Below are 144,179 nucleotides of genomic sequence, written 5' to 3'. Positions count from 1 at the left end.
GATCGTAGATAGAAGGTAGGAGGGGCGAAGAAGAGAGAGAGAGTGTAAGAATTTCTGAGTTTTGTGTGTTTAGACGAAGTTTTAGGCTATTTATATTAGGGGATTTGTTGATAAGCCACGTCACCTCGTCGACGAGTCCTGTAGATAGTTTGTCGACGAACTTGAACCCTCATCGACGAATTTCAAACTTCCAAAAATCCTTTTTCGGTATCTTCTCATCTACGAAACAGAACTTCATCGACGAGATCCTGAAGAACCCTTATCGACGAAACCCCTGTGTTCGTCTACGAGGCCTGGAAAATTTCTTGGGATTATCCGATCCAAAATGCAATGTCATCGACGAATGAGTCATGAACTAGGAATGTGTACTCCTTGTAGACACCCTATTTTTGCCCTAACCAAATAGAACACGGGGTCCCCTCTTATTATTATTATTATTATTATTATTATTATTATTATTATTATTATTATTATTATTATTATTTTCCTATATTATTAGTACTTTACTATTATTTTGCTAGTATTTTTATTATCATTATTATTATTATTTTTCATTTTTGTTACTATTACTAGTACTTTTATTATCTTTATTTTGTTTTTACTTTACTATAATTATTTTTCATTTATTTTATTGTTTTTGATATATTATTATTATTATTATTATTATTATTATTATTATTATTATTTTATTATTATTATTATTAGCTTTAGTATCTTATTTTGGCTATTATTATTTTTATTATTTTTTGGTAATGTTATCATTATTATTATTATTATTATTATTATTATTTATTACTTTTAATATTAGTATTATTACTTTATTTTTTATTAATATTAATATTATTATTATTATTATTATTTTATCGATAGTATCTTCATTTTTATTTTTTACTATAATTATTTATTATTTACTATTAGTAGTAGTAGTAGTATTATTATTATTATTACCTTATTATCCTTATATTATTACTATAATAATTATTATTATTACTATTTCCATTTTCATTATAACCATAAGAATAAAAGTAAAAAAAAAAGAAAAAGGAAAAAGAAAATCAAAAAAGGAAGTTTGTTTTAGGGTTTTGAAATTTTTTTTATATAATGGCAAAGAGGCAGCGCAAAACAGTGGAGCGTAGCGCACAGCCAAAAGAGATAAAAAAAAAAAAAAATCTTCTTCTTCTTCTTCTTCTTACCCGCGGTACCCTAACCATCTTCTCCTAGAAGCCGAACCCCACCGCACACCATCACCCTAACCTCATCTCATCTCTCCAATCTCTCCCTCTGCAACTCTGCCACGACCACGACCTCGAACCATTCTTCCGGCAACGAGTCTCGCAGTAACTCCGGCCTATCTCCACTCCCAGCAACCCGAGGTCACCGTGAGCACGCAGACCACACCGGCCATCCCTGCTCCACGGCATCCAAGATTCACGGCCAGCCTCCAGGACCTCCAGCGCCGCCAACCACCAATACCACCGAGAGCCATCGCAGCGACATCACCACTCTGGCAGCCAACACAACTCTGCAACTCCGAACACCAGCAGCCGGAAACACACCCACCTGAAGATCTTCTCTGCTCCAGCCACCACTTGCTGCTCCTCTCGGCTCTCCGCAGAAGATCCGTGTAACTTCCAGCTCCACGAACAGAGCACTGCCCCTTACGAGCCCAACCAGATCCCCGTCAGCCCACTCCACCAGCAGCTGCCCCCATCGATCTCCCTTGCTTCCGCCACGCAGCAGCAGCTCCGCAACTCTTCCTCAGCGGCTCCAGTTTCACCACGAACCTGCCCTGGTCAAGCCACCTTTCCGGCAGTACACCCAGACACATACCAGCGCCTGCAGATCCAGCCTTAGCCACCTCACGGCTATCCTCCAACCCCTCCGTAAGCTTCTCCCAGGTAATCCTCTGCATGCCAGCCACAACGCACAGTGCACAAGTCCTGTTTATTTTGGTTTCACTTTATTGATATTTTTTATTTTGCTATCACCCACTTGTTTTGTTTTATTTTTTTTATTTATTATTATTTAAGTTAATACTAATTTGTTTATTCTCTGTTTTGTAGGATTCTTGTTAGGGGCTTATTTCAATGTTCAAAGATTAAATCTTGTGGTCGTGATTTTATTGTATATATATATTAAATAAGTTAATTTTATGATACTTGTTAATGTCTATTTATTCATTCATTTATTCTTAAATATTAGACATAATTGTAGAATCTTTATTGTGAAAATTCATTTTAATAGTTGAAGTTTGAAATCTTGTCGCATGAATCATATTGACATAAGAGTTTTAAAGTTATAATATGAATTTTGGTATTTAAATGTCGTATTTATTTGAGTATATAATATTCAAGTTACATACCTAATATTAGGGCTGTGGTTGTATTCGTTAAAATATTAATGTTCATGTTATAAGGTGTATGTTGATATAATATTTGTTGTAGTATTTAGTTAATATTATTATTATTTTTATTTTTGCTAGTTTTGGTTTGTCCTAATATCTAATGTCTTGATTTTTGTTTTTTTCTTTGCATATGCAGTTATATAGGTTTTTATGATTTTCATAGTCATTTTAATTTTTGGTACTCAGGGTAAGTTTTGAATGTATTATTCATATAAGTTAATTTTCTTCAGTGCAGAATTTTTATAGTTGGAATTTGTCTAGATATTTAACGTTTAATTTCATTTTATTTGTTGAATTGTTAATATTATTGTTGCATGTTTAATACATAGTTAGAATAGTTATTGTAATTATTTACTTAATCCATATGTTTAGGGCTATTTAGGGTTTTCATCGTTGATGTATGTTCAATTTTAATTACTTAGGGTTTTCTTTATTGTATGTGTTATCTATACTCATATTAATATTTTCCGATATTTAGTATTCGTATTCTAATATTTTATCATGTTTACATATAAAGGTATCAATCATTATGGTAAGTTTAGTGTTTTGGTATATATTTTTCTATTATATTTAGTATGATATTGTATATAATATTATGGTATAATTATTATTTAGCTTCACTTATTAAGGCATAATGTAAATGGGAAATGTTTGAGGTTGGAAGTGATTGTAGCTATTGTAGTTCTGATTCACACAAGTCTATTTAGTAAGAGTTGAGCAATTGCATGAGCATGCTAGTATATGGGATATCACCAAGCTCTTAGAACAAAACTTAATGAGTTTTCAAATGCATTTCATAAAGAATATCATATAATCAAATGTATTTTCATAAAGGACAAGTTTTAAACGATCTTAGTATTATAATCTTTTAGATACTTGGTCTCGATTAAGTTTAAACAAAGACTAAGCACCTAAGTAAAGAAATAGGGCAAATTGTCGATGGTTTGGCAAGGTGCTTTGATGGTTTTAGCCAGTAAGTTAAATGGAATTTTGGTTGAATGAAACCGTCCACGGTTTGTGGGAATTTGTCGACGGTTTGCATTAGGATTCTGAACCCAACGACCATAAAAAAGTTAGTTTTCAAAGTATTTAATTATTTTAAATGCCCAACGGCTATATAACGGTTAGTTCGTCCTTTTCCCTATAAATACAAGCTACTAGCAATAAATATATTGTAATACCCCAACCCCGAAAGGTTTGGGATATTTACTTTTTACCATTGATTTATAGCGGAAGTAAATAAACTCAATTATTATTAAACTAGAGCGCTAATTATCCATATTACAATCATTTATTTCAAAAGAAGAATGGCAAAGTAGATTTGTGTCCAAGGAAGCCTTCAACTGATTCAAAACCAATACTTCCAAGAGAAATGTATTGAGTAGCAAAATTGTGCCTTTAAAATTTCTTGAGAATAATTTTCCATTATTCATAGGTAAATTTATGGCTATAGGTTGGGAGTTCTCAATGACCGTTAATGAATCTGTATATCCTGAGTTGGTTAAGGAATTATATGCCAACTTCGAATTTGCTACTCCTAAAGAACCTGCACACTCCATGGTTAGGGGCAAGGTTATATATTTGGATGCTGACACCTTGAGTGAAATTATGATGTGCGGAAGATATGACATCACAAGTCTCACTAGCAAGGGTTGGCCTATGTACAGGTCTTGGTTTAATCCTCTTAAGGTGACCAAACTGGAAACTAGAAACCCACACATTCAAGAATTAGCTAAACCAAAGGCCAAGGATTTAACTGTTGAATTCTATATGCTACATCATATGATCAGTTATAATGTCTTGCCAAGACACGATGAGTGTGACACGGTGACACAAGGAGATATATTCACCATGTATTGCATATGGCATAGCCATGGGATTGATCTACCATCCATTATTGTGCAAATTATGCAAGAAAATCTAAACGAGAAGAATGGGTGCCTACCATTTGGATGACTCCTTACATCCATATTATCCCACCATGATGTACATTTTGTAGGAACTGAGGCCATAAGCCCCAGATTGGATGATGAATATTCCGAGTTCACCCTGTGTCGGATGCACTTTGTCCGAGATAAGCAATCATTAATCTAGCTGAAGCAGAACCAACCAATAAGAGCTCCAATTGACTAGGTAGAAGAAACAATGGAAGAGGAATACATTAGAGCAAGACCATTGGGTATCCCTGAAGAATATATGGACGAACTTGATGGTAGTAGACTGCCTAATGATTCCATTAGGTAGCACCTTGATGGGTTTGATGCATGCCTAGGTTCATTGGAATAGGGGATTGATTCTCGTTTCATTTATCTAGAACAAGGAGTTGATGCATGCCTCAGTTCACTAGAGAAGGGTATGACCACTTGCTTTGACAACATAAAATCTAGTTTATCTAGGATATTCGATCTTGTTAGGCGAGATGAGTAGGTCCTCTCTTTTTTATGATGATCAAAGGAGGAAAAGTAAATTGGTGGTTTGTTGATTTTTGCGGTGAGTTGTTAATTTTTGTTTGGTGTATTTGTATTTCTAGTATATTATGAACAAATATGTTATGTTGCTCAAAATGTTCTTAATGAAATGATCATATTTGTTATTTAATCTATTTTGATGAAAGTTCAGTTCATTTGTTGTTTTGTCTTAACATAACATGAACTTTCTAATTTAAATAAATTGCATAGCTCCAATGAAATATCGAGTTGAATGATTTATTTATCCCTCATATGCATATAGCAAGGGGGAGTAAAATTTACATCTTATTCAACAATATGCATAAATTAAGGGGGAGTTTGAAATTAAATTCTGTAAGAACACTAATGGTTTGTTATCATTAAAAGGGGGAGATTGTTAGTCTTAGTGACTACATAATCATAATTGTCATATTTTGATTATAACAGCCCATTAGTGATTCTAGGTTAAACTAATCTTTGCTCATCATGTTAGTATAGTTACAACATGATGGTACAAGATCAAATGTAAAGATCGAGGGAACATTTAAGAAGGATCAAAGCAGACACTCACTCGGAAGAACTCAAGTACAACCAACTAAAGTTAATGTAAAGTCATAATGTAAATGGGAAATGTTTGAGGTTGGCAGTGATTGTAGCTCTTGTAGTTCTGATTCACACAAGTCTATTTAGTAAAAGTTGAGCAATTGCATGAGCATGCTAGTATATGGGATATCACCAAGCTCTTAGAACAAAACTTAATGAGTTTTCAAATGCATTTCATAAAGAATATCATATAATCAAATGTATTTTCATAAAGGACAAGTTTTAAACGATCTTAGTATTATAATCTTTTAGATACTTGGTCTCGATTAAGTTTAAACAAAGACTAAGCACCTAAGTAAAGAAATAGGGCAAATTGTCGATGGTTTGGCAAGGTGCTTTGATGGTTTTAGCCAGTAAGTTAAATGGAATTTTGGTTGAATGAAACCGTCCACGGTTTGTGGGAATTTGTCGACGGTTTGCATTAGGATTCTGAACCCAACGACCATAAAAAAGTTAGTTTTCAAAGTATTTAATTATTTTAAATGCCCAACGGCTATATAACGGTTAGTTCGTCCTTTTCCCTGTAAATACAAGCTACTAGCAATAAATATATTGTAATACCCCAATCCCGAAAGGTTTGGGATATTTACTTTTTACCATTGATTTACAGCGGAAGTAAATAAACTCAATTATTATTAAACTAGAGCGCTAATTATCCATATTACAATCATTTATTTCAAAAGAAGAAAAATTACATAAGCATAAATATTTGGCATCATACTAATATTTCTAATCAAACTTTATTTTTCTATTCTATTCCCACCTGCATGCTTGCTATGCTTGATTTCCGATATGTCCTTTAGAGTTATCTGAAATGTAAAAATATGATTGGGGTGAGACAACACTCAGTAAGTAAATAAGATTATTATAAGTGCGTGGCCAAAATGAGCTTTTAAAATTTCCTAAAACAATGTTTAATACTATAACATCAAAACTGCTTCTAAAATAAATGTAAATTTAAAAATTTCTACATAAAACATTTGTCATCAACTACAACAGTAAAATTTTATAATCATATACTATAATTGTTAAATTAAACTTTTAACTTTAAAATTGTAAAAATATTTAATTATTTACATATATATATACTTTTCCTTATGCATTTCCTTTAAATCGTTATTTAGGCACAAGAATGACCTTTTTTACATGGTCATATACTTTTCCTTCAAATCATCAATAACTCTATACACGTAATTAATTATGTATAAACATATATTGTAAAAACCACCATTAGGTCTGTTTGCCGTAAGTCATGTTTATCTCCATGACTGGGTTGTACGGTTCGAAGACTGGACTTAGCTAGCTGGCCGACCAAACTAAATCAACGTACGTAAACATTAAGTGAGATTTTCTCTATTAAACCCTAGTCTGACCCAGGTGTGTACTCAGGAGAAATCCACTACCATATAAAATCACTCTGTAAACAGTGTTGGTGTACTTTGATCCATTTAAACTTTAAGCAGCGGTACCGAACATCTGTAATTTTAAACTTTCTTTACCATAAAGGGGTTTTAAAAATATCTTTATTATATAATTTGTACAATTAAAATGATAACATAAAAATCTCATTTTTACTCATATTTTTTGAGAAATACGCAACATAAAAAAAATCAACTTATGTAATCTTTACTCATATTTTCGTGAAATATGTAACGTATAAATAAACTCATGCCACACAATTTTTGTATTAAAAATATTTTCTTAAATATAAATTAATGATGTAAAATACCTGAGGGGTTTAGAACATTTCTTAGCTAAAAAATAAATGCAAGTATATTAAAGATAAAACTAATATAATTAAATATGCGTAAAATAAACTCAAGAGAAATTTATGAAACTAACAAATATAAACGAAATTTACTTACAAATAAATTCGGATATGAATTTTAAATAAAAATCTAACATAATCAAATTTACTTACCTGTTTTTTTACCTTGTGCTACGAATACAATGAATATCTCTAAGACATGAGATTGGAAAGAGTGGGTAAATGAGAACTTACTCAAAAATTCTCTCTCCACCACTAATTCTTTCACTTACTAATCATTCTCTTCCTTTGAAAATTTTTGTGAAAAATGAAGGTTGAGAGCTTCCTATTTACAGGAAAATTTTGGGAAAAAAATGGAATTTGTAAAAGTGTAGGAAGATGGGTGAAATTATAATTTTTAAAAAAATTAAAGAATGGGTAAGGGATGGGTTAGGTATGGATTGAATATGGGATAGGGATGGAGATCATGTGGGAGTATTTGCCACCACTTCCATTTAATCAAATTTTAATTAATTACTTAATTAATTAATTATTTTATTATTTTATTTTTTAAATCATTATTATTATTATTATTATTATTATTATTATTATTATCATTGTTGTTATTTTTAAGCCATGTTTTAGTTTTTTTTTTTTAGAATTAAATTCAAATTTTGAGAACTTATGTGGGCCTTACATGGTCTTGTGAGTCCCACACAACTACGAGACCCAAGTAGGTCCTACGTAACTCCCATAGTTTTTATACGATTTTATGAGCCTTACACAATTTTGAGACTCATGTGGACCCCCACACGGTTTCAGTACTCATGTGGGCCCCACACGGTCTTGTGGGGCATAGAATACCTATATTATTATTATTTATCATATATTTCTACAAATTATGTCAGTCAAAACATTATTTTATGTATTTTTTTACGTATACAAACAGTGTCTACCCTATTTTATCCTATAAAATTTCATTTTGACCAGGCCGACCCCCGGGGAGCGACTGAGCCGTAATGGTTTATGAGCACTCGCTTAGACAAGGTCTTTCTTAGGTATCAAACATGCAATCAGGGATCCTAACAGAGAAACACTTTCGTTTTGATACTAACTAAATGACCATTATTATTATTCTACTTTTTTTTCGGTTATTACATATATACCTTTGACATTTAGTGAATATCAATCTTGCATTTAGTGCATCATTTATTGCTCAAAAAATATCTCTTACTCTTTATACTTGTGAAGATTCATTACTAGAAGGATTAGTGTGAAGATTTGCTTTGTGTTGTAATCAGCTCATAAAGGGAGCATCACTTGTATCAACCGCATATTCTCTACTTCCATTTGTTATAAAAGGGTTCTTGGTGAACCAATTTTGAGGGGTTCTTGGTGAACCTTGTTGTATGGGTCTTGGTGAGCAAAAGGGGATTTGTTCCCTGATTTTGTAAAGGTTTCTCCATCCTTGAGGGAGATTGGTTAGTGGATTTTAGAATCCTTGAGTGTGTCTCAAGATGTGGACGTAGGCAAGAAGCCGAATCACGTTAACTTCGGCGTTAAACTTCTCTCCCTTATCTTTCTTACGTTTATTGTGTTATTCATTTTTGTGCTTATATTGTGATTTAATTGCTTGTATCTTGACAAGTCTTATTATTTTGTGGAAAACAATGATAATCCGCAAAAGAGTCTATTTACCCCCCCCCCCCTAGACACGACTCTAGGTCCAGCATGTATTATCATATTTCATCGGGTTAATTTTCAAACATGCATACTCCATTAAAAGGCGGTTAGTATCCCCCATGCAAAAAAGTTGTACTCCAAATAACATTTTTAAATAAAAAACGTTATTTGGACTAGCGTCTTTTATAAAAGGATATTGGATGATCCAACATCTTTTCTTTAAAAAACATTGGACCATCCATCATTTTTCTAAACACATCAATCTTGGAAATAAAGTTCCAATCCAACTTTTATTAAATATTTTTAATTAAAATAAAATTAAATTCATAAAAAAAAAAAAAAAAAACTCCAAGAAGCCACACTACACACTAGACTTTTAAGTTTTCCATGCATAAATTTATACCCAATCAATAAAAAATATTAAATAATATTTAAGACAAAAACATTTCATCGCTTGAGATTTATTAAAAACTAAATAAAAACCATTCTTGAAAAATTTAAAATTCCATAAACATTCCCTGAAGTTTGAATTTATTGACACTCATACACTTCTATGTCAATTTTCTTTTGAAATATAAGTTGATTTATTTTAATTATTTCCTTAATCAGGAGCTACTAGCTGATGTGGCTGATTTTTTTTATTTTTTTTGTCCTCATTTACATAATGTCTTTATAAATAATTTTTAACAATACTTTTTTTTTTTTTCAATTATGTTCTCAATTAGGAGCTATTAGCTTCCTGTGCATGATGTGACTATTTTTTTTTTCCTTTTTTCCCCTTACTTACATAGTGCCTTTAAAAATATTATTTTCTCTATTTTGCCATTTTGCCAACATGGTACAATTTATTTTTTAAAATATTTTTTCCCTTTTACCCTTATTTACACTATAGTATGGTTCATTTGCCTTGAAAAATTTTCCCCCTTCTTTACCCTTACTGAGCTAATTTCACATTGTTTACCTTCAAAATAAAGAGACATTTTTATCAAATGGAAATTAGTCTTCAATTTTATATTCATATCTAATTGAAATAAAAATAATAAATTTTTTACTCTCATTGCTTCAATATTAATGTAATTTCGAATTACATACAAACTCATTTGTTTGACAATATTCTATGATCGGTAATGAATATTACTCTTTACTCCGTTTTAGTTACTATGTGTTTTTTATATTCTTCAGATTTTTAGACTTTGCCATAAGTCAATTTTTGGTTACTCTTTCTACTAGCAGAGTGAGTTCTGGACTGGTACTAAGTGTGTAATAAGGAGAGCATATAATAAAAAGTATAGTTTTAGATATGAATCTAATGGTTAATATTTTGTTTCAATTGGATATGATGTAAAATTGGAGGTTGATTTCCATTTGATAGATATGTTTCTTTTGTTTTTAAGGTAAACAACGTGAAATAGACTTACAAGGATAAAGAAGGGAAAAAATTTCAAAAGCAAATGAACCATGCATGTAATTAAGGTCAAAAGGGGAAAAAATATTTTTCAAAAACAAATTGTACCATGTTGGTAGGGCATATAATTCAGGGCAAATATAAGAAAAAAATTATTTTGAAAGGCATTATGTAAATAAGGGAAAAAGAAAAAAGAAACTTTCAGCACATCACATGTAGGAAGCAAGTAGCTCCTAATTGAAGGCATAATTGAACAAGAAAATTATTTTTCAAAATTATTTTTAAAGACATTATGTAAATAAGGATAAAAGGGGAAAAAATATTTCAGCCACATTACGTGTAAGAAGCTAGTAGCTCCGGATTGAGGGTGTAGTCGGGAAAAATTATTTTCGAAGGCATTATGTAAATAAGGGCAAAAAAATAATTACAATTTTCAACTACATTAGGTGCAGTAAGCTAGCAACTCCTGATCGAGGGCATAATTTAAAAATATATATATTTTTTAAACTTTAATTTGAATACTAATAGAAAGTTAATCTAAGGGGATATGAGTGTCCGTAGATTCAAACTTGAGTAGAGGTCTATGGAATTTTAAAAACGTGAAGGGAGGTCCTTTATGTCATATTTTTATACAAAAGTATAATTTTTTACATGAATATTCTTTATTAGTGTTTATATAATTGTTAAAATACATTTAATGAAATACTAAATGATATTGATATTTGAGTGTCTTTGAAATTGAAGAAAAAAGACTTTGATTCCTACAATAAAATTTGAGTAATTGAGAAGTCAAAAACCATTTTTCGTAAGTTTAAATATTTAACATTTTTTGTTTTAAGTTTTATATTTTTTTATTTATTTTTATTTATTAGGGTTGAGAGAGTTATTTACAAATATTTTCATTGATCATGGCAACTGGATTTATTTAATTAGTAGTAAGGGCAAAGTTGGGCTTTGGTGGTCCCAATGTTTGAGGTTTGATTTCCCACTAGTCATTGCCTAATGAATTATTAGGAATGTGTCAATAGGTAAACGACGATTAACGTTTTCATCCCTCTAGTTTGGTACCGTCTACATAGGTTTGAAGGGCTTGCTCAATTAAGTTTGAATTCTAGGTCATAAAAAGAAAAAAAAAAATCAATACTCATATCTTTTTTTCTCCAAATTATAGTATTGATTATGTAAATTGTGTAATTTTTTAATTTCAAATGGCATGTTTGCTCAATATCATAACTATACACCGAACTAATCACGTATAAGAATAATTACATAGTTATATACATTTTTAAGTCAAACTATCCTTGATTACAACATTATGTGCAAAGACATCCAAAAATTATAGTATTAATTATACAATTATTCAATTATATGGTTTAGTTTCAAACAATAGGTTCGTCAATACTATAATTACTTAATTAAATACGTAATCCTGTGTGTGTGTGTGTGTATCTTTATATATAACTTCAATCAAGCTACTTATGCGCATAGATTATTTGAACCAAATTGTCAATAATTATAAGGTTATAACATGCACACCTTAATTATAAAACTAATTATATAATGTATTGTTGATGATCAAACAACTCATTCCATCGAGCTTTCCCAAATATAACTGCATTGACCTCCATGATTATAGATAATTTCATTCATTCTAGGATATTAGTTTTCATTATATATCTGATATCATTTAATTGTAATTATTCTTTGTAATTATAAATACAGTATTCACACCCATGTTAATGTGTGGTGATCTTACAAACACTCTCATGGTATCAGCCTAACCTCGATCCATCTTTTTCCAGCACATAAATTTTTTTTTTCCTTCCCATTTGGGTCTCCCACAAACCAGAGACCAAACCCATCACGACGATCGTCACCTAACTCCAACATCATCATCTACATCATATCCGACAACCCTTTCCAATTGCATTGCCGCTGACCCATCATCGACGGTCGTCACCCAACTTCGACATCATCATCGACATCATCTCCGACAACCCTTTCCAATTGCATTGCCGCTTGCCCATCCCCTGCCTCATGTGACTCCAATCATCACCACTCTCATTCTCTGTCACCATCCTTCGTTACCGAGACCTATTTTTAGATCTATGCCTCCTTCACCATTGTCTGCCTCATCGCAACAGACCCTCTCTGAAACCTATCTGTTTCTCAACAATTTATCCCTAACGGCCGCCATCACCCTCGAATCTTCAACGCCCTCTGTCAATGTCACCATTCTCCAATGTTGTCATTTCCCCACTCACTATTGCACTCTCAAATGGCATCGGTCGGCATAGTGGCCTTCAAGATGGCAAATTAGACAACGAGGAGGATAACGCCCATGTATGGAGGAGGAACGACTACATGAGGAGTGGTTGCGGCCATTGATGGAGGTGCGGCCGGAGTTTGGGCAGAAAGGATTCCACTGGTGTTGGTGGGCGGATCTGTGGGAAGAATTTGTAAACGCAGCAGCAACAGGTGTAGTTGGCTCAAGGGACCTCTGAAAGATCTCAAAGCTTTTAGCTTTGGAGACAAGATTAGACAAGGTGGGCAAGAGCGTGAGAGCCATTTGAGTAGAAGAGAAGCTCGAGAAATCAGTGTCGAGTCCACAAAGGAACCAGTGCACCATGTCAGTGCCATCAATAGGACGACTAATGACATGGAGCTAATCATAGAGGGTTTTGAAGGCTCGAGCGAACTCAGCCATAGGTCTGGAACCTTTTTTCATTAACTAAAGTTCATCTTTGAGTTGAATCTCCTAAGCCTTGGATTGATTATTGAAGGTATTATCCAAGGTAAGCTAGACCTCTCGTGCAGTAGAAAGGCAACAATTTCAGCTAGGGCTTCTTCGGTGAGAGAGGCGCGAAGAAGACAAAGAAGGCATTGGTCAGATGCCCTTCATGTGGGGTAGGTTTCATTTAGTTTCCGACAAGTGGCAGGGTCAATTTTTAAAGGTGGGTCAATAGAACCATCTAGATGACCAAGTAGATATTGGCTCTCAATGAGGGGAAGTATTTGACTACGCTAGAGAAGGTAATTGGAAGATGATAGCTTGATCGTGATCATATAAGTGTATGGAAAGGTAATGGAGCGGAAGAGCTACAATTGTCATGGTTTGGATAGGATCTCTGAGAATTGCAAGAACAAAGAATCGGATCACAAATAAGTAAGGATGGGGAATGAGAATTCAGCGATGTCAGTTAGCACTGACGGCGCTGGTTCGCTAGAGAGGGAGTGGCGGAGTTAACATAAATAGAGATGACGATGACAAAACACGGTGATGGGCAGAATGAGGAAGAAGTAATCGCTAATCGGTGAAGGAGCCACAGATCAGTCTGGTTTGGAGCATGGAGGAAAAACTTAGGACAATGGAGAGAACAATAGCACGATTGGGAGATGATGGCCAAATAATTAGGTGTTGTATTTGCAGAAAGTGGAACAGGGGTCTGAGAATGGTGTCGGTTGTAGAGAGTGCAGTGGTGAGTGGGGAAATGACAACATCGGAGAATGGTGACGTTGACAGAGAGCGTCAAAGATTCAAGGGTGGTGGCGGCCGTTAGGGATAAATCGCTAAGAAGCAAACATGTTTCAAAGAGGACCTGCTACTATGAGATGGACAACAGTCAAGGAGGCACGGATTCAAAAAAAGGTTTCAGTGACGAAAGATAGTGATAGAGAACGAGAGTGGTGATGGCTGGAGTCGCGTGAGGTAGGGGTAGGATCGAAAGAGGAAGATGAGAGGGGGGATGAGTCAGCGGCAGTGTAATCAGCAAGGGTTATCGAAGATGACATAGATGCAACTATATTTGGGAAGCCTCAGTGGGTTGGTGTATGAGCACATGAGAGCTGATGATGTATGTCGAATGAACAAAGATGATCAGTAAAGCAGGTGCTAGTGAATTCACCCCCACCATCACTCTAGAAAATCTTAATATAGGTAGAGTATTGAGTTTCCACAAAATTTTGAAATTGTATGAAAATATTGAAGAAATCATATTTGAACTTTAAGGGATATAGCCAAGTAAAGCGGGAATAATCATCAAGAAAAAGTATATAATACATAAAACCCAAATTTGATTTAACAGGAGAGGGACCCCAAAGATCGTATTGTATGAGGTCCAAAACTGAGGAGGACTGATGTTCATTATGAGGGTAGTGCATGCAATGATTTTTCGTAAGTTGACAAGTGCTACACAATTGAGGAGATGGCAAGATAGATGTAAGAGAAAGATGACCTTTTTTATTTAATAAAGAGATTACATAATGGTTTACATGTTCAAGGTGAGCATGTCATAAATCATAGGAAGCATGTAATGTTTTATTTTTAAGCATAGAAATAAAGGCTGGGTTGCCATGTTGTAACACATATAAGCTGCCATCTCTTTTACCAGTTGCTAACACCCTTCATGTTTGGTGGTTTTGAATAGAAAAAAGATCATTAGTAAATGTAAAAGTCAAAGGGAAATCAGATGTTAATTTACTAATTGAAAGTAAATTTTTAGTGATTTTTGGAACAACTAAGACATCCATTAGGACCAGGCGTTAGGCAACTTGTATGAGTAATGGGTAAGGGTGCACCGTTTCCCACAGTTATAGAGTCCTTACCAACATAGGGTGTGGGATGATCTAGAATAGAGGGGTTCTTAGACATATGGGCTAAAGCCCCAGTGTTTAAAAACCAGTCAAAGCCTGTCATATCATTGATTGAACAAGACCCAACGAATGCTTCGGCAAGGTGAGCAATAGAGTCACTGTGAGTATAGCACTGATGACATCGGTCGACATAGTGGCCTTCAAGACGACATATTTGACAGCGGGGAGGACATCGCCCATGTCTAGAAGAGGAATGACCATGTGAGGAGTGGTTGCTTCCAGAGTTCATGTGGGATGGATTCCGTTGGTGTTGGTTGGAAGATCTACAGGAAGAAGCTGTAAACGCAGTAGCAGGAGGTGCAATTGCTGGAGACGATGTCGATGATGATGCTAGAGTTGGGTGACAGCTGTCAGCGACGGGTTTGGTCTCTGGTTTACAGGAAACCCGACTGGGAAGGAAAAAAAAAAATTTATGTGCTGGAAAAAGACAAATCGAGGTTAGGCTAATACCATGAGAGTGTTTGTAAAATCACCACATATATAATGGAAACTAATATCCTAGAATGAATGAAATTATCTACAATCATGGAGGTCAATGCAGCATATTTGGGAAGCCTCGGTGGAATGAACTGTGTGATACTCAACATGTATTACATAATTTAAGTTCAGATGACAGGTATAGTCAATATTATAATTACATGCATATTTAAATTGAACAAATTATATAATTACGTATACACATTTTAATTAATTTGGATAACCAGACCAAATAAATGATATACATATATAAGTACATACATACTCAAACTATTTTTCTATATATAATAAAAAAATATGTACATAGATATCTAAATTATAATATTAATTACACAATCACTTAATTACATAATTCAGTTTTAAAATATAGGTTTAGTCAATATCATAACTATGTATGTATATTTTTAAATACTTATTCAAATCAAACTAATAATGTAAATTGTGTAATTATATACATACATATATATTAGTCATTTGGTTAACAAAATCAATAACTTTTAATTAGCAAACATATAATTATGTATTTATTTGGACTAAACTATTCATACTTATGTAATTAAATACACATTAATTGCATAATAAATTACATAATTTCATTGTTTAGTTTTTCAATGACAAGTGCAATAATTACCACAATTTCATACATGCATAACTAATAAATCAAAAAAAGTCTATGGTTAATATTAAGTAGTTTAAATAATTAAACCAAATCAATTATGTTCCTGCTTTGTTATCTATATTGCAATATAAAAGGGCACCCTCCCCTTTCTCATTTGGAACACACACATTGTGTGCTTGTATATACAAATTGCATGCTTATATATACATTTGCATGCTTGAAGTAAGTAATCATATACAAAGAAGAGGAGAGATAAAGAAAGGTGAGAAATCTAGTACAAGACCAGAGATATTTTGTACAAGGTCAGTTCCAAATCATCTTTGTAATTCCTTTCGAGATAGTGAAGTTTTTTATCCCATCCGCCCGTGGAGTAGGCATAGCTGAACCATGTAAATTTATGTCTCATCTCTATTCATTTTTCTGCATATTTTATAACACGTTATCAACACGAGACTCTAACCATCTGATATATTTCTTTAAATCCTATTTAATTTATTTCTTGTAATTTTTACTCCACAACACTATAATATTCTCCAGAAGAGAATTTGTCTTTTAAAGTTTAAAGAGTATTGTTAATCGTCCCACCCAGGAGTACGTAGTCCAAAGGGAGGGTGAACAAACTCTTTTCGCGAATTCAAGATTTTCTCTATAAAACAAAAGTCTTGGCAAGATGTAAACAATTATATCACAATATATGAAATTTAAATCATGCACAAAACAAATAATAAAGAATATAGGGAGAGAAAATCAACACTGATATTTTTACATGATTTGGCATAAAGCCTACATCCACTCCTTGAGACCAACCCAAGGATTCCACTATACGATCTCCTTCACAGGTGGAGAAGTGTTACACTCGGGAACAAATCCCTACACTCAAAAACAAATCCCAACCCACTCATAAAAAGCCTTCGGTTCACAAAGAACCTTCACCAACAAAGATTCACAAAGAACCTTACAAGAGATCAAAATTACAAATCAATGCTTCTTAAATGAGCAAATATTAAATACAATCAAACCCTCACTCTATTCTCTCAAGGAATGAATCAAACACGATGAATAAGCAAGAGAGGATTGAGAACTTGTGATGAATGACTAAAATGTAAAGTGTAAAGTGCTTAGGTTTTGGATAGAATGATATTTTTCACAAATATTATCAACCATAGTCAAAACCATGTTTAAACAAGCCTAATAGCTTGTATTTATAGCCAAAATACCAAGCTAGTCGTTATTCAACCGTTGGGAGTGAATCCTAACAAAAACTAGTCGTTTCTAACTGTTATTGTGTTTTCACGATACCACTGGTCAACTAGTCCCCTATATTGGTCGACTAGTCACCCCACTGGTCGACCAGTCCCCTACACTAGTCGACTAGTCACACTCTACTAGTAATCGTTAACATTCTATATGTAACTAGTCGACTAGTGCCCTGAATTAGAAAAAGTCATCAACATCAAAGTTGTGGAATTTTTTCTTAGCTTTTCACAAATACTAAGATCTTCCTTTTTGAACTTTTCTAGAAAAAGTTATGCTCTAAATACCGAAAGGTGTTCAAGAATTAAGGTGCACTATGTTAGTCAACGATTGCTTTGTTTTTCTTTGTCAAAAAGTCTTTTAATGACTTAAAACATTCTTGGACAAAAGTATATGAAATATATTAAGTCTAATGAAGATTAATACTTCTCCAAGTGAGTTTCCATTTGAATATAAGATATCTTGATTAATAAAACACATTTGAAAAACCATTTTGATATCTTATATACTTGTATGTCCTTTATTGAAAATATGCTTGACTTTCTTGAAGTTCTTGGACATAAGACTCATTTTAATAAAACTGAGATTAACTATGAAGATGTTCAAAATACTAAAATGTTGAAAACTTGTTCCTTTGGAAAACATATTTGAGTTTATGATTCTTTTGACGAACTCTTTGATTTAACTTTGAAAATCATGAATGTTGAGTTTGTTGATTTAGGTGAAATCCTATAAACTCAAGTGTCCTAGTATGCATGTGCATTTGCTTAACTCTTACTCAGAAATCATGCATGAAACAAAACAGCAGGAGTTACAACATGTCCTTACCTCAAACAACCCCAATTACATATAATACAACATAAAGCTTCCTTTGGTTGTGCTTGAGTCCTTTCTGAGTGAGTGTCCATTTTATCTTTCCTTCTCAACGTCAACTTGGTCCAATCTTTGCCTTTGATCTAGTACTTCATGTACATCTATCTGTACAAACATGATCTACAAAGATGGAAAACACTAGGAACCACAAATAGGTTAATATCATTAAAACACGTAAACCATATATTGTAGCAAACTAGGATAACATTCTCCCCCTTTTTGATGATGTTTAACCTATTATGATTTTACTTAATTTTTTCATTAGTGTTTATACTTAACATAACTTAACATACAAAGATAAGATTACCTAGAACCACTAATGGGTTGTAATCATCAAAACAAGACAATTAAGCTCACGTAACCTCTAAGGCTAACAAGTACTAATCTCTAGAAGAGATGGTAAGATAATCCTCTTGAAGAGGCTATATATTTAAATCTCTCGTCTATAATTTTAATCTGTTGAAGAGATAGATCACCTGAAGAGACTATGTATCGAATCTCCAGAAAAGATGGTAAATATTTACTTCCTGAAGTTGTATATTTTTAAACTCCAGTAGAGATGTTAAATTCGACCTATTGAAGAGGTGAAACGTCTATCCTCCATATGAGGTAGTATATTTAACCTCCGAAAGAGGTGGTAAATTATTACCTAATTTAATATTATAAATTGGAATCATACTCCTGAAGAGTACAAATTGAGAAAAATAATATAATGTTCCTAAATAAACATATTTAAGTACCCCAGAAGGGTGGAAATAATAGTATATTATTATCTCAATTTTATTTTAGTTTTTACATTTTGTTTTCTAAATTGCCTTTTTATTATTAATTTATTCAGATGTCGAACCTAAGAAAAGTTGAATTTGTTCCCCTTGATATTAAAGACAACAATTATTTATCATGAACTCTTGATGTTAATATCCATCTAGATGCAATGAACTTCAGAAACACCATTTTAGATGGAAATACCACATCCATGCAGGATCACGCAAATGTTATGATCTTCCTCTATCGTCATTTAGATGAATAATTAAAGACTTAATACCTCACTTTTAAAGACTGACTTATCCTATGGAAAAATTTTAAGGATAGATTTGACCATCAAAAGACCGTTTTACTAAAAGCTCGATATGAATGGTTGCACCTAAGATTGCAAGACTTTAAAACAGTCTAAAAATATAACTCGACTCTGCATAAGATTAGCTTGAAGCTAAAATTATTTGGTGAAATTATTACTGATAATGACATGTTAGAAAAAACTTTTACTACTTTCTATCCCACTAATGTGCTCCTATAGCAGCAATATAGGGAAAGAAAATTTACTAAATTTTATTAACCTATACAATGTCTTCTTGTCGCTGAGCAAAATAACAAGCTTTTGATGAAAAATCACGAAACTCATCCAACTAGTTTGACCCCATTCCCTGAAGTGAATATGAATACATCTCGTGATCAAGGATAAGGCCGCAGGTATGGTCGTGGTCGAAATAATCACTGGCATTGATGTGAGGTTATAATCCCCCAGAAGAGGGATGATCCCAAAAAGAGGGATAATGGTTAAAATCAGTGACCCAGGCATCATGAAAATGAATGCTACAGATGCGGAGGAAAATGTCATTGGTTGCGTACTTGTTGTACGCCCCATACACTTGCTAGATCTATACCAAGCCTCTATAAAAGAAAAGGAAAAGAGTAAAGTTGAAACAAAATTTGTTGATAATGTTGTTCCAATAAACCTTGATGCTGGACCGTCCAACTCTATTTATCTTGATGTTGCTAATTTCCTTGTAAATCAAAACAAAAATAATGATGTAATATTTTAAGATATAAAGTAAGTAATATTGTATTTGAATTTCAATAGATAAATTATTGTACTTATTGTTGCTATGATCTAAGACGTCTATGGAAAAAGTTTGTTTAGCTGTCAGTGCTACAACACACACAATTCTTTGAATTAGGAAATATTTCCATTACTTGAATATATCTTCAAAAAATGTTAATACAACATTTGGTTCTACAAATTTGATTGAAGGCTCCAAAGAACTAATATAAAGTTACCTAATGGTACTTTATTACAAATTGATGAAACTTTATATTCCAGCAGATGCAGAAGAAATTTGTTAAGCTTTAAAGATTTAAGAGTCAATAGATGTCACATTGAAACTACAAATGAAGGCAGTCTATAATTCCTTTATATTACTTCTATTGTTTTTAGAAAGAAACAAATTTTAGAAAAACTATCAACTTTATCTTCTAGATTGTATTATACAAAGATTAAAGTAGTTGAATCATATAATGTCTTGCACCAGAAGTGCAGTGACCTAAAGTTATTTACATTTTGGCATGATCATCTTGGACATCCTGGAGATGTAATGATGCGAATAATCATTGAGAATTCATATGGTCATTACTAAAGAACCAGAAGATTATTTTATCAGATGATTTCATGTGTACTGCTTGTTTTCAAGGGAAATTAATTGTTAAATCATCTATTTCAAAAGTAAGTCTTGAATTTCTCAGTTTCTTATAGAGAATTCATGGTGATATATGTGGACCAATACATCCACTATCTAAATCATTTAGATACTTCATGATTTTAATTGATGCATCTACTAGATGGTCACATGTTTCCTGCTTTCTACTTGTAATATTGCATTTGCGATACTTCTTTCTCAACTAATTACATTACGAGCTCATTTTTTTGATTATCCAACTAAATCAATTCGTTTGGATAATGTTGGTGAATTTACATCTCAAACTTTTGATAACTGTTGTATACTGCTGGGAATAGATGTTGAACATCCCATTACTCATACCCATACACAAAATGGTTTAGTTAAATCTTTTATTAAGATACTTTAACTCGTTGCTAGACCTATGATTATAAGAACCAAATTGCTTTTATCTGTTGGGGACATGTTATTCTTCATGCTGCATGTTTAGATTGTATAAGGCCAACTGCTTACAATAAAATTTCACCCATGTAATTATTTTTCGGGCAACAACCTAATATTTCTTATTTATGAACTTTTGGTTGTGTAGGATATGTTCCTATTGCCCCTCCTTAAAGAACTAAAATGAGTCCTTAATGTAAGCTTGGTATCTATGTTAGTTTTGATTCACCTTCTATTATTAGATATCTTAAACCTTTAATAGGTGATTTGTTTAAAGCACGATTTCAAGAATGTCATTTCAATGAAACAGTTTCCTTACATTATAGGGAGAAAATTTAGTGCTTGAAGCACAACATGAAATCACATGGAATTCCATGAGTTTATCTCATTTAGATTCTCACACAAATCAAAGTGAACTTGAAGTTCAAAAGATTATACATTTGTAAAGGATTGCTTACTAGTTACCAGATTCTTTTGCAGATACCAAGGTCATATTAAAATCTCATACCTAAAATAAATATTCTAACACGTATTGATGTCCTTGAATGACAATAAACAACTAATAAACCTAAACCGCAAGGTAAGCGTGGAAGGCCTGTTGGTGCAAAAGATAAAACTCTGAAATCTGTAAACACTCTAGAATAGGTTACAGAGGTGAATAATCCATTCGACATTTACAAAACCGTTTCTCCTAAAAATGAAATCCCTATTATGGAACCTCCTAAAGAGGAATCTCCTAAAGAGAAAACTCCCGAAGAGACATCCCTTGAAAAGGGACAGGTACCTATAAATAATAATGAGATCTCAATTCATTACTTTGGAGAAATGTGGGATAGAAATAAAGTTGTTGTCAGCAACACATTTGCATATGTAGTAGCTACTGTCATTACGAGAAGTAATAAGGATCTTGTACCTAAATCGATTAATGAATATCGATATAGAAGTGATTGGTCAAAATGGAAAGAGACTATCACATCAGAATTAAACTCTCTATCAAAAAGAGAAGTTTTTGGACATGTAGTCTAGACACCAGAAGATGTCCAATCCATTGGATACAAATGAGTATTTGTGCACTAGGGAAATGAAAATAGTGAAATTACTCGATATAAAGCAAGGCTTTTGGCACAAGGTTTCTTATAGAAACCCAAAATTGATTGTGAGGAGACATATTCTCCCGTAATGGATGGAATCACGTTTAGATTCTTAATTGGGTTAGAAGTCACTGAATGACTAAGCATGTGTCTTATGGACGTAGTAACAACATACCTATATGGATCATTGAATAATGAAATTTATATGAAAATCCTTGAAAGATTTAAATTGCTCGAAGAAAAACCCAAAAATTTATATTAAATTAAACTTCAACGTTCTTTATATGTATTAAAGCATTATGGACACATGTGGTACAATCGATTAAGTGAGTACCTTGTGAAAGAAGGATTCATAAATGATCCAATTTGTCCATGCATTTTTATTAAAAGATCAGAATACGGATTTGCTATAACTTCTGTCTATGTTGATGATTTGAATTTAGTTTGAACTCCTGAAAAGCTCACTAAATTTGCTAATTATTTAATGGCGGAATTTGAGACAAAAGATTTAGGAAAGACAAAATATTGTCTTGACGTATAGATTGAATATGTAAATGGAAGAATTCTTCTTCGTCAATTTAAATATACTGAAAAGGTGTTAAGGCAATTCTATATGGACAAAATTCATTCTTTGGGATCTCCAATGATGGTGCGGTCACTTGATGTTACAAAGGATCCATTTTGACCTCATTATGAGGGAGAGGAATTACTTGGTCTTGAAGAGCAATATTTAAGTGCGATCGGCTCTCTAATGTATCTGGCCAATTATACAAGACCCAACATTGCATTTACTATAAATCTACTCGCAAGATATAACTCTGCTCCTACTCGGCAACACTGGAATGAAATTAAGCACATTTTATGCTATTTGAGAGGTGCATTTGATTTGGGTCTATTTTACTCATTTGATTCGAAAACTCAACTAGTAGGATATGTATATGTTGGATATCTATCTTATCTTCATAATGCTAAATCTCAAACTAGATATGTATTTCTTTATGAAAAAATTGCTATATCTTGGAAATCAATATAGTAGACAATTACAACAACATCCTCCAATCATTTTGAAATATTAGCTATCCATGAAACTAGTAGAGAATATTGTGCATGACTCAAATAAATGATTTCTCATATCCAAGAAAATTATGGTATTCAATTAATTAAGGATATTTTAATAGTTTTATATGAAGACAACACTGCATGTATAGCTCAACTAAGAGTAGGATACATAAAGGGTGATAGAACAAAGCATATCTCTCCAAAATTCTTCTAAGCACATGAACTCTAATAGAATGGTAATATAGATGTTCAATAGATTCGATCAACTGATAATCTAGTACATTTTTTCACCAAAGTTTTGCACACTACAACATTCAAGAAATTGGTTCGTCTTATCAGAATGAGACAACTTAAAGATCTTAGCAGAAGGCGTTAATACATGGGTGACATCTAAGGGAGAGTGTTATAAAGACCATAAGGGTTTAATGACTATCACCCCTTTGTTTTTCCACCCCAATAAATGCTTTGTTATCCCTTCTCATTTGGAACACACACATTGTATGCTTATATATACACTGGAAAAGGAAGGTGTACTCCTAAGAAGAGGGGTGAATTGAGATTTTAAAATTTTCTTTAAATCCTTTTTAACAAACTCTTTCTCAATTCTCTTTAGTTTTAACAATTACACATGTAAGATTGATTATCAATAATAAGTACAGTGGAAGATTAAATTAAATATCAACCTTAATGAATGAGTATAATTACTTTGAATGCTTTATGAATTAGTGAAGAAATCTTTCAGAAATTATCCAATAAACCAATCCAACCAAGGTAACAAAGATAAGATTCACAATATGAAATAATAACACAATCTCAACAATGCTTCCAAGATTCAGCTTTTATGTATGTAGCTGACAAAAGCCCTGTTATTAATACACAAGATACACTTGATTTTTCAATACAAAACACAATATAAATTTCCAACGACTCTTCCAAAACTCCTATTTCAAACCAATCACTCTCAAGATTAAATATTGTTGTTGATTTTCATTTAATGATTTTTGAGTCTTGGGTGTTAATCAATCAATGTACTCCTTTTATGGTTTCCGCAATAATATTTGATCAATCAACGTACTCCATTTTGGTTTCCACAATCCCAATATCAAATTAATTTTCATCTTTGTTTATTTCCAAACCACGCAGTGTATATGAACTGAAAAATTAACAATCAACCATGCAGTTAATATGAAGGGAAAATTAAATAGAGTAGGGAAGAGAGTGAAACCGAGTTTTTACAAGGTTCGGCTATACCTGCTTACGTCTTTGCCTTAGCCAACACCCCTAAGGATTCCACTATACCACTCCTTTATGAGCGTAGAAAACCTTTTACAACCACTCCTTTAAATAGGATAGAGCCCTCCTCTCCAAACGAAACCCCATGCTTGGTTACATAAGAATTCCTCTTCTTGAAAATCCAATGATCCAACAATCCTGAACAGTCACAAATGTAATAACCTAGAGAATTATACAGGGTCTCGTTGACGAACACAAGGAATTCGTCGATGAGAACATATGAGGGCCTCGTCGACGAGGACACGTCTCGTCGATGAGAAGATACCAAGAGGGGGGTTTTAGCCATCTAAAATTTGTCGACGAGCGTCAACAAGCTTTCTTCAGGGACTCGTCGACGAACTTGGGGCTATAAATAGAGAAAACCTGGATTTTTAGCAAAAAATTGGCGCAGGATTTTCCCCTTCTCTCTCTAAAACACCCCTCTCCCCTCGCTCTTCAATCTTGGCTCTGTTACTCGTCGGATCGATGATCTGAGGCCACCACGATGCTCTTTGGAAAGTTCTTTACAAATCTACCGGAGTGGATCGTTGGTGAAAGTGGTTTGAATTCCATCCCAATTTTAGGGTAAAACATTTTATTCAGTATTTGTCTTTCCCGCAGTTATAAGAAATTTAGTTGACGAAGAAATAACGATATTTTGTTCTGGGAGATGTGGTTTTCAGGGTGTTAAGTGGAGAACCTTGCGAGTGTAAGGCCAGAGTACAGTAGGGGCTTTTCAGAAACTAGGTAAGGGAAAGATGCTATGTTAGGAGCTTTAACAATGTTATCAGAGATTTTTCTATATATATATACCAGTTCAATATCCAATTTTTACAAAATAAAAGTTTTAATGTTTGTGTGGTCTGAGAAGATATTTATTTGATAAAGAACTTATATAGTTTTCTCTAGCATATCATGTTATATAGTATATACAGATGTAGATTGATATACACAGACATTTACCAAATCAGTATATTACATCTTTTATTCAGAACAGTATATACAATTTTTATTTAGATCAGTATATTCTATTTACAGAGTACCATGTTTCCTAATACCATAACACTCAGTTTATACTGACAGATTATATAGGCAGATTATACAGACATATTATACAGTCAGATATACAGTTATAGCATCAAGATGCAATAGTTATGATATTCAGATATTACAGTATTTATAGTTCATAATTATAGTGTTATAATTATTTTGGAAACATGATAAAAACAACAAAGATAATTATAGCATTATATATATATATATATATATATATATATGGTATCAGATCCCTATGAAATATTACAGATAGACATATAATACAGAGCACGGTACCGTTGCTAATACAGATAGAGTGCAACCACATATCTCAGATAGTGTGTGGGTACTGTCATACCGTACTCGGAGTGGATGCAGCTCACCAGTTTATGGGGCTGAGGGGGCTGATATGATAAGGTAGCAGTCCAATTCTGTGCCTAGGAGTGGATACAGTTTGGCCGGACTGAGGTAGTGTAGAGTATAGTGACTTACTTTAAGGGCTGACCAGCGTTAAGTCCCACCTATGGGCTGCACAACCTTGTTATGAGGGGTCAAATCATGACATACTGAGTTCCAAGGAAAAAGCACAAATATGTATATGTATACAATTTTACAGCATTTGATAATTATAGTATATTATTACCAGTATGAAAAGTAGAAAATCAGATGACACAGTTATATTTTAAGCTATGCTTAAATACATGATATAAGGTTTACTATTTATACAGTTTTCAAATGTTATTAAAATAGTATACCACTTGGTCGCCACATACTAGTAATAGCATATTTCTACTTATTGAGCGTCGTCTCACCCTATTACTTTAACATTTTTAAGGTGAGCCAGTTAGGCGAGCAGGTTAGGCTTGCAGATAAAGTGATTACGTGTTTGCCCTGTATATAGGGTAAGTTTGTACAGAGTATTGTATTTTGGGGTAGATGGTACTAGAAAGATATGTAAAATATAACTATAGTCTAGAAATACTGAATTCACGTATTGTGTGTATGTATATGGCTGTATGATTTATGTTTTCTGCTACATATATGTGTTTATAGTATTCAAGAATACCCCAGTGCCCTCTAAGACCTGAGATTACATAGCAAGGTATCAGAGTAGTTAATATATATATATATATATATATATATATATATATATATATTTAAAAAAGAGATCTAATTTTTGGGTTGTTTCAACAAAAACAAAAAAACAAATGGTGTATGATGAACCTCTCTACAAGAGTTGATTAGTATTTATTAGCACAATATACTTCAATATAAATCAATATAGAAAAAGTGAAGCTTCAGATAACATCACCGAGGTTCTTTAGATTTGGAAAAATTCAGTAGAAACTCAAAGAACTGTGGCTTTAAATAAGCAAATTTGTAGCAATAGCTTTCAACAAAGTATGCTCAGCAAGAACTATTTGAATGTGAAAGAATTTGAACAATAGTTGATTTATTAATTGTTGGTGTATAAAATCCATGAGTTTATTATGTATTTATAGAGTTAAAAAACATATTATGTATTTATAGAGTTAAAAAACATACTTTCATGTTGCCCAAGTTTCTTGGAGTATTCCCCAAGTTTTGATAAAGTTTGGCGGCCAAGAAATTACTTTTGGAAATTTCCCGTTACTTTTAAAAATCTGAATTTTGAAGAGTTAGTCGACTGGAAACAGAGAGTCAGTTGCCTGGATAGTTAAAAATACATAGAATTCAAAGTTAGCAAGGAGTTAGTCAACTGGAAATACTGAGTCAGTCCCCTGGGTCCTCTCGGGTTGCTATTCAGTCGCCTGGACAGATATTTTTAGTCGCCCGACAGCTTCGACCATCTTTTAGTATTTTGTTCATACATTTTTTATACAACTCTGATTTGAATGTTCTTTGTATCAATAGAAAGATAAGAGAAAGCCTCACAACTTTTATGTTGAACACTTTTTAAGATAAGGAGGGTTTGATAGAGACAAATGCTCATCAATGAGGATATAGAAAAAAGAACAGAATTTGGAAAATCCTATTTTGGTGCTTTTCATTTCAAAAATGATTTTAACCTTTTTGAAATAACTTTTGACCTTATAAAAATATTTTCAAAGTATTTTAAAAGGTATATAGGTCCAAGTAATTAACCCAAGAGTTTCATGTATCCATATGAAAATCGAATGAAGTACTTGCATGCGACTTCTTAAACTTAAGCACTCTAAGCGGTAGGTCTTCATGTGTAGCTTCCATTCTTCATTTTGAATTTGGCTTTTTAGTTTCATCTATAACTTCATGCTTTAATTTACTTCAAGTTTTATTAGATCATCTTTGAATCCATGCTTTAATACTCTTTAAGCTTCATTTGATCATCTTTCTTTGGAGTATAAGGTTTCAATAATCTTTGTAAGCACTTGACCTTGTATTCGCATACTTAAGTCTTGAAATATCATCACTTAACCAAATATGTTAAGTTCCTTTGATTTGTTATTATCAAAAAAAGATTTTAAGTCTTGTAAAGCCAACAATCTTCCCCTTTTTGATGATGACAAACAATGAGTAAAAAATGAGTAAACCTTAAAAAGGCTCCCCCTTACAATAAGCATTAACTTAACAATATTGGCAATGTCAATATCAATTTTAATATTAATTTTAATATCATTCTCATATATCAAGATTAGCTTAATATTGCATCATGTCATAATTCAAGATCAATTATCATGCTCATATATTTCATTTCATAGTTGAGCCAATATTTGCCCAAAACTTGTCCCTCTTTTGACATCAATCAAAAAGAGTAAGATATTAAGAAAAACTTATAAATACTAAGGCAAAGAGCAATCATAAGAAAAAGTATATATCTAGTGAAGACACAAAGCAGAAACTTTGCATTCATCATGCATAAAAAGATAGACAATAAGTCCCAAAATAGCATGAAAAAAAAAAAAAAACAAGCAATTATGTATCAGAATTTCAATAATCTCCATAAATCATGATTTCATAGCATAACAAATCTAACTCCCCCTAAATGAAATGTATTTCATGTTCAATAAATTTATAATTTCATTCTTGAAGGACAAACTATGTGTTTATGGAGGTGTCAATATTACCAATCATGCATTTAAATTTATCATGACATGCTCAAATATTAATTAATTTCATGTAAGTGCTCATGGGTATCAATATAAAAAATAATACCAATATCATATCAATATCATTAATATCATAACATGCTCATGTTTAGCAAGTTATTTCAATTTTGCAACACAATCTCTCTTTTTTGATTTATCATTTTGTCAAGCTTCAAATGACTTCCTAAATTTACTTTTTGAAGCAAATGACTTCCTTGATTTTGAAGATAAGTCTTGTACAATCCAAGCTTTCTTGATTTGTGGCCAACAATACCATTTTTGTATTCATTTATTTCAATGTTATAGTCGTCAATAAAAGCTCATAAACTCTTCTTTAAGATTTTCCATTTCAACTAGTTCAATATGCTTGTATTAAATTGGGTTAAGCAGCTTTCCATATATTGAACAAGGAGAAATTTTCTTTTTATATTTGAATTGGCTATCTTGAATCTTGTAGGCTATGGAGGCATCCCCTTTCATTTTAGTATGGATTTAGATTTTTTAATTTCTAAAAATGGAAGACTAATCCTAATATCTTTGGAGTCCTTAGTTTGTGAACTAGGTTTTTTATCTAGGTACCCATACTTTCTTGGATCCGGAAGGTTTAACAAGACTTGATTCTTTATTCTCCAAACTTGTCTGATTTTTACACCCTTTCTTTTTAATGGACATTCAAATTTAATGTGTCTTTCTCCTCACATAGAAAACTAGTGGTATGTGTGTAAGCATTTGAAGAGGTGTTAGCATAATCTTTGGAGGCTTTTGCAAAGTACCCCATGTAGAGGGCTTTTTCCTTATATTCTTAACCCCTATGTTTTCTTTATTCAAGAACATTCTTTGTGCGCCAATCATTTTATCAAGATTTTCTTTTCCTCTAGTGAAGTTGCAAATTATTTTATTTTGATCCTCAATTTTCTTTTTACGATCACAGATTTTCAGGTCTTGTGTATTTTTACCCTTTTCTTGATTTTGAGACATTTTGCTGATTTTTTTTTTCTAGTTCAGATATATATAAATCTTTCTCATTTTCCATTGAGGATTGGGAACTTTGTTCATCATAATCATCGTACCATGCCATAAGACAACTATTTTCAAACTCTTGTTCACTTGATTCACTCTCTGAACTATTAGAACTTAGATTTTCCCATGTAGTGGTCTTCATTGCCTTTTTCTTTTTCTTTTTAGAATCCTTCATAAGCTATGGACAATCCGGTTTTATGTGTCCAACTTTATTTCAATTATAACATGTAAGGATTTTATTCCTTGATTCCTTTTTATTTGTTTCTTCTTTATCTGATTCCGAGTCCCGAAATTTTCTAGTAAATTTATTCTTCTTTCTAAGAATTTTTACAAGTCTTTTGGTTATGAGGGCTACATCATTTACATCAATTTGCTCTTCATCTTCATCGCTAGAGTTTTCATGTGAGGTTTTAAATGCAATAGATTTCTGGGCTTTAGATTTTCCACTTCTTTCGTTTATTGTCATTCATATAAGATGAGAGAACCTACTAATTCATCTAAGGAGGTGTTTTCCAAATTTCTTCCTTTAGTTATTGCAGTTGCCTTAGGTTCCCAAATTGGTGGAAGTCCTTTAAGAATTTTCTAAATCATTTCATATGTTGAGTAATTTTTCCCTAAAGCATTTAAGGAGTTTATTATGTGTGTAAACCTAGTATACAAGCTAGTGATAGTTTCATCCAGGTTCATCCTAAAGGCCTCGTACTCACTTATGAACATGTCGATTCTACTATCTCTAACATCAACCATACCTTCAAAGGTTACTTCTAGTTTAAACCATATTTCTATGGCTGATTTACATGCCATGGCCATATTGAATTCATTTACATCAAGGGCACAATATAGTGCATTCATAGCACTTGAATTTACTTACAACATCTTGAAATCATTGTCGATCATCTCTTTTTCATCTTTAGGTATTTCTTTACCATCCATGGTTTTAGTGGGGATGTGGTCACCATGTGTGACAACTTTCCAAGCTTTCCAATCCATGGTTTGTAGGTATATCTTCATTCGTTGTTTCCAAAAAGTATAGTTGACACCACAAAAGAGAGGTGGTCTATGTGAGGATTGACCTTCAGCAAAGGGAGATACACCTAGGTGTGCCATATAGATCTTTATGTAGCTTCTAGTTAGGATTTTATACAACCCCACTCTGATACCAATTGAAAAAGGAAGGTGTACTCCCAAGAGGGGGGGGGTGAATTAGGATTTTAAAATTTTCTTTAAATCCTTTTTAATAAACTCTTTCTAAATCCTCTTTAGTTTTAACAATTACCCATGTAAGATTGATTATCAATAATAAGTACAACGAAAGATTAAATTAGTTATGAACCTTAATGAATGAGTACGCTTACTTTGAATGCTTTATGGATTAGTCAAGAAATCTTTCAACAATTATCCAACAAACCAATCCAACCAAGGTAACCAAGATAAGATTCACAATATGAAATGATAACACAATCTCAGCAAATGCTTCCAAGATTCAACTTTATGTATGTAGCGGACAAAAGCCCTATTATTAATACACAAGATACACTTTATTTTTCAATATGAAACACAATAGAGATTTCTAATTACTCTTCCAAAACTCATATTTCAAACCAATCACTTTCATGATTAAAGATCATCGTTGATTTTCTTTTAATGATTTTTGAATCTTGGGTGTTAATCAATCAGCATACTCCCTTAAGGTTTTCGCAATAAGATTTGATCAACCAACGTACTCCCATTCAGTTTTCACAATCCCAATATCAAATTAATTTTTAGCTTTTTTTTATTTCCTAACAACGCAGTTTATATGAATAGAAAAATAAACAATCAACCACGCAGTTAATATGAACGGAAAATTAAAGAGAGTAGGGAAAAGAGTGAGACCGAGTTTTTACGAGGTTTGACTATACCCGCCTACATCCTCGCCTTAAGTAAAACACCTAAGGATTCCACTATTCCACTCCTTTACAGGCGGACCAAACATTTAGACCCATTACTTCAAATAGGATAGAGCCCTCTTCTCCATGCGATACCCCATGCTTGGTTACACAAGAAATTATCTTCTTACAAATCCAACGATCCAACAATCCTAAATCATCACAAAAACAAAAAACAAATGGTGTACAATGACACTCTCTACAAGAGCTGATTAGTACAATTAATTAGCACAATAAACTTTAATAGAAATCAATATAGAAAGAATGAAGCTCAAGATAATATCACCGAGGTTCTTTATATTTGGAAAATCTCAGTACAAACTCAACGAACCGTGGCTTCAAATCAGCAAATTCGTAGCAATAGCTTTTAGTAAACTATGTTCAGCAAGAACTCTTTGAATGTGGAAGAATTTGAACAATAGCTGATTTCTTAATTGTTGGTGTATAAAATCCATAAGTTTAGTATGTATTTATAGAGTTAAAAAACATACTTTCATGTTGCCCAAGTTTCTTGGAGTATTCCCCAATTTTTCACAAAGTTTGGTGGCTAAGAAATCACTTTTGGAAACTTCCCGTTACTTTTAAAAATCTGAATTTTGAAGAGTTAGTCGACTGGAAATAGAGAGTTAGTCACCTGGATAGTTAAAAATACAAAGAATTCAAAGTCAACAAGGAGTCAGTCAACTAGAAACACTGAGTCAATCGCCTGGGTCCTCTCGGGTTGCTATTTAGTCGCCTGGACAGATATTTTCAGTCGCCCGACAGCTTCGACCATTCTTTAGTATTTTGGTCATAACGTTTCCTATACAACTCTGATTTGAATTTTCTTGATATCAACATATAGCTAAGATAAAATACCAAAACTTTCATATTGAACACATTTTAAGATAAGGAGTTTTTGATAGAGAAAAATGCTCATTAATGCGGATATAGAAAAAAAGAACAAAATTTGGAAAATCCTATTTTGGTGCATTTCATTCCAAAAATGATTTTAACCTTTTTGAAATAAATTTTAACCTTATAAAAATATTTTCCAAGTATTTTAAAAGATATTTATGTCCAAGTAATTAACTTAAGAGTTTCATGTATCCATATTGAAATCAAATGAAGCACTTACCTGAGACTTTTTAAACTTAAGCACTCTAAGCAATAAGTCATCATGTGTAGCTTCCATTCTTCATTTTGAATTTGGCTTTAAGTTTCATCTATAACTTCATGCTTCAATATACTTCAACCTTTATTAGATCATCTTTGAATCCATGCTTTAATACTCTTTAAGCTTCATTTGATCATCTTTCTTTGGAGTATAAGCTTTCAATAATCATTGTGAGCACTTGACTTTGTATTCACATACTTGAGTCCTGAAATATCATCACTTAACCAAATATGTAAAGTTGGTATGATTTGTTATCATCGATATAAGATATTAAGCCTTCTAAGGTCAACACACACATTGCATGCTTGTATACACATTTGCATGCTTAAAATAAGTAGGCATATAGAAAGAAGAGGAGAGATAAAGAGAAGTGAGATATATTGTACAAGACTAGAGATATTTTGTACAAGGTCAGTTTCAAATCATTTTGTAATTCCTCTCAAAATAGTGAAATTTTTTATCTCATCTACACGTGGAGTAGGCATAGGCAAACCATGTAAATTTTTGTCTTATCTCTATTTATTTTTCTGCATATTTTAAAATAGTTTTTATATAATTATGTTATTTTATACATATGCAAAATGAACCACCCATAATTATATAATTATTTAATTAGATGCATAGATTTTCAAATTAAAGTTTTAATTATATTATTATAATTACTTGTATAACACACTCTCTAAGAACAAAGTAGAATTAAGTAAAGATATTGCAGCAACAACAATGTAAATTTGTAGCCATCAATAACGACTTGATTAGTTGTACTATTTAAGGAGTAATTGATATTACAAAATCTATGTGGAGCAAAAAAAAATAAAAAGACCTACTATGGCTCACAAATTTAAAATAAAAAGATTATAAAATGAAAATTTTTTTAATTATAGAATTGTTTTACCAAAGAACAAATACCCTTTTAAGGGATAGTGATGATGAAATTGAGATGACATGAAATAGATTTTTTATGTTAGCTTTCATTAGAGTTATAAGGATCAAGTCCTATTATACAAAGATGCCTTGTGCAGTGTGGGGTTTGAATAGAATTGTAAAATTCATAGAAATGGTAGGAGGAGGGAGCAAGAGAGGGAGGTGAAAGAATTTAAATTAGAAAAGGGGGGGAAAATAAAAAGGGATAGATTAAAGATAGAAAAAGACAAAGAGATAAAAAGACAAGAGGATAAAAGACATTAACACCTGCTCTAGTATTGTACTACTACATTATATTTGTTAAACTGATTAAGAAATGTTGTACAAGATAGGATGTACACCTATTTATATCTTTTTAAGGTTAAACCAGTATCAATTCTAAGGTTACAAAAAAAAATTCAAATCACAAATCCTGATCATAAATTCGATTCATTTTTAAATGTTAAAAGCCTAATCATAGGACTTTTTTTAAAATATTAAAAATAATAATAATAAAATCAGATTATTTTATAATATTAAAGGTCTAATCTATTATAATTGAAATGTGTGCCTAATGTTTGCTTGTCTCATTATCCGAGGATGAGGCAAGCATTGCCTAATGACTAGGCGACCTTCACCCAATGACTACGTCATTATCATCCCTTTGTTCGTCTTGTTACTTGGTGACTAGCTCATATTCTTGGGTTACCTAGACAACAAATAATTTATGTTGCCCAAGTAATATTCTAATATAACTATCCAATCATGTTAGCTCAAGTGGTAAGGGTGACTTGTAACTTTGGTGACCCCAAGGTTATGGATTCGATTTCCCCTTGAGGCATTACGCCAGTGAATTACCAAGAGTGCGTCAATGGGCGGTCGCCTTTCATACCCTGGATTTGGTATTGCATCATAGTATTTAAAGTAGTGCGATGGTGGCTGAAGTTTCAGATTATAAAAAAAAAAAAAAAAATCTACTATAACTTTTTGAACGATAAAATAACTGGTGACAATTATGAAAGAAAATTTTTAGATGCTACTATTTATTTATTTTTTTTTTAGGAAAAAATTCATAAATATACTACAGTCAAGGATCTTCAATTATTATGAACTTTGCATTAATAACCTTTATGCAAAAAATAAATAAATCATATTCTATAAACTTTACATACCGAAATCGGCCATATCGAACCTATTAAGAAGAACACTCGGAGAAACCGAAGAAATCGTTTCTCCCACTTTTCCTTTTTCTCTTTCCCTCCTTCACTAGATCTATGAGATCTCCTGATGGTTAGATAAATAGAGGTAGAAAGAGGAGAATTCCTTTCTTCCTATCTTTTCCTTGCAGCTAACATCACCATGTAGCTAACCCTTAGAGCTTATGAGCTTAGCTTTTCCTTTCTCTTCTTTAGCTCTCTTTTCCTACCCTTAGAGCTTAGTTTGATGTATAGCATGCCCTTATTACTACTCCCCATAATAGTAGTTAATATTATATATATTTATGTATAGGAATCTCTTCAAACTTCCACCATTAATTTCTCATAATAAATAAGCTAACCCTTTAGTTAACCTATACAACCAATAATTCATATCCTTATCATATGAGACACATACCCTACATATGAGACCCATATCATTCGTGTGGCACATATCCTTTGGGATATAAATCCTACATTCTCCCACTTGACCCATATAAATGATATTAATATAGATTAACAAATAACCATAATATGCACAAAACATTAGCGTATTTATACTTTTCAATGAAATTACCATAGTATCGTAACTAAGCAACCCATTAGTATGAGTCATGGCGGTGACTATCATTAGAGCGACATCTTCCCTTCTATGTACCGCAATACTAATAAACTACTTAACTATAATCCATAATAGGAAGTTACCATACTGTCCTTGTGATGTCTTTGTCAAAGACCATTTCTGTTTAACAATAAACCATCTCCATAATCACGTGATTGATGATAAACAAAAAAAATGTTCAGAAACACTTTTATTGATATCATTATACATGTTATAGCATAAAACATAAAAATCCACTATCATACATCAAGGATTACAACAAAAACCCATGTGATCAACATGTTCTTTAAATTCCTTTGGTGTCAATTCCTTTGTTAAAGGATTTTCTATCATGAGCTCAGTTCTTATATGTTATATAAGCACTGTCTGTTTCTAAACTTCCTCTTTAATAGCCAAATACTTAAGCTCCATATGCTTAGCGCCATTAGAGTATTTGTCATTTTTGGAGAAAAAGACTGCTATGGAATTATCACAATAAATTCTCAGTGGCTTGACTATACTGTCGACAATCCCAAGTCCTAAGATAAAGTTCCACAACCATAAAGCCTAAATCGTGGCCTCAAAGCATGCCACAAATTCAGCTTCCATAGTAGATACTACTATGATAGTCTATTTGGTGCTTTTTCACGATATTGCACCTCCGGCTAACAGGAACAAATAGCAATACATTGACTTACGACTATCAATGCATCTAGGAAAATCTGAGTCGAAGTAGCTAACCACCTCCAACTGATATGTTTTCCTATATGTGAGCATACAGTGTCTGGTTCCTTTTAAGTACCTCAAGGGTTTCTTTGCAGTTTTCCAATGCTCCATTCCAGGATTTCTTTGGTACCTCCCAAGCATCCCAACTGTAAAATTAATATTTGGTCTCGTACAAGTCTGCATATTCATCAAACTCCCAACAACATATGCAAAAGGAATATTTTCCATACTTTTCTTTTCAAATTCATTCTGTGGACAATCTTTTACACTGAACTTGTCCCCTTTACAAATAGGAGCATGAGTTGGTTTACAATCAGCCATATGAAATCTTTCTAGAACTTTATTAATATATCCTTTCTGAAACAACCCTAACAGTCCAAGTGATCTGTCTCAAAATATTTCAATTTCAATCACATAAGTTGCCTCACCCATTTCTTTCATTTCAAAGTTCATAGAAAGAAATCTCCTGGTATCATTCAATAAGCCAAGATCATTACTGGCAAGTAAAATATCATCAAGATATAGAACCAGAAAGACAAACTTGCTCCCACTGACCTTTATATATATACACCGACCAACAATGTTTTCTTTAAAACTAAAGGTCGTGATGGTATCATGAAACTTAAAATACCATTTCCTGGAAGCTTGTTTAAGTCCATATATTGATTTCTTTAATTTGCAAACCATGTGTTCCTTTCCTTTAATCATTAAACCTTCAGGAATATCCATATGTACCTCTTCATCTAAATTCCCATTAAGAAAAGTAGTTTTCACATCCATTTGGTGCAACTCTAAATCAAAATAAGCCACCAAAGCCTTTATGATTCTAAGAGAGTCCTTTTTAGATAAAGGAGAAAACGTCTCTTTATAATCAACACCTTTCTTCTGAGTGAAACCCTTTACTACAAGTCTAACTTTATATCGTTCAATGTTGCCATTACAATCGTATTTGGTCTTAAAGACCCATTTACACCCAAATGTTTTAAACCCATTAGGCAAATCAACAATGTCCCAAACTTTGTTCTGTTTCATAGATTTCAACTCATCATTTATGGCATTGATCCACTTTTTAGAATCATCACTTTTAATGGCTTGTGAAAATGTGACTGGATCCTTACTAGTTCCTAAATCATAATTAGTCTCTTGCAGATATACTAAATAATCATCAGAAATAGCTGGTTTCCTTACTCTTTGAGAACTTCTTAATGCTATTTCTTGTGATTGTTCTGCAATTGGCTCAATGGTGACATTTTCATTACGAAGTGATACATCATTAGATTGTTGTTCAGTGTTATCATGCCTTTCAACAACTAAAGGAACAACAATGTATGTTAAAGGTCTAGATATCAGTATAGGAACTTGAATTTCTTTAATGACCACATTTCGTGATATATCACTCCTACTGATTTCACCATTTTCAAGGAACTTTGCATTACTAGATTCAACTATTCTCATACTATGATTAGGACAGTAAAACCTATACCCTTTAGACTTTTCTGGGTATCCAATAAAATACCCACTTACAGTCCTTAAATCGAATTTCCTTTCATTTGGATTATAGACTCTAATCTCTGCTTGACAACGCCAAACACGAAAGTGTCTTAAACTCGGTTTCCTTCCTATCCACAGTTCAAAAGGAGTTTTCTGAACTGTCTTACTAGGAACCCAATTTAGTACATACACTGTTGTTTTAAGGGCTTCCATCCATAATGAAATGGGTACTGAGGAATTACTCAACATACTCCTAACCATTTCTATAAGAGTACAATTCTGCCTTTTAGCCACACCATTCTGTTGAGGTGTACCAGGCATTGTGTTTTGAGCACAAATGTCATGTTGTTCTAAGAATTTAGCAAATGGTCTTGGACATTGTTTTATGCCATCATACCTACCATAATACTCACCACCTCTATCAGATCTAATGATCTTCACTTTCCTATCTAATTGTTGCTCCACGTTAGCAACATATGCCTTTAAAACATCTATTGCCTGAGACTTTTCATGCAACAAATAGATATAGTCATACCGTGAAAAATCATCAATAAAGGTGATAAAACACTTTTCTCCACCTAAAGATGGTGATTCAAAAGGCCCACATACATTAGCATGAACAAACTCCAGTAGATTCTTACTTCTCGTGGCTCCTTTCTTTGTATGTTTAGTTTGCTTTCCTTTAATGCAATTAATACATACATCGAAATCAGTAAAATCAAGGTTTGTGAGAACCCCATCCTTTACCAATCTCTCAATTCTTTCCCTATATATATGACCCATTCTTTTATGCCACAAGAAAGAGGAATTCTCATTTATTCCACTACGCTTAGTTCCAATATTATGATGCAGAGTACGGAGTGTTTCAGCAAACTTTTCATTAAAATTAAATTTATACAACCCCTCATACAAAATACCAAAGCTAACGCATAAGTCACCTATCATAAGACGGGAACCTTTATGTTCAAAATACAAACCATAACCGTCATTATCTAATCTGGGCATGAAAATTAAGTTCCTAGAAATATTTGTAGCATACAAAGTATCAAACAAGTCTAAACAATGACCGATTCAAGATATAACCAAACAGTTCCAACACCCATAAGAGGCACTTGATTTCCATTCCCTAAGACTATTATGTGTTCATTTCCCTTTACGCTCTAGATCATAAGGTATCCCTTTCTTTTCGAACCATGCTTTACATTTTGGGCAACTTTTCTTTAAATGCCCATAGCCATGAAAAAAGTAATACTTGGGACCATAATGTTCCTTCCTGTGAGCCTCACCGCCATACGAAGTACTCGCCACCTTCAATGGATCTCTCTTTAAAACTTTCTTCATTTTCTTTCCTTTACTTCCTGCTATGTGACTCATGACATTTACTAAATGTTGTCCCTGTTGTTTGAGTCTTGCCTCTTCCTGAACTAACATACTTGTCAATTCATTCACATTTCATTTTTCTTTAATTGTGTTATAGTGAATCTAAAAAGGCCGTATTGAGGAGGCAAAGAGGTCAAAATAAACTGAACAAGGAAACTTTCATTAACATTCATTTCCAAAGTATTAAGTCTAGCAACCAGATTATTCATTTCTAGAACATGTTCATTCATTCCTTTGTTGCCATCAAATTTCATTGTGGTCAATTCAGCCATTAACCTTCCTACAAGGGACTTATCAGCTGAATGAAATCTATCCTCCGTTGCCTTAAGATATTCCTTTGTGTTATCTAGTTGAGGGAGTGTTGATTTAATATTATTTGCTATACACATTCACATAAACATCATACTTAATCTATTCGACCTTTCCCATGACTTATACAAAGCTCGTTGTTTCGAATTGCTGGTTTCAGTAATAGTAGTCGGTTTATCCATTCACAGAGCTAAGTCCAGATCCAGAACACCAAGATGAAACTGAATCTGCTTATTCCAGTCAGAGAAATTTGTCCTATTAAAGATCGAAACAAAAGAAGCCAGCGAATGTAATGAAACAGGAACAGACACCGCAATAACACAAAATGCTCACTACATTAGTGCTTTGAGTTTAGAACATTTCATTAGTAAATTGCGTTCAATATTTGGATCAACTTATGCAATATACTAATCCTTACACTTACTGGTAATTTTCATTCATCCAGGCATAATTGATAACATTTATAAAGTTTGATTGGTCTGTCACCTTTGACCAGACATTCCAATCTCACTATCATTCTTCAATTATCCTGATTAAATCAATGATTATTTGAAAGTTGGTGCACCTTTGGGCAGCCATAATATTCAAATAACCATTCCGTTATTATTCTTTGCAAGATTATATTTCAATCAACGTTTACAACTTTTCTCAGTAAGATCACTTTGGTGACAACATGCTAACCATAATAGAAACATTGATTGATTCCTTATTCAACAAAATTTATCCATAATTTACAATAGATAATCAATTCCCCAATATAAGAATTTTACTAACTTACTTTCATGTAAAATTCTCTAACTTATGCATGCATAACATGTGAGTGTTTCATTATTAATCAAGTTATAATAAAATTATTTACATGCATATCATTCAGTAGCCCTACTTTAATATCACTATACAGGGGAAAACTATCAACGGTCCACATGTAAGAAAATTTTCAAACCAACAAAAATCCCATAAATCCATCAAATATCACATATTTTCAGGAATCATTTATCATATGAATTCTTCAGTTCGATTCTAGAAAATATCATGAACATAAATTTTCACACGAACCCATAATAAGATTGTAAGGGGTTAAAAGAAATAATCTTTATCATGAAAGGAAGATCATGATATATTCAACCTTTACTCTGATACCATGTGTAAGAAAATTTTTAGATGCTATTATTTTTTTTAGGAAAAATTTCATAAATATACTGCAACCAAGAATCTTCAATTATCATGAATTTCACAGCAATAACCTTTTATGCGAAAAATAAATAAATCATAAACTATAAACATTACATACCGAAATCGGCCATATCAAACCTATCGAGAAGAACACTTGAAGAATTCGAAAAAATCATTTTTCCCACTTTTTCTCTCTCTTTCTTTCCTTCACCAGATCTATGAGATCTCCTGATGATTAGAAAAGTAAAGGTAGAGAGAGGACAATTCATTTCTTCCTATCTTTTCTTTGCAGCTAACATCACCATGTAACTAACTCTTAGAGCTTATGACCTTAACTTTTCCTTTCTCTTCTTTAGCTCTCTTTTCCTACCCTTAGAGCTTAACTTGATGTATAACTTGCCCTTATAGCTACTCCCCATAATAATAGCTAATATATATATATATATATATATATATATATATATATATATGTATATATATATATATATATATATGTATAGAAATCTCTTCAAACTTCCACAATTAATTTCTCATATTAAATAAGCTAATAATTTAGTTAACCCATACAACCATTAATTCATATCGGACACATAACCTACATGTGGGACTCATATCATTCACGTGGAACATATCCTTTGGGATATAAATCCTACAAATTACCATTCTACAAGTGTACAAAATGGTAAAAACAAAAATGCAAGCTCGGAGAAAATTCTAAAAGGTAGAAGTAGTCCACTCCCCATCTCACATGCCTCCATTGGTGTGAACTTCGCTAATTTTTTTTTTTTCGAGGAATTTTGCTAGCACGATGAGTTGCCAGGTGGCTAGGGTTCGATGACTCGACAAGTGAGAAAGGGAATGTGAATATGTTTGGGTTAAGATTTGTGGGCTATGGGCTGTGTGCATGGGTCTTGGGGCTGGGCTTAGGCTAGACTTTGATTTGGGGAAAGCAGAGGTTCAAATCTAAGCATAGGCCCACAGTGGGCGAGCCTCAATTAGCAAATTGAGCCCTAAATGGGCTTCAAATGGGAGCATAGGCTCGTAGTATGCCTTTCAACTAAATTCCAAGCACATATTAGCCTCAATTCAAAGCAAAGGCTTACCATAGGTCTCAAATTGAATCATAAGCCCATCTTGGGCTTTTAATTCAAAAGATAAGGCCCACATTAGGCCTTAGATCAAATTAAAATTCTTCTCTAATCTTGATTTGGGGTCAATTGTGTGCATATATGTAATATAATAAAGATGAGGACACTAGAGACACGCGATACTATGGACATTAAAAATAATATTATATGATTAATTTATCACATATTTAATATTTAATACATAGACACGTAGAGAGAGGGATGTCCTCTGTATAATTTCTCACACTAAGACAGTGTTTGGGAGCATAAATTTTATTCCATGTACAAAAATAAAATATAATGAGATTTGGATGTAAAATTTAAAATTCCTTTGAAAATTAATCTGATTAAGATGTAAGTTAGAGGTCACACTCATGGGGCGGGGAAGTGCCGCACACATGTCAGAAGCTCTCTGCGGACGGTGATGTCGGAAGTAGAAAATTAATTCCGCCCGCTGCATCCCATCTCACAGTTATACTTAAAGTCTATCTTTGCATGTAATCGATTCATATAATTTAATGCAACTCCAAATTTTCTTATTCACTGGCCGCAGCCGCACACAGCTTTCAGCTCCGACGGCGATCGATCGACGACATGGTTAATTCCAATTCCTCCTTGGTTGCCTGCCTGCCTTGACAGCTGTTCCGCCGGAGAACATCGACTCAATCTTCCAAGCCTCAAAAATGGAAAACGCTTACATTGACAATCTTCTAAGCCTTGAAAACTCTGACCGGCCACCGCGGGGATCAGACGATGACGAGCGTGACCGCCGGCCGGTTTCTGCCGACACCATGCCCAAGCCTTCCGGTTACGCGTGCACCTTCTGCGCGAAAGCCTTCTCGAGTTCACAAGCCCTTGGAGGTCACATGAATATGCACAGAAAGGACAGAGCCAGAGCGATGCTGATTAATCAATGCCATGTTGGCTCCAAGCAGGAAAACAATACGGAAGAGAACATGAACAGATGCAGTAACCTTAAGAGACCGCGGATGAGGAGTTCCTCCAAAGAAGAAGAAGGAGGCGACGATGGTGCTTGTGCTCATCATGATCATGAGGCGAGGAAGAAGATGCAGGTGATCAGTCCTGATAAGGGGTCGTCGCATGATCATCAGATAGAATTGTTGGACCTTGAGCTTCGGTTAGGGCCGTAACCTTAACAGCCATCACAGAATTCTTAATTTTTGTTTTTCACTGTTTGATCAGCTTGCTGTTGGGATATTTCAGAAAGGGGTTGTAATTATTTGCATGTTCAATATATATTTTCCTCTTCCAGCTTCAAAAATTAAAATATGAAAAAAAGTCAATTTTTTTTGGGTTGTGTGCTTAATGCCGTTAAAAATGAAATAACCAAAATTTATCCGGTTTGGTTCGGTTTTCATTTTCATTGAATTTCATTTTTCCATTTTTGGTTTGGTTGTTGAGTTTAATATATTCGATTAACCAAATAGCAAAAATTGAATAATTAATAATTATATTTATTATATATATTAAAATATTATATATATATATATATTTTAAATCGATTAAAATCGGTTCACCAATTTAAACAAAATTCGGTTTGGTTGTTTTGAGTTTGATTAATATGGAATTTTGGTTTGGTTAATGAGATTTTTTAATTTTTCAGGTAATTTGGTTAATTGACTGAATCAATCGTATCGACCCAATGCTTGCTCCTAATACTTGTATTGAAATCAAGTTAATTTTCATGTAGAAACTCACTCTATATTTGGGGAGACATTGAATTTGAATTTATGTTAGATTTGAATAAGATATAATATAAAACTATATTTAAATTTATTCAAATCAATCCAATTTTAAATCTAAATTTCGAAACACATGCCCCCAAATACCTAGTTATTGGTATCAGAGCCTGTGTCCTAATATCAGTGTTTCTCAGGAGGAGAAATATGGTATTATGATCAGTAAAAGAGATAGAGAACAAGGGTCACTTTTCTATCGGAAGGCTTCATTAAAATCAAACATAAGATTTTATGAGAATTTAATCGAAGAAGTTTAGAGAGAAAAATACTTCAAACTAGAAACTTCTAAAGCAAATTTTGAATCAGATCCTATTGTGATAGATCTGAAAAGAGTTAAGGAAGGTCTAGAATCACAACTAATAGAGATTGAAAGGCAGATTAGCCTTTATCAGTCTAGAATTAGGCAGTGTGAGTGGCAGTTAGCAACTCCACAGAACTCTAAGATCAGAATCAGATGGCCAAAATCTCATTCATCTTCAAAAATGAAGGATAGTCAGTCCATCACGAATAAAATTAGAGAAATAATGAAAAGTTATGAGGACAAAATATTATCTCTCAGTAGGGAAGAAGACACTTAAATGTCTCAAGTCAAAAGTAGCATGTTAGGAAGATATACTGCTAAAGACTATGAAGATGCATAGGAACAGGAGGTTCAGAGTGCTCTCAAAGACATTGATGAGACAAAGGTTTTGTCAGATATAACCAATGATATCCAGAATGCTCAGGACGAGTTGGATAAGCTTCTTCATCGTGAAAAATGAACAGAGAATGAAGTCTCAGAGATTCAGAAGAGAATCAATAAAAGGCTTAATAAGGTAGAAGACCTCAAGGCTAAGAAATTAGTCAATGCCGAAAAAAATCCTTGCAAGAACCAGTAAGGGTTCAGCAAGAGGTGGGACTGCAGGAGCAGGACCATCAAGTTTTAGGGAAACAATACCAGTATGTTTTCTGAAAGTTTCATCTTGGAATGCTAAGCCAGTATGGCAGCCCCTAAGAATGGAACCACACTCGTGGGAGAGAAAGAAGTTATCTTTCAAGGAAATGCTCCAAACCATGACAAAACAAAAGGAGTCTATTTTAAATTACCCAGGAAGAATTCAAGAGGAATTCACACTAAGGAAGAGTGTTCCAGAGGGAGTACCCCAGAATGGAACCATCCTTAGGCTTAATTGCGAGAAGGATCCCACAGTTGCAATTGATGATTGGGCTATGGATATTAGATATCATATCCTTAGCAGAGGAATTGAATCTTGGTCAGTGGAGCAAGCATATAAATTTGCAGTAGCCACACTACGAGGAAATGCTGGAGATTTTTGGGAGATACTTCAAAGGAACTCAGACGTGAGTACCATCATTATTAACACCATCAAAACTCCAGATGAAGTAATTGCTATCATAGCTGATTTCCTCAACTAGGAGTTTGTAGGATATTCGCTAGTTGATAGAGGGGATGAGTTAGTTAAGAAGGCCAGGATGGCTCTCATAAAGATTCAGATCTGTGACATGTGTTACTCTGAGGAGTTTCTTTGTGAATACCAGTATTGGTATTACAAGCTCGGACCACAAGATCAAGTGTATGCAAAAGAAGTCTTCATCAATAAATTACCTGGTAGTTGGCCAGAAGTGGTAAAACAAGCTATTAAGCATAGACTAGAGAGAGATACAGAAGTATCAGATACTCTTGGAGTCAAAGCAGAAACAGTAAGGCAAATAATAAGACTTTATTGTATGCAGAGGCATATGTTTTAGGATATAAGAAACATGTCTTATATGAATTCATACTGTTGTGTCAAGATAAGTGGGGTAGCAAGAAGATATGGATGTAACCAGAGACCAACTAAATACTCAGAACAAGTAAAAACTAGTTGTGTAGATGGAGTTTGCCATAAGAAAACAAAAGTATCCAAAGTCAAAGGAAAGACTTGGAAGAAATTTGCAAAGAGAAAGAGCTCTAGAAAAGGGCAGAAATACCCAGAAAAAAGATATCTTAGACCCAGTAGGGTAAGAGAAGATGTCAAGGAATCGTTCAAGAATAAATATGGACGATATCCCAAATGTCCACGAGGGAAATCCTTGGAAAATTGTGACTGTTGTTGGTTTTGTGGCAAGAAGGGCCATAAGGCTAATATTTGTCCAGAAGCATAAAAAAGGAAGGGTAGCCTCAAAAGTATTTTGATGGAGAACACTTCAGAACTGCTTTATGAACCGATTTGGGGTGAGGAATAGACTCAAATGATGAGAGTATTTATTCTATTTTCTCAAAATATTCTAAATCAGAAGATGAAGAGGAAGATTCAGAGAATGAATCTCCTTATGATCTCAAGTTAAGACTAGCTATGATAAGAGCAGCACCAGAACTAGTTTCTTTAGTAGGAGAAGAAGAAGATCTAGTGCAGAATGCCGAAACTGAAATTCCTTCAGAAAGTAGGGATTGTCAGGAATGGAGGATGCCTCGAGCCAGTTGGGCTAAAGCATACCAGACCTTATGGATACCTTACAAAGAGACAGTAAAGGTAATCGAAAAAGAGGTAACAGCAGAAGTATCCAGTACGGATGCTGGAACATTTATAGTTCCATTGCTAACCACAAAAGAAGTTCAGAAGGCAATGGATAAAAGAGCAAGATATGTCCACTATGGAATCATCCAGGTTGGAATTGATCCCTTAGTAAGAAAAGGACAAGATCTTCCTATCCTCATTGCAGTTATGGATGGAAGTATTGGAAATTTTGGTAGATCCTTATTAGGAGAAGCAAGAGCTAACTTGCATTCAAGAGCAGCCTGGATAAAAGTTATACTAGATTTACATGTTGACCTCCAAGACAAGAGTGTGGAAAAGACTCTACAGATTAGAGTTAATACGCGTGACTGGCATAATATGTTAAAATGCAGCACAGATATGAGGTGCATTAGAATTATTGCCAGATTGTATTTAAAGTTCTATAATATGGGGAAACCAGCCCTTAGAAGAGGAGTTAGTAGATTCAATCAACTCTTCGAGACAAATCAAGCAGACTTAGTCAGAGGATTACGGCCCAAAGTTGTGAATCCAAAAGCGCTAAGCTGGCCTCAGATTTGGGTAACCCCAAGGACAGAAGAAAGAATGAAAAATCTTTTGCCAGAGTCAGTAAGATAAGAGGCAAATAGATTAATCATCACAGAACCTCTAAGTGATTATACTCCTAGTAGAGCGAGTGTGTCTAGAGAGGAGGATATTAGTTCAGAAATTAGGTCAAAAGGATCTGGACCATCTGAATAAAGACCATCAAGCAGTATAAGGGTAGTTGGTCAAAGAATCATAAGAATCCCTATCTATGCAGATGAAGATGAAGAACAGTCTCATATAGCATATATGGGAGCATCCATTTTAAGCGCCAAATTTGAAGAATGGGCAACACTTGTTAACATTTCTATCGGAAAGATAGAATGTACAACCCTTATTGATACTGGATGTATATGGTCTCGTACGAGGATTAGATTTCCAGAAGTGACTTGGGAATTAGAAAATTTAAAAGTTATAATCGGCAACGGTGCTACTCTCCAGATAGGAGAAGTTGCCAGAAATGTTAAAATCAGGATGAATGGCAAAGAATATGAGAAACAAATTCTTGGCCTAATTCCAGAATTACCAGACGATTTCCTTTTGGGAAGTATATTCCTTAAGAGATATCAGCTGTTTACGATATTCTCAGAAGGAATTATCCTAAATAATCATTTTATTTCGAAACTCTCAGAAACTACTGTAAAGAATTACATATTAGTAGAAGAAAAAAAATCAGAAGAGAAATCTAATTATCAAAAGAAACTTGATAATTGGAAGGACTTGATATCAGGAAGTATTCTAAAAGTAAATCAATCGTCCGAAGAAGAGGAAAGTAATCTTGAAGAAATCAAGAAGATGCTTTCAGAAAATTGGTCGGAGAATCCACAAGCATTATGGCAGAAAGCCATGCCAGAAGCTGATATTGTGCTTAAAAATCCTGATACAGTTATCAGAAGTAAAGAGATAAGTTATCCAAATGAAATGATAAAGGAATTTGAGAAGCAAATTCCAGAATTGTTAAATTTGGGACTCATTAGGCATAGTACGAGTGAGCACAGGAGTGCAGCATTCATGGTAACAAATCATGCCGAACAAGTACGAGGAAAAGCCAGAATGGTTATTGATTATAGAGATTTGAATAGAGAAACAAAAGATGATGGGTATAATCGACCTAAGCAGGAATCTCTTAGAAATAGAATAAGAAGGGAGAAACCCTCAGTTTATTTTAAATTCGATCTTAAATCAGGGTAGTGGCAGATAAAGGTCAAAGAGAGAACAGTAGCTCTTACAGCCTTCACAACGCCCATTGGGCTATTCGAATGGCTAATTATGCCATTTGGATTGAAGAATGCCCCAGGAATTTTCCAGAGAAGAATGGACAGAGCGTTTGGAGGAATGACTGGATTTGTTACAGTTTACATTGAAGAGGTTTTAGTATTTAGTAAAAGTACTAAGGATCATTTAGAACATTTGAGGTAGGTGGCACAAGTGTTCAAAAAAGAAGGAATGGTTCTTTCAGAAAGAAAAACCATTTGGATGCAACCTCAGAAAGAATTTTTAGGTTTAAAAATTCGAGGTAATGAAGAGGAACTTCAACCACACATAGCAGAAAGGCTACATGAATTTCCTGATGAATTCAAAGATAGAAGGCAGTGTCAATGCTTTCTAGGAGTATTGAATTACATTAGAAAATTCATAAAGGATTTGGTAGAAAAGGCAGCACCAATTCAAAAAAAAGGTTTCAGTAAAGAATCCCTGGAATTGGACTTCAGAGGATATTGAAGTTGTTAAAGCCTTAAAGAAAGAAGCCAAAAATTTGCCAAAATTAGAATATCCAGATGGAACAGAATTAGATATAATTCTGGAAACCGATGCTTCAGATAGAGCATGGGGATGTGTTTTAAAGATAAGGAAGATCGATAAAACAGAACGTCTCAGCAGATATTGGAGTGGATGTTTTAATGGAGCAGAGCATAATTACCCAGTGCATGAAAAAGAATTATTGGCAGTCCTTAAAGGAATTAGGGCCAATGAACTTTTCTTCGATAAACCATTTATCATTAGAATAGATAGTTCCTATGTAAAGCATTTCATGAGAATTAAGTTAAAACGATGCACTCAAGCAAGATTGGTTAGAAAAGATGGCGAGCAGTAGCAATAGCAGTAGCGGCCATATCGGATGCCCAATTTGTCAAGTAAGGCATAAGGTGGCAGATTGCCCAATTGCCAGATTTGTTGACAGACGGAGGCAAATATCTTTCAAATCCAGGAAGGAAGAAGAAAGTTGCAAAACAATTTCTCAGAAAAGAGGACATCCAGTTCCAGTTCAGGAACAGATAAAGAGAGGGAGTTCATCCAGGAGGGATGAGAAACCCAGTAATAAAAGCCACATTTAGTGCTTTGTTTGTAACCAGTTCGGTCACTACAGCACTCAGTGTACCCAGAATCCTAGATCCATGAAAGGGAAAGGAGAAAAAATATAGAAAAATGAAGAGATCATGATCAATAGAAGTTTTCTAGAAACCAGAAAGGATAAGGAAACAGTTGAAGTCGAAGTAGTCGATATTGATCTAGTTCTTGAAGATTTTCAGTTAAGAACTCCAGAAATCTCAAAAAGAAAAAGGGCTTTACTTGAAGGGATGATTAATAATCCAGCAATTCCAGCAAATACACCCTTTTCAGGCTATCTTCGGGAAATAGTAGAAATTTTGGATGAATTTGAATCCATTATTTCAGAATATTTCATAGTCATTAATAGGAAAAGTACATCCGAACTCATTCACCATCAGATTAAGCTTAAGGTGGAGATGGACATTCAACTTAAGAAATGCAATTTTACTACCAGAGGGATAATTGGTATTTCAGAATATCCTGAATTGAAGCAGTTTTGGATGAAGAGTGGATTGTGTATTCTGAAACTACACATTCCCAGAAGCATTAAACGAGAGCTTCTTGTTGCAGTACAGAAGGCTTTGAGGACAGGAGAAATCCAGTTTTTTGGTTTCAGTAAAATAAGACAGGCTTTCAACTTTCTATCAGTAATGGTAAAATATGTGCTAAATTTTACCCATCCAGGACAGATTTGGTGGACTGGCTATATTGAACCAATTGAGTTGAAAACAGGAAAAGTCTTGTTCTGGAATCTTTTTCCAGAAGATTGGAAAGAAGGAATCGTTTCAGATTTTTATGAAGAGGAACCAGATTGGAAGGATTTTCATAAGCATAAAAAATTCTATGATTTGGTCTAGAATCTGTGGGGAATCTACTTGTTAGAAGCCAGGATGGCATCAAACTTTATTTTCTTCTCAGACCATGAAATTCTGATTTCTATTGAAGGAAACTTTCTCCAAAAATTCGAGGAAGCTAGTTTAGCAAAATTTGCGATTAATGCAAGAACTGTAATTAATCAAATGAAAGATTGGGAGCAGCATCTTCCTTTAACCCAAGCCATGAAGAGCGATCTTCAGATTGTATTGGAAGAGCTGGCAAAAAAGGAGCACGATGAAGAAATCATTAGTGCCCTAAAAGATCTCTAAAGAAGGACGAGATCTTTGCCAAGTGTACAGATCAGATGATAGTCCAGAAGATCATCATATCCCAAACCAGACTGAGCGGGCTACTCAAGAAGGTCATATCCAGACACCTGTCTAGAAACGTGTCATATCCCAGGCCTCGCCGAAAGGACGATTCGTCAGGTCATATCCCGTGTATTTAGTCAAAAGTAGCTTTATTAAAGTTGTTTGCTTTATTAAAGTTGTGTTGGTATTTTGTTTTGTTTTGAAAGGGTGAATCAGCAAGCTATGTGTTGTCCTCCACTTTTACTAAAGTTGCTTTTACTTTATGTCAAAGTAGGTTTTTGCTTTAGCTTTATGTTAGGCATCTGCTTTTGAGAAAGCAAGTTTGTGCTTATCCATTAGCGATTGCTTGCCTATTTAAGGGAACTCCGACCCATATGTTCGGAGAGGGAAAATTAGAAAGCATTAATACAAGTTTATTCAGTTTAAGAAATCTCTTCTCTTTGAATCTTTCTTTCTATTCCAAACACTAGAGTGTGACGGTTGAAGTTCTAAGGAAGCCCAATGAAGCTCGTCGGAAGGAGAGCTCGTAGAGGTTCCACATAGACACCAAGCATACTAGTGGGAAACGAAAGGTTACCTGTTACAGCTTTGTTCGGGGTTGCAAAGAGAATCAGGAAGAGGTAATAAATTTGTTATTAATCAATTTTCCTTTCCCCCTTTGTCACTCTAATCTCAGTTTTTGAGTCTAGTAAGGATTTGTGAGAAATTGGTATCAGAGCATAATTATTAGATGCATATAACGAAACTATATGATTTTATCATATATACAAAACCTAATTTAATTTCATAGAGTGAAATATTTATATTGATTCTAATCGAACTTAATATTATTATTAATTTAATTATTAGTGCAGTTGCACTGCTGCAAACACAGTAATTGATTACTTACTCATTTTTATTATCATTATGGGATGGTTTTTTCCATTGTGATTGATCTAACTAAAGTTTGTTTCTCAAATGAATTTAATATCACACAGCTGCATGTGTGGCCTACCTTTTCTTGTGATTAATTTTTTTAGATAAGAATGCAATAATTTCATTTAATTTCAAAGGGTTTATAATATGTTCGTGTCAAAAAATTTTAAGTTGTCCTTAAAACTGAACTTAATTTGATGATTATTGAAAATTTTGCCCTTAAGTATGTGACGGAAAAAAAAAAATTCCCCAATCATCAAAACATTGTTAAATATGTGACGAAAAAAATAATGTTATTCTATTTACTTTCTTTTATAATATGGCAAAATTTGGATAATTGTTTAAGATATTTTTAATTAGGAGATAATTTTAATTTGTATTCTTTTATATTTCTATTAGTTCAACAATATTTTTAATTGTTTTTTGACTCAAACTAAAATAAACATTATAATAAAATTGAATGATCTTTGAGACACTCCTCGATCATGACCACCTGAAAAGGAGAGAGTATGAATGGCTTGGAGGACCCGGAGTGTATTCCAAAGGATCGTTTTGATGCCTAAGTAAGGGACTTTATTGAGAGGTTTATTACAATAGTAAAGAATGAGTTTGAATGAGATGTCCTTACTTTTTCCCTATGTCCCCTTTTATAGTGGTGGAGTTTGACCCTATGGTGATATGACATTCTTGAGCGCATTATTGCACTTGCATGAATAGCTCTATCCTTTATGAACATTAACTTGGGTGGTTTTGTAACTGCCCCCATCAATATGGGTGATTTGATCTTCTTGTGTGTCTATGGAAGGCATATTAATGAGATAATTGACAACCGATCTTTCTATTTAATGAGGATATTTTTGAGGTATATCAATTGCCCCCCTCCTAGGTTTTGAATCTTTGAAACTAGTTTTCAAAGTTCGAAGGCATTAAGTGTTGTTGGAAAATATCCACCTTTTGCTTCATCCAAGCCATTCTTGACTCCTCTGTGGTACCATTTGAGCTATATAAGACTTTTTCTGAGCTGTCTTGAATTTTACTGGACATAGTTTGTCCGAGTCACCCATGTTTTATCCGATTTATGGCTTGTCCACAGCGCTAATGGTTCAACCGAGCTGCGTACATTGTTGCCGAGCCATTTTCATTTGATTGAGCCACCTTGGTTTCATCCGAGCTGTTCTTAACTCGTTCGCAGCGTTACCAGCTCGTCCAAGCCGCATGTGTTTTGTACGAGCTATTCATGGGTCATCCACAGCGTTAATGGTTCATCCAAGCCACGTACATTGTTGCCGAGCCGTTTTCCATTCGACCGAGCTGCCTTGGTTTCATCCGAGCCGTTCTTGACTCGTCCGCTTCACTACCGGCTCGTCCAAGTCGCCTGTGTTCCATCCAATTTATTCATGGCTCTTCCACGATGCTAATGATTCATCCGAGCTGGGTACATTGTTGCTAAGCCATATTCCATTCATTCGAGCCGCATTGGTTTCATCCGAGTTGTTCTTTACTCGTGCGCGGCACTACCGACTCATCCAAGCCGCTTATTTACATATCGAGCCGATTTCTGTTCGAGGTTTTAGTGTATTTCGAACAATTTATTTGATGGAATAACCCAAGCCGTTCCATGAGCAGCATTAATCTGAGCAGCTTCAATCCGAGCAGCTCTATGAGGTCCTCTTTAAGCTGAGTAGCTTTTAATTGAGCATCTTATTGAGCAGCTTTTAAGCCAAGCAATTTTGAACCGACCATCTTTTTAAGGCACTCTTTAAGCTAAGTGGTTTCAATCCGAGCAGCTCTTTGAGGTACTTTAGTTCGAGTAGCTTTTTTAGCAACATTAATCCGAGCAACTTCAATTTAAACAGCTCTTTGAGGCACTCTTTAAGTCGAGCAGCTTCAATTCGAGTAGCTCTTTTGAGGTACTCTAAGTCAAGCAACTCTTTTGAGGTTCTCTAAGATGAGCAGCTTCAGTCCGAGCAACCTTTTGGGTAGCTTTAAAGCTAAGCATCTTTAAACCGAGCAACTCTGTGAGGTCTTTTTTAAGCTGAGCGGCTTTGAACCGAGCAACCTATTGAACAGCCCTTAAATTGAGCAGTTTTAAATTGACCAGCTCTTTGAGGCACTATTTAAGCTAAGCAGCTCTATGAGGTACTTGTTAGAAATGGAGTAGTCCTAGAAGGGGGGTGAATTGGGTGTTTACAAAATTTAAGCAAATATTTTAACAATTTTAACCACAATTTGAGCAAGTGATTTAAATATGAAAATGCTATCAATATTCACAACAAATATGAAAAAATATAAATATGCTCAAATTAAAGAGATTGGGGAAGAGAGAATAAAGCACATATTTTTACAAGGTTTAGTAATTCTTGCCTACGTTCTTGCCTCAAGCAACTCACTTGAAGATTCCACTGTGCAATCCTTCAATAGGCAGAGAAACCTCTCTCTTTTAGTAGGTGGAGATGCCTTTTACAATCCCTCCTTCACTAGGCAGAGATGCCTCTCTTCTTTACGTAGGTGAAGTTGCCTCTCTCCTTTGCTTGGGTGGAGCACCCCACTCCTTCACTAGGCCGAGTCTCATCTCTCCTTTCAGTAGGTGGAGTAACCTCTCTCCTTCAATCAACAGAGATGCCTTTACAAGTGGAATCAATGAAAATACATGTACAAAGAATGCTCCTCAAATAAGCGAATAAGTACAATGAAAATAGCAAGCTAAGTACACTCTCAACGTGATTATGAAATGAAGCTCAAGGAGTAACTAAATGATGAGCACTTGAAAGATAAACAAATAAATTTTCGAAGTGCTTGAGAAATATTTTCAACAAAAGATCAAAAGCTTGAATTTGTATGATGGATGTATATCTCTTTTTTTCTTCTTACTAGAACAAGTTAGAAACCTTGTATCTATAGGCAAGATGGTCTACTAGCCGTTTTATGGCCGTTGGGCATTTAAAAATAATTTATCTTTTGAAAACTTGTCATTCTATAGTCGTTGCGGCACTTTTGCCGTGATTTTCGGTCGACCGGATTGCTGGTTCGGTCGCTCGAGTTTCTGGATAATTTTAATCACGAACACCCTTCAGTATTTTGGACATACCTTTTTCTAGAAAACTTCAAATAGGACGATCTTGCTATCAAAAGAAAGCTAAGAAAACATCCTACAACTTTTGTGTTGAATATTTTTGAAGATGAGAAGTTATTGATTGAGAAAAAACACTCATCAATGCGGAGGCAGAAAAAAGAAAGGGATTTAAAAAATCTTGTTTTGCGGTTTTTCATTCCAAAAAGGATTTTCACACTTTGAAATAAGTTTTGCTCATTTATAAAATAATTTTCAATAAAATATAGAGTGCCTAGGGTCCAACTAAGGTCGCCTATGAGTTTCTTCACATAATCAATGACAGTGTACTCACATAGGTCCTATTTGCAAAATACATGAGATAAATTCTTTTAATTTCTTCAAGCTTGGACTTCATATACTCCATAATCATATCCATAGTCTTCAATCTTGGTCTTTATAAGCTCCATGTTCATAACTAAATATCATTGTCTGGTATGCTTTCATGGCTTTCCAATTTGCATATGTTATTGTGCTTAACATCTTAATCCCTGTAAACATACTTAGTAGCACAATTAGATGCCTTGGTTTGTCATTATCAAAACATGATGAAACCTGAAAAAGTCAACAATATCCCTCTTTTTTATAATGACAAACAAGTAGCAAAATGAGGTAGCGTTGACAAGGATTCCCCTCACAATATGCATAAACATAAGAATAAGCAATATAAAGCATGTTAGGCATATTGAGATTAAGACTTAGAAATTTTCAAGTTATAGTCGTTTAAGCTCAATTTTTATTACATTCGCTTCCTAATGTATTCTGCTCATCATTCTCCCAAATTTAACCACATAAAAATTTATAATTCTCCCAAATTTTACCATATTAATAATCATAATTCTCTCCCTTTTAACTTGGAGTTTAAAAGTATTTTTCTCCCAAATTTAGTCATATAATTATTTTGCTCATAATTCTCCCTCTTTTGACATCACCAAAAGGCGTCATCTAACAATAATATTTTCAAAGATTATAATATGACTTTAGAAGAATTTTCAACTATTTCTTGTATATTTAGAGTTTTGATTTTCATGAAAGAAATTTAACTTTCATAATATTTCTAATACCACATACATGAATGCTTTTAATTTTCCATCTTTCGGCTAGAATTTTCCTTCTTTTGACATTATCAATAGATAAGATTTCCTTTTTTGTTCTAACTTCTTTTCTTGCCATCAAATTTCCATTTTGTTCAAAAATCTCCCCCTTTTGACATAATCAAAAGGTGCTATAAACCATACCAACTGTTTATTTCAAAATGGTTCTAAGATAATTGTCAATCAAGCTTTGAAGTAATGAATTCATTTTGGATGCACTAAAAATATTATTCTTAGAATTAATCAAGTCATATTTATGATTCAACCAGTATAATCAACCATATAAAACATAAATAAATCATAAAACTTAATATCAAGCCATATATAGTGTTCATGAATTCTTAAGAACAAGCCATGTCTATTCATGAATCCATAAAAGCCATATATGATGTTTATGATTTCATAAAGAACTAAATAACAAGTCAAACAAACCATATGTGATGTTTATAAAAGAGAACTACACAAGATATTCTATTAGGTTTCTTCATCCTAAGATTAAGACTCATTCTTTTTTCATTTTGCTTTACTTTCTTCCCCCTTTTTGATCTTAGATAATTCATTTTGCATTTTTGTTCAAAATTTCCCCATTTTTATCTTAAAATAAGATCTTCTTTTTTTTAAACTTTATTTAGCATTCAGTTCTCCCTATCATTAAAAGGAGTCTTATCATTATTTGCATTTAACCAAAAGTTTGGAGCCTAAAACACTTTCTTATATAATCAATGCAAATAGTCCCCAAGTTAGTCTAATAATAACCAACTTTTATAATCCTTGGTTTTGGTTTCCGTTTATCTGTTGGAGTGCTTCATGGGAATTAAATCAATTCCTATATACGGGCTAAACCTTACTAAGGAAACTTGCTTTGTAATATGATGCACTATTTCTAAGACTTTCTTAGTTTAATCTCCTCATTTGTTTTCTTTACCTAATTTCCTCAAATTAAGTATTATCACTTTAAATTTTGAGTGTTTGAGTGAGGAGAGGAAGACCAAAAAATTCATTTTTCAGTATAGGAGTAAGGATTTTAAAATCTGATGATTCGGTTGCCGGAAATAGGCCTTTCGGTCGCTTGAGTAAAAGTCAGTAAGGTTCAGTCGACTAAGATAGACCTTTCGGTTGCTCAAGTTGTTTGAGTTTCCTAGGCCCATCTTCATAATTTTAGTCTTCAATGCTTAGTTTAATGGCTAAATAAGCTTCAAACAACTTCCTTCATAAGCCTAATTAACTTCTTCACTTTTGATGTGCAACATGCAAATGGCTCAAGTCCGAATGGCGTTTTAATTTAGCTACTTGTGCTCTGACACCTTCTTCTTAGTTGAAATCTAGTGCAACCAACCCAACTTGGTTGTGGAAAACAATGTCATTTTAATAGTACAAATCTTTAATAGATTGATCATAGGTTGAGAGTTTAGAAGAGAATATGGATAAATACTTTTAAAGAATAACTTAATAATGAATAAATAAGAGTATTCAGAAGAAATTTTCTTCCTTTTTGAATCAACCGTAGGTTGTGAATGCTCAAAACCAAATTATATTGCACTAACACTTTGAAATTCATGGTTGAGAAGGGTTTTCTTTATAAGCATGAATGTTCATTTAGAGAACCTATTATTGCTTTGAGATATTGATGAATCTTCTATTTATTCAATGTTTGACACAAATGAGTCTAAAGATCTAAAAGATTTCCTTTTATCCTATGAGGTTTCATATTTCAATCTCAAAGCGATACTTTGTCTTTATCAAAAATATTATGAGGCTCTTCTTGTAATAAGAGTGTCGAATGATTAAATATATTTTTACAGCGAAGAGTGAGGAGTTCTATGTAAAGATTTACCAAGTGTTTGATAAATAGGGTGGTCCTATGTTAAGATAACTTCTCTCTGGATTACCTTGGTATTACTTTCCTGATTAGCATCCAAATGATGAGTCATGTATTCCTTGGTAGGGGATGCTTATTAGGTCGAGTATAGCCTGAAAGCTATTTTTTAATTTAGTATGTAATTCCAAAGTAATTATAAGTGCACATTGTGACGCCTCAATTTTCGTACAATTTTTTCTATAAACAATAATAAATATTCACTCGTCACCAGCAATATTAGCCAATTAGCCACGTCAACAACCCTATTACTACTCATATGACCCGACCCGCATTGGGTACTGGGTAAAAAGTCATTTCATTTATACAATCTAACAGCGGAAGACGATATATACATAACAGTCAGAATACAATACTCAGAGTATCAACATACATATATATACATACCATCACGTACCCAAACAACACAATCCTAGGGAAATTAGACCTCCTTAATCCAAGAACTCACCCTGTGTGTTAGGGTCCCACCTCCCTATGGTCTTGGAGCTTTATCACCTGGCTATCCCTGTTCCTTGAAAAATTTAGATAATTTGGGTGAGACACATCCCAGTAAAAAGGAATAAATTATTTACAGTGTGTAGCTATATGAGTTAAGTTATAATACACTTTACTTTTCCAAATTAACATTTCATCTGAGATAAATACACTGATAAATATATTCTCATAATCATATAGATATACAATACAAGCTTTTATAAGATTTAAAATTATTTCTCAAATTCAATCATTTTCAACACATATTTACCCGCGAAATTCCAGAGAATAGAGAAGATTACTCGCCTATACAGGTAGCTTCCCTCTACCCTAACACGTTATGCAGCCAGGTATGGCCACATCTAATACCTATCAGGGCACTCACCTTACTCAGTAAGCCCTCAGGCGGAGAGTTTCACTTCGCCTCAACTATTTATGTTATTAACTCACACGGATCCATTTCCCAATTTATCATTCTCTATTTCTCAATTACCATTGTTTCTTTCATTTCTCATTTCAGCCAATTTTATCATTATTTCACTTTCCATTTCCATTTCACTATCCAGCTTATGAGTATCCTTGGTACCTAGTACCAACATCGCATTTGTAACTCATGGCTACCCTGAGGATCTTTCTTTCCACGCCATGCTTCCCCCCATGGTCAAGGTTGTGTGGCCCGAATGCTAGATCTAACCAAGGTTGGCCGACCCGGTTAGATCAAAATATCATATCACATATCGCGTCTGTAGTACGACTGGCCAGCCTATAACCCTGATTCAAACTCAGGGAGCATAACAACTCTACAATAGCATAGTCGACTATCACGCCACATGCTCCAAGAGTCAGTGTGGTTTCACTATACCACTAGCAACAGTACCGTGCTCAATATCACAATCCCTCATTAGGGTTTCCATAACCATCCATCAGGGTTCACTACCACATACCTGTAATCATTATGTGGTATTGGCATTTCATCAATCATATTTCAGTATATACGTTTCAGAATTCACGTTCTCATTTTCACGTTTCAATATTTCCATATCAAATATTTTCATATCAATATACATCATTAATCTCATACGAGCATATCTCAATTCATCTCAATATTAATATTCTCATCATTTTCTGTGCACATTTCATCATCTCATAATAATATATATCGTGTTTCACGTATTATAATATTTCTCAAAATACCCATATCAGTAATTCACAAAATCTCATTTTTTTCATGCAAAATCATTTGCACTCATATATAAATACCATATTTCATTATTTTTCACTAATCACATCAATAATTCTCATTTCAATATTTTCTCAGAAATTACTCATCGTTATATTATACATTTTTCAATATATGTCACATGCCACACTGTTTTCATCTATTATTCATAATATATTAATTTCACACTCCAAAATATCACAATTTAATATTACTCAAATGCCACACAAGTTATCTGATATTTATATCATAATAATTTTTAGACAAAATACCATATGCTCATTTTCACATATTAATTCAAATAGTAGCTCTTAAAATTCTCTTATAATTTATTCCCTTTACCTAGTTTACTAAGAGTCTCATTAACACTTAGATCCTATGTCCTTGGCTCCCGAAACTCAAATCCTGAAATTCGCATTTTCCCCTAGATTAATTAACTCATTTCCCCAAAATAATACCCATATAATCTTCCCTAGGCTCCATACACTCCAAATTAACATTTAAACTAATATTTAACAATCTCACTTAATTTTCTAAATTATGCCTGCAAGTCCTAAAATTACACCCGCGACGCTCACCTAGGCCCTAAATTTCGAAAATTCTACTTCAACCTCAGATGCTCATTATCCTAACATTTCTAAATCAATATTAATTAAATTATAATAAGCCCCTTAATAACCCCCTTATCCCAAATTTGGGGTTATCCACGACAACCCCACGAGAAATCTTTTCTGCTAGACTTGTAGAGAATCATCCCTAGATTCTCGTAGTGGTGTCCGATTGTCAATTAGGCTTATAATTTGCAAGAAATTGAGATAAAAGCGGAAATTAACTTACCCTAGGAGATACGCATACGCCACTCCTACCACCATTCTATTCCGTTAGAAATGACGGCAATGGAAAATGGAGTCTAGCGGTATCTTCTAATTTTCGATCGGGCAAGTATCCATCACAGAACTGAGGAGAGAGGGAGAGAGAACGAGAAGAGAGAGAAAGAACTGAGGGGGGCTCTTGCGCAGCTCTCTATTTCTCTTTTCTTTTCTTTTGAAACCCTCCTGAAGCAGAAGCTTCAGGAGGTAATGATATGTATATAACATATAATAATAATAATAATAATAATAATAATAATAATAATAATAATAATAATAATAATAATAATAATAATAATAATAATAATAATAATGATAATAATATTTAATTAATATTAATAATAATATATTTTATTAATAAAAATAAAAATAAAGTTTATGTATTTTTTTTCTTTTGTTTTGTAAATTTAACGAATTAATTAATTAATTAATTAACTAATTTTTTTTTTTTAGAAATCACCTTACTAATATTATATAGCCACTTTTGGGGTTATTACATTCTCTCCTTTTTATAAAAATTTCATCCTCAAAATTTGCTATTCGTCTACTTCTCATCCTTAGAGAAAACACTTCCAATTTTATTAATTATCCTCACTTATGATGGAGGAATACCGTGGTTACAAAGAGGGTTCTCAGAGATTACAACTATTCAAAATTCTCTCAAAGACATTCACGTTCCAACACTAAAAACTCTATATATCCTACATTACACTACAAATAAAAATACACAGTATTATTCTTTTTATTCTGACTAACTCAACTCTAAACTCCACTAAAAAGCTGTGGATATTTGTGGCGCATATGATCCTCCAGTTCCTAGGAAGCCTCCTGAATGGCATGATTGCGCCACAAAACTTTTACCAGTGGAATCTTCTTCATGCGTAGCTCCTGTTCCTTCCAGTCAAGAATCTGTACTGGTACTTTCTCATAAGCTAAAGTATCACCCAACTCCAGTGCTTCATAGCTGATCACATGGGAGGGTCCTAGGACGTATTTCCTTAGCATATACATGTGGAATATGTCATGGATCCTAGACTGGACTGGTGGTAATGACAACTGATAGGCAACTGGACCCACTCTTTCAAGAATCTTGAATGGTCCAATATACCTAGGGTTCAACTTAACCTTCCTCCCAAACCTCATAACTCCCTTCATCGGTGCCACCTTTAGCAATGCGTGATCGCCTGCGTCAAACTCCAATTCTCATCGGCGAGTATTGGCATAACTCTTCTACCGGTTGTGTGCTGTTCTCATCTATCTCTGATGAGTTTGACTTTGTTCTGAGTCTGTTGTATCAGCTCTAGCCCCAATATCTTTCTCTCCCCAATCTTATCCCAGTAATAACGGGGATCGGCACCTCCTGCCATACAGCGCCTCATACGGTGTCATTCTAATGCTGGCCTAGTAGTTGTTGTTATATGCAAACTCGACCAGTGGCAAATACTATATCCAACGACCTCCAAAGTCCAGCACACATGCTCGCAGCATATCCTCCAGAATCTGTATTGTCCTCTCCGTCTACCCATCTGTCTGAGGATCAAAAGTTGTGCTAAACGACAACTGAGAACCCATGGCCCCTTGCAGACTCTTCCAAAAACGAGATGTGAATCGTGGGTTTCTGTCTGAAACTCTAAGACGTCGTGGAGCCTAACTATCTCCTGGATATATAACTCTGCTAATTTCTCCATAGAGTAGCTAACTTTGATTGGCAAAAAGTGGGCAGTCTTTGTCAGTCGATCCACCACTACCCAGCGTCCTGTCCATGCAACGCTGGCGGTAATCCTGTGACGAAATCCATCACTATATGCCTCCACTTTCACTCAAGAATGTGGAGTCGCTACAATGATCCCGCCGGTCTCCGATGCTCAATTTTCACTTGCTGGCATGTCAAACACTGATCCGCATATTGGGCTATCTCCCTCTTCATGTTACTCCACCAGAAGGTCTCTCAAAGACCCTATACATTTTAGTGCTACCCGGATGTACAGTATACAGGGACCGATGCACCTCTTCCATAATAACCTTCTTGATCTCAAGGTCGGCAGGAACGCATAACTTGGTACGGAATCTCAAGGCTTCATTATCTGAGATGCTGAACTCTGTTTCTTGACCATCTTGTACCTTCCCCATAAGCTCTACTAATTCTGCATCATTCCTCTAAGCTACTTTAATTCTCTCCAATAGAGTTGGTTGCAAAATTAGGTTAGCAATAAACAACTGGTGATTGCCCTCTACCAGCTCCACATCGAGCCTATCTAGATCCATCTGGATTGGATGCTGAATCTCCACTGCAAATATAGATGAATCTACTGATTTTCGGCTCAAAGCATCAGTGACCATATTAGCCATTCCTAGGTGGTAGCTGATAGTGCAATCATAATCCTTTATTAGCTCCAGTCATCTCCTCTGCCTCATATTTAATTCCTTCTGCATGAAGAAATGCTTTGTAACTCAGTTCTATATTTTATCTCCAGTTTTTTTTTTTTTTTTTTTTTTTTGAAATTGTGTATACTCTGTTCTGAATGACTATAATTCTATTTTTTTTTTTTTTTTTTTTGTGCTATTCTATGTCTTCATTTGACTTTTCTTTGTTACTCTTCTCTTTTTGATTGACGTCAAAAGGGGGAGAAAGCTTTGAGAGCGAAATTGAGATATAACTCTGAAAAATTATGAAAAGCAAAAACTGAGATATTACTATGAAATGATGACATTGAATTGGTTTTGAATTCAACTGAGAAATATATAACTGAGTATTACATCTGAAATTGACAAAGTATGATTCTAAGATTCAAACTAAGATATGTACATTGCTGATATTCATAAACTCTTATACATGGTTGATATATTGATCTTGAAATATGAACTTAAACTGATTCTAATAACATATGATATTTCATTTTTCAAATATTGTTAAGAGTATGCTTATCATAAGGGGGAGCTTTATTAAGGTTCACTCACTTTTGCTCCTTATTTGTCATCATAAAAAAGGTTTAGAGAATATTGGCCTTACAAGGTTTACGAACTTTATTTTGATGATAAAAAATCAAGGAAACTTAACATATTTGGTTAAGTGACGATGTTTCAGGTAACTCAAGTATCAAGATCAAGTGACTCAAGTGACCAATATCAAAGTATTTGACAAAAGTCTCTTAAAATCTTGAATTTAATAACACAAGATCATATAAAGTTAAAGATGAAGTTTAAAGCCAAGCTCAATGTGAAGAATGGAATCTATACATGAAGAATTAGTTATTAGAAGAGTCATAGTTTTTAAGAAGTCTCATGTAAGTACATCAAACATTTCAATATGAATGAATGAAGCTCTTAGGAATCTCTTATTGACTTAGAGACCAACTTTTGAAAACCGTGGAAATTTTTTTTTTAATTAAGGTATATTGAAGTTTTTCAAAAATTGAAGGATCAAAGTCTTGAAAATCAAATATTGTGGAAATTTTCTAGTTCAGGCGACTGACCAAAATAGATCAGTCAACTGACATTTTTATGCTAAATTAACTAAGCAAACAGAATAGGCCCAGTCAACTGACCCTCTGAGATTAGGCGACTGACCCCATTCTAAGTTTGAATTTTTGCTGAAACAAAATAAGCTCAGGCAACTGACCCCGACAGATCAGGCAACTGACCTTCGTAAAATTCAAAATAAAACAGTGAGGGAATGTTTCCAAAATAGATTGCTTGGCCCCAAAACTTTATGAAAATATGGGAAACACTCCAAGTAACTTGGGGAATACAAAAATTAAACTTTTTCCATCTATAAATACATGTTAAATCAAAGGATTAAAGACACCAATACCTACAATCAGCATTCAAGTTTTATATTTTCTACTCTTCAAAAGCTATCTTGCTACAAACTCTTGCTGAAGTTCTACTGAGAATTTGCTTATTAAAGCTTACGGTTCTTTGCATTCCTACTAAGTTTTTCAATCTAAGAAAGAACCTCGGTGATAAATTATTGAGTTTCATCTTTCTATATTGATTTTGATTGAAGTATATTGTGATATTCACTTGTACTAATCTGCTCTTGCTGAGAAAGCTTTTTGTACAAAAGAATTGTTCTTGCTTTCTATTGTTGTTTTGATGATTCAGGTTATTGGATTATTGCCTAGCAAAAGGGGATTTTCATTAAAGAGGAAACTCCACCTAAGAAGGAGAGAGGTTGAAACTTTGGCCTAATAAAGAAAGATGGAATTCTCACAGCGGTTGCTTGGGGCAAGGACGTAGGCCTTGGGCCGAAACTTGAAAAAATCTTGTCTCTCTCTCTCTCTTCCCTACTGTCTTTAATTTTCTACATATATAAATTACGTGGATGTTTACTTAATTGATGGAAATTAAATAGTTATTGGGAATTGTGAAAACCATGATTAAGGGATTACGTTGATAAATGTCAAAGTTCATTAACATACTTAAGCTCAAGTAACTTGTTTGATATCAAAATCTAAATGTTGGAAGCTTGCTGAAATTTTTGTTTTATTGTGAAATCAAGCTTACTTTATTAATTGGATTGATATATTGAAAAGTAGAATTCTAAATATTGAACTTTTGACCTTAATTATCATTCATTAATAAATATTAAATCTTGGATTGAGTGTTGGTCATTGTAAATCAATTATACTTGCGTGATTGCTGAATATAAAAGAGTTGGGAAAGACTTAATAAAAAGATTTGTAAAGAAAATTTTAAAACCCCAATTCACCTCCCCCCCTTGGGAGTACACCGTACTTCTCAATACCTATAGTGTTTCTTTCATTTATCGCCATCTCCTACGTGAGGAGTGATCCTATCAATTCATCTAAGGAGGTATTTTCATATTTCTACCCTCCATAATGCAGTGGCCTTAGGTTCCCAAAACGGTGGAAGTCCTCTAAGAATTTTTCGAATAATCTCAATAGTAGAATAGTTTTTCCTTAATGCACTAAGGGAATTGATTATGTGAGTGAACCTAGTATACATACTAGTAATGGTTTCTTTAAGATTCATTTTAAACGCCTCATACTCACTGGTGAGCATGTCAATTCTACTGTCTCTTACGTCAACCATTCCTTCATAAGTAACTTCAAGTTTATTCCATATTTCTTTAACTGATTTACATCCCATGATCCTATTGAATTCATTGACATCTAAGGCACAGTATAGTGCATTCATTGCACTAGAGTTTATTTGCAGCATCTTCAAATCATTGTTAGTCATCCCTTTTTCTTCCTTAGGTATGGCTTTGTTATCTACATTTTTAGTAGGGATGAGGCCACCATGTGTGACTACTTTCTAGACCTTCCAATCAATGGCTTGCAAAAATATTCTCATTTGTTATTTCCATACGGTGTAGTTAACACCGTAGAAGATAGGTGGTCTAGATGAGGATCGGCCTTCGCCAAAAGGGGATACACCTACGTGTGCCATAGGGATCTTTATGTAGCTTCTAGTTTAAGATTTACTACAAACTAGGGCTCTGATACCAATTGAAAAGTAAGGTGTACTCCCAAAAGGAGGGTGAATTGGGTTTTAAAATTTTCTTTTAAAAAACTTTTTTAATTAAGTATAACCCTTTTTATTTTAGTTTGATTTCAGTCACACAATCCCTTTTCAATTTTACTTGATTAAGTTCACAAAATACAATTTTTATCAGCCACCAACTAACAATCTAATATATGAGAGTATATGAATATGTGATTATCAACAAGATCCAATTTTCAATGTTCAAATAGATAAACAATATTCAAAATTAGTTTTCTTTTCAACACATTTCAATAAATATATCAAGATAAAATTTCACAAGATTAATCTCAGATGCCTTGCAATTTATTTTTAATGAGACAATCAATTTTACAAAATATTCCTTAGCTATATTTTCAAAAACTCTGTATTCAAATTTTTCTAAACCATACAACCAATGAGTTTCTTGATTCAAGTTATTAATTAAAATATATATTCCAGAAAATTTTTAATATCTAGAAAGTACTCAACAGTTAAATAAACATACACACAATTTATATACTTTTTTTTATAAACATAGGAACTCCAACCACCAACGAGCCCTTCGGACCCCCTAATGTAGCACTAAATCTACGGATCAACGTCCTCCACCCCCAGGTCTCGCTAATCAGGGTAAAGTCCGGATGCGGACACAGCTTCTGTACATCAATTGGACGTTCTGCCAACCCAACCCCTAAGACACATCTCCATTACCATCCACGGTCCCCACTGGCTCACAGAGCGAACTCTCACCATTCACGGTCCCTATTGGCTCACAGAGAAGCTGAAGACCAGATTTTTTACAAGGTTCACCCAACAACCTACGTCTTTGCCCCAAGCAACACGCTGTGAGGATTCCTTTCCAACTTCGATACCAGGTGAAGTTACAACCTCTCTCCCTCAAAGCTGGAGTTCGCCTCTCTAATGAGAATCCCCTCTCACTAGGCAATGATCCAACAATCCTGAATCCTCAATTAAAAACAAGAAACAAGAAACAAGTTTTGTTTGTACAAAAAGTACACTCAATTAGAGCAGATTAGTATAATTAAAATCAATATACTTCAATTAATAAGCAATATAGAAAGATGAAACTCAGTAGAATATCACCAGAGTTTTGATTTAAGAGTATGAAATTCATAAAAAACGAATCAGAACTTCAACAGGATTTAGTGTTGGCTTTTTGAGTCCGATCTCTATTTTGATGCTGACAAATACAAGTGTTTCTTATGTGTGTGTTTAAGTGCTCAACAGGTATAATTCAGGTCACACATAAGATTAAGAGAACATGGAAGCCAAGACAGGACTTAAAGCTCAAATCTGGCGTATTCCATGATGTCAAAGAGCAAAGGAGAAGAAGAAGACATAATATTTCTTTTGTAATTGCATTTATTTTTATTATTTGGTCTATAATAATGTATGCATCTGCATGATATGGTTGTTTGCTCAGACAGGATCATAGATTGACCATAAGGAGTCACAGGACCGTAGACTGACCTTAGGGTTCATCTTCGGTCGACTGACGTCGAATTTTTGGAGTTAACTCTCAAAGACCATAGATTGACTTTAGGTCCCAAAATATCACATGAAAAGTCTCTTATAACTTAGATATTATAATTGTGTGAATATGGGTGACTTTGAATAAAAATCTGAACTTATATATATAATTTTAATATGCTCGGTCAACCGAACTTGAATCTACATAGACTTTCGGTCGACCGAACCTTCCAGGGTTAACAGGTTGACTATTCGGTCGATCATTTTAAAATGAACTTGAACTATATGGTTGACCGAACTGGCACGTGGGTAATTCCCAATGCTCTAGTCGACCGAACTCTTAGTTAAAATTTGATATGGTTGACTGAACATCAAAATTTGGTCAACTGAACATGTCTTGGTTGACCGAACCTCAGAGGGTTCAAAATCACCTTGGTCAATTAGAACCTCAGTTAAAAAATGTCACGGTCGACCGAACTTGTCAATATGGTCAACCAAACCTTTAATATGGTCAACCAAAACTCTCGGGTTGGAATTTTTTAAAAGCACTAAAACATCATTAACTTTTAATTAAACTTTTCTAAAATACCGAGCGTGTCTCCAACGGTCATAATTTTTAAAAAATCTATAAATACCCCCTCATAACTCCAGATTAGCAAACTTTGATTAACTCCAAGTTCTCTCTAAACCCTTTGTTAATCAAAGTTCCCCCAAACTAATTTTTATTGATAAAATCATTTATTTGGGGTATATTTTTATCAAATCTCTTCTACACTCTTTCCATTTATTTATTTCACATTTTATTTTGAAGGAGAGTATATTCATTTTGGGCCTTTACATTTACTATCATTTGTATCTTCATTTATTAAAATCATTTTTGAGAGTAGCCTTAATATTTCTTCCATTTATTTTTCTTGATAAACATTTTTGGGAGAAATTATTTATTGCATAAATATTTTTCTTGAACTTAAACTCCAGATTTTCCAAATACTTTTATTTGCAAAAAATTTTATATGAGAAATACTCATTTTTCATATATATATTTTATTTGTGTAAAATTATTTGATAGCATCCTTACTCTACTGAGCATAATGCATATCATTAGAGAGTGTATATATTTGAGCTTTAATGTGTACATCTCTGCTTGTATTTCAAAATCATGTTTTATGCACAAAACGGTTTTAATGTATCAATTGGGTTCAACTCGAAATTAAATTGGGAAGTCTCAGCCCCGTAAGTGAGATCGGTTCGGTTCAGCCTAGAAATTTAAATAGGGTTTTCCTTGTCCCGTAAGGAGAGGAAGTAAATGGCTTCTACTCCGCCCGTTTAAGTAAGCAGGGATAGTGTAATCCTTGGGGGGATATGCCTAAGGCAGGGACGTAGGATGGTTTGGCTGAACCTCGATAACAAATATCGCATGTCGCTTTCTCTCTCTATCTCATTTATTTAGTGCACTTTAATTTCCATGTATATTCTTGCTTGTTCACTGTCACAATTATTTGCATGCACACATTACATTAAATGAGATACACATGTATGTCTACGCATATTGCTTATTCAGTTTTACATGCACAACCATAATTAAAATGGGATATGATATGTGGTGAATCGGTGAAACGTTTAAATTAGTCAAAAAAGTTTTAAAAACCTATTCACCCCCCTTTTGGGATCATACCAATTCCAACATTTAACAAAGACACAATAAGACTTTTAGCAAAATATCAGCAAGCTTTCAGTAGAGGGATTTTCAAAAATATAATTTGTACGATCCTTTTTGTGTGTATAATCTTTGAGAATCTCAAGTATTTATAAAGTAATAAAGTAGTATACCATTTTCTCTAAGTTTCTTGACGTATTTCCCAACTATTGAAAGAGTTTGGAGCCCAAGAAAATCAATTTAGGAAAGATTCCAATGCTATTTTAAAAGTTAGAACATGTACCTCAGTCGACTATGCCCCGAGGGTTAGTCGCTCGTGCCTTTAAATTTTAGTGTATTTTGAAATATAGTATTGAGTCAGTCGAATGTGCTGTTAAAGTCTGTCACCTATCTCAGCTCTATTTGCTCATTAATTCATTAAGATGAAATGTCAGTCGCCTGATGAAAATGCATCAGTTGTCTATCCTTCTTGCAACTTTTATGTTCTTTCAAAATTTGATTTCAAAACTCATCTTTAAACTTGTAAAACTCATTTGAGACTTAGTGAAAATATTTTCCATGGTTTTAAAAATAAGTCTTTAAGTTAATGTAATTTCCTAAGAGCTTCAAGCATTCATATTGAAATTGTGAAGTACTTACATGAGACTTAAATAAAAATTTGACTATCTAAACTCTAAGTCTTCATGCTTTGGCTTCCACTCTTTGTATCCATCTTAAGCTCTTTCTTCAACATATTTCAACTTTATCATTCCTCGTAGCTTTTTTTCATGCCATGAACCCAGAAATGGGACTCAGGGCTAAAAATGTAATCTAACATGTCCCTGTATCATACAAGTCATCTAAAGATACAGTACAAAGGATGAGGGTCCGACCCCATGGGGTTCCCAGGTACCCATAACACATCCAAACACAACAAATCGTACGCAGCGGAAAAGGTCATACTATATACCAATATGTAGTACCACACCAGAGTTTATACAAGAGTAGAAACATTCTCTATCATACAACGTACAACAAGGTGCCCAACACATTCCAAAATGGCGACCCATCAATATACAAGTCCTAGCACTTACCCAAGCGCTACCCGCAGTACACTAGCCACTACACTCCCTACACCAGGATGCTAGTTCCAGTTACTCGAAGGACCTATAAAAATGTACGTACAGTAGGGGTGAGACACCTCTCAGTAAGGAAGAACACAGATTATATCGGTGTGTGGCATTTGAGTGTTATCATGATACAACATATACGTAATTAAATGCAGTCCAGTACTAATTTCACAACAGTGCCTACAAGCACACACACATGATTAGCAATCCCGGTGTCGTCACACCCTTCAGCTCGAAGCCAGCCCACGAGTTACGACAATGGCCCGTAACCAACCTGCGTAACACGGCGCCACCGGTACATGGTAAGTCCCCGACTCCCATGGCATCGTACCGGCGCTAACTGGTGGATCCACACCCTTTGGCCTAATTTTCCGGGATAGGCTCACCCTCTCGAACATAGAGTCGGACACTCTGCCAATCTATGGCCAGCAATTTCATACGCCCTCAGATATAGAGCTGGACACTCTCAGTACCTAGAGTAATTCGGAGTCGCATTCCTACTAGCATTTCAACCAATCACACACACACATGCATGCTTATATAACCAAACAAACCACACCCATTTGGTAATCTAAAATCATGGTTTTTCAAAAAAATACAGTTTAAACAAGTCAAGGCACGACCATCCCTATAACACATTATAAATCAACATATACGCTCGCTTTTCAACAAAACTAGGGATGCAGCCCGTCGCCCCCTTTTTTCCAAAACTGTAATCATGAAAAAGCCATAGTTTTCCCTGTTAGATCCCCTCAAATGAGTAGTCAAAACACACACAGGACCATGAACCACAGTTCTACTGAGTTCGATTTCAAAAACAACCATTATAAACATAATTCCCCTTACCTTTTCCCCAAATAGCAAATTCGAACTCTAAGGTCCCTGAACAGCGAATCGAATTCCAAAACCTACAAATCACAGTACATAATATACTCACAAGACTTTCCTTTATAAAACTACCAGATCAAAATTGAAAATCGAGCAGTAACTCGATTTTTTGTCAAAACCCGAAAATCTACGAAACGGGATTCTGATCCGTAGAACTTGTAGAGAAACCTTCCACGATCCTCGCGATAACTTCAGATTCAAAATTCCAGCGACGAACTACAAAGAAATTTAGAGAGATAGAGAGTAGGGAGAGTTCTAAAGAGAGAGAGAGAGAGAGAGAGAGAGAGAGAGAGAGAGAGAGAGAGATAGGATCTAAGTTTTCTTAGTTGATAAGTAAAGAGAATTCATTTTATAGCCCTTTTGACTCGAGCATCTTCGATGACGAGATGGTTTACTCGTCGACGAGATCTTATAGATAGCTCGTCAATGAGACGGTGGATTCGTCGACGAATCCTGATATCTCTGCTTTCCCAAAATCTCTCAGCTTCTCCTCGTCGATGAGCCTCTGAACTTCATTGACGAAACTTACATGGACTTCGTCGACAAACTCTGGCTTCATCAACGAATCCTGCTAAATTCTCAATTTGCCTCTCTCTTATTTATTTAAACCCATATATCATGCTTCGGGTTCTTACAACCTTCCCTCCTTATAAAAATTTCGTCCTTGAAATTTGCCATCTCTCATTCACAACTTGTACATACAACTGAATACGTACACGCAACTCCAAAGATAATTGGCGACTACTACAGTGTAGCCCCATCATACACATACACATACATACCCTCACTTATGGGGGAGGAATACCGTGGTTCATATACAACCATCTCAAGAGTTCACAATACTCACACTCCCGACGACTAACCACCTATCCCAACCCAAAGTAGGATAACGTTCAAGTACTCAAAGCAACCATGGATACTTCTGGTGTATTTTCGTTTCCAATTCCCAAGAAGCTTCCTTAATCTCGTGGTTCCACCACAATACCTTCTCTAACGGTATCTCTTTAGTATGAAGCTTCTGAACTTTACGGTTCAGAACCTAAACAGGTATCTCCTCATATGCTAAAGTATCCCCAATTTTCAACTCATCATAGCTGATAACATGTGATGGATCCAGCATGGACCTCCTCAACATGGATACGTGAAACACATCATGGACCCTCGATAGTGCTGGAAGTAATGCAATCCTGTAGGCTACCGGACCCACTCGCTCAAGAATCTCAAATGGTTCAATATACCTCGAGCTCAGCTTACCCTTCCTTCCAAATCTCATCACCTGTTTCATCGGAGTGATACGCAGAAATACCTTACCCCCCACCTCGAACTCTAAATCACGGCGGCAAACATTTGCATAACTCTTCTGCCGACTTTGAGCTGATTTAATCCTCTCCCGGATCAAACCCACCTTCTCATATGCCTACTGCACAAGTTCAGGTCCTAACACCTGACGTTCACCAACCTCATTCCAACACAAAGCAGATCGACACCTCCGGTCATACAAAGCCTTGAATGGTGCCATCCCGATACTAGTCTGGAAGTTGTTATTATAAGCGAAGTCTACTAGTGGCATAAACTATATCCAGCTACCACCAAAGTCTAACACACAAGCTTGCAACATATCTTCCAAGATCTGTATCGTCCTCTCTGACTGTCCATCAGTTTGGGGGTAGAACGCTGTATTGAAAGTAAGGTTCATTCTCAATGCCTCCTACAAACTCGTCCAAAATCGAGAAGTAAATCTCAGATCTCGATCTGACACAATGGACACCGGTACCTTGTGCATTCTCATAATCTCTTGCATATACATATCTTCCAACCTACTCAGAGGATAGCCAACCTTCATCAGAATGAAATGAGCAGATTTCATCAACCTATCCATGATCACCCAGATAGCATTCTACTCGTGAAGTGCTGGAGACAATTCCATCACAAAATCCATGGAAATATGCTCCCATTTCCACACTGGAATAGGCAAAGGCTGCAACGGCCGCCTTGCTGGCCTTTGATGTTCAACTTTCACCTACTGACACGTCAGACACTACTCCATAAACTGAGCAATCTATCTCTTCATACCAGACCACTAGAAGGTCTCACGCAAGTCTTGATACATCTTCGTACTACCAGGATGTACTGTATACAAAGAATGATGCGCTTCCTCCAGAATCGTCTTTCTGATCTCATCTTCATTCAGAACACATAACCTGGTCCCAAAGCTCAGCACACCTCCCTCAGAGATGTTAAAATTTGTAGTCATCCCTTGCTGTACCTTTTCCACAACCTCTGCCAACTCTGCATCACTAGCCTACGCGGCCTTAATACGCTCAAACAAAGTCAGCTAGACCACCAAACTAGCAAAGAAAGCTTGATGATCACCAAAAACCAACTCTACACATGAGCTCTCCAAATCCCGTCTAATGTGAGAATGAGTTACAACCACAAATACAGCCGCAGGTCCCGACTTCCGACTTAATGCATCAGTTACCACATTAGCCTTCCTCGGGTGATAACTGATCGTGCAATCGTAGTCCTTAATCAATTCTAGCCACCGTCTCTACCTCATATTCAACTCCTTCCGCGTGAAGAAATATCTGAGGCTCTTATGATTAGTGAAGATCCAACACTACACACCATACAAATAGTGTCTCCAAATCTTCAGTGCATATACAACAGTAACCAACTCTAGATCATGCGTAAGGTAATTCTTCTCATTTTCTTTTAGTTGCAGAGAAGCATATGTTACTACCTTATCCTGCTACATAAGCACACATCTCAAACCTTTCAGAGACGCGTTGCTATAAATCACAAACCCGCCATCCCCCGAAGGAATGGTCAACATTGGAGCGGTAACCAGCCGGTGCTTCAGTTCTTGAAAACACTGCTTGCAATCACTGGTCCATTTAAACTGCACTCCTTTCCTGGTCAATCGATTCAAAGGCTGGACAGTTTAGAAAACCCCTCTACAAACCGACGATAATAACCCATCAATCCTAAAAAACTCCAAACCTCCTGCACATTCTTCGGCCTCACCCAGTTGACCATAGCTTCAATCTTGCTAGAATCAACTGATATACCATCACCAATAACCACATGGCCTAAGAATGCAATCTGACTTAACCAGAATTCACACTTCTTCAGTTTAGCATACAACTTCTTCTCCTGCAGAATCTGTAATACTAACCTCAAATGGTTCTCATGCTCTTCTGTACTCCTTAAGTATACCAGAATGTCGTCAATGAACGCTACCACGAACCGATCCAGGTACTCATGGAAAACCCTGTTCATAAAATCCATGAATACCGTCAGAACATTCGTCAACCCAAAAGGCATGACCAAAAACTCGTAGTGGCCATATCTGGGTCGGAAAGCAGTCTTCGCCATGTCCTTTGATCTGACCCTCACCTGATGATACCCTAACCGCAAGTTGATCTTTGAAAAGACCCGCGTCCCCTACAACTGGTCAAAGATATCATCTATACGAGGTAAAGGATAGCGATTCTTCATAGTTACCTTGTTAATCTCACGATAATCAATGCACTTCCGCATCGACCCGTCCTTCTTCTTCACAAACAATACTGGAGCTCCCCAGGGCGAAACATTAGGTCGAATGAATCCCCTGTCTAGTAATTCCTGCAACTGCTCCTTCAACTCTCGAAGTTCAGCTGGAGCCATCCGGTACGGAGCTTTAGAGATCAGTGCCTTACTAGGCAGCAACTCTATCACAAACTCCACCTCACGATCCAAAGGTAAACTGGGTAAATCATCTGGACACACATCCGGGAACTCGTTGACTACCCGAATGTCCTCGAGCCTCAACTCAACCCACGGCGGTTCCTCCACATAAGCTAGGTACCTCTGACATCTGTCCAAGAGTAACCTCCTAGCCTGTATTGTCGATAGTATCTGTGGCGCTGGACGCACACATGATCCCATGAATTCGTACTCCTGCTCCCCAGGAGGTATGAAAACTACTACCTTCCTACGACAGTCGATTACAGCATAACTGGAGAACAACCAATCCATCCCTAGAATGACATCAAACTCCGACATGTAGTATACCACAAGATTCGCCGGTAGCAGCTTCCCTTGAATTGCCACTGGGCAGTCTACCAACATCTTCCCACAGAATGACATACTCCCAGATGGTGTAGTAACAAATAACACCTCGTTCATGACTTGGGTCTCAACCTCACACCGTCCAACAAAATTCACAGATATAAAAGAATGGGTTGCACCCAAATCAAACAAAATAGAAGCTTTATTTAAAAACAATAACAAGGTACCTGTCATTACGTTCCCTGCATGCTCACCATCTGCTAGAACAAGGGAATATACTCTGGCCGGAGTTGTATTCATCTGAATGGTTCCCCGAGGTATTTGATTGCTCCCTCGGTTCCCACCAAATGCAGGCACATCTCATTTTGGCGAAGGACAACCATGAAACTTGTGACCTGGCTGGCCATAGTTGTAACAGTTACCCCCAAATGACCTGCACTCACCCTCATGCCATTTGTGGCATCTGGTACAACGTCCACTAGTCTGGCTCATCTAAGAATCCTGGCGTTCGGTATTCTGGAAGTAACCCGAGCCTTTGTTCCTCTTCTTCCATGATCCCTGACGAGATCTTGTCTAAGAACCATAAGGTATTGTCCTCTTCTCGATTCTTGATCCACCTCGTCCTCTTGGATACCGGTCTCAATCACCGTGGCTTTATCTACCAACATTAAGAACTCGCGGATCTGAAGCATACCCACTAGTCTGCGGATATCCTTCCTCAAGCCCTTCTCAAACCTCCGAGTCTTCTCATACTCACTTGAGATCAAACATGGGGCAAACCGGGACAACTTTATGTAATGAGTTGCATACCCCTGCATCAGCAAACTCCCCTGAGTTAGAGCAAAAAACTTATCTGCCTTCGCATCATATACAAAAGCCAAGAAGTATCTATCGAAGAACACCTCCTTAAAACGGCTCCATGTCATCTCCTTAGAACTGGCTCTCTACTTCTCCAACAGACTCACTGCAGTCCACCATCAACCCACCTCCTCAGATAGTTGGAAAGTAGCATAGAGGACTCGCTGCCTATCTGTGCAGTGCAAGAGCTCCAAGATCCTCTCAGTCTTCTCCACCCAATCCTTTGCTATCGTTGGGTCAGGTCTCCCAGAGAACGTCGGAGGATGCATGCGTGTCATTCTCTCAATGTTGCACCCCACAACAGTAAGAGAGCACTCGCATCTCCTCACACTCTGCCTGATCTCCCGTAACACCTGCCTGGTCAAACCTCGAGGCACAGAAAGAGACTCATCACTTACAGTCTCCTCGGAGCCACTTCCCAGGTCATTATCCTTGGGCTCCATTATGTAGCACAATAGGAGTTTATCAGTATCCCTACAACACGTACAATTAGCACAATTATCTACACTAATTGTGTTAACTACTCCTTGTCAAGTCTAGGTTTGTCTTATCGCACCGACACGAAAGTCATCAATGATTTGCCCTGCTTTTACTAGAATCATCATCCTAGGAAAAACACGGAATACCATCAACAAATCTCGGTCTAGCAACTGAACAACCCTCAACCAACTCTACCCATATCCAATATCCTATACTCTGGTATGTACTCACAGCTAAGCCTAACCAAGTCTACAAGACCTAACAACCTAGTTAGCTCTAATACCAAGTTGTCACACCCCGAACCTAGAAATGGGACCCAGGGGTGAAATATAATCTAACCTGTCCCTGTATCATATAAATCATTCAAAGATACAGTACAAATAATGAGGGTTTGACCCCATGGGGTTCCCAGGCACCCATAACACATCCAAACACAACAGATTATACGCAGCGAAAAAGGTCATGCTATATACCAATATGCAGTACCATACCAGAATCTATACAAGAGCAGAAACAAGCTCCATCATACCTAGCATACAACGTACAACTGGGTGCCCAACACATCCCAAAATGGCGACCCATCAATATACAAGTCCTAGAACTTACGCAAGCGCTACCTGCAGTACACCAGCCACTACGCTCCCTACACCAGGACGCTAGTTCCGGTTACTCGAAGGACCTATAAAAATGTACAGTAGGGGTGAGACACCTCTCAGTAAAGAAGAATATATGTTTTATCGGTGTGTGGCATTTGAGTGTTATCATGATACAACATACACGTAGTTAAATGCAATCCAGTACTAATTTCACAACAGTGCCTACAAGCACACACACATGATCAGCAATCCCTATGTCGTCACACCCTTCGGCCCGAAGCTGGCCCGTGACATATGGCGATGGACTGTAGCCAACCCGCGTAACACGGTGCCACTGACACATGGTAAGCCCCCGACTCCCATGGCATCATACCAGCTCTAACTGGTGGATCCACACCCTTCGGCCTAATCTGTCAGGATAGGCTCACACCCTTGGATATAGAGCCAGACACTCTACCAATCTATGGCCTGTGATTTCATACGCCCTCAGATATAGAGCCGGACACTCTCAGTGCCTGGAACAATTCGGAACTGCTTTCCTACTGGCATTTCAACCAATCAAACACACACACGCATGCTCATATAACCAAACAAACCATACCCATTTGGTAATCTAAAATCATAGTTTTCCAAAAAATACAGTTTAAACAAGTTAAGGCACGACCATCTGTAACGCCCCAAACCCTTAAACCCGGGTCCGGCGCGTTATACCAGATAAAATCCTTGATAATCCATAATTAACATAACATACGCAACGAAAAACATAAAAAAAAAATCTCCATATAACACAATACTAGAGTTTACTAATTTCTATCTATAATCCAAAGTATCCATCCAACACCTGCATTCCCATATATACATACATCTCCAAAAGCATTTTAGTATTTTCACAACCATTCTGTTCTCAATAGGCTTAAAACATAAATATTTACATTCCCCTGAAGTGTTTTTAAAATATACCCTTTCTTTTTAAGTCCCTCAAAATGCTAAATACCCTCGAGCTCTTTAAGCTTGACCTCGAGGATGTCCTAAAAAAGAAATAATCATATTCGGATGAGACATATCTCAGTAAGGGAAGAAATATACATATTAAAATAGCGTGTGGCCAACATGAGATAGATAGATATCATTTTTATTTCATTTGAAAATCATCATATAACATTGAAATCATTTTCTGAACCTAAACAATCACATACAAATATTTAACCCACGAGATTGCCCAAGGATATGGGTGATTACCCGCCCATACAAGTAGCACCTCTCTGCTCTGATACTTAGGTAACCCTAAGGTCACAATTAAAACATATCAGAGCATTCACCTTACTCATTAAGCCCTCAAGTGGTAGATTAATCTCGTACTCACACAGTTCAACAATAGTTTACCGACAAAGGCCCTAAGGATAGGGAATCCTACCCGCCCATACAAGAAGGTTCCCTCTGCCCTAGTGTGTTATACAGCTATTGCCACATCTGAAGCTACTAGTGCACTCGCCTTACTCAGCAAGCCCTTAGGCGAAGAGTATGCCTCGCCCAATCGTAACATGTTCTACGTAGATACATACTTCTATTATCATAATACACCATTCTGTTCCATCATTATACATTCATACACATTCATTCCTATTCATAACTTAACTTTGCATTTCATTTCACTTTAAGTGACTCTTTCCCATTTACATCATTTGCCTTTGTCATTTCATTTCATTGCCATTTCATCGTCATTTCATTGCCATTTCATCATCATTTCATTTCATTACTTCATACTACAGCTAGTCTTTAGCCATCATCAATTAGTCTACGTAGAAACGTGTTAGATCTGTTAGCACAGCTCCTTTTATCTGTCATCAGTTAATCTACACAGAAGTGTGCTAGATCTGCTAACATGGTTGTCTTTCAGTTGTCTTACATTTACATGGTTGCATTTAACATACACAGGCAACATTGTCCATATCATATTTTATTTTCATTGTTTTACTTACTTAACCTGCATCTCATACATTTAACATATAATTTGTACAGATTCTCATGCCACACAATTTAACAGTAAAATTCATACATATTTCTCATAAAATAAGCCAACCCATATTTAACATTTACATGCTCAAAATACACTTCATTTCTTATATAATTGCTTAGAAAATTCCTTTCACTTTCGTTTATTTACTTTCACACATACATAACTATATCGACAATCCTAAGTTCAGAAAACATAAATTTAATGGCTGACATTTTAAACCCACATAAAAAAACCATATAAACATAAATAACACATGTTCATTTTGAATTCATGAAAAACCTGATTTAATATATAAATTTCTCCCTTACCTTGTTTCTTGAACTACACCGACAGGGACTCCGAAAAAATACCTACGGTACTCACCCAGCTCTTGAATCAAAAATTCTAATCCCATGTAATTAATCTAGAATAAAATATTATTTTAAATAAATAAATATATCCTTAAATATAGTCAAATTACCAAATTTTCCAAATTAATTAATTCATTTCCCCAAAATACTACCCATCTAGCCTTCCCTAGGTTCTACACACCTCAAATTAACATTTAAACTAATATTTAATACTCCCACTTAATTTTCTAAATTATGCTTACGGGGCCCAAAATTATACCTGCAGTGCTTACCCGAGCCTTGATTCAAAAACCCTAATTCCATTTAAATTATTTCTAAATAACGTACTATTTAAATATTTTCTAGGATCATAATTTTCAATTTACAGTTATACCCACAAATTTAATTAATTTGCCAAAATTTCCAAATCCCACTCTCGCTTTGGAGTAGGGTCTAGAAAATCTCAATTGAAAAATTACCTACGTCAAAATTACGACAACGACGATTAGGACCACGTGGTGGTACCCGTTCGCCGATTTAACAGTAGATTTAAAGCAAAATTGAGAAAATGAGAAAATAGTACCTTTCCCCAGGAGCAGTGCCTAAATCATTCCCATGACCAATCTGCTCCAATAGAAATGTCGGCAGCGGAACCAGGATTCCAACGACACCTTCCGTTTCCCGATCCGCTGCCAATTCGCCGAGAAATTGAGAGAAAGAGAGACGGATACGGAGCGACTGAAGGCGGCACAGCAACTTGCAGAGGGGGGGGGGGGGCGCGTACTAGCTTCTACTTCTTCTTCTTATCTCCATTCAGTAAAAGTAACTTTACATATACATACATATATATATATATATATATATATCTTATTTTAATTATTATTATTTTAAATCCAATGCAATAATATTTAATTTAACAACTAGTTATTTAGTTATTTAATTTATCTTAATTTAATTTAATTTTTTCCCCACGTCATTTATTTATTTGTTATTTTATTTATTATTTTATTTTTCTAAATTATTTTAATCCTTTTAAATTTTCAGGTCTTTATACCATCCCTATAATACATTATAAATCAACATATACGCTCGGTTTTTAACAAAACCAAGGATGCAGCCCATCACCCCCTTTTTCCCAAAACTGTAATCATGAAAAACCCATAATTTTTCCCGTTAGATCCCCCCAAATGAGTAGTTAAAACACACACAAGATCGTGAATCACAGTTTTACTGAGTCCGATTTCAAAAATAACCGTTGTAAACATAATTCTCCTTACCTTTTCCCCAAATAGAAAATCGTGAACTCTAAGGTCCCTAAACAGCGAATTGAATTCCAAAACCTACAAATCACAGTACAGAATATACTCACAAAACTTTCCTCTACACAACTACCGAATCAAAATTGAAAATCAAGCCTTACCTTGATTTTTTGCCAAAATCCAAAAATCTCCGAAACAGGATTCTAATCTGTAGAACTTGTAGAGAAACCTTCCACGATCCTTGTGGTAACTTCAGATTCATGATTTCACCGACGAACAACGAAGAAATTTAGAGAGATAGAGAGTAGGGAGAGTTCTAGAGAGAGAGAGAGAGAGAGAGAGAGAGAGAGAGATAGGATTTGAGTTTTCTTAGTTGAAAAGTAAAGAGAATTCTATTTATAGCCCCTTTGACTCTGGCGTCTTCATCGACGAGATCATATAGATAGCTCATCGACGAGACGGTGGATTCGTCGACGAATCCTGATATCTCCGCTTTCTCGAAATCTCTCAACTTCTTCTCGTCGACGAGCCTCTGAACTTCATCAACGAGACTTACATGGACTTCGTTGACGAGACTTACATGGACTTCGTCGATGAACTCTAGCTTCATCGACAAATCCTGCTAAATTCCCAATTTGCCCCTCTTTTATTTATTTAAACTCATATATCACGGTTTGGGTTCTTACACTTTTAGCTCAAGCTTTATTCAAAATTTTCCAATACTCGATCTTGATCACATGAAAGCATTTGAGCCCTGAACTATATTTAAACAAACATAAGTACTCTTAATTTGTTATCATCAAAACTTGAGATTAAGCCTTGTTAGACCAACAGATAGTGTACGCACATAGGTCTTATTGCAAAATACATGAGATAAATTCTTTTAATTTCTTTAAGCTTGGATTTCATGTGCTCCATAATCATAGCCATAGCCTTCAAGCTTGGTCTTTATAAGCTCCATGTTGATAGCCAAATATCATCATCTTATATGCTTTCATGGTTTCCAATTTGCATATGTTATTGTGCTTAATACCTTAATACTTGTAAACATACTCAGTAATACAATTAGATGTCTTGGTTTGTCATTATCAAAACGGGGTGAAGCATAGAAAAGCCAACAATACTATCATTCGAGAAGCTTTTTAAGTAACATTAATCCTAGCAGCTTCAAACCAAGCAGCTTTTTAAGGTACTCTTTAAGCCGAGCAGCTTTGATCCAAGTAGCTTTGATCCTAGTAGTTCTTTTGAGGTGCTCTAAGTTGAGCAGCTCTTTTCAGGTACTTTACGCCGAGTAGCTTCAATCCAAGCAGCCTTTTGAGAAACTTTAAAGCCGAGCAACTTTAAATTAAGCAGCTCTTTAAGAAAATCATTAAGTTGCATGGGCTTTGCTCATCTGTTTGGGGCTTTTTTTAGGCCTTATGAGCGTTGCTCATTTGTTGGGTATTTCTACATGCCTTATGAGCTATGCTCATCTGTTTGGGCTATTTTGGGGCCTCATGAGCTTTACTCATCAGTTGGACTGTTTCTTTATGCCTTATGAGCTGTGCTCATCTGTTTAGGCTGTTTTCAGGCCTTATGAGTATTGCTCATCAGTTAGGTTGTTACTTTGTGCCTCATGAGCTATGCTCATCTGTTTGGGCTATCTTGGGGCCTCATGAGCTCTACTCCTCAGTTGGGTCATTTTTTTCCTGCCTCATGAGTTGTGCTTATATATTTGGCTTGCCTTAGGGCCTCATGAGTTGTCCTCATATGTTTTAACTGTCTTGGGACCTCATGAGCATTGCTCATCAATTGAGCCATATTTTTGAGATAAGTTCTTGCTTGGGATGCGTGCTCGTTCAGGATACGTACCTGTTTGGGATGCATGCTCGTTTGGGCTACACACCTTTTTGGGATACATGCCTGTTCGGGATACACATCTGTTTGGGATTTTTACCTGTTTGAGATACGTACATGTTCATGTTCATGTTCATACCCTCTTGTTATATTGTTGACCCTATGGTGATATGACATTTATAAGCGCGTTATTGCTTAATCGCTCTAACCTTTATCGACATTGACTTAGGTGGTTTTGTAACTGCCCCCATCAATGTGGATGATTTGGTCTTCTCGTGTGTTTATGGGAGGCGTTTTAATGAGGTAATTGACAATCGGTCTTCCTCTTTAATGAGAATATATTTTGGGGTATATCAATTTTCAATTTAAAATTTAATTCATTTTAATTTTAAAAATATTAATTAAATATGTTGCTAGTTTTTTTATTTTTTATTTTTTTGATTTTAAATTTTCATTTCCACAATATATATATATATATATATATATTTTACAGTAATAACACATCTCCTAAAGAGCTTTGTTTTGTTTTTATTTATTATTTTTTATATTTGGAATTTTATTTTGAATATTATTTTTGGATTAACTGGAGCAAATCGCATCCTCCAAGGAACATTCTAATAATAAGAGTTCATAACTTTTTAAGTCAAAAATATAAATTTAAAACCTTATGAAAATATAAGAGGATTATGATGGGAGGACCACCAAAGAACCCTAATTTTCTTTCTGAGGGGGTTGTCCCTAAAAATTGGAAAATTTTAGTTACTACAGAGTAAATTAGTTCATTTACACCGAAGTTCAAATGGGTAAAAAAAAAAAAGTTAAAATTGTGAACATGCCAATGCTCTGGCGTTAAAAGACCCTACAAACAAAACTGCCCTCATCAATTGCCTAATAAATCCTGCTCTCATCAACCGCTCCACGTATGCTTCCTTTCTCCTTTTTCGCACCCAAAAATATAAAAAACTGAATCTCTTGTGCTCCCATATCGATCAAACTCAACAAACATTCAAATAAAACCGTGATTCATTTTCCAGCCAGAACACACTGGCTGATCCGCCACAACTCCTTAACCATCTCTGTTTCTGTTTCAGGCTTCAACCATTGCCGCTTTCTATAAATTTTATCGCATTTCATTTTCTCGGGAAAATGAAGAGCATGCTCCAATCGCGAGAAGTCATTCACGACCCTTTCAAAATCTGGAAGTCCTTAAGTCTATCGACGATTAAAGCCAGGAAACACCTCAATTTCGCCATGAGACTCGCACTCGCATTGTCAATCCTCGCTTCCATATCTCTCGTCACCTACATCGCCTTCTGGAACCAATCACGGCTACCCCGCTACCCCAGTTACGCCGGAGATTGCAAATACTCCGCCGCCCGGAGAATCACCCAGAAGGAACATTTCGCCGGCGACGGAGACCGCGAAAGGACCAACATCTCCCACATAGTGTTCGGCATCGGTGGGTCGGCGAAGACGTGGCACAAGCGCCGGCATTACTGCGAGGTTTGGTGGAAGCCCAACGTCACCCGAGGGTGCGTCTGGCTGGACAAGAGGCCGCCGGCGGAGGAGCCGTGGCCGGTGACCTCGCCGCCGTACCGGATCTCCGGCGACACGGCGAACTTTAAGTACACGAGCTGGTACGGGTCGCGGTCGGCGGTGAGGATCGCGAGGATCCTAAAGGAGACGTTCGAACTCGGGTTCGAGAACGCGAGGTGGTTCGTGATGGGAGACGACGACACGGTTTTCTTCACTGAGAACTTGGTCTCGGTGCTGGCGAAGTACGATCACAATCAGATGTACTACATCGGTGGGAACTCGGAGAGCGTGGAGCAGGACGTGGTGCACTCGTACGGCATGGCGTACGGCGGCGGAGGGTTCGCCGTCAGCTACCCGCTCGCGGCGGAGCTGGTTAACATTTTGGACGGGTGCATTGACCGATACGCATCGTTCTACGGCTCTGATCAGAAGGTGCAAGCTTGCGTGGATGAGATCGGCGTGCCCCTCACGAAGGAGCTTGGCTTTCATCAGGTTTTTGTCTCTCCCCCTAATTTTTTTTTTAATTATTATTATTTTAAAAAAGTATTTACTCAATCAATTCTAAAAAAAGCTCTTAAAAAAAGGAATCATTATTTTGATTTTTTATTTATTGTCGGATATTTTAGCCTTTTGACATATTTATTGTTTTTAAAAAGATTTTATTGATATTAATAAAATTAAAGAAAGTTTTGTTGTTTTTATTTGGATGAATGCAGTTTGACATACAAGGAGACCCATACGGAATACTAGCAACACACCCGATGACGCCCTTGGTGTCGCTCCACCACCTTGATTATGTGAGACCATTGTTTTGGGGTTCGAATCGGGTAGAGTCACTTAAGAAGTTGGTGAAGACATATGAGTTGGATCCGGGTCGAATTCTACAACGGAGCTTTTGTTATGATTTTAATCGTAATTGGACGATCTACGTGGCTTGGGGCTACACCGTACAATTGTATCCATCATTGATTACAGCGAAGATGCTGGAGACACCCCTTCAAACATTTCTAACATGGAAGGGAAACATGAAGCCTTTCACGTTTAACACTCGATCTTTAAGCCCTGACTCTTGTAAGAGGCCGCTGCTGTACTTCTTTGACGAAGTGGAGAGGGATGAGATAGGTCAGGTCGTAACCACTTACAATCGGTTTGGAGGAGGTCTTTTAAGGGATTGTTTCCGAGATGACTATCGCGAGGCGTTAGATATCGATTCATTTAGTATTTCTGCCCCGAAGTTGGAGCCTGATTTTTGGAAAAAGGTAAGACCCCAAAAAATATATGAAAATCAAAATGCTCAAATTCATTATGTCACCCCAATTGATTGATTTAGTTTAATTTTAGCAAACGCCATGAATGATGGGCCATCAACACCCTTTGATGGTTGACATGATCATGTTTTCTTTGACTAATGACGTTTTTGGACCGTCCAAAGAATCTAGGAGAGGACCCCATGTAGGACAGAAGTTAATTACCATTGCACGCCAGCAGCCTCAATTTGCTGCGTGATCTTGGGAACCCTTTTCTGACACGTGTCCCACGTAGAAGGACCTAAGAGAATGGACTAGAATTGAAAGTCAGAAAATTTTTGAGGTGATTTGGTGAGCTAACTGATGGGGTTGAATGGGCAGGCTCCACGTCGACAATGCTGCGAGATCGTGGACGGTGGAGATGATGCGGACAGCGTGGTACAGGTGAAGATCCGAGGGTGCAGACGCAGGGAAAGCCTAACACCTCCTTAAAATAGATAGAACTGAGTCAACATTCCAACTCGGGATGACACGGTCATCCCTCCGTGCCCTGGTCGTTTTGCTGTGTTCCACCTACGAGGTTAGCACCGATTTCAAAAATACTTTCGCTAATATAATATTTATATATAATTGATGAATTTTAATTATTTTTTTGCAAAAAAAGTTTTTTTTTTTTTATAATTAGTATTTTATGAGAAATTTAAGGGTGATAAAGGCATAAGCAAATCATTTTGTTCTCAAAAATGAATTAATTTTTTTATATATATATTTGAGTTCACAAATATATTTTAAGTCATATTTAAATAAGTGTAAGATAGCGGTTTAAGACTTTTTTACATTATTAATTTTAATTATTTTTTATTTGATAAACTTATATATTCAATTATAAGTGATTTTACTAATATAACCTTGCTTCTGGCATCCAGGTGCTTGTACTTCGATATTGAAGAGATGACGATGACCATATTAAAGATTAATTTTAGGCTACTCTATTTAGCATTGCATCGATCATTTTGTAAATATGACAATTTTGTATGCCGCAAGTATGAAAGAAATATATAGTTCTTTTAAAATCTAAAGGTTGTATGTTATATACGCATGTCGTTTATATGTTTGCCTTCATCTTTATCTCCCATGACTTAACCATTTTAATTAAACTCCGTTCGGTACGATGAAATTATCACTCAGGAAAAAGCAAGTTTGTGAAACAAACATGTTTTGATCATGTAGTTAATTGGTCTGCTTATTAAACGAGTCTTAATAGATCTTAATCACAATCTTATAAACTTGAGTAATTTTACAACCTCACTCACTTGCCTAATGAGTTGAATTTAACCCATTATATTCTAAATCAGCAACCAAATTCTTAAATTTAAAATAATTTTTATTTGAAGATCACTTGCTTAAGTAAAAATCCTTAAAATCATTCAAATACAAAGATTTAATTAATTGTTTTAAGATGTTATTTAATTGGTCAATTTTAACATAATAATTTCTACTTTTATTTAAAGGAATAAGAGAAAACAAAAAATTTAAAAGTTTTCCTCCCAACTAAGCAAAAAGAAGTTGAAAGTAAAATAAAATGACATTTTTTATTTGAAATTGTGAAGTTTTGTGACATGAAATTCTAGGAAATTATGTTCAATAAGAGAGAGAGAGAGAGAGAGAGAGAGAGAGGATTAGATGTGCAAATATTTTCAGATTAATTTACTGTATTCATTAAATAACTCGCTCTTTTATCCTATCTTGTTTATTTCTAACAAACCTTTTTCTCTTCTCTATTTTTATTTCAATTTAATGCAATGTACCTTCATTAGTTTTTTTCTCATATTTAATGTGAATGACATATTGTTATTGGGAAGAAATTAGACTTATCGAAAAATCACATAAGCATAACCGCAAGTTCTTTTTCTCCTAATAAACAAAATCAATTTTTATGATATGACAATACTACAAAAAATATATATTTCCAGTAGCACAAAATTAGTCCAAAACTCATCACAAATATCAATCACACGAGACACATAATTTTATGTGAAAAAATCTCTTCAAAATAAAGGGTAAAAATCATGGGACTTGAGAATCTACTAAAAAACTTTACTATGATAAAAGTGTGGTTACAAAATCTCAATTTTCAGCTATCACAATGAGTACATAACTCTTTTTTTAGCTAACAACAAGAGATTTTAAAAATCAAAGAGGGAAAGTTGAGAATTTCACAAAAAATGTGGTTATTATTCAAACCTGGAATTTGACGCTATAGTACTTGGACAACCAATCCGACTGTTCAACATTAGCATCTATGAGTCATCTATTGATTGACAAAATATTAGCTCAATCGGACCACAAATGATCCTCTAATCGTCGATTGATCAAAACTGCACACTATTGTAAAGAGTTAGATTTTATTAACATGGTTACTGTTAAAAAGCTAATATCTAGCACTATAATACTTGGATGACCAATTTGATCGTTCAAACTCAACATCTATAAGTTTTCTGTCTATTGACAAGAAGACCATAGATGATCCTCTAAATGTTGGTTGATCAAAACTGCACACTATAGCAAAACCCTATATTTTTTCTTTTGCTTCTTCTTTCAACTGCACACTTTCTCTCACTTTTCTAATGCAATTCTACACTACCAACCCTAATTTTCTTTACTTAAATTAGGTTTAAAAATGCCTCTAAAAAAGCCTAATAAAGAGCTCAAAGAAAATGTGCTAAAGGGTTGAATGATTTTCTCTACATAAGAGGGATACCCAAACCCAACAAATCTCCCCCTCACAAATATATGGAGGTGCTCGCCATCCCTGCGATCAAGCAACAAGTTTCAAACTTTCCACTTGGTAAGACTTTAGTCAACATATCGACATCATTATCATCAGTATGAATTTTCTCTAGTTTTAGCAGTTTAGCATCTAGAACATCCCGTATCAAATGATACCTTACATCAATATGTTTAGACCTAGCATGAAAGGTTGAATACTCACCAAAATGAATAGCAATTTGGCTATGACAAAACAACAAGTACCTCTCCTATGTAAAGTCAATTTTTTGTATAAATATCTTTATCCAAATAAGCTCCTTGCACGCTTCAGCTATTGCAATAAACTCTGACTTAGTAGTGGACAATGCAACACATTTTTGCAATCTAAATTGCCAAGCCGCGGCTCCCCCTTCGGAAGTGATCAAGTAACTTGAAGTAGATTTTCTGGAGTCAATATCTCCAACCATATCATAATCTACATAACCAATTAGAACATGTTTCTCATTATCAAAACAAAGTTTCAAGTTGGAGGTACCTTAAAGATATCTCATAATCCACTTTAATGCAATCCAATGCTCTCTACCTGGGTTAGAAAGAAACTGACTGATTGTACCAACAAAATAAGTTAAGTCAGGTCCTGTGCATACCATTACAAACATCAAACTACGCACACTTGAAGCATAAGGAACTTTTTACATGTCTTCCTTCCCTTTTTTCTGTAAAAGGATTTTGCTTGAAACTCAGTCTAAAGTGTGTAGTAAGAGGAGTGCTTAACATTTTAGTTTTGTCCATATTGAACCTTTGAAGTACTTTTTCAATGTATTTCTCCTGTGATAACCATAACTTATTGGCCTTTCTATCACGTCTTATCCTAATACAATGGATTTGCTTTGTTGTTCCCAAATCCTTCATCACAAAGGGACTTACTCAATTGTTGCTTTTGTGAATTCCGGTGTTATCCCAAAAGGGAGGGGGGGTGAATTGGGTATTTTAAAAACTTAAGTCCTTCAAGTTCTGATTTTGAAAACTAATAATTAAAAACTTGCAAGCTACTTACAACTACCTCAATGTTTTTCAATTCATCAACCTAATGAGTGATTTTATTAATCCTAATTTACCCAATTACTTTGAAGACCTACTATCTATGTAATGACCCAAAAATCTAAAGCTTTCTTTATATATATATATATATATATATATATATAAAATAAACTGCAAAATATATCATTATATCACTCATGTATAATCTGCTATAACATCTCAGGCCCCAAGTGAGCACTAAGGAAACCTGGTTATATTACACACCTATGCAGCTGAAAAACATAAAACTGTCCATCCATATAAACAATAACAGAAGTTTAGTAACTCATCCCAACCATACACACATATATACACAACACTTCAGTATTGCCTACTCAAAAATACTATCCCATGTATACACTTACCTAACAGATAGGGTAGTATACTCGCCTTCTCTATCTGTGAGCTTGATCTCCTCACCCAACTGGATCACCTGAAAAATATTAAATCACTGGGATGAGATAAAACTCAGTAAGAGGAAATATGTTATTACTAGTGTGTGGCGACTGAGTTTCATAAATACTATACTAACAATATCTGAAATTGTAAAAGCTAGTAAATCAATATACAGTATAACTTGCATCTATCATAGTTTAAAGTATAACTGTAATATCTGAGTTTCTACTTTTTCATACTTCTAGTATCATACTATATCTTCTAATATTCTGTAAATCTGTATACATATACATAACTATGAGGTTTACCATAGAAAAATGTACGTCATGATTTAACCCCTCATTACAAGGTTGTGCGGCCCGTAGGTGGGACTTCATCCCAGTTGGCCTACCAGGTAAGTCAACTGTAAGTCTACCAATCCTCAGTCCGGCCAAACTACAAACTCTCCTAGGTATGGAACTGATAACTAACTCATCGAACTAGCCACCTCAACCTAGTCTTATGGGGAGTTTGTAATCCCTCTAGACACGGTTGACAGAAACCTTCCACACACTATCTGAGACGTGTGGTTGCACTCTGATCTTGTAATAGCAACGGTACCATGCCCTAATAATTGAATATTTATTGAACTGATTCATCAAATTCTGATACTATATAGTACTGATATACATAATTATCTTGCTGTTTCATTCATCATGATTCCAAAATAACCATAACACTGAAAACTAATCCTGAATATACTGTAATATCCGTACTATGTAAACTATAATACTGTAGTGTTATGGAAAATAACCATAACATCGGAAACTGATCTAAGAATACTATATTATCTATGTTGTATAATCTGTAATAACATAGTGTTATGGTTTCAGTATTTTGGAAAATCATGGTAATCTACATATGCTGTATAATATCTATCTGTATAAACACTGTAATTCATACTCTTGTAAAATCTGAAAAAACATGTATCTGCATAATAATATAAATCATATGAATCTAAAAACTGTACTATTTCTGTATTGATCTGTTAAAGTCTCGTAACACATATTTCTGTTTAGGTACTGAAATTGGGAATAGTTTCCCAAGAGGGGGGGGGGGGTGAATTGGCTTTTAAAAATTTCTTTTAATTCCTTTTTAGAATTCTTAAACTTCCTTTATTTCTTTTAACCAATCTGTGACTTATTTGTTTAATTTTTTAAGCACTCAAGAACTTAGTTTCTTTATTTAATTCTTAACCATACAAACATCCAATCATTCAATCAAACCAATCAACTATAATTAGAAAGCAAACAAACAAGCCAATACACAACACTTATGTAATATAAAAACTCAAAATGGTTGTTTGTTGATATTAGCCAAATTTGAACCAGGCCCTGTAGTGAATGAGAATTTATGCTTACTGATGTAAAGCCCTGTATAAATGAATCCAATCACTCTTTTCAAATATTTAGAATTCAAATAAACTCTTGGTAAATTTATCTTTGGGATGTTAACCAAGTAACATACTCCCATATGGTTTCCGCAAGATATGGTGTAACCAACGTACTCCCTTTTGGTTTCCGCAACCCAAATCAAAATTGGACTCTAAGTTTACTTGATTTCCAAATATGCATAGTATGTATAATTTAGATATTTAAAACATCCACGCAGTTGTATATGAACTGAAAATACAGAATAGGGAAAGAGAGAGTGAGACGGAGATTTTTACGAGGTTTGGCTTATACCCAGTCTACGTCCTCTCCTTTGGCAAACCACCAAAGGATTCACTAAACCTATTCCGTTGACGGGTGGAACAAAACCTGATTACAAGTGATACCCCACACTCAAACACTCCTTCATTAGGCTAGAGCCCGCCTCTCCAAACGATGTCCCCTCATTTGGTCACTCCTTTAGGCTAGAGCTTAGCCAACGATCCAAACAATCCTTGGAATCGTCAATCTACAAGAAAAATAAAAAAATAGTTGTGTAAAAAAAACACTCTCTAGAAAGAGCAAGTTAGTACAAGTTCAGCACTATATACTTCAATGTAAAATATCAATATGAAATAGAATGAAGCTCAAGTGTAGAATTCACCAATATCCTTCTTAGATGAGGATTAGTAATAGGAATTCAGAGAAGGAAGGATTAGCACTTCAGAATATCTCAACAAAAAAGATTTGCAATGACTGAGTAAGAGAACTTGTAAGAACAAGAGTGCTTTCAGCTTCTCAAAACAGATTTTTCAATTCTAGGATGATTTTTGATTTGCAAAACCATGTAGTTATAGGCTTTTAAACAAGTTTCCTTGTTGCTAAAGTTTCCTTAGATAATTTCCTAAGTTGTTAGAAAATTTGAAGCCCAAACGACTATTTTATAAAATATTATATTTTAAAAATTTACTCGTTGAACAGTGTTCAGATGTCTGAAGAGCCGAGTTCAATCATCTGAAGTTCCTGAAACCCCTTAAAAAATGAACTGGACACAGGGTCAGATGTCTGAAGAGAGGGTTCAGACATCTGAAGTGTTGGGTTCAGATATTTGAAGTATCGAGTTCAGAAGTCTGAATAGCTACTTCCTGTTTTAGTTTTGTCCTAGAAAATTTTCAGACGTCTAAAGTGGTTTTTTGTGTGCTGTTCAGACAATCGAAGTTCCTCCCGTGAACGGTGTTTAGATGGCTGACAACTGTGACCCCGTTTCAGTGTTTTGGTCATTACTTTTTTTTTTTTTATAACTCCAAATTAAGTGTTATTAGTGTCAAAAGAAAGTTAAGAGAAAATCCTACAACTTTTATGTTGAAAATATTTTAAAATAAGGAGCTTTTGATAGATAAAAATTCACCTCAATCGCATGTATAAAAAATAACACCATTTGAAAAAACTCTTTTTGGTGCTTTTCATTCCAAAAATGATTCTAACCTTTTTAAAATAATTTTTGACCTTATAAAAATATTTTCCAAGTATGTTAAAAGGTATCTAGGTCCAAGAAGTTAACCTAAGAGTTTCATAATATTTCAAACAATATTTTAAACATTAAAGCACTTACATGAGACTTCTAAGTCATTAACATTCTAGGTTCTTGAGTCTTCATGCTTTGTCCTTGGATTGAGTCCATCTTTTCTTCAAGCTTCCATATTCTTTGAGCTTTCTCACTTTGCCTTTCTTTGGCTCTTTTGACTTTAATATTCCTTGGCTTTCAACAACTCATTCATATCCTCATAATCTTCAAGGTTTAATATATCATCTTTAAATCTATGCTTTGACTCATTTAAGCTTCATTTGATTCTTGTGAGTACTTTGACCTTGTTTTCTCATATATGAGCCCTGAAATATCATTACTCACACAAATACATTAAATTTCACTTATTTGTTAGCATCAAAATAAGATAACAAGATTTTAAGCCTTGCAAGGCCAACAGGTACTATAAATATAATAATATGGAAACTATATATTTCATATACTGATATAATACTATCTCATGCCACACGACTACATAAATAAATATCCACTACAAAAAAAAAAATGGTTTTAGTGATGAAATTGAATCCGTCACTAATAGTTTTGTCACTAAAAATCGAAAAATATTATAGTAAAACATTTTTAGCACAGAAATTATCCCGAAAAAATATTAGCGACAATTTCTGCGATATTAGTGACGAATTAAATCCATCACTAAAAGACACTTATTAGTGACGAATAAATAACCGTCACTATTATTATTTAAAAAAATAAAATAAAAATTCATAATATTAGTGATGAATCTTCAAATTCGTCACTATTAGCCCCTTATTAATGATGGATTTGGGAGCCGTCACTAATACTTCTTTTATTGAAAAATAATAAAAAGACGAATTTATAGATTTGTCACTATTAGTCCCTTATTAGTGACGGATTTGGGAACCGTCACTAATACTTCTTTTATTTAAAAGAAATAAAAAAAATATTTCACAATATTAGTGATGAATTTGAAGATTCGTCACTATTATCCCCTTATTAGTGACGGATTTGGGAGTCGTCACTAATACTTCTTTTATTGAAAAAAAATAAAAAAAAATAATTTCACAATATTAGTGATGAATTTATTGATTCGTCACTATTAGCCCCTTATTAGTGACGGATTTGGGAACCGTCACTAATACTTCTTTTATTTAAAAAAAAATAGAAATAATTTATTGAAGAATATTAGTGACGGTTTTGAAACTATCATTAATACTCAAAACCTTAAATCCCTTAACCCCCGCATATTTTCCCAGACTCCCCCCAAATTCCCTCCTTCCTCTCCCGCCTGCTCGTCCCTCCTTCTCCCTCATGCTCCTCGCTCATCCTCCCTCCTCCCTCTTGGCCTGCTCCTCCATCTTTCCTGCCATCCCCTCCCTCCTCCTCTCGGCCTGTTCCTCCCTTCTTCTCCCTCCTCCTCCTCGCTTATCCTCCCTGCGCACAACGGTGTCCTCCCACCACTGAGTCTCGAGCCCCCGCCCACCGCATCGCCACTTGTATGTTTCCACTATCTTCCCCTCCCGCCACCACCACCTCCGCTACTATTAGGTAACACTTCTTCCTCCTCCTCCTCCTCCTCCTCCTCTTCTTCTACAAAGGACTATATGCGCATGTTCGTGTGTGCGTACGGTTGTGTGTTTGTGTGTGTGTGAGTGAGTGTATGTGACAATGTGTGTGTGTGTGTGACAGTGTGTGTGTGCGCGCACGCGTGTGAAAGCATGTGTGTGTGACTATAAGTGTGTGTGTGTGTGTGTGTGCGCGCGCACGCGCACGCGCGCGTGTGTGTGTGTGTGTGTTCAATTAATGTCCACCATCCATACTCTATTGTTTGTTATATGATTTCCATATTTAGTATTGTTTGTAGTAAATTTTAGGAGCCAATTTATTTATTATAGGATTCCACATATTGGTATGTGTAGAAAACTACGAGTACTTAAGCTTCTATTACTTGCTTTACTATGTCTAATATATTTTTTATCTTTGATTTGGTCTTTGAAATGTGTAATTCTAGTTTGTTTTCTTGAAATTGATTTGTTTTCAGTTGTAGCTGGAATTGAAGTGTTATATATTATTTTTGTGATGTTGGAGTAGTGTTTGTATTTATTGAGAATATATTGTTGTCTTAACAAATCCTTTTGTCCATTGAAAATAAAGATTATTGTGAGAACTATATGGATGATAGCTTTTAAACTTTTGAAATTTTAAGTAAAATTGAAATTTGAGATGTTAGACACAACATTTTATTGGACGTCTTATGTCTAAATTAATTGTAGTTGTATAATGACTAATGCTCAACTGATTTAAGAATTTCATTGATATTAATTGAATATGAATATGACTAGTATATTATAGTAAAACCTTGGTTTTGTAAAAAATCATGATGCCATATTAAATTATCAACATTCAAACTTGAGCACACACCAAAGATTGTATAGACTTGAAGACAATATGAAACAATAGAGAAATTCTAGAGTAAATGGGTGAATATTTTCTCATAATGTTTGTTAGAATTGGAGTATTCCCAAGGGGGGGGGGGGGTGAATCGGAATTTTTAACTTTTCTCCTAAGTTGAACTAGATGTCAGCTAAGTATAACAACCTAGGGTCTTTCTATTTAGTTCCAAATACGCTAATAAATATAATATGCGAAAATTTAAATCAAGCGTATCATTCACATAATAACATACACGTGTGGTAAATATAAAGCGCAAAAATATAAACAAACACACGATATGTTATCGAGGTTCGGCCAACTGTGCCTACATCCTCGCCTCTAGTTCGCAAGCCCAAGGATTCCACTAATTGCTCACTTAAGGGTGGAGCGACACCGATTAGAATCAGGTCAATTAGCACAGGGTTGATTCAAACTTAACCAGGTCAATTAGTAGGGTTGACCTCAACCTACACGCCTTAACAGGACGACGCGCCTAGCTTTCCCAACTGGGTCTAAGCCAATCTGGGACTATTCCAGGGCTAGTCTCCCTCTTCAGGCCCGTGCCTGGAAATACAACAGTATTTTAAATACAATGAAATTGTACAGTGATTATGCTTTCATGTAAAGCAGATATGTACCCAGTTATGCGCAATATCACATACACCACCAATATGAAATAATATGTAAGCTTAATGTGGTTTAAGATGTCTACTCTCAAATAGATTTACTATCGTTGTAATCAGTGCGTGAGAGTGCAAACACTACAATCTTTGTATCACAAGACGTGTTCAATCTAAGTGCTCAAACAAAGATATTAACCAAACAATATATCTGTATATATTTACATATATGAAGCTCTAGTTATGTATAAGTTTGGTTTGCAAAAAGAATTTAATCTTTGTATTCAACTAGAGATATGAATCAATGAATATTGCAACAAAGATTTTTCTCACACAAACAAATATCTCTTTAAAGGTTTATCAAAATAAAGCACACTAGATATTTGAAAGTATTTTGAAAATATTTTGCAACTAAAAACAAATACAATCTTCTCAAGATGTTGCAATGAAGGTGAAATCTTAGAAGATCTATCAAAGTCTTCCTAGGATAGACTTATAAACAAAGTCCCCTAAGAATCCTTAAGGTTTAGCTCTCAATAAAAATAAATCAATCAATCCAAAGATAGGAGAGCAAACCAATCAAGACAGACACTCAAAACCAACTTACAAATGATGTAGGTAATATGGGAAGGTAAGATTGAGTGTGTGGAGCTTGGAAATGAGTATAATAGGATTTTGGATTTTCAAAGAATTTTCCCTAATCAAATCTTCTAAAATAGATCTCTAATTTTCCCAAATGAAGGGGTATTTATAGACACCTCATGAAATATATAATCGTTGGGGACTTATTAGGAATTATTAGAAAAGTTTAATGATATTTCAAATGTTTTAACCCTGTTTAAAAAATGTTTAATTGCGGTAAAAATCAGGGCAACCAGAGAGGTCCGGTCGACTAGAACAGTTTTGGTCGACCAGAGTTCATATGATTCGGTTGACCAGGATGTTTTTGAACTGAAGGCTCGGTCGATCGAAAGTGGGTGATTTCTCATTTCTTCGAGGTTCGATCGACCGGGCCATTTTGAACTAGCTGGTTCAGTCAACCAGACTGTTGGGATTTTTCCCAAGGACCCTCGGTCGACCAGGTAGTTGTAATACAAATTTGGTTCAGCCGACCAGATGGTCAATTTGTTGACCTCAGGGGGTTTCGGTCGACTGGGGGGTTTTGAAGTATACTGGTTCGGTTGACCAGGGCCTTGGTCAACTGTTGACCTAGGCCTGTTTTGGTCAACTGTTGACCTAGGCCTGTTTTGGTCAACCGGGGCAGAATAAACTGCCTTGGCCGGTTGACCGAAAGTGCACAAAGTGTGCATTTCGGTCCCGTTTCAATACACATTCACCCTATTGAAGTTCCTAATACATGCAAGTGCAAAAGTGAGTGTCCTAAGGTCACTTTGGATCCAATTTTGAAGACACTGAAAAAATCCGGTGTGGGTGTTCCCTAAGGTCTTTCTATATGCTTTTTAGTTATTCTTGGTTTGAGCTTACATATTAGATTATGCAATATGCATGCAATTATTACAAACCAAAGAACCTATTTACTATTACAGACCCTTTGAATAAATATGAAATACAATACAACAAAAATTGGGTCTTCAATCTTTGATCTTCTCTTTGTGCATTATGATCTGTCTCTTCAATCTTTGATCTTCTCTTTGTGCATTTTGATCTGTCACTTAGAATTCCTGCACATAAACTAGATAGTCATTCAATACATGAGTATTTGTCATAATCAAAACAGGGATATGACCTATAAGGTCAACAATGATATTGTTAAGTATGCCCCTCTGAAAAAAAATTTGTTTTCAACTTAAATCTTAGGGTTTCGTATTTCCTGGAAAGTTTGAGAATACAAACTTATTTATATTGTGAATTGTCCCCAGAATTTACTTTCTTTAAAATGCCCCATCTGTATGGGCATGATTCCAACCTCATGTTCCTACATCATAAAAAATGCCCAAAAATACACAATTAAGAAATAAAACCAGTACTAAACTTCAAATTTTGAAACTGAAATTTGTATATGTTGTTTTTGGCTAAATTATATTGAATTACAACATTTTCGACCCATCCATTTAATGAATAGCAAGCAAAGGTAAGTTTTATTTATAACTGTGTGAACTTGAAATCTTTTGAAAATTTAAATTGAAATGTCGAATGACTAAATCTTTTTTATGGATTGTATTATGTTATATGAATGGTAAATTGAACTACTGAAATACATGCTTGTGTTGAACGCCAACTGCATGGCTGATGTAGTACATTGTGAATTGCATGTTGGTAATGGATTTAGGTTTCCGCATGCTCAAACTCACTGGTATCTGCATGATGCGTATTATTGTGATTTGTTTGCTTGAATCTATCAAGTTTTAGTGTAGGAATTTTTTAGGAAATGTCTAATTTACAGACGACATGCTGCTGAAATTTTGTTAAAGTTTTTTCAGAATAAAACCATGTACCACTACAAAAAAAAAAAAAAAAACTCGTTTTTTCAAGCTAGGGGAAGGGGAGCTTAGGATTCTTTAACTTTATAGTTTAATTTCAACCATAATAAAATCCATGAACAAGCACTTAAAAAAAATCAAAAGGTTAAACTTTTTGTTAATCTATCAAAATGATTTTTAATAAAATTCTTACTGGGCTGCCTACGTCCCCACCTTGGCTAACAAGTACAAGGATTACCACTATAAGTTCACTATAAGTTCACTTAACGGGTGGAGCAACACCGAAACAACTAGGCCAATTAGCATAGGTCTGGCCTCAACTTTTACATACAATCTTTACCGAACTAGATTACCGCCCCCTCAGGCCACACTTAGAATACAACATATTTCACAATAAAATTTGCGTACAACCAATATGCTTCTCAATTAAGCAGATTACGTACCAATGTAATCAATACACTATCGAATGATATGAGAAGATAAGCTCAATGTAGTCTTAGTGTCTACTCTAAAAGATTTATGCAAATATTGCAATTAGTACGTGAGAGTGTAAGTGATAGGATCATTGTGTCAAAATAATAGTCTCAATCACAATGCAACAACAAAGATCTTAAGCACATTTCAAATATCTTAACAAATATTTTTCTCAAAATAAACCACAAGAGATATTAAAAAATGGTTTAAAAAATTTATTTGATCTTTGTGTCAAAATGATAATATCAATCAAAAGATATAGCAACAAGGATTTTTAGCACTCAAGCAAATATCTCAAAATGTATTTCTCAAAGATAAGCACAAGAAATATTTTGAAAATGATTTGTAAAATATTTTTCAAACCCCAAAACACAATGTGAACTCCTTGAGTATTGCAATGACAATGCAAAACCCAAAAGTTCAATGAAGTATTCCTAAGGAAGACTTATTAACAAAGTCTCCTAGAAACACTTAGGGCTTACTTTCAAGATAAATAAATTTCAATCAACACCAAACAGGTGAGAGTGTAAGCCTAATGAGAAGAACACTCAAGCACACTTATAAAGTGATTTTAGCAATAAGAGTGAGTAAGAATGAGTGTAGGATGCTTGAAAATGAGAGTAGGAATTTCTGAGTTTCAAAGGATTTTTTCTAATTAAGATTGCTAATCAATTACTAATTTTTGCAAATAAGGAGGTATATGTAGAATTCCCCAAGATTATAACCGTTGAGGACATATTGGTCATTTTAGAAAAAATTTAAGTGAGGTTAATAAAATTTAACAGTGTTTTAACCTCGGTAAATTTTGCCAATTCGAGAGCATTGGTCGATCATACTTAAGGTTCAGTTGACTGAGTGTCTCAGTTCGGTCGACTAGGAGAAAATTGAACTAAGAAGATGGTCAGCCAAGTGGAAGGTGATTTTCTGATCCGCGCGGTTAGGTCGACCGAGGTTAGTTCGGTTGATTGAACTGGTCAAACTTCGGTTGACCGAGATATTTTGAACTTAAGGGTTCAATCCACCAGGCGATTGGAATTTTCCACGTGGGGGTTCGGTCGACTAGGGCGTTGCCTATATATTCTTGGTCGGCCGACCGAAGGGTCAATATGTTGACCGAGGGAGGTTTAGTCAACTGAACATGCCAATTTGGGCATTTTTGATCGTTTTCTCTTTAAAATGTTGACCCTATTCAAATAATGATTAAATTATTTTAATAGAGCACTCTTTTATGCGTGCATGGGGGACCTAAGGACAGTCTAGGACTTTGTGAGCTTATCTATCTAATCATGCATGTAATACATTGATTATTACAGACCATTTCGTATTTACTATTACAGACCCAAATAAGAGATGAATTGAAATACGACATAGTATAGTCTTCAGGGTTTTCAAGCTCTACTTCATGTGCCATCAATTTGATTTGCTAATTATATACCTACACATAAACTAGATAGCCACCAAATACTTGAATATTTGTCGGGTGTGACCTATGAGGTCAACATTTTTCCTCTTTTTGATGATGACAAATACACCATGAAAAAAGTGGGTATAGCCTTGAAAGGCTCCCCATGACAATATGCATAATGCAAAAAAAAAAAAAATCAATGCTAATAATTTTTCAAGGACTAACTAACACTACCTAATTTTTGTCTCTCATCTCTATATCCCCCTTTTGGCAACTATAAAAAGGGTTATGAAATAAATAACCATAGGCATTGGGTATGATACATTAATACACAAGATAAGTTTGGTAAATTTTTAAAATTTCGACAGCATGCCGTTTGAAAATAGGACATTTTTCCAAAAATACCTGTATAAAAATGACCTGTTTTGAGTTTTATGATTAACAGTTTATCCACAACTACTTAACCCAAATAGTTCCAGTATGATCAAGACGTAAAACATAAATACAATCATCATCATGCAGTAGATATAATAATTATGCATTGCAAAACACAAACAAATTCATAAAGTCTAAACCAATGAAAGATACCAATTGTTATATCAATTGTTAGACTTAAGATTTTTTCAGAAAGCTCCCCCTAAGTTGATGCACTCTATCAAATATCTAGGAAGCATCTCTACTATGCATGAGACCTAGTTCACGTCTAATTTGTATGAATCTATCTTCTGGAAGTGGTTTAGTAAGAATGTCAGCCCATTGTTCATTTGTTCACACAAACTCAAGTGCCACATCACCTCTCTACACATGATCATGAAGGAAATGATGTCTAATCTCAATGTGTTTAGTTTGTGAATGTGAAATAGGGTTCTTAGAGATATTTATTACACTAGTATTATCACATTTAATTGGTACAACATAATAGTGCAATTCAAAATCCATAAGTTGTTGTTTCATATAAAGAGTTTGAGCAGAACAACTTCTAACCGCAATATATTCTGCTTCGGTTATGGATAAGGCAACTGAGTTTTGTTTCTTGGATAACCAAGAAACGAGAGATTGTCCTGAATAGTGACCAGTGCCGCTAGTGCTTTTCCTATCAACCTTACTACTAGCTAAGTTAGCATCAGTATAGCTAACAATCTCAAAGGTTGCATGCTTAGGATACCATAATCCTAACTCTATGGTTCTAACTAGATACCTAAGGATTCGTTTAATTGCTAATAGATGAGATTCTTTAGGAGCAGCCTGAAACCTAGCACACATGCACACACTAAACATAATATCAGGCCTACTAGCTGTAACATATAGAAGACTCCCAATCATGCTACGATACAATTTCACATCAACAGGGATTCTTTACTCATCTTTATCAAGTTTGATGGAAGAGCTCATAGGAGTACCACGAGTTTTACTATCTTCCATATTAAATTTCTTTAGCAAGTCTCTGACATATTTAGATTGGCATATAAAAGTTCAATTTTTAGCTTGTTTAATTTGCAGCCCTAAAAAGAAATTAAGTTCACCTATCATGCTCATTTCAAATTCACTTTGCATGCATTTGGCAAACTCATTACATAATTCATCATTAGTGGCTCCAAAAATGATATCATCACTATAAATTTGAACAATAAGCATATCATCATTTTTGGATTTGATGAAAAGTGTAGTGTCAATTTTGCCACAGGAAAACTCATTTTCTAGTAGAAAACTACTAAGCCTCTCATACCAAATTCAAGGAGCTTGTTTCAATCCATACAAGGCTTTGGACAACCGGTATACATGATTTGGATATTTATGATTTTCAAAATCGGGTGATTGTTCTACATAGACTTCTTCATTAATATAGCCATTAAGAAATGCGCTTTTAACATCTATTTGAGAAATGCGCTTTTAACATCTATTTGATATAATTAAAGTTCTTAAAAGCAGCATAAGCAAGTAGCATACGAATGGCTTCCATTCTAGCAACATGAGCATATGTTTCATCAAAATTTATTCCATCCTCTTGATTATAACATTGGGCAACTAGTCTAGCCTTATTTCTAGTTACTATCCCATTCTTATCTTTCTTAGTTCTATATACCCACTTAGTTCCAGTAATTGTATGATCATTAGGCGTATGAACTAGGGTCCACACTTTGCTTCTTTCAAATTGTTTAAGTTCTTCTTGCATAGACATTACCCAAGAGTCATCCTCTATTGCTTCTTTAATATTTTTAGGTTCTTCTTGGGACAAAAAAGTAGAATGACTCACTAGGTTTTTCAAGAAAGACCTTGTGGCTACACCACGAGAAGGTTCATCTATGATTTGATTTATAGGATGGTTCCCAATGAATTTCCAATCCCTAGACAACTCCTGAATTTCATTGTCATTGTTATTATCTTCAGATGATTTATCATTAATTTTTGAATTCTCACTTGCATTGTTTTCAATAGATAACTTGTCTAAACATTTTCTAATGTCAATGTCATCTTCATCATGTTTCTTAGAAAACATATTAGATTCATCAAATACAACATGAATAGATTCAATGACAGTTAAAGTTCTTTTATTGAAAACTCTATATGCTTTATTGTTAGGAGAATAACTTAGGGAAATGCCTTCATTAGATTTGGAATCAAATTTTCCTAGATGTTCATTATCTCTAAGCACAAAGAATTTACAACCAAAAATATGAAAGTAGGAAATGTTAGGTCTATGGTTGTCCCACAATTCATAAGGGGTTTTATTAAGTGAAGGTTTAATCAACACCCTATTCATGACATAACATACAGTATTTATAGCCTCAAGCCAAAAATATTTAGGTAGCTTATGTTCATTTAGCATAGTCCTACCCATTTCTTGTAATGATCTATTCTTTCTTTTTGCCACACCATTTTGTTGAGGGGTCCTAGGTGCAAAAAAGTTTGTGTGATATACCCTCTAGGTCACAATAATTTTCTATACCTTCATTTTTAAATTCAGTGCCTCTATCACTTCTTATGTGAGTTATCTTATAGCCTTTTTCATTTTGAATTCTCCTGCAGAGCTTAGTAAACTGTTTACATGATTCATTTTTATGTGAAAGAAATAACATCCATGTGAACCTAGAATAGTCATCAACAATGAAAAAATCATATGATTTTCCACCAAGACTTTGCACAGAATTAGGACCAAACAAATCCAAGTGAAGCATTTCAAGTGGTCTAGTGGTAAATATAAATTTCTTTTTCTTAAAGTTGGATTTTGTTTGCTTACCCATTTGGCATGCATCACAGGTTTTATCTTTCACAAATGGTGTTTTAGGCAAGCCTTTTGTAATGACCTGTTATTTAACCGGGTTTATATATATATATATATATATATATATATATATATGTATATGCTATAACATTTAAAATGCTCTGATACCGTACTGGATTAAACCCAATCATCAACCTAAGCAGCGAGAAGCAGAAATCAAATAAATATAACCATATGTAATTATATATAATACCAGAGTGCTAAATTGTTTCCCAAAATATACATATATAACTGTTCCCTAGAAATGTCCTCAACTGTCTAGGACTATACAAAAATATTCCCAAAAATACTCACTCTAATATCAGGGTAATACTGAGGCCCCTTTATCTGCAAGCCTGATCTGTTCGCCTACCTAGATCACCTGAAAAATGTTAAAATAATTGGGATGAGCCAACGGTCAGTAAGAAGAAATATGTTATTGTTAATGTGTGACAAATGAGTTACAATACTATGAAAATCTGTTTCTATATAATCATGTATAACTAGATCTATGAATAATATACAAATAACAGAAACCACCACCAATTCCATATTGCTCAACATATCTGTAATTTTAGGTTACTAGTCAAAACACTTCTAATGTACATAAGTATATTCTCTGTCTCTGCAAATCTGTATATACATAATAATAACTGAAAACTTCCCTGTGGATAACTGCGTGTCATGATTTAACCCCTCATGATAGGGTTGTGCGGCCCGTAGGCGGGATTTACCCTGCCTGGTCGACCAGGGTAAACCACTATACTCCCTTGGTCTGATCTGTCCTCCTCAACTCATATCTGATGGGGAGCCTATCCACGTCAGGGCACTATATGATTGACCTACTACCACGTATTATCTGAATAGGTGGTTGCACTCTGAACTGAATATCTGTAACTACGGTACCATGCTCTGTTGTATGGTCCAACAGGGTTTGATACTAATAATATATTTCTATATACAACTAATTGTTTTACCATGATTCTGTAATAACTGTATTAACCATGAAACTGTGATAAACTCTACTGTATCATTTGTATTTCTGACCTGAACTGTAATTTGTAAGTCATGGTACTGAAAACTGTATAATCATGGTACTAAAAATTATATAATCATGGTACTAAAAACTATAAAATCATGGTACTGAAAACTATATAATCATGGTATTCCGTAATTACTATAAAACATAACCACTGGCTGTCTATTCTGTAAATTGTATCTTCAAAATACTGTAAAACATGTTTCTTTACTATACCCATATTCTCAAGCCACATAGAAATTTTAAATATATTATACATAAATGATAAACTGTATGAATTTCTATCGTGAATAATCATTTGATAAAAACGTATAGTTTATACTGAAACATAGTAAAATTGCCTAAAATAGGATACTTCCCTTACCTGATTTCCGTTAAAATCCCCTTACTGTAACGGGTCCTACACCCCCAGGGTGGTCCACTTAACACCCTGAAAACCACATTTTCTAGAACAGAATATTAATATTTCTTGACCTACATTATTTCCTACAACTGCCAGAAGGCCAAAAACTGAATAAAAGACCTTACCCTAGATTTTGGATTAATTCCAACTTCGTTTTACCAACGATCCACTACGGCAGACTTGAAGAGAACTCCGCCAGGAATGTCGTGGTGGCCTTAGATCATCGATCCGAAGAATGACAGGGCCAGAATTGAAGAGAGAAGAGGGAGAGCCTGTAGGAGAGAGAGAGAGAGAAGAGAGCAGCGCTGATTCTCTGTGATTAAAATGAGTTTAGGGCTATTTATACTGCGGGCTTCATCGACAAGCCACATCATCTCGTCAATGAGTCCTTAAGTAATTTAGTCGACGAACCTTACCCTTCGTCGACGAAATTCATAGTAGCCCATTCTTCTTTCGGTATTTTCTTGTCGACGAGTCGTAGCTTCGTCGACGAGGTCCCCTTATGCACTCTTCGACGAACTCCCTGTGTTCGTCGACGAGGCCCTGTGGAAAATCTTTCAGGTTATTCCATCCAAAATGCAATGTCATAGATGAAGTCGGCTATCTCCTTCTGTTACTGTTTCCATTTCTCTCCCTCGTTATTATTTAAATACTATTATTCTTCGAGTCACTACACCTTTCACTAAATCTTTTCTTAGTAGTTTGGACAACAAGTCCATGCTAGCATGTCCTAAGTGCCTATGTCATAACCAACTATCTTCATTTATTGTAGAAAAACAAGTTACTTTTTGTGAAGCTAAATTATCAAAAGTAGTAGTATATACATTTTCATGGCGATCTACAGTGAAAAGAATTTTATGATATGAATTGATTTCAACTATGCATTTATCATTTTCAAATGAAACCTTATATCCTTTATCACACGATTAACTAATACTCAACAAATTATGCTTCAAGCCGTCAACTAATAGAACATTATCAATAATCAGGGAAGGATCCTTACTAACCTTACTTACATCGATGATGTGTCCCTTTGCATTGTCATCAAATGTCACGTACCCTCCATCCTTGGGAGTGATTGAAGCAAATTTTGCCTTGTCACCAGTCATGTGTCGTGAGCACCTGCTATCCAAGTACCACCTGTCCTTTGAAGAGGATGATCTCAAACATACCTACAAGATAGACTAAGTAACTAATGCTGGTCCCCAAATTCTGTTGGGTCTACGGGAGTTAGTGACTGGATCACCCTTAACTACCCACACCTTTCTAATTTTTACAATTTATTTCTAAGTGGGCAATCAAATTGAATGTGATCGATTTGCTTGCATTTAAAACATTTTAATCGACACCTTGGATCTTTAGGTGGGATTTTAGATTTTGATTCACGTGTGAAGTGCCCCAAATAATGATTAGGTTGTCTAATATTTTCGACACCATTAAAACCAAGTCCCTCTTTGCTAAGAGAGTTTCTTTGGGCTCCAAGTAGTTTTTCAAAATTACTTTGGCTCTCGGTAAATTTAAAAACAATTTTGGAGCTATCCTCCAATTTTCTTTCAAGCTCATCAATTTTCAAATTTTTTTCTTTAAGAATGAAATTAGGAATAGCTTCCCAAGGAGGGGGGGGGGTGAATTGGAATCTTTTTATATTTTGATGATTTTTTAATCTTTTTCTTTGGATACTGAATAGAGCACAACAGATAATTTATAAACACTCCTTAGAATACTTGTAATTTAAACAAACAAGATAATCAATAAAGCTAAAACAATTTAATTACTCAATCAAGGATGATATTGCTTTTGTTGATTTCCCTATGAATATGTATCACCTGCTTTGAATTAACTTTTAGTATGTGCCTCTCTTGATTAAGGTTTCCGCAGATTAACCAACATTCTCCCTTTTGGGTTTCCGCAAACGGTTAATCGAAACATACTTTCTAAATACCAAGAATCTTTATTTCTTTCTCTTTGAAACTTGTTACCTGCACTTTGAAATCATACAACACAACAAATAAAGTATATAAAATAAAGAGAAAGACACAATATTTTTACGAAGTTCGGCTTCAACACAGCCTACGTCCTCGCCCTTGGCAAAATACCAAAGGTCTCCACTATAGCAGTTCCGCTACCGAGTGGAATAACGCCTGTTTACAATCACTCCTTTGGTAAAGGCTAGAGCCCGCCTTCTCCAAACAATATGCCCTTGTTTGGTCAATGTTCCAATAGCCTGGAATCGTTCAAAATCTACAAGAGAAATATCAAAACTTGATGTACAAGAGAAGCTCACTCAAAGAGTAGATTAGTACAGATAAGAACTATGTACTTTAAAAGATAAAATATCAAGAATGAAATAAACTTTTGAAGCTTCTCAAAGAATTCACAAAAATCTTTTTCTCCAGATGAGAAATCAGTAGTTCTTCAGGATTTGATGAACAAAAGATCAGAACAACAATGCTTTCAGCTTTGCAAGAGATTGAATAAGAGATTTTTAGAGCAAGAGAACTTTGAGAGAGTTTCAATGCTTGGATAATTAATTTTGATTCACAAGAACCATGTATTTATAGGCTTTCAAGTAGGTTCCCTTGTTGTAAGAGTTTCTTTAAAGAGTTTCCCAAGTTGTTAGAAAATTTGGGTTTCAAACGGCTATAATTTAAAAATAAGAATTTTAAAATTTTTGCCCGTTGAACAGTATTCAGTCATCTGAAGTGTCATGGTCAGTCAACTGAAGTTCCTTAAACCCTTAAAAAATTGAACTGGATACGGGGTCAGTCATCTAAATTTAGGGTTCAGATGTTTGATGCTGCAGGTTTAGCTGACTGAAGTCACAAGTTCAGTCGTCTGAACTCACTGCTGCAACTCTCTACCTGTTCTGGAAATTCTTCAGTCATCTGGACTTATTCTTCAGACGTCTGAAGTTATTCTTTAGATGTCTGAACTTAATGTTCAGTCAACTGAAGTCTCTACTTCAGTCATTTGAACTGAAAAGTTCAGTCAACTGATCTTACTGAAATCTGTTTTATAAAAAGGCTTTCTTTAAAACTCTTTTGCTCTCTCATGAATTTAATAAAAACTTAATTAAATAAGTCTTTAAACCTTGATAATCTCTTAGAAAAAGCTTCAAAATATATTTCAAACATATTTTGCCTTTTGAAATACTTAAAAATATGTTTCCTAGGCCTTCAAGCTTGAGTTCTCTTAGCTCTTGAGATGTTTTGAACAATTTTCTTGAGCTTCAAATATATTAGGCCCTTTTTGAATCTTTGAGAAGATATCTTCATACTTGACTTATACTTATTCTTCTCTTAAACCATACTTGATCTAAATTTGAGCTTTGCTTTGAACCACACTTGATCCATATTTCCTAAAACATCAAAACTCAACCTTTTTCAAGTTAAATCATCTTTTGTTTGTTATCACCAAAATCAATTGAAAGACCTTGTTAGGCCAACAAAGAATCTAAGCATGAGATTTTTTTTCCATTTCAAATAACTTTGACCAATTCTCGCATTTCTTTTTCAAAACATCATTCTCCTTGGTCATTTTATTCAACAGTTTAGACACACGAATATATTCAAATTGCAATTCTCTAAAGGTAGGCATGCTATCAGAATCACAATCATTAGAAGAATAATATGAAGATAAAGAGCAAGAAGACAATACCTTATCATCATGTGCCATCAAGCACAGATTAGCAACCTCTGAGTCATTGTGGTCTGAGTTTGAGTCACTGCTGCTTAGTTTATCTCATGAAGTACCCGCTTTCATGACTTTCTTCTTTTTCCTAGCTTTCTTTTTCAATAAGGGACAATCCGCCTTGATATATCCAACCTTGTTGCAATTATAGCACGTAGGAGCATTTAATTTCTCTTTTCTTTTACTCGACTCTCCCTTATCAAATACATACTCCTTATACCTTTTGTATGGTTTACTATTCTTCTAGAAAAATTTACTGAATTTCCTAGTTAGCATGGTCATATCATCTCCAGAATCAGATTCGCTGCACTCACTAGATGTATTAGTGGAAGTTTTCAATGCAGTCACCTTTTTCAACCTATTATGTTCATTGAGTCTCTCATTTAGCTAATTCATAGGTGATCAGTGAACCTATCAACTCATCTAATGTCATGGCCTTAAGGTCTCTACCCTAAAAAATGGTTGTAGCCTTAGCTTCCCAAATAGGAGGCAAGCCTCTAAGGACTTTCCTAATCATATCATATGTAGGATAGGTCTTACCTAATGCATGCAGTGAATTAAAGATGTGTGTGAATCTAGTGTACATGCTCTAAATGGACTCACTAGTTTTCATCCTAAATGCTTCATACTCACTGGTCAACATATCAATTCTACTATCTTTTACATTCCTAGTACCCTCATATGTGACCTTTAACTTATCTTATTTCTCTTTAGTAGATGAACATACCATAAATATATTAAATTCATTTACATCAAGACCACAATACAAAATATTCATAGTGGTGACATTCAAACTAAAAGCTTTCATATCATCATCATTGTATTCTTCCTCAGTTTTAGGAACTCTAGTTGTACCCTCAATTTTCATAGGAACATAATTACCCCTAGAGAAAATTCTCCACGCCTTCCAATCAGTATTCTAAAGATAGATGTGCATCCTGTGTTTCCAGAAGGTGTAATTAACACCACTGAAAATCGGAGCGCGTGTGGAAGAGGGTCCTTCAGGGAAAGGGGTTATGGTGTTATGAGCCATCTTAGATCTTTTGCAAATTAACTATTAATTCTATACTACATGACTCTGATACCAATTGTTAGTTTTATTGTAAACCTAAGAGGGGCGGGGGTGAATTGGTATTTTCAAATTTTATCTCCTAGGTCGATCCACTAACAGTAGTATTACACAAACCTAAGGTCAATCTAGCACAGATAAAGTAAATCAATATAAATATACAGTGAAAATTAAACAGCACAATTAATTTAGCTAAACATGCACAATAAAGTAGTAAATAGAGATGACACCAAGAAATGTTATCGAGGTTCGGCAAACTACCTACATCCCTACCTTGGCTAACAAGCACAAGGATTACCACTATAAGCTCACTTAACAGGTGTAGCGGCACCTGAATAACCAGGTCAATTAGCATAGGGCTAACCTCAACTTTTACATACAATCCTTATCGAACTAGATTACCGCCCCCTCAAGCCATGCCTGGAATACAACAGATTTCACAATAAAATTTGCGTACAATCAATATGCTTCTCAACTAAGCAAATAATGTATCACTGTAATCAATACACTATCGAATGATATGATAGGATAAGCTCAATGCAGTCTTAGTGTCTACTCTCAAAGATTTATGCAAATATTGCAATCAGTACGTGAGAGTGTAAGTGATAGGATCATTGTGTCAAAATAATAGTCTCAATCACAATGTAGCAACAAAGATCGCAAGTACACTTCAAATATCTCAACATACATTTTTCTCAAAATAAACTACAAAAGATATTAAAAGATGGTTTAAAAAAATTATTTGACCTTTGTGTCAAGATGATAATATCAATCAAAAGATATAGCAACAAATATTTTTAGCACTCAAGAAAATATTTCAAAATGTATTTCTCAAAGATAAGCACAAGAGATATTTTGAAAATGATTTGTAAAATATTTTTCGCAACCAAAACCCAATGTGTACTCCTTGAGTATTACAATGACAATGCAAAACCCAAAAGCTCAATGAAGTATTCCTAAGGAAGACTTATTAACAAAGTCTCCTAGAAACACTTAGGGCTTACTCTCAAGATAAATAAATTTCAATCAACACCAAATAGGTGAGAGTGTAAGCCTAAGGAGAAGAACACTCAAGCACACTTACAAAGTGATTTTAGCAATAAGAGTGAGTAACAATGAGCGTAGGATGCTTGAAAATGAGAGTAGGATATTTTGAGTTTTAGAGGATTTTTGCTAATTAAGATTGCTAATTAGTTACTAATTTTTGAAAATAAGAGGGTATATATAGAATTCCCCAAGATTATAATCGTTCAAAACATATTAGTCATTTTAGAAAAATTTTAAGTGAGGTTAATAAAATTTAGTAGTGTTTTAACCTTGGTAAATTTTACCAACCCGAGAGCACCGGTCGACCATACTTAAGGTTCGGTTGATCGAGTGTCTCAATTTGGTTGAGTAGGAGAAAATTAAATTGAGAAGATGGTCGACGGAGTGGAAGGTGATTTTTTGATTTGCGCGGTTAGGTCGACTGAGCTTAGTTTGGTTGATCGAGCTGGTCGAACTTCGATTGACCGAGATGTTTTGAACTTAAGGGTTCGGTTGATCAGGTGGTTGAAATTTCCCACGTGGGGATTCAGTCGACTAGGGCGTTCCCTATATATTCTTGGTTAGTCGACCAAGGGGTCAACATGTTGACCCAGGGAGATTCGGTCGACTTAACTTCCCTATGAATCAAAGTTTGGTCGACCGAACATGCCAATTTGGGCATTTTCGGTCATTTTCTCTTTAAAATGCTGACCTTATTCACATGATGATTAACTTATTTTAATAAGACACTCTTTTATGCATGCATGGGGGACCTAAGGTCAGTCTAGGTCTTTTTGAGTTTATTTATCTAATCATGCATGTGATGCATTGATTATTACAGACCAGTTCCTATTTACTATTATAGACCTAAATAAGAGATGAATTAAAATACAACATAATATAGTCTTCAGGGACTTCAAGCTATACTTCATATGCCATCAATTTGATTTTCTAATTATATACCTGCACATAAACTAGGTAGCCATCAAATACTTGAGTATTTGTCATAATCAAAATCGAGTGTGACCTATGAGGTCAACAAGTTGTCTTATATGCATATCTGTAGATTTATGTACATGGTGTTAAATATTTACTGAACTGGTTTATATTGTGGAAAGGAAAAACGATATTTTCAACTGTATGGAATGACTATATGTTTTTAAATGATATTTCCGATTAAATGAGGAACCGATTATTTTCTGTATACACTAAAATTCATGTTGGCCACACTCATATTTTAACTTAGTTTTCTCTTACTGAAAAGTGTCTCACCCTAATATACAATCATCTTTTCAGGACCATCTCGATACGAGCTTAGCAGGCTCTAGGGCCGGGCGATAGCTAGTTTTATTTGTGAAGGTCTGTAAGATGTTTTATGGGTTTTAGTTATGTTTAAAGTCCACGGTTATGTTTTATGGTTGCTGGGACTGGGTTGACTTTGTACTGTACTATGGTTTGTAATAAGGATATTTGGAGACTCCTATGTATGTTAGAAGTTTAGAACTCTGGTGTTATATTTTGGAGAAAGTATTACTTTTTCCGCTACAATTATATTATGAATATGGGATCAGGTACGCAGACGTTACTTAAGTAGCTCCCCAGGCTCCACGTGGTCAGTCAAGGCGTTGTAGTTTTTTCCTTGACACGATCACCCAACCTACAAGCAATCTCTGTATGGCCCTGACAAAAATACTTTTTGCAATAAAGGCCCCACTTCTCATACACCACTTCCTGCCAAACATGATATTTTTGACGTACCACCAATGGGAAGCCACGAACTGGCTCCTCTTGCAAATCCACTTCAACATAAATTCTTGCGCCCATAGCACGAGTTCTATATAGTGTGGCATTGTCTGTTCCAAGAAACTTTCCAAACCTTTTAGCAAGAATTTGAAGACAATCCATCTTATACAAGAGCAGCGGAAATCCAAGTAGGAAGATCCATTGAGGAGCAATGGATGATTCTTTTTTAACATCAAAATCAACTGTCTAGTTGAACAAGTGAAATTGACAACCAGCCACAACTCGTCCCTCCCTCACCCATGCATGTAGATAATCTTTCTCATTAGCTAGATGTAGCAACACATGATATTTTTGCATAAAGCTAATCATCGAAACCTCAATGAAACCCCACGTCTTAACAATCTGAAGCTGCAGCACATCAATTTACGGCCTCTTCGATAAGAATTTTAGAACAAGTGCAAACTTTAGATCCTCAGTCGCTCTATCCATCTAAAAATTTGAAAAGACAAAACCTAATTCCCCATTGATGATCTCAGGTTTCCTTAATGGTAATCGAAATTTGGATTGAGGCACAGGTCGTTGAAGTGCCTGCGCAAAAGAACGTCTACCACCCAACACACTGTTTTCCTTCTCAACCATCTTTCCATACCGTGCAGCATCCAACCCATTCACCTGGGACCTAGACTTGAGAGCCTTCTCATTCCCACTAGTGACAAGGCTCACTGGAGGGCTGCCCATGAAAGGCAAGGGTGAAAACCAATCGTGCATGCAAAAATGTTTGATTTGAAGATATCGGGTTTATAGTTTGAATTGAAAATCTAGTTTGTGTTTTGGAACATTTTATTTTTTAAGTTTGAAAATATGTTTTGGGCTTGAAATCAATTTGAGCTAAAATCATGAATTCACTAATTACAAGAGCATTGAGAGAAAATAAAAGAAACAAGGCCATGGGGAAGAAGGTTGGTGTACCTCTGTAGTAGAGATCGGTAGCTTTGGCTGTGATAGGCGGTGGCAATGGGCTCGCAAAGCTCTTACTTCAATAGAGCTAACAAGGATGGCTAAAGAGGATTACTATGGATTGTAGATCAAACAATGGCTGGTGGAGATGCCGATTGTCAACCTACTGCCACCGTCGCCGTCAACTTTGAACTGCTTCTCTGCGGCGTCAACCCGTCACCATCACCAACGTACTGCGAACTGCTTCGCCACGTTGTCAACCCTCTTTTCCCCTTTCCTTAGTTCACGCTCATACTTTAGTTCATGCTCATGTTGTGCTTTAGTTCACACCTGTGTAGAGCAAATACCAACTGTAGAGAAAACAATGGTCAGCGGAAAATTGATTATCGAGGATGTCGATTGTCAACCCACCATCACCATTGCCATAACTGATGTACTTCAAACTGCTTCGCCATGGTCAAGCTTGGTCATTCTTTTTTATCTTTTAATGTTATACCTCTCATCCACCATAATACATTCCAATTTAAAAACTTTTACTTTTTGGTACATGACGTGCAACAACCTACTTAATTTTACCATTTTTTTCCATAATAATAATATCTAGCATAATAATCCGAATAAACCATAATCAACCTGGACCCATGAGTACCAGGGAAATACCAGAAGTACAACATGGAAGCCTAAGCAGCAGAAAACGTAAAATCATATACATATCAAACTATCAATCAATACAAAACTAGAGTTTACTATAGCCGTTATATGATTATACACAACCCAAAATATCCTAGAAAGGGTCCTAGGGTCACCACCCAAAATCCATCCGACCCTAGTAAAATGACTTACCCTTTAGGTAAGGTAGGATTATCGAACTCTAACGATGCGGAGCTTCATCCGCTCTTCTATCTGTGGCTCCTAAAATGTTTATATAATTTGGGGCGAGACACCTCTCAGTAAGGGAAATAAGCTAATATCAGTGTGTGGCAACGTGAGTATTTTCGTGTTATACATATAACATTACATATACATACTTGATAAAATTGTCTGTATCATATCTGGGAAAACATATATAATCATCACATGATATAACATACTGAATTTCCATAAACATAATTCATCTCATATAATAATACATAGAAAACATCCTAGATGGTTAGCTGGTTGGTATCATGTCTTACTCCCATATGACTGGGTTGTGCGCCCGAAGGCGAGACCCGACAATGGCTGGCCGACTACTGCCATATCAAAAGCAAAAGTTTGTTAGTACGATGGGTCTGCCTCTCCTGGTCCATACACTGGGGTGTCAACACTATAGTAAACCACATCAACTGCCAATCTCCTACTGCCTCGTACGGCAAGCAGTAGCACTAACATATCATGATCGTGATCATATAGCAACGGTATCGTACTTCGTGTAAGCCTAAACCAAGCTAACCAGGTTCTGATAACATATAACATATCTCCAAATAGTGATACATGGCTATTCATAATAATAACTGTCAAGTTAATATCATCATATAATTTTGCATAACATATCGTAAAATCTACGACCCTTACGCAGACATTTCGTATTTTATAGATCATGGCCCCGTACGCCGGTACTGCATATCATAAAACCTTCGGCCCATATGCCGGTATTTCATATTAAACTCTCGACTCGTACGTCGACATATCATATAAATACTTCAGCCCGTACGCCGATATATCATATAAAAATTGTCAGTCCGTATGCCGATATATCGTATAAAATTCTGTATCATTATAACTTTTTCCTGGAAGCAAAATAAATAAATAAAAACATAATATTCCATGGTAAACTTTACTCATGCCACACAAATTTAGATATTAAACATATTTCTAATTAACAACATTATTCCCAACATAATTTTATAATTTATATATTTATCTAAAATTAAATGCTGTAAAATAATATATATACATTTCCATAAAAATCCTAACTTAGTTTATTCCCTTACCTAATTTCTAAAAAGCCCCTACAAAGTCTAGTCTTACACCCACAGGGTTCCTCATTCAACAACCTGAAAACAATATTCCCCTGAACAAAACTTTAGTATTTCTTTGAATACTACATTTTCTACAACTATAGGAAAGTCAAAAACTAAATAAAAAGTTTTACCCTTAATTTGGGATGAAGTTCAAGGTAGCCCCACCAATGATCCACTCCAGTAGACTTGAAGAGAACTTCCTCAAGAGTGTTGTGGTGGCCTCAAATAATCAAACTGGCGAGAATCCGACCTAGAATTTTAGAGAAAAGGAGGAAAACCCGAAGAGGAGAGAGAGAAACACTATTTTCATGAAAAATCTGCGTTGAAATCCGAATTAGGGCTATTTATACACTAGTCTTCGTAGACGAGGCACGTCACTTCGTCGACAAGGCCACGAAGGAAGTTCGTCGACGAACACCTATTCTTCGTCAACGAAATTTAGAACTGAATACATAGCCTCTCGGTATCTTCTCGTCGACAAGACACGTGTCCTCGTCGATGATCCCCTCAAGCATGTTCGTTGACAAACGTGCTGTGTTCGTCGACGAGACCCTTGTTTAAAATTTCAAATACAATTTCCTTTCTCTCTTTCTCTTATTATTTAAATATCATTATTCTTTGGGTCACTACATTTTCCCCTCCTTATAAAAATTGCATCCTCAAAATTTGCTATCCATAGATTCATCATCCCTTAAAGAAAACAGTCTACTTATTTTATCACTTACCCTCACTTATGGCGAAAGAATACCATGGTTACATTCAGATTTTTGGGAGATTACATATACAAAATAAAAATTCTCCCAAAACTAAAAGACTACTTACTAACTAAATTACTACATATACTAACTAACCTGCAAAAGAAACATTTCACAATTACTTACACTTTACCTAATTATATTTGCATCCCATGGAACAGTTGCGGGTATTTCTGTCTTATCTGTTCCTCGAGCTCCCAAGAACCTTCTTCTATTGCGTGATTTCTCCACAGAATCTTTACTAGAGGAATCTTCTTATTACGTAATTCTTGTTCTTTTCTATCTAAAATATGTATTGGTACCTCCTCACAAACTAGTGAATCACTGAGCTCTAATTCACCATAACTAATCACATGAGAAGGGTCAGGGACGTATTTCCTCAATATAAAAACACAGAATACATCATGTATCCTAGACAAAATAGGTGGTAAAGCTAACCTATAGGCAACCAGCCCCACTTTCTCTAGAATCTCAAATGGGCCAATAAACCTAGGGCTAAGTTTACCTTTCCTTCCAAATCTCATAACCCATTTTAACGGAGATATTTTCAAAAACACCTGAATCTTGATATCAAACTCGAATTTTCTGTGGCAATTATCGGCGTAACTTTTCTGTCAGCTCTGAGCTGTACTAATTCTATCTCTGATGAGTCGAACCTTATTATACCTTGTTGTACCAACTCTAGCCCCACAACACACCGCTCACCCATCTTATCCCAATATAAAGGAGAATGAAATTTCCTACCATAGAGCACGTCAAACGATGTCATGTCAATGCTGGGCTGGTAACTGTTATTCTATGCAAATTCCACCAGCGACATAAACTGGGTCCAACTACCCCCAAAGTCTAGCACGCATGCTCGAAGCATATCTTCTAATATTTGTATCATCCTCTCAGTCAGTCTGTTTGTCTGAGGATGGAATGTCGTGCTAAAAGATAACTGAGACCCCAAAGCTTCTTGCAAGCACCTCCAAAATTATGACATAAAACGCAGGTCTCGATTTGACACTATAGACACAAGCACACCGTGAGAACGGACTATCTCTTGAATACAAATCTCTACTAGTCGATTCAGGGAGTAGCTGATCATGATAGGAAGGAAATGGGCAGTCTTAGTCAAACGATCTACAATCACCCAGATTGCATTCTGCCTATGCAATGCCAACGATAGCCTTGAAAGAAAATCCATGGATATATGATCCCATTTCCACTCTGAGATAAAAAGTGGCTGCAACTAACTTGCCGGCCTTTGGTGCTCAGCTTTTACTTGCTGGCACGTCAAACATTGTGCTACATATTCAGCAATCTCTTTCTTCATACCACTCCACTAATAAAACTTTTGTAGATCCCTATACATTTTCGTGCTGTCGGAATGAACTGTGTATAACGATCTATGAGCCTCTACTAAGATGGTCTTTCTGATATCAGCATCAGTAGGAACACATAATCTCGAATGGAACTGCAAAGCCCCGACATCTATGATACTAAACTTCTCTCCCTGACCACTCTGTCCTCTGACCATTACCTCTACTAACTCTAGATCATCTTTCTGAGCAGCTTTAATCATTTCCTGTAGAGTAGGCTGCACCACTAAATTGACAATACATACCTGAGGACCACTCTCGACCAACTCTAATGATCGGATACTGAATTTCCATAGTTACCATCGTTGGTCCCATAGACTTCCTGCTCAATGTATCAGCTACCACGTTTGCTTTTCCTGGGTGATAACTAATAGTACAATCAAAATCTTTAATGAGCTCCAACCACCTTCTTTGCCTTATGTTTAGTTCCTTCTGAGTAAAAAAGTACTTTAAACTCTTATAGTCAGATAAGATTTCACACCATTCACCATACAGGTAATGCCTCAAAATCTTCAATGCATGTACCACTGCAGCCAATTCAAAATCATGGGTAGGGTAGTTCTTTTCAAATTCTTTCAACTGCCCGGAAGCATACGCTACCACCTTGCCATGCTTCATCAACACACAACCAAGTCCTTTTAAGGACGCATCATTATAGATAACATAACTCTCACCCCCTGACGGGATGATTAACACTAGTGTCTTGACAATCCTTCGCTTCAATTCATAAAAACTCTGCTCACAACTATCATCCCATTCAAATCTGGTATTCTTCCTTGTCAGTCGTGTCAAAGGCCCTGATAATGCTGAGAATCCCTCAACAAAACGACGGTAATAACCAGCTAGTCCCAAGAAACTCCTAATCTCCTGGACGTTCCTTGGTTTAGCCCAATTCACTACCGCATCAATTTTACTAGGATCCACAAAAATTCTATCCCTTGAGATGACGTGCCCCAAAAACACAACCTTCTCGAGCCAGAATTCACATTTGCTGAACTTGGCATACAACTTATTTTCCCTAAACGTTTGTAAAACCTACCACAAATGTGTATCATGCTCCTTATAACTCCTCCAATAGACGAGTACATCATCAATAAATAACAACAAAATGGTTTAAATATTGGTAGAAGATCCTATTCATCAAATCCATGAATATCGTAGGAGCATTCGTTAGACCAAACGGCATAACGAGGAATTTATAATGCCCATATCTAGTCCTGAAAGCTTTTCCAGACGTCTTCTACTTTCACTTTCACCCGATGATAGCCTGATCTGAGGTCAATATTGGAATACACCCATATACCCTGGAGCTGGTCAAATAAATCATCTATACGGGGTTGAGGATACTTGTTCTTGATTGTCACTTTATTAATTTCCCTATAATCTATACACATCCTCATGGACTTGTCTTTCTTCTTCACAAATAACACTAGAGCTCCCCATAGAGATACACTAGGCCGTATAAAATCCTTATCAAGCAAATCTTGCAACTGATTCTTTAATTCTGCCAACTCTGCTAGCACCATTCGGTAAGGTGCTTTAGAGATCGGTGCTGTACTGGAAGCAAATCAATAGGAAAATATACCTTATGATCAGGTGGCAAGCCTGGTAGCTCATATAGGAAAATATCTGTAAACTCTTTAACTACTGGCGTACTAGTAAGCTTCAATTCATTCCTTATCATTTTCTTCACAAATGCCACGAATCCCTGACAACCACTCATGAGCAGTCTCCTCGCCTGAATAGCTGAAACTAATTGAGGTGAAGATTGCACTCGTGACCCTATAAAGTTGAATTCTGGTCTTCCTGGAGGTCTGAATATTACTTCTTTCAATCGACAGTCTATGTTGACATGATTGGCTGCCAACTACTTTATGTCGAATATTACATCGAACCTATGCATGTCTAACACTATTAAATCAACAGGCTAAATTCTCCCCTGAATATCAATTGGACAACCTTGGAGCCCCTCTACACCTCACTATTGACCCAGTCGGTGTATTTACTAACTATTTGGTGTCTAACAACTGTTTTTTTGCCCCACACAATTTCATACATCCCATAGACACGAATGAGTGTGTGGCCCCTGAATCAAATAATACAATAACTTTAAAGGAAAACATGCTAACCATACCTGTCACCATGTCGCCGACTATCTCAACATCACTCGACTTCAAAGCGAAAACTATGGCTGGAGGCATATTCCTCTGCTGGCCTCCACGTGGAGCCTGATAGCCTCCTCGATACAGTCTAGGAGCATGAGCAATATCTGGTGGTATAGGGCAATCTTGCACTAGATGTCTGTAACGACCTGCTATTTAACTTGGTTTTTTTTATATACTATAACATTTAAAATGCTCTGATACCATACTGGATTAAACCCAATCATCAACCTAAGCAGCGAGAAGTAGAAATCAAATAAATATAACCATATGTAATTATATACAATACCAAAGTGCTAAAATGTTTCCTAAAATATACAAGCACGACTGTTCCCCAAAATACCCACGACTGACTAGGGCTATACAAAAACACTCCAAAACAAATACTTCACTCTCTACTGACAGGGCAGTACTGAAGCCCCTCTACCTACGAGCCTGATCTGCTCGCCTACCTGGATCACCTGAAAAAATGTTAAATTAATTGGGATGAGCCAACGCTCAGTAAGACGAAATATGTTATTGCTAGTGTGTGGCAGATGAGTTACTATACCATGAAAATCTATTACTATATAATCATGTATCAATGAATCTGTAAAATACAATACCAGTAATATAAACCATCACCTTTTATCTGTTGCTTAACATTTCTATACTTTAGGCGTCTACTCAAAATACTTCTAATAAATATATATACTTTAGGTCTCCGTAAATCTGTATAAACATAGTAATAACTAAAAACTTCCTTGTGGATAATTGTGTGTCATGATTTAACCCCTCATGACAGGATTGTGCGGCCCGTAGGCGGGATCTACCCTGGCTGGCCAACCAAGAATAAATCACTATATTCTATAGGTCTGATTAGACCTCCTCTACCCATATCTAATGGAGAGCCTGTCCACTCGTGGGCTCTATGCGATCGACCTTTATACCACGTATTATCTGAATAGGTGGTTGCACTCTATAAACTGTATGTAGCTATGATACCATGCTCTGTAACTCTACAGTCCAACCAGATCTGATACTATATAATACATTTCTATATATAACTATCTGTTTTACCATGATTTTATAATAATTGTATAAACCATGACGTTGTGATAAACTGTATCTGAATCAACTATATTTCAGAAATAAACTATAAAACTGTATGTCATGGTACTATAAACTGTATATGTATCAACTATATAATCATGGTATTCTGTAATTATTATATAACATATCCACTATCTGTATATTCTATAAAACATAACTCAGGAAAATAATGTAGAACATATTTCTGTACTACATCTATATTCTCAAGCCACACAGTAATTTTAAAACATATTAATCATACTTGATAAACTATAAAACTGTATTAATTCCTGCTATGAATAATAATCTGGTATAAATATATATACTATACTGAAAATCATACTAAATTCGCCTAGCATAGCATATTTCCCTTACTTGATTTCCGCTAAAATCCTCCTACTGTAATGGGTCCTACACCCGCAAGGTTCTCCACTCAACACCCTGAAAAACATAAATCCCAGAACAAAACATTACTATTTCTATGTCTATTACATTTCTTACAATTGCTGGAAACCCAAATTCCGAACAAAAGACCTTACCCTAGATTTGGGATGAATTTTGATTTCCTTCCACCAACGATCCGCTCCGGTAGACTTGAAGAGAACTCCGCCAGGAGAGTCGTGGTGGCCTCAGATCGTCGATCCGGCGACTGATGGGACCGAAATTGAAGAGAGATAGAAGAGGGGCCGTAGGAGAGAGAGAGCGGCGCTGGATTTGTGAATTAATCCTAAGTTTTGCACTATTTATACTGTGGGATTCGTCGAAGAGCCACGTCAACTTGTTGACGAGTCTTGTAGAAAGTTTGTCGATGAACCTGCACCCTCGTTGATGAATTTCAGACTTCCTGAAAATTCTCTCTCGATATCTTCTCGTCGACGAGATGGGACCTTGTCGACAAGATTGAAGTACCCTCATCGATGAAACCTCTGTGTTCGTCGACGAAGCCTGGGAAATTTGCTTGGAAATTCTCACCTCCAAAATGCGCCTTCGTCGACGAAGTCGACTGCCTCCTTTGGTTACTGTTTCCATTTCCCTTCCTCTTTATTATTTAAATACTATTATTATTCGAGTCGTTACATGTCTCTGTCTATTGCAGCAATAGTAGACAGCTCTCCCTACTCGACACTCTTCCCAGTGTCTCCTCCCACAATTCTGATAGACAGGAGGAATCTACACTACCTAACCTTACGACCCCTAGTCTCCTGCCTTTGTCCTTTGCCATAGTTTTCTATCCTCCACTGACCTTGCCTAGGTCCTTGCTGGAACCTTGAAGATGCAGATCTCTTCTTCTGTCCCTGCTTCTCTGCATCCATACGCTCACTAATCTTAACCAAGGCTGGTCTGTCGACTAGCTCAGCAAAGTCATGTATCTTCAACACTACCACCTTCTTATATATGCCTCTCCTCAATCCTCTTTCAAAATGTCTCACCTTTTTCAATTCATCAAGAACAATATATGGAGCAAAACGAGAAAAGTCTATAAACCAGGTTGCATATTGCTAGACCGACAGCTGTCCCTTCTTTAGATTCAGGAACTCTTCCACTTTAGCTTCCATAATAGTGGCTGGGAAATATCTGTCAAAGAATAATTCCTTAAATTGGTCCTATGTCATAGCTATCGGCGTCGTCCTCTGTTGCTCCAGAAGTCTCACAGCAGTCCACCACTTCTCGGCCTCCCCTGTTAGTTTATAAGTGGCAAAGAGGACCCTTCATTCCTCCGTACATTGTAATACATCCAAAACTTTCTCGATCTCTTGCATCCAAAGTGGTTGCAGAATCAACTCCTCCTAAAAATGTCAGAGGATTCATCTGGATAAACTTCTCTATTGTGCACCCATGGCCTCTATACGGGCCTCTCTGCTCTCTTAAGCTCCTAGTGATCTCAGCCATAACTTGCTGAGCAACGCTACGTAGTACCGCATTAGAATCAGTCTTGTATGCACTCGAGGGCCCTGCTTCATCACTGTCGCTCGCATGGGCACTACCTCCTCCTGGGTCCATCCTAAAAAATAATAAATGTGATTTAGAGACCCCATCCTTATAATTATTCACCTAACATAATCCCATATCTTAGCATCCCCATCTTATTTCTAGATTCAGTCCCACATTTTAGGAACATAACCCGACAATAGTTTACTGTGGTTTTTCTGAAATTGTAATCCCAAGAAAAACATAGAAACCACCACGGATGTCTTGCCTCTAGATTGTAGAGCAAAACCTTAAATCCTTTTCCTATACCTTGGTATTGTTTCTACTGCATTCTAAAGTCTATAGAACCTAGCAACATAGGCTCTAATACCAATTTGTAATGACCTACTTAATTTTACCATTTTTTTCCATAATAATAATATCTAGCATAATAATCTTGGTAAACCATAATCAATCTGGACCCATAAGTACCAGGGAAATACTAGAACTATAACACGGAAGCCTAAGCAGCAGGAAATGTAAAATCATATACATATCAAACTATCAATCAATACAATACCAGAGTCTACTACAACTGTCATATGATTATACACAACCCAAAAATCCAAAAAAGGGTCCTAGGGTCACCACCCAAAATCCATCCGACCCTAGGAAAATAACTTACCCTTCAGGTAAGGTAGGACTATCGAACTGTAGCGCTACGAAGCTTTATCTGCTCTTCTATCTGTGGCTCCTGAAATGTTTATATAATTTGGGGTGAAACACCTCTCAGTAAGGGAAATAAGCTAATATCAGTGTGTGGCAACATGAGTATTTCATGTTATACATATAACAACACATTACATACTTGATAAAACTGTCTGTATCATATATGGGAAAACATATATAATCATCACATGATATAACATACCGAATTTCCATAAACATAATTTATCTCATATAATAATACATAGAAAACATCTTGGATGGTTAGCTAGTTGGTGTCATGTCTTACCCCCACATTATTGGGTTGTGCGGCCCGAAGGCGAGACCCGACAATGGCTGCCGACCACTGCCGAATCAAAAGCAAAAGTCTGTAAGTACGATGGGTCTGCCGCTTCTAGTCCGTACACTAGGGGCATCAACACTACAATAAACCACATCAACTGTCAATCTCCCACTACCCCATACGGCAAGCGGTAGCACTAACATATCATGATCGTGATCATATAGCAACGGTATCGTGCTTCGTGTAAGCCTAAACCAAGCCAACTAGGTTCTAATAGCATATAACATATCTACAAATAGTGATACATGGCTATTCATAATAATAACTATCAAGTTCATATCATTATATAATTTTGCATAACATATCGTAAAATCTACGGCCCTAATGCCAACATTTCGTATTTTATAGATCACGGCCCGTATGCCGGTAGTGCATATCATAAAACCTTCAGCCCATATGCCGATATTTCATGTTAAACTCTCGGCCTGTACGCTGACATATCATATAAAGACTTCGGCTTGTACGCCGATATATCATATAAAAATCCTCGGCCCGTACACCGATATATCATATAAAATTCTGTATCATAATAACATTTTCCTTAAAGCAAAATAAATAAATAAAAACTTAATATTCCATGGTAAATTTTACTTAAGCCACAAAAATTTAGATATTAAACATATTTTTGATCAACAACATTATTCCTAACATAATTTTATAATTTACATATTTATCTAAAATTAAATGCTATAAAATAATATATATACATTTCCATAAAAATCCTAACTTAGTTTATTCCCTTACTTGATTTCTGAAATGCCCCAATAAAGTCTAGTCTTACATCCGCAAGGCTCCTCGTTCAACACCCTGAAAACAATATTCCCCTAAACAAAACTTTAGTATTTCTTTGAATACTACATTTTCTACAACTATAGGAAAGCCAAAAACTAAATAAAAATCTTTACCCTTAGTTTGGGATGAAGTTCAAGATAGCCCTACTAACGATCCACTCCAACAGACTTGAAGAGAACTTCCCCAGGAGTGTCGTGGTGGCTTCAGATCGTCGAACTGGCAAGAATCCGGCCTAGAATTTTAGAAAGAAGGAGGAAAAACCGAAGAGTAGAGAGAGAAATACTATTTACATGAAAAATCTGCGATGAAATTCGAATTAGGGCTATTTATACACTGTCCTTCGTTGACGAGACACGCCACTTCGTCGACGAGGCCACGAAGGAAGTTCGTCGATGAACACCTATTCCTCGTCGACGAAATTCAGAATTGAATACATAGCCTCTCGATATCTTCTCATCGACGAGACACGTGTCCTCGTCGACGATCCCTTCAAGCATGTTCTTCAACGAACGTGGTTTGTTCGTCAACGAGAGCCCTATTTAAAATTTCAAATACAATTTCCTTTCTTTCTTTCTCTTATTATTTAAATACTATAATTCCTTGGGTCACTGCATGATGTTTCTTTGTTGCTCAACATTCTGAATCATAAAGCATAATTGATCTTATACTCTCTTATAATACTTTTCTCTAAATTTTAAAGGTATTCTAAGATCATACAACATGCCTAACTTACTCCTCCATTTCACCCTATGTACTACATCTTTTTCAATTTTTCATTATGCTTGCATAATAGATCCAAGATATCAAAATCTATGAATGTTATATATGAATTTCTTGATTATTAAGTTCAGTCTTCTCTCCACTACTTATCCTCCCATTATTGAAATTAATTTCTATTGCTTTTGGATTTGGATTTGGACAAATTTCAATATAATTTTGTAAGACACCTTATTCAAATCCAATATAAATCCAAATCGAAGGTCTCTCCAAACATAGGGTTAAATATTTTGTCTTATTCCTACTTATCCTAAAACCTTTAGTTTCTAAAGCATTTCTCCAAAGTTCTAACTTAGATTCTTCCACTCCTATTTTCATCAATTAAGACAATATCATCTATAATGACATATACCAAGGGATCTTGTTTTGAATTCCTATTGAGTTCATAAATAAAACATGATATTGCCCATAATCCTGTACAACGTGATCGTATAAATCATGTAGAGGTAGACAAAATTTTCATTAAGGAGAATTTGGATTAGCGAATTGTGGAGTTTCCTAACATTCGATCAGAGGATCAACTGGCTGATATCCTCACCAAAGGAGTTTCAAATTGAGTGTTCTCAAAGTTTTTAGGCAAGTTGAGGGGGAGTGTTGAAATATTGGGTTGATAGTCAACTATCCTTGTAATTAACTTTGGGATTCTTTACTATTCTAGAGACAATGTAGCTGTCCAATAGGTGTAGACAGATTCATTACACGTGTAACTTGATTGTAGGAACAATAGCTTGATTATAGGATCTATACCCCTAACTCATCTCTATATGTACTGTACGAATTCATTGAGAAAATTAGAACAAAAAAAATATTCTTTTCAAACTCTATTTTTCAAGTGTTAACACACAAGAATGACACGACCTATATGATTAGTGAGTGGCTTGGAGTGACTGAATGGGGAGACTGACCATACCATTGCTCTCTTCTTTTTTTGTCTTGGTATTTAGCTAGGACTTCGTATCTTTTGGTTGTAAGCCAAGTGAGCAACTTTTTTTTTCCAATTGTTTAATCACTGAATTTTAAGTTTTTAACTCATATAATTGAGGACAAGGGCAAGCATAATGACGAGATGTGTTAGGAAAACATTAGAATTTAATTATGATGTGTAAGGAAACCTAAGAACCATGATGAGATCCAGCGGCACCAGCAGCAGCAATGGTTTTGCTTTTTGCAAATGCAATATTAGTGTCATCGACTCAATAGATAGCTGTAGCTACCACTAGCAGAGCAGTCAGGAGGATCTCTTCGGCTCATTAGTGCAGACTACAGGGCAGGGTAGGGCAAGGCAGTGTAGGTTGGTTGTTTCAATTAATGGAAGTCAAGCAAGCAAACATTGGATTTGGATCCCCATCCTAAATCCCCATATAAGGGATTATGCATGGGACCCCACTGCCTGCATGCCTGCCTCACATGTAGTGCTTCCATTGTTGGTGTTGGTCATCTTCCGCGCGACTTCTTTTGGGATTTCCTCCACAGATTTTCTTCTTCTGCTTCCTAGTTCCTTCCCTTGTTTTCAAGTTTGGCAATGGCATGCCTTACCCTTGTCCATTTCATCATCATCATCCACACATACCATTTTAGTTTTGCTTCTGGGGGCAGTTTGGGTGCACAAAGTTCATTTAAGGAATTGATGTTTACTCTCACATTCGCGCACACTTAGCCTAATTAGTTTTATACCTTTTTGCATATGAATAAGGGCATCAAAATCATTGATGCAATTAGATTTTGAGATTTTTTGTTGATTTGATTTCAAAGACACTTCGATTGTTTTTATATGTAAGGCTGTAAACAGAAGGATGTTGTCTTTCTGTTACAAATGTTACAATTACATTTTGTGTTAAGAGAACTAATATCTTTCTTTAAATATGGTCTTTGATCAGCAAAGGTAGAGGCCTCCTAACTGCACAAATTTAATGCAATTCGGTTAAGATTACTCCAAATAACTCTAATAACAAAAAATGGCCTAAACTTGAATTCACATTATTCTCAACCATATATATATATATATATTCCACTGCAAAAAATCCCAATACAAACATGAAACTCTAGCTCTATTTATGGAGATTTGTGGGACAATTTAACTAAAGTAGATATTCCTTAGATGAGATAACTTAATTTTTAATAATTTTAATTTGATTGGTTATTTCATATATGCCCTACCTTGTAGTTTTACCAAAAATCTATTTTTTGGAACATAGATTGTAGAACATGTCTTTGCTTAAATCAAAATCTAAAGCCCACAGCACACGCTTTAAATGTTTGTTTATAATTTTTGAATTAACCTGAGATTCTTACCTTAGGTTTAGCAGCTAAAGCCTCCAAGACAGCAGTGGGAGCCTTAATGCCTGAAATTTGAGTAAAAAACTTAAAAATTATTGATTAAACAATTGAAAAAAACAAAACAAAACAGTTGCTCACCAGGCTTCTCTATCTGTCATTTCTTAAAGGGAATGCAGAAGATTTGCAAGGTTAAATGGGTAGGTGAAACAGCCTACCCATAGACAGAAAATGCAAGTATCCTGGAAAGATAGGTATAGAACTTGGGGAATGGCTGAGTATCTAAATAATCATAAAGATTAACATGCATATCCAAGTTCAATCCAGGGTTTCACTTGTCCATTCAGAAACTTCCTATACTTCCACATTAATCACTAGTTCATTAGTGAAGGAGACTTTGCTAGTATTTCTAACCAACCAAAAATTTTGAGGAAAATATTCAGCTTGACAGGATGGTAATTGACAGTCACTGAAATATGTTTATAGTAACAAATTTTGTGGGGCACATGTCACTTTCATGACTGGAAATAATGCTACAATCAATAGCTTGTTGAAACTTCCATAACTTCCCATGCTTTAGCTGGTATTAGCTAGATTTCTGTTTTACCTCTGTTTCAGCAAATTCTTCAAGCAGTAACTAGAAAATCACAAGTTTACTCAGTTGTTTATGATAGTATCCAGCCATGGCCTTTTGGAACTCACCAAATTCTTACTTTTGGAAGATGCTTCTCACATGAAGTTCTCTGTTGCCCACAGCTACTTTAACTGAGGTGAGTTTGAAGAAGAAAAGGAAGAAAAGAGTTGATAGTGATGAAACATTTGCAGAGATAATAAAAGAATCAGTTACCTTTTTTGGGCAATGAGATATATAAGACATCTAGTGAATGGGTTTGTCATGTGATTGAAGATGCCTCGATTAGGGAATTGAGATTGAAGTTTAATGATGAACTTTTGAAGATACAAGGTGTAAGTATGATCAAGAGGCACAAGGCAATAATAAAAATTGTATCAGATTACATCTCAACTGAGTTTTAGTTTTTTTTTTTTTTAATATTGCTAATGATAATGAAAAGGAATAATGAGTGAAGATCATTCTTAGTTAGTTTTGTTACAGGGATATTTGTTTTATTTGACAAACTATTGAACTTCTGAATATTATAAGAATCTTTAAATCTCAATATGCACTTAAAACAAGTGATATTAATAGAAGGAACTTGTTGGGATTTAATTTGTCAAATTTTATTTCTTTAAAATTCTACATGTGCATTAAATGAATGCTTTTTTTTTTTTTATCTGTAGTTAAAAGTCATCTTTAAAAGAGTCAATTTATTTTAAAAAAATAATTACATTTGTATATTTTTAAAAATTGATGAGTACTCCATATTATTATTAATTACTTATACGAAACATGTGAATGGAATGGAGAATGGGAATATCCATTCCATTCATTTCAGTATGATTCTATGTTTTTCTTCAAATAGTGCAATGTGACTGTCATTCCATCCCACTTCTCATTCCATCCCATTCCATTACTGCTAACCAAACATAGCGTTTGTGTTTGCATGGCATATTATCATTAGTTGCAAATGTTAATTGCTACCACTCTCTCTTAATTCCCTTCCCTCAAGCAGCACCTTGCACATATTAGTTTTTGCATATACATGAGAATTCTGCTTCTTTTTTTTTCCCCTCTACGACCTTCCATATATGTGTAATGTGTATTAGTTGCTAAATTACTCTCTCTCTCTCTCACTCTCTCTAGGAATAGTTTTTGCCTCTATCTACACATTTGTTTTCTTTTGTTTTCATATTTTATTATTTTGTAGGAGTTTCCATGTCATATTTTTATGTACTCTTTTTTGTGTATGTGTGAGATATCATCAATTACTAATGTCAACCACTCTCCCTTATAAAAAAGATTTGTAAAAACAACTCTATCTAAAATTAAGAATCAATTGATCACAACATATTATAGTAATAATTTGACCCACAAAAATGATGTGGGACCCATATCACTGAGACTCACACAAATTTATAATTCTCATTTATATGGGCCCAAATACTAAAACGGCATCTTGTGATTGAAGGGTTTTGAATCTTGCTAGCTTAAGGGATCATTCCTAAAATACTATCTTGTAATTGAAGGGTTTTAAATCCTACTTAAGGGATTGTTCCTGAGAAATAAGGAGTACTCCCAAGAGGGGGGGGGGTGAATTAGGTTTTTAAAAATTTCTTTATAAATAACGGACACATGGAAACCCGATGCGTAATCCAAAAAAAAAAAAAGACTTGTAAGAAACAACTCTACCTAAAATTAAGAATCAATCAATCACAACATATTATAGTAATAGTTTGACCTACAAAAATGATGTGGGACCCATATCACTGAGACACACAAATTTATAATTCTCACTTATATGGGCCCAAATACTAAAATGGTATCTTGTGATTGAAGGGTTTCGAATCCTGCTAGCTTAAGGGATCGTTCCTAAAATACTATCTTGTAATTGAAGGGTTTTAAATTCTACTTAAGGGATCGTTCTTGAGAAATAAGGTGTACTCCCAAGAGGTGGGGGGGGGGGGAGTGAATTGGGTTTTTAAAAATTTCTTTATAAATCTTTTTATTAAGTCTTTTCCAACTCTTTTATATTCAGTAATCACACAAGTATAATTGATTTACAATGAGCAACACTCAATTCAAGATTTAGTATTTATTAATGAATGATGATAAAGGTCATAACTTCACTATTTAGAATTCAGCTTTTCAATATATCAATCCAAGCAATAAGGTAAGCTTGATTTCACAATATGAAACAAAATAAAAATTTCAGCAAGCTTCCAAAAATTCAGATTTTGATTTCAAATAAGTTACTTAAGTTTAAGTATGTTAATAAGTTTTGATATTTATCAACGTACTCCCTTTAATCAAAATTTCCACAATCAACGTACTTCCTTTAATCAAGGTTTCCGCAATTCCCAATAACTATTTAATTTCCAGCAACTAAGTAAACACCCACGCAATTTATATATGTAAAAAATTAAAGAGATTTAGGGAAGAGAAAGACACCGAGATTTTACGAGGTTCGGCTATGCCCGCCTATGTCCTCGCCTTAGGCAAACCACCAAAGGATTTTACTATACCACTCCCTTAACCGGGCGGAGCAAACCGTTTACACTCTCCTTCTAGTAGGATAGAGCCCTCCTTTCCAAGCGATACCCCACGCTCGGTAGTCTAACGATTCAACAATCTTGAACCGTCAAAAATGTTTCAAATGTTTCAAAATTTGGTCTCTAAGTCAATAATGAAACCAAAGAGCTTCATTCATTCATATTGAAATGTTTGAAGTGCTTATATGAAACTTCTTAAATAATATGACTCTTCTAATAACTAAGTCTTCATGTATACCTTCCATTCTTCATATTGAGCTTGGCTTTAAGTTTCATCCTTAACTTCATAAGATCTTGATCATTAAGTTCAAGTTTTTAATAGGATTTGTCAAGTACTTTGATATTGGTCACTCGAGTCACTTGACCATGATACTTGAGTTACCCGAAACATCAGCACTCAACCAAACATGTTAAGTTTCCTTGATTTTTTATCATCAAAATAAGATTCGTAAGCCTTGTTAGACCAACAATCTTCCCCTTTTTGATGATGACAACTAAAGAGAAAAAGCGAGTGAACCTTAATAAGGCTCCCCCTTACATTAAGCATACTCTTAACAATACTTGAAAAATGAAATATTAGATGTTAAGTTCATATTTCAAGATCAATATATCAACCATGTATAAGTGTTCATGAATGTCAGCAATGTACATATATCAGTTTGAATCTCAGAATCACGCTTTGTCAATTTTAAATGTAATACTCAGTTACAAATTCAATGTCATCATTTTGTAGTCATATCTCAGATTTTTCTATTTATGTCTCAATTTTGCTTTTAAAGTTTTCTCCCCTTTTTGACATCAATCAAAAAGAGAAGAGGATCAAAGAAAAATCAAATGAAGACACATAATAGCACAAAAACAAAGAATTATATTCATCCAGATGTATACACAATGCAAAAACATCGAAAGATACAAAATACATAGAACTGAGTTACAAAGCACAAAGAACAACAAAAAAAAAAATCAATCATCTGCAGTGTCATCATCATTAGCTGCATCACCTTCATCTTCTCAAATACTTTCATCATCACCTTCTTCCTCTTCATTTCCTTCTGCTTCTTCTTCATCAGATCCATCATCACTAGGCATTGGCAGAGCTAATGTCCATAGGATCTATGCCGCGTGAAGAACTAGTTAGATGCTTTTCAGTACAACCAATCCTCTAATCAAGTGAGGAGTAGTTGGTCTGAAGAGATGCAAAATTTTCTTAAAGAGATTGAAGTCCGAATCTCATGTCACTACTGAATGTGGTAAATTGGTGATGAAAGAGAAGGAACTAGGAAGGAGCTACATCATCTTGAGGAGCAGGGTGCTAAACTGGCAGTTGTGGCTCAGGAGCTTTGTCTTTGCCTTCTACCTCCTTTGGGAAACCAACCTTGCTTGTGTTTTTTATACCTCATTTTCTTAAGTGTGGTGGAGGAGAAAATATCGTAATGGGTACGTTTGATGAATAGGTTAGTAGGAGAGGCAACATGAAGATGAGCGAAGAGGAGATTCAGAATTCCTCCATAAGGAAGAGTTACCCGGCGAGCTTTAGTACGGGATATCATCCATTTAAGGACTAAGCTAGATAAGTCCAACTTCTTTTCTTTCAGCAAATACCACATAAAAAAAAAAAAAAAAAGTCCAAGTATGTCATATAGTCATGAGAACCAACCTAAGGGACGATGTTATATGTGATGATCTTTTGGAGGATCTAGGCTTGGAGATTCAACTTTTTGTAAAGTGGAGGATGTCCAAAGTAAGTAGGAGCTTCAACCATAAGCAGAGGTAAAAATTCTTCAGGAGTAAATCCTTACTCCATGATCCATGATTGTCCAAAAGGAGGACATTTGAATTCGCCTTAGCGTATATTGAAGATAGTAGCCAGGGTTTGTGGTGTAAGTGCGATGGATTTACCCAAGACTTTGGTAGTGGTTACCGACTCCCCTTTAACCAAATTGGCATAGAAAATTTTGAGAAGTTTCGGGTAGCATCCTTTGGTTTGGTAGGTAACGAAGTTTTTCCAACTAAGGTTCCTAAACATGGGTAGGATGTCAGCAAAATCTTCTTCAAAAAATGAAGTATCAAAAATTTTCCCGAGAATTGGATCCGTTGAATAAAGATGATATTTATATAAATGCTTAGTATAAGGAGTGACGAGCCATTGCTCAATTGAAGAATCATCATCAGCTTGAGTTGATGTCTTACGCCCAACCGTCTTCGTTCTAGGCATCATGAGTTAAAAAATAAATGGTAAAACCCTAGATTTTTATGAGGAAATGATGTAGGGTGAAGAGTTTTGAAGGTTAATCGGATGTTTTTCAAGTGTAGGTGCACTGAGGATAAAAGGAGAATGAAGAGAAGAGAGGAGCAAAACAAGGTCAGTTGACCAAGGGCTTGAAATTTTAGTGTTTGCGTACTATTCGTATTTAAAACTAGGTCAATCAGTCGACTGAACTCGAGGTCAGTCACCTGACCCTCAGGCGCATGTCAATTTTTCCCAGATAGTATCATGTCAGTCGACAAAGGATTAAGGGTCAGTCGCTTGACCTTGCTCATCCTGAAAAAATTTATAAAGTCAGAAAGGGATCAATTGACTGAGGCTGAAAGTTCAGTCGCCTGACATCTTTTATCTTTCAAATTTTTACTTTGCTACACAACTTCTCTGCTATGTAACAATCCTAGTTCTTATCTTATTGATATAAATATATCTTCTAAAAGAGGTTTGGTAAAAATATCTGCCCATTGGTCACTTGTATTAACAAATTCAAAGTATGATATCTTCTTTTTGCACATGATCTCTTAAATAGTGATGTCTTATGTCTATATGCTTGGTTCTTGAGTGTGATATAGGATTTTTAGAGATGTTTATCACACTTGTATTGTCACACTTTATAGGAGTTGCTGAATATTCTAAATTAAAATCTTCTAATTGTTGTTTCATATAGAGTGTTTGTGCACAACAACTATCTGCTGCCACATACTCAACTTTAGCAGTAGACAAAGCTACAAAGTTTTGTTTCTTAAAGAACCAAGAGACAAGAGACCATCCTAGAAAGTGACAAGTCCCACTTGTACTTTTTCTATCAATCTTACATCCAGCATAATCAGCATTTGAATAGTTGATCATCTCAAAGCTGGTATCCTTAGGATACCATAGACCTAAGTCAATAGTACCTATCAAGTATCTTAAAATTCTTTTTACGACTATTTGGTGAGATTCCGTAGTGGCTAACTGAAATCGGGCACACATGCATACACTAATCATTATATCCGATCTACTAGCTGTCAAATATAGTAGACTTCCTATCATGCCACGGTAATACTTCATGTCTACTGGTTTTCCCTTTTCATCTTTGTTAAGACTTATGGATGTACTCATTGGAGTTCCTTTTTTATCTTTTGCAACTATAAGCTGTGTACTGTAAATACTTTGCAACTATACTTTGTGAACTGTAATCTTTAAAATACACTACTCTGTTATACTCTATTTCATATGCTATATTTTCATATACTCTACTCTATTATACTTTGGTTAAATCTACAAATATGAATATAAGAACTCACTCTTGAATGGATAAACGACATGCTTCTCCCTATGATGGGTTTTGCGGCCCGTAGGTTGGACTTAACCCTGGCCGGCCTGCCACCAAGCTAAGTCAACTATACTTTATCTCTACTAGTATGACTGGCCTTCCCATGCTGATCTAGACTTCAGTAGAATTTCAACACTTCACTAGCCTAATCGACTATTCAATACCAACACTCTCCTCGAGACATGTGGTTGTACTCTACTCTTCATTAATGTAGCTATGGTACTGAGCGTGAGCATGCTATGGTCCATCAGAGTTCTTAAACTATACATTGCAATTTAACAATAATAATATTCTATACTTTACTTTCTTTTCCACAGTTCCAAAAATTGTAGAATATCCACACATTTCACTATATCAATATATCATACTAAAAACTCATAACTTTAATTAAACAATAATATTCTTTCTCATGCCACATGATTTGAGTGTTTGTCATAATTATATAAACTACTAGAAAACCGGTCGTTCTATTTTCAATATCTGTTTTACTGAAAACACCGGTTTAATTATCTCCACCAATTATTTAACTCAAAATATGTATTTAAAATAAAAATGGAGATAACCAACCCTACTCACTTCTTTATAAAATACACATAATAAATCAAACCAATAATTTTAACCAGTTAAATCATTCAGAAAATCTACTACAATAATCCAAAAATCAAATACTTTGATTCAATCGGTTCAACCTTAAAATAACAATTATTATAAAATCTCTAAGCTCACAAACACCAATTTAATTAACTCATAATAATAATAATAATAATAATAATAATCCAATTTCCATATAGCAAAATATTTAGAAAAACATGTATATAATTACTGTAATCTTATATTACAATTTAATCGGTTAAATTATAAAAATTCCTAACATAATTTATTCCCTTTACCTTATCCCAGGAGTTGTTCCTATGACGCTCTTTTGACAAATCCACTACGGTTAAAATGTTGGTGGTCGAATTTGGAATCCAAGGGTATTTTCCGTTCTTCGATCGGCGCACATTTGACCGAGAAAATCGAGGAGAGAGGAAGTGAGGGTGTGAGGATAGAGAGAGAGAGAGAGAGAGAGAGAGAGAGAGAGAGAGAGAGAGAGAGAGAGAGTGCTCACAGGTTGGGGGGTCTCCGGATTTCCAATTCCCATTCCAATTTCTCTTAAGCTTCATTAAGCTTCAAGAGATGATAAGATTTATATATAATACTTTATGCATTACTTTATTATATTATATTAACATTATATATATATATATATCATATTATTTAATTAATTAATTAATTTAATAATTAATTAATTAATTTTTTTCTCGGATTACTATATTCTCCTCTAAAAAAAATCTGTCCTCGAAATTTGCTAATCAATCACTTAACACAACTATCAAATTTTCCTTTAAATAGATATCTAACTCTAAGATTGGTAGCCCAAGTTTATTGGTAATCCTCATATTTAAATACTTAAATTTTCCCTTATGAACTTCTCCTGCACAATTAACTAGTTTAACATTCAAATCCTTAATTTAAACATCAAACACCCAACTTGACATCAAATTGTCAAATCACAACACTTAAATTACCAAAATTCTCTTTCAAGGGCTTATCCCCATAAATCAACCAACCTAATCTTCGAGTACAAATTTTAAGTTCCAGTTTCTCTACTCAAAAACATCCCCGTCAATGAATTTACCATGATTTTCTGAAACTTGCGACTGATTCAAAAATCACAGAAGACCATCAAGGAGTTTCTACCTCTAGGCTACGAAACAAAACTCAAAATTCCTACTAGTATCCTAATCTTCCCATTCTTATCCTCGTCCTAACTCGAACCTATACTCTAGTATTAATCCTCCCTAAAGTTTGCAAAACTTAACAACGTAAAGTTCTGATACCACTTGTAATGCCCTAAACCTGCCAAGTGGGGCCCAGGGTGTTATGTGTTCCATTCACCTATCTCTGATACTATAAATATCATCCAAGCAGTGGAATATAATTAAACATCCTCAAATAAAATACTAGAGTACTAGTTTATACAACCCAAAAATATGTACCCTTCTATCCATATTACATAACCAGAAAATAAAACAAACAAAATACATTTGAGTTCTACAACCACTCACCCTAAGCTATACTATCACCCCACTCTAGAGCTCGCTAAGCTCGATCACGAGACGGTCTTGAAAAATAAGTTGTATGATGGGGTGAGACACCTCTCAGAAAGGATGGAATAAATTATCATCAATGTGTGACCAATGAGTTTAGTGTATACAAAATATAACCATTTGTTAATCAACAACAACAACTGTTAAGACACTTATAGAATGTATTCACATATGCAACATCTTTTATAAGCGAGAGTTCCCAAGGATTGGGGAGATTACACGGCCATACATGTAATGCCCCTTTACTCTGATACCTTATGTAACCTTACCCATTTAGTTTGGGTGTGGCTACAACTAATACCTATCAGAGCACTTGCCTTACTCAGCAAGCCCTCGGGCAGAGAGTTTACTTCGCCCCCACCACACATAATACCACATTAAAAATTACATTTAATACTTTGCTATAAATAACTTTCACATGCAAACTATAACTCACACCTATATAAGTATTATAAACTGTAACCTGTTAATACTTTTACAACTATAAGTTGTGTACTGTAAATACTTTGTAACTATACTCTGTGAACCGTAATCTCTAGAATACTCTACTCTGTTATACTTTGTTTTCATTTGCTTTGTTTTCATATACTCTACTCTATTATACTTTGATTAAATCTACAAATATGAATATAAGAACTCACTCCTGAATGGATAAATGACATGCTTCCCCCCATGACGGGTTGTGCGGCCCGTAGGCTAGACTTAAGCCTAGCCGATATGCCAACAAGCTAAGTCAACTATACTCCATCTCTGCTAGTACGACTGGCCTTCCCATGCTGGTCTAAACTCTAAGGGGAACTCTACACTTCACTGGCCCAATTGACTATTCAATACCAACACTCTCCTTGAGACGTGTGGTTGCACTCTACTCTTCATTGCTGTAGCTACGGTACCAAGCGTGTTATGGTCCATCGGAGTTCTTAAACTACACATTGCAATTTAACAATAATAATACTCTATACTTTACTTTGTTTTCCACAGTTCCAAAAATAGTATAATACCCATACATTTCAGTATATCAATATATCATACTAAAAACTCATAACTTCAATTAAATAATAATATTCTTTCTCATGCCACACGATTTGAGTGTTTCTCATAATTATATAAACTACTAGAAAACCAGTCGTTCTATTTTCAATATCTGTTTTACTGAAAACACCGGTTTAATTATCTCCATTATATATAACTCAAAAATATGTATTTAAAGGAAAAACAGAGATAACCAATCCTACTCACTTTAATTCTTTACAAAATACGTCTAATAAATTAAACAAATAATTTTAGTCGGTCAAATCATTCAAAAAATCTACTACAATAATCCAAAAATCAAATACTTTTATTCAATCGGTTCAACTTTAAAATAACAATTATTATAAAATCCCTAGGCTCACAAAAACCAATTTAATTAACTCATAATAATAATAATAATAATAATAATAATAATAATAATAATAATAATAATAATAATAATAATCCAAAATCCAATTTCCATATACTAGAATATTTAGAAAAAACGTGCATATAATTCTTGTAATCTCATATTACAATTTAATCGGTTAAATTATAAAAATTTCTGATATAATTTATTTCCCTTACCTTATCCCATGAGTGGTGCCTACGATGCTCTTACAACAAATCCACTCTAGTTAAAATGTTGGTGGTCGAATTTGGAACCTAAGGATATTTTTCGTTCTCCGATTGGCGCACGTTGACCGAGGAAATCAAGGAGAGAGGAAGTGAGGCCGTGAGGAGAGGGAGAGAGAGAGAGAGAGAGAGAGAGAGAGAGAGAGAGAGAGAGAGAGAGAGAGAGAGTGTGCTCATGGGTTTGGGGGTCTCTGGATTTTTAATTCCAATTCCAATTCCAATTTCTCCTGAAGCTTCTTTAAGCTTCAGCAGATGATAAGATTTATATATAATACTTTATACATTACTTTATTATATAATATTAAAATTATATATATATATATATATATGTATATATATATATTGTAATAACCCGAACTTAGAAAAAAAATCAAATAAAAATAAATAAAAGAAAAAGAGGAAATAGAAGAAAGGGAAAAGAAATTTTAAAAGAGTAACAAGTAGGCCCTCGTCGACGAACTAGATTTTCTCATCCACGAGCAATCTTCTGAGCCTTATCGCCGAGTATGCATGTCTCATCAATGAGAATTAATCGAGAGGGTTTGAGATATTATGAAACTCATCAACGAGCTCACGGTCTTGTCGACGAGTGTTCTTCATGGGATTGTCGACGAATCGACGAATCCCTACCTATAAATAGAGATTGCTTCCATTTTCAGCGAGAAAATCATAAGCTTTACACTTTCTCTCTCTAAAATTCGATCCCTCTACATTCTTTCTACAATCCCGGCCTTGTTTATCCATAGTTTGACGATCAGAAGCTACCACGTTGATTCTGGGGAGATTCTCTACAACTTAACTGGAACATAATTTCAGTTTGAGGAGTTTGGGAATCATCCCAAAATCAGGGTAAGTAGGATATTTTAAGTTATATTGTTAATATGGAATGTATAGGGCCTAGGGAGTGATAAAATAGCATTTTTTTGAAGTTTGGGTTGATAAACTCGGGTTTTTGAATAAGGATCTGGGTGAGTACTGTCGGCATCGTTTTAAGGTTTTCTGATTACACGTCGAAACTGCGTAATTGGACGTTTAACCCGGGCTTTACCATTTATATTTTTAATTAAATGTCTAAAATTATCCAATATTTTAATAAAGTGCCAAAATCATAATTTTTGAACTTTATTGCACTATTTATGAAGTTTTGGTAATTTTTTGTCGCAGAAAAATTCCCGGGAACCAAAACCGACACCTGTTCGTATTTCGTGCATAACTTTTCTGTCCGAGCTCCGATTGAGACGATTCAAATTTCTAGAAAAATAGGAAAGGATTATCTACAACTTTAGTGTTTTGAGATTTGTGAGATACATGCTCCAAAAGAGCAGAATTTGCAATGAACAGAGAATAAAAAAATATAATAATTCGGGTCCTCTAAATGGGTCAAATCTCTAATCCGAGTCTAGGGCTTTCTTCCCCAATCTCTATTTATTCTTCTCTTCCCCTCTTTCCCAGCGTGTGCCCTGCTCACCAAGCTTTTCTCTCCTCTCCTTTGCTCTTCTTCTTCTTCTTCTTCTTCTTCTTCTTCTTCTTTGGTTTTGTATTTTTTTTCTTTCAATTTTGCTTTGTTCTCTTCTCTTCCTCTCTTCCCTCTTCTCCTTCCCTTGTCTGTTTCTCCCTTACCTTGCCTTCAACCCCTGCCCCGAGCCCTCCCACTGTGCTTTAATCTGCTGCAACTGAACCTCTGTTTTTATTTTAATTTTCTCCTTGAATTCTCCCCTACTCTCTTCCTCTCCCTCTTTGTTCTCCCTAAACTCCCTCAGCTTCCCTCTGCTTTGCTGCCAGCACCCGCTCCCTGAAGCTACTCCATCGCAGCAACACCATACCAGATCCCTGAAGCCACTCCAGTGGAGACTCTTCTGCAGCAGTTCTACACAGCAGCTGCAACCACCTTCGACAACACAGCAGCAACACCCGAGAGCAAGCCAGCATCTTCTCCACTCTGCTGCCAGGCCATTCTCTGCTGCAACCCGTGAAACACCAGCAGCCGTGTGTCTCTGCAGCTGCAACAACACCAGCACAGCAGCCCCCTGTTTGAGCACAGCAAGCCTTCCTCCACAGTAGCCGAAAGTCTCCATCACAACTAGTAGCAGCAGCAACCTGAGAACCATCTGCTATGAATTTTTTCCCTTTCTCCGTTTATTGCAATTGAATGTGTTTTGTTTTTAAATTATTTAGTTAGTTAAATAGAGTGTTGAAAATTTGTTTGAGTGAATGTTAAGTACTTTTACTTTATTTTATTTTATTGATGTTTAGTTCTTGATTATTTGAGATTTCTTAACTAATATTGTCATTAGATTGGTAGAGTTTAGTTTAGCTTCTTTCAATTATTTATTTATCGTTCTTTTAATTTAAATTCTGTTTTACTTCTAGCCAAATAATAATAATAATAATAAAAAGAATTTTTGTTTGAAGTTGTTTTTCCAAAATTTAGTCTTTTTATTGAATCTCGGGTTAGTTAAGGTCAATTTCGTCAAAGGTCATATTTTTCAATTTTGTTAAAGTTCTTATTTTTATCTTTCGGTATCATTCAAAGTTTAGATTTTTGATGTATTTGCATTTTTGTTCGAGTTCTCGGTTTGAATTATTGATCCGTATTAAAGGTTTGATTGTTAGTGCTTATGTGTTGATTGAGTTTCCATTCCTGTGTGTTTTAATTCCGTGTCCAAAGTTGCCATTTTTAATTAGTGTGTGTTTCGATGTTTCCTTAGGTAGATTAGAGTTTCCATTCTTGCATGTTTTAGTTCCATGTTTTAGGTTTCCAGTTTTTATTAACGCATGTCCCAATGTTTCTTTAAGTAAACGTAGGGTTTCTATTCTTGTTTTCTTTTATTTAGTGCATGTTAGTTTAGAGTTTTAAATTACGTGTCATTTAATTCATCAAAAGTGAAATTGAACAATCTTGAAAACTCTGAATCTGAACCAAGTTCAGTACCCTTTTAATTTCGATTGGAAGAAAGTAAAATCTGAGATTAAAACGCATTCCCTGAGGAGACGATCTAGCCCTTGGGCTTAATATTACACGATAGAACTCCTATACTTGGAATAGCTTCCGAGTTGCTCATTTTTCGAGTGAGTCATTTTCGCAGGCATAATTTAGAAGAACAAGTAAGGGGAATTTATTATAGTAGGATTTTTATTAAAGTTTAAACTGGTTACTTTGAGAATATATATATATATATATATATATATATATATATATATATATGGAAAAGTATGATTTATTTGAACAGTTGAACATTTGGGAAAATATTAACTTCTAATATATATATATGGAAAAGTAATTTTGTGTCAAGAATACAATTTTCATAATTTTAACTGGCTGATATAAGTACAGAATGATGAAATATACTGTTGGATTGAGAACAATGGTTAATTGTGGATTCGGGCATGTTATGAATAATGTTGCTTGAGTTTGCTGCGTGACAAATAATGTCATATGTGTGTGGATTTTTGTTTGGTTATTCGTGTGTATCTCAATATAACATTGGCAGGCCTGAGGAGTTCGTTATATTACCTAGATGTAATCACGATATGCATTGGCAGGCCTGAGGAGTTTGTATATTGTCATTATATATTGGGGTAGAGCATTGGCAGGCCTGAGGAGGTTGTTCTACTGATATACTACGGGTAGGTCATGGGGATTTGTACTGGTGGTTAGTGGTGCCTGAGTGGGCCACATTGTGTTCATGTGATGATGTTTGTCCTATATGGACCATGTGATGATGTTTTTCTTGTGTGGACCAGTCCTGTGTGGACCATGTGATGATGTTTGTCATGTGTGGACCAGTCCTGTGTGCACCATGTGATGATGTTTGTCCCATGTGGACCAATCTTGTGTGGACCGTGTATCGTTTATGTGAAATGTGATCTGATAATATAAATTATGTATTAATTTAATTATATGTATATATATATATATATATATATATGGCAAAGTAAAACTTTTTGCCAAGAGCTTGCTGAGAAAGGCGAGTGCCCTAGTATTTTTAGTTGATGCCTGAGTAGAGGGAAGTTACTTGTATGAGCGAGCAACCTTCCCTATTCTTGGAGACTTTGTCTATATACGTAGCCTGAGGGCTTACTGAGTAAGGTGAGTGCCATGATACTGGTATTAGAGCAAAGGGAAGCTACTTGTATGGTCGGGTAATCTTCCCTATTCTCGGGTTTTATTATTCAAAATAATTATGAATTTGAGTATGAAATCAAAAGCCAGTATTTATGCATATTAGATGTGAGTATGAATTTAGAGATTTATATTGATATTGATGACATGTTTTCTCAGTTGGGGTTGATGATGATTGGCAAAATATTGTATATTTTGTAACATTTAAACACTCTGCCACACACTACTATGATTTGTTCTTCCTTACTGAGATGTGTCTCACCCTAGTGGATGATTATATTTTCAGGTCCATCAGGAGATCGAGCTTAGGGCTCTGGTGGGATAGCGGTTTGGGTAATTTTGGAAGGTTTATATAAACGGCTTATGAATAGTTTATGTATTTAAGTATTATTGTGTAATATAAACAAGTGATGACAATTGTTTATAGGGTATATATATATATATGAATATAGGTTAACTCTGGTATTTAAATTGAGGATGTATGTTTTATTTTCGCTACATGACTGTGATATATGGTATCAGTATAGGCAAATGTAACATATGACATCCGGGCCCCACTTGGTGGGTTCGGGGCATTACAGTTGGTATCAGAGCATAACGGTCTTGCAGACTTTAAGGATAATGAATACCAAAGTATAGGTTCGAGTTAGGATCGAAATAAGAGTGGGTAGGTTAGGATGAATACTAATCTAGAAACTTGGAGGCGGTAATTCCTTGATGGTCTTCTGTATTTTTCCAAGGGTGACGATTTCTGGAAAACTTCGGTAAATCCATTAATGGTTTCGTTTCTAGGTTGAGAGACTGGGATTTGGGCATGTAAGTTTGAACAATAGGTCGGTTGAGCATGTGGTTGTGCTGGTGTTATGATTTTGTAGTAAGACGATAAGAATGAATTGTGGATTAGAACTTATATGTTATGGTGACTTTTCATGTTAAACTTGTTCCAATTGTGATAAATGAGGGATTATAAGCTTATTTTTAATCTATCTTCAGGATGGATTTTAGGGGGAAGGGCGTTGATACTGGAGGAGATATACATGTGAATACCTCCAGTGAGGATGGCGTTGACATTATGATAGTGCTGCGTAGCATAACACGTCATGCTAGGAAGGAAGTACGGAGAAAGCAAGGACAGCCACTGGCAGTTGGGGGCTGCACTTTTCAGCAGTTCACTTGAACAAATCCACTGGCTTTTGAAAAAGGTGCAAATCTGAGCGTAGTTGAGGATTGGATTCAGGAGATGGAGGAACTCCTGATTGTGCTACCTGTATTAAGGAACAAAAGGTACAATACGCCACCTTCAAACTGGTTGGGGAGGCCAAGAGATGGTGGAGTTCGGCAAAACTGGTAGAAGAGCAGTGGCTAGGGTATACATCCATTATCTGAGGTCGTTTTAGGGACGTCTTCTTTGGCAGATACTTCCTAGTTGCCACCTGAGAGGCGAAAGCAAAGGAGTTTCTACACTTGACTCAGGGGTCCATGTCGGTGCAACAATATGCGGCTAAGTTTGTGGAGTTATCACATTTTGCTCCACACATGGTCCTGGATGAGCTGCTGAAATCTCATATGTTTGAGAAAGGATTGAGATCGGAGATACGTGCTCAGGTGGTAGCATTGATGACTAAGAGTTTCTCTGAGCTTGTGGACAGAGCCATGGCAGTTGAGATCAGTATACATGAGTGTGAGGCAGAGGTGAAACAAAAGAAGAGATCCATATCTTCCAGTTCATATATTGATGTCCGATAGGATTTCTAGAGGGGAGATTGAGATGCTTGGGGTCAGAGGTTGGATAGGGTTAATCGAGATTATCGGGAGAATTCATCCCACTCCCTTTGTGCTAGATGTAATCGGAGGCATTGGGGAGAATGTCGGGGTGGGAGCATTATGTGCTATAATTGTGGCAAACCTGGCCATATAGCTCATGATTGTCATGCTCCACTGGGAAATGCACCCACTCCTAATCAGAAAAAAAGGAACAACCTGGTACCTGGCGACGGTGGCGCCCCAGCGCATGTCTATATGCTTGGTACGCCTGAGGAGGATAAAGCTAAAGGCACAAGTAATATATTTATAATAGTATAAATGATAGTATTCCTTGATTTTAAGTGATTCAATGATTTGTATGTTAGAATTGATTGAAATGTATGAATGTGGTTAGTTAGCTTTTAGTTATGAGAAATGGGTGATTAATGAAATGAATTTCGAGGACGAAATTCTTTTAAGGAGGGGAGAATGTAATAACTCGAACTTAGAAAAAAAATAAAAGAAAAATAAATAAAAGAAAAAGGAGAAATAAAAGAAAGGGAAAAGAAATTTTAAAAGAGTAACAAGCAAGCAATCATCAACGAACTAGATTTTCTCGTCGATCAGTGATCATCTGAGCCTCGTCACTGAGTATGCATGTCTCGTCAACGAGGATTAACCAAGAGGGTTTGAGATATTATGAAACTCGTCGATGAGCTCACGGTCTAGTCGACGAGTGTTCTTCATGGGATCATCGACGAATCTACGTGTCTCATCGACGAGTCCTTGCCGATAAATAGAGATTGCTTTCATTTTTAGTGAGAAAATCTTAAGCATTACACTTTCTCTCTCTAAAATTCACCCCCTCTGCCTTCTCTCTACGATTCCAGCCCCATTTCTCCTCGGTTTGATGATCAAAAGCTACCACATTGATCCTGGGGAGATTCTCTACAACTTAGTCGGAACAGAATTTTAGTTTGAGGAGTTTGGGAATCATCCCAAAATCAGGGCAAGTAGGATATTTTAAGTTATATTGTTAATATGGAATGTATAGGGCCTACGGAGTGACAAAATAGAATTTTTTTGAAGTTTGGTTTGATAAATTTGGGTTTTTGAATTAGGGTCCGAGTAAGTACCGTCAGCGTCGTTTCGGGGTTTTCGCAGGCATAATTGAGAAGAACATGTAAGGGGAATTTATTATAGTAGGATTTTTATTAAACTTTAAACTAGTTACTTTGAGAATATAATATATATATATATATATATATATATATTTTAAGTATGATTTATTTAAACAGTTGAACATTTGGGAAAATATTAACTTCTGATATATATATATATATGTAATGACTCGAAGAATAATGGTATTTAAATAATAATTAAGAGAGAGAGAAATGGAATTAG

At 35.2% G+C, this 144,179-nt stretch overlaps 1 protein-coding gene across 1 annotated transcript; it reads left to right on the top strand.

The window, feature by feature from the left end:
• Positions 1-82,550: 82,550 nt before the first annotated feature.
• Positions 82,551-85,490, top strand: LOC131159837 (uncharacterized). The gene is made up of 4 exons (XM_058115019.1): positions 82,551-83,656; positions 83,881-84,423; positions 84,793-84,991; positions 85,338-85,490. Exons 1-3 carry the CDS (start codon positions 82,775-82,777, stop codon positions 84,901-84,903), a joined length of 1,536 nt encoding a protein of 511 aa, XP_057971002.1. The 5' UTR covers positions 82,551-82,774; the 3' UTR covers positions 84,904-84,991; positions 85,338-85,490.
• Positions 85,491-144,179: the final 58,689 nt, after the last annotated feature.

The sequence above is a fragment of the Malania oleifera genome, chromosome 7, assembly GCF_029873635.1.
Source record: "Malania oleifera isolate guangnan ecotype guangnan chromosome 7, ASM2987363v1, whole genome shotgun sequence".
Taxonomy (NCBI): domain Eukaryota; kingdom Viridiplantae; phylum Streptophyta; class Magnoliopsida; order Santalales; family Ximeniaceae; genus Malania; species Malania oleifera.
This window is presented reverse-complemented; position numbering and strand designations above follow the sequence as displayed.

Coding starts and splice junctions, on each gene's coding strand:
- LOC131159837 (XM_058115019.1), top strand. CDS start 82,775: ATGAAGAGCATGCTCCAATCGCGAGAAGTCATTCACGACCCTTTCAAA. Junction 83,657..83,880: donor AGGAGCTTGGCTTTCATCAG/GTTTTTGTCTCT, acceptor GGATGAATGCAG/TTTGACATACAAGGAGACCC. Junction 84,424..84,792: donor AGCCTGATTTTTGGAAAAAG/GTAAGACCCCAA, acceptor TTGAATGGGCAG/GCTCCACGTCGACAATGCTG.